This window comes from Callospermophilus lateralis, chromosome 5 (assembly GCF_048772815.1).
Source record: "Callospermophilus lateralis isolate mCalLat2 chromosome 5, mCalLat2.hap1, whole genome shotgun sequence".
NCBI classification, from domain to species: domain Eukaryota; kingdom Metazoa; phylum Chordata; class Mammalia; order Rodentia; family Sciuridae; genus Callospermophilus; species Callospermophilus lateralis.
The window spans coordinates 125,242,307-125,350,461 of record NC_135309.1 but is presented as its reverse complement, the minus strand read 5'-3'; the positions used below and the strand labels follow the sequence as shown (position 1 = coordinate 125,350,461).

Here is a 108,155-nt window from a genome sequence, read left to right as displayed (position 1 = left end):
TTATGCTTTCAGGTCTCTTGTCAACAATACAGAGCCCTTATACCAGATATCCTATCAAGGTCTTCAGAAAATGGCACTTGATCAAAGATGAAATTTTAGAAAACAATAAGATTCACAGACCTGAAAGAACAACCACATTCAATATAATTTGTGGAAGCTTTCTCTAGGCAAAAATAGCACTTTTTTCCTTATTTATGATATTTTGAAGTTCTAATTAGCTTCATTCACTCATTCACTTACTCTACACATCCTATTGTAGGAGTCAGTCTGTGTCAGTAAGGAATGGGGAGGTGAGAAAAGCCTATAAGATATTCACAGTTTTTAATACATGCAGAGACTCTAAAGAAGTAACTCAGCTGTGACCTGAAGGGCAAGTAAGAAGACTAGCTAAGAGGAAAGGAAGAGCAGTCCAGGAAGCAACAGGGACCCCTATGAAGGGGTCCCTTCAGGGACAGTACAGGTAAGGACAGTACAGGTAAGGACGTAATGTGTGGTGGACTAGAGAGGAAGATGGGGAAGAGACCATGTGAATTCTGTCAAATCAGGATTTTGTTTTTATTCTGAGGTCAATGGTAGACCATTGGAGGGATTTTTAGAAGTGATGTTATATAAACTAAAGGCCAGAATGAATATGATAATTCAGTGGGGACTATAGTAAATGTCTAGGTAAAAGTGAGAATAAAGATAAAGAAACTGTGGTACATATACACAATAGAATATGACTCAGCCTTAAAGAAGAATGAAATTATGGCATTTTCAGGTAAACGGATGGAGCTGGAGAATATCATGCTAAGCAAAATAAGCCAAACCCCCAAACCAAAGGCCAAATGTTTTTCTGATAAATGGATGCTGATCCATAATGGGAGGGGCGGAGAATGAAGGGACTTTGTATTGTGCAGAGGGGAGGGAGAGGAAGTGAGCAGGTTTGTAGGTGGGAAGTACAATGGAATGAGACAGACATTATTACTCCATATACATGTATGATTACACTACCATTGTGACTCTGTACCATGTTTAGCCAGAGGAAGAAGTTGTGCTCCATTTGTGTACAATGTGTCAAAATACATTCTACTGTCATGTATAACTAATTAGAACAAATTAAAAAATTAAAAATTAAAAAAATAATTTGAAAAAATAAAACCTAAATAACCAATAGCTATTCAAATATAAAAAATTATGTAGTTTACTAATTAGTATAAATTAAGTAAAAACTTTTTCATTTGATCAATATTTATTGCTGAATTAGAACAATGGTTCCTGGTAGCATTCCTGTGAAGGCAAGAAAAAGTTTATTGCTGGAGGAAGATAGATCTGATTTATCACAGGATATTTGCTCTTATTTTTAATTCATATGTATCACAGAAATTTCATAAAGTACTGAAAGTTATAAAATGCTAAGCAAAAAAATAAAGCAGGCAAAATGTATAGACATCCCTGGTGTGGTGCCAAAATTATAGATGGTGCCAAAATTATAGATACAGTGGTTAGAAAAGACTGTAGGAAGAAGGAGGAAGGAAAGGAAAAAGGGAGATAGGGGATATATGGGGGAAGAGTATTCCAGACACAGGGAATAGCATCCTATAGGCATAAGGAACATCAAGTGCAAAGGTCCTTGGATATAGATGTACCTGGTGTGCTCTGGGAATACCAAGGCCAGTGGTTCTAGATTGCAGTGACTAAAGGGGACAATAGTAGTAATTGAGGTCAGAGAGCCTTCCTTCTTTTTTTCCCTGGAAGCTGGGGATCAAACACAGAGTATTGCCCATGTGTGCTTGCCCAGGGAAACTACCACTGAGTTATACCCTATAAAGAAGAATGAAATTATGGCAGGCTATACAGGGCTTTAAATATCATAAGAAGGTCTTTGGCTTTTACTCTGATGAGATAAGAAGGTCATGGGAATGGCATGATCTGACTTCTTTTTCAATAATTCTGACTGCTGCGTGAAAGCAAGTGGAAGGCTATTGCAAGAATTAATACAAGAGGTGATGGTGACTTGGATTACTGTAGTAACAATAGAGTTAGGAAAATAGCCAATCTGGATATATTTTAAAGATAGGGGTGATATTAAGATATTTAACAAATGAGGTGATATTAAGATATTTAACAAATGGTGCTGGGAAAATTGGAAATCCACATGTAACAAAATGAAATGAAACCCCTATTTCTTCCCCTGCATGAAGCTCAACTGAAAGTGGATCAAAGACTTAGGCACTGGAACAGAGACCCTGCACCTAATAGAAGAAGAACTAAGCCCAAATCTTCACCATGTTGGCCTAGGATCTGACTTCGTTAATGAAACTCCTAAAGTGCAAGAAGTAAAATCAAGAATAAATAAATTGGATGGCCTAAAACTAAAGAGTTTCTTCTCAGCAGAGGAAATAATCAATAACATGGAGAGAGGGCCTAGAGAATGGGAGAGAATGGGAGAAAACATTTACCACAGGCACCTCAGATAGAGTGTTAATCTCCAAGATATATAAAGAACTCAAAAAACTTAACACCAAAAAAAAAAAAAAATCCAATCAATAAATGGGCTAAGGAACTTAACACACTTCACAGAAGAGTATATACAACCTATTGACAAATATATGAAAAAATGTTCCACATCTCTAGCAATTAGAGAAATACAAATCCAAACTACTCTAAGATTTCTTCTCACTCTAGTGAGAATGGCAATTATCAAGAATACACGCAGCAATAAATGTTGATAAATATGTGGGAAAAAGGTTCACTCATACATTGCTGGTGGGACTGCAAATTGGTGCAACCATTATGGAAAGTGGTTTGGATATTCCTCAGAAAACTTGGAATGGAACCACCATTTGACCCAGCTATCCCACTCCTTGGTTTATACCCAAAGGACTTAAAATCAGCATACTACAGTGACAAAGTCACACCAATGTTTATAGCATCTCAATTCATAATAGTTAAACTATGGAATCAACCTAGGCGTACTTCAACAGATGAATGGATAAAGAAAATGTGGTATATTTACACAATGGACTATTACTCAGCCTTAAAGAAGAATGAAATTATAGCATTTGCTGGTAAATGGATGGAGCTGGAGAATTTCATGCTAAGTGAAATAAGCCAATCCCCAAAAATGAAAAGCCAAATGTTTTCTCTGATATGTGGATGCTAATTCACAACAAGAGTGGGGTTGGCTAGGGAAAAATAGAGGTACTCTAGATTAGGCAGAAGGGAGTAAAGGGAGGGGAGAGGGTATGGGGGTAGGAACGATAGTAGAATGAATCTGACATTATTACTCTATGTACATATATGCCTCCATGACTGATGTGATTCTATATTATGTACAACCAGAAGAATGAGAAATTATACTCCATTTATGTATGATGTGTCAAAGTGCATTCTACTATCGTGTATAACTAATTAGAACAACAACAACAAAAGAATTACTCCAAGGATATTATGTGTTCCCAAATCAGGCATTTATTAATAATGTGAAATCATTTTTAAGAAACATCTGTTGAACTCTCTCAAAATTAGTGTTCCCTAGAATATCACTTGGGAAATGATATTATGGATATTAAGTAAATGAAAAACTGTGTCAATACTTGGGAGGATGGGGCAGGAGGGTCACCAATTGGCAGCCAGCCTGGCCAACATAGTGAGACCCAGTTTTTTTTTTTTTTTTTTTTTTTTAAAAACAAGGAAATTGAATTGGGTGTCAACATACTTTATATATAAACAGAGATATGAAAAATTGTGGTATATTTTTGTAATAAGAATTGTAATGCAAAAAAACAAAGTACCTGTATAAAGGCATGAATTGGTGCCAACATACTCTATATATACAAAGATATGAAAAATTGTACTCTGTATGTGTAATAAGAATTGTAATGCATTCCGCTGTCATGTATTTAAAAAATAAAATCAATAAAACAAAAACAAAAACAAAAAACCCAAGGAGAATAGGATGGTAGCTCAGTGGTATAGTGCATGCTCAAGGCCCTGAGCCTGATCCCTAGCACCTAAAATAAAGAAATAAATAAAATAAATAAAAAAGCAAAGCTATATCAAACTATTGAAGAACCAGATAAAGTTAGATAATACTCATAGTAGTAAATCAAGTGTCTTGGGTTACTGTTTTGTTTAGCAATGCTGAACAAAATGCTTCAGGAAGAAGAGTCTGGTCATTGTACATGAAATGTAAGCAAAAGGTAAAGCCAATTCATATTTTAGTTCTCCTGCTGAAAAAAATAATGTTTAGACCTAGACATTCTATTAAGCTTAATAGTAAAATCTCTGGTTTAAGTGAAAACTACAGCAATCAATCAATCAATTAATAAAGGCACACATAAGGTACTTCTGTTTTTTTTCCCCAAACCTATTATCCTGTATGTAAGTTTAGTAAGGATCTCAGGTACCTGTGGCTGAGGGAATCCAGCAGAGGTGAAGAGATCCAGAGATTTTATCAGAGTAGATGGTTGGCAGTGCTGATCTTGTATCACAGGATGTGTAGAAGATAAAAAGACCACAGAGTGGAGGCTTTCCTAGGGATTCAAAATCCCTAGAAGAGGGGATAAGAATATCAGTACATGAAGAGGCTGAATTGTGGTTAATAGGGATAGTAACAGGACTAGAGTAATTGCCTTATTGAACACTGGGACACATCATAAGTTACTCCTTGGTATATAAAATTATTATTAAAAATTTAACCCAAATATCAAAACTATCCCTGGGTTTAAAATTCCCTCTGAAATAGAGAACCCAGAAATAGCCCCACACAAATATGGCCAAATATGACTTATTTTTTCCATTTCTTTTAATTTTTTTATTGGTACATTATAGTTGTACATAATGGTGGGACTTCTTATTATATGTTTATACATGCACATAATATTACAATATAATTTGTCCAATACTATTCCCCAGTATTTCCCCTACCCGCTTTCTCCTCCTTCTTCCTGGTCCCTCTCTTTCCTATAGTCTACTAATCTCCCTTCAATTTTCATAACACCTCCCCCCACACACACACACCTTTTCTTTCCTTTTCCTCTCTGGCTAATACAAATGAAAGAAAATATACCCTTGAATTTCTGAGTTTGGCTTCTTTCACTTAACATAATATTCATCAATTTTCCTGAAAATGACATAAGTTCATTCATTTTTTATAGCTGAATAAAACTTCATTGTGTATTTATACCACATTTGCTTTATCCATTCATTCATTGATGGACACCTAGGCTGGTTCCATAGTTTGCTATTGTAAATTGTGCTGCTGTAAATGTGGGTATGCATATATCACCATAGTAGATAACTTTAATTCTTAGGATAAATATTGAGGAGTGGTATAGCTGGGTTATAAGGTGGTTCTATTTCTAGTCTCTTGAGGACCCTCCATACTGATTTCTGAAGCATTGTCCTAATTAACAATTCCACCAAGGGTATATATAGAAGTGTTCTTTTACTCTACATCTTCTCTAACGTTTATTATTATTGGTATTTTTGATGGTTGCCCCTTCTGACTGGAGTGATATGAAATCTAAGTGTAGTTTTGATTTGATTTACATTTCCTTAATTGTTAGCAATGTTGAACATTTTTTCATGTACTTGACCAACTGACTTTTTTTTTTTTAAATTGGCTCCAGGGATTGAACCCAGGGACACTTAAACACTGAGCCACATTCCTAGTCCTTTTTAAATTTTTATTTTAAGACAGGGTTTTACTGAGTTATCTAGGATCTTGCTAAATTGCCGAGGCTGGCTTTGAGCTTGGGATTCTCCTGCCTCATCCCCCCAAGCAGCTAGGATTACAGGTGTGTGCATCATGCTCAGGAGGCCCACTGACTTTGAATAAATGTATAAAAGCAAGTTCACAGAAGAAGGATTATCTTTTCCACAAGTATTCCTGGATTAGGTATGCACAAAGTAAAAACGTGAACCTTGACCTAAACCTCATTAAAATTAATGAAAAATGGGTCATAGATTTAAATGTAAAACTAAAAAACCTTTAAAAGAAAGTCTTTAGGGAGGAGGGCGGTCAACAGTTCTTAGAAAAACAGCAAAAGCAGAATCCATAAGTTTAAAAATTTAATAAATAGACTACATCAAAATTTAAAATAATTTTCTGTGAAGGACCCTGTTAATAGGATAAAAAAAGAAGTTGAGCCACATATCTGATTAAAGACTCATATCTGGAGTACACAAAGAACTCTCAAAGTGTAACAAGAAAAAAGGAAATAATCAAATTAGAAAATGGGCAAGAGACATGAGACATTTAACAGAATATACAAATGGCAAATAAGAATGTAAAAAATACTCAACACTGCTGGGCACAGTGGTGCATGTGGGTAATTACAGTGGCTCCAGAGGCTGAGGCAGGAGCATCATGAGTTCAAAAGCAGTCTCAGCAATTTAGAGAGGCCCTGAGCAACTCAGTGAGACCCTGTCTCTAAATAAAATACAAAAAGGGCTGGCGGTGTGGCTCTATGGTTAAGTACCCTGGGTTCAATCCCTGGTACAAAAAAATAAAAAAACAAAAACTCAACAACTCAACACTTTAGCCATTAGAGAAACACAAATTAAGACTCATGATAAGATATCACTAGACTTATTTATTTTAGCTTGGGAAGAGAAAAAAAAAGCAGTGACATACCAAATGCTGGTGAGTATATGGAGAAACTGAATTTTTATAACTAGCTGGTGGGAATATAAAATAGTATGATTACTCTGGAAAATAGACAAGTAGTTTTTTTAAAAAAATTTTTTTAGTTGTAGATGGACACAAGATCTTTATCTTTGTTTATTTTATTTTTTTTAAAGAGAGAGAAAGAGAGAGAGAGAGAGAGAGAGAGAATTTTTTAATATTTATTTTTTAGTTTTCGGCGGACACAACATCTTTGTTTGTATGTGGTGCTGAGGATCGAACCCTGTCCGCACGCATGCCTGGTGAGCGCGCTACCACTTGAGCCACATCCCCAGCCCTATCTTTGTTTATTTTTAAAATTTCTTTCATACATGACAATAGTGGATTGCATTACATTCATTATTATCCATTCACAGAACAATTTTTCATAACTCTGTATATAAAGTATGTTCACGCCAAATTATGCCTAATTATACATGAGCTCTCTTATTGATTTTTTTTGCATTACAATTCTTAATATAGCTTTATACCACAAATATACGAAAAAATGCTCATCATCTCTAGCAATCAGAGAAATGCAAATCAAAACTACTCTAAGTTACCATCTCACTCCAGTCAGAAGGGCAGCTATTATGAAGACAAACGACAACAAGTGTTGGCTAGGATGCAGGAAAAAGGGACACTCATACATTGCTGGTGGAACTGCAAATTAGTGCAGCCAATATGGAAAGCAGTATGGAGATTCTTTGGCAAGCTGGGAATGGAACCACCGTTTGACCCAGTTATTCTTCTTCTCAGACTATACTCAAAGGACCTAAAAACAGAGTACTACAGGGACACAGCCACATCAATGTTTATAGCAGCACAATTCACAATAGCTAAACTGTGGAGCCAACCTAGATGTCCTTCAGTGGATGAATGGATAAAAAAAAAAGTGGCATTTATACACAATGGAATGTTACTCATCAATAAGAAAGAATCATGGCACTTACAGGGAAATGGATGGCATTAGAGAAGATTATGCTAAGTGAAGTTACCCAATGCCCAAAAAACAAATGCCGAATGTTTTCTCTGATATAAGGGGTGGGGGGATGACTCAAAGTGGGGTAAGGAGGGAGAGCATGGGAGGAAGATTACCTCTAGATAGGGAATAGGGGGTGGGAGGGAAGGGGAATAGCAAGGATGGTGGAAGGAGATGGTTATCTTTGTTTATTTTTATGTGGTGCTGGGGATCGAACTCAGGGTCTCACACGTGAGAGGCAAGTGCTCTACCACTAAGCCACAACCCCAGCCCTAGACAAGTAGTTTTGTTGTAATTTTGTGGTGCTGGGGATCAAACCCAGGGCCTCATGCATGCTAGGCAAACACTCTAACACTAAGCTGTACACTCCCCAGACGTGATGTATACCTCCAGTCCAGTTTGGTAGCTTTTTAAAAAAAAAAATCTAAACACACATGTTTCACATGACCTAGCAATCGCATTTTGGGACATTTATCTCATAGAAATGAAAACACAAAAGCCTATATATGATTGCTCAAAGCAGGTATTTGTATTGCCCTAAACAGAGAACAATCAAAATGTTCTGCAGTAAGTGAATGGTTAAATTATCCATACCATGGAATACTACACAGCAATAAAAAATAGTAAATGAGCTATAGATACATGCAAAAACTTGGATGGATCTCAAGGGTATTATGCTGAAAGAAGCCAATCCCAAAAGGTCACAAATTGCATAAATCTACTTATAGTTATATAAATAGAATCATACAGTCTCAAAATGTAGTAGTACAATATCAAAACTAGGAAACTGATATTGATGTAAAGTGTTTGTATAGTCCTATGTTATTTTCTAACATGTCAATTTGTCTCATCACAATCAAAATCCAGTACTACTCCATCACAACAAAGGTCACCCTAGGGCTACTCCTTTCTTGTCCTAACCACTGGCAACTTCTAGTTTCCATTTTTATAATTTTTACAGCTAATCATTGTTCTTAAAAGTCAGTAGTCCACAATACAAACACATATCCAACACTTGTTTTGGAAGATAGTTTTTGTTTTATTGCACTGAGCATTAATATTTAATAAATTAAATTAAATTAAATTAATATTATTAATAATATTTGGAGGACTAGGAGTGTACTTGTGCTTAGCATAAATAAGGCCCTGGGTTCAATTCCCAGCACTAAAATAGTAATATCTTTGATGTCTATAAATTATGATCACACGTTCAGGATTTTCTGAGGAAACAGTAATATCAAATATAGTGCTCCATATGCAAGATATACCTGTGACGAGACACCACATTATACTTCATACATGTTTAATATTTTGAATCAAAAACAAATATTAAAATTTTAAAAATTTTTAGGTTCTATTGGGTTTCATATGAGTCCACATGTTGAAAAAAATCCTTCACGAGGCCAGATTGTTTGTGGAAAATGTGATCATTATAACTACAGAAATTCAAACAGAATACAGTCCTGTTCTGGGGGCTTGCAAACTCAATCTGGTAACACTTTGGGAAAGTGCTACTTTTGTTTCTCAAGGACTCAACGAGCTCTCTGGCTCTTTCAATGGGCTCAGCCCCTGATATTCTGAGTTCTTTGAAAAATTATGAGTTGCAGGCATTTAAATTTTCAATTATTTTCTTCTGGTCTTTCCATTATCATTGTAAATAATAAGTCCTACCAACTAACAAGGATTTTTTTTTATGGGGGCAATATTTACACTCAATGCACTTCCTCATTTTTCTTTCATCCATTTTCCTTCTTATCTCTTTCAACCAAACCTTTTAACTCTTTTCTAAACCCCAATTTTGGAAGGAAAGCAGACACCACACGAATCCCTTACGTTGCGGTTGCACTGGCTTGAGAACGAAGGAAGTTAGACCCTTGCGGGGATCCGTCCTCCCATCCTGCCATTTGCCTGCAGCAAGATGGCGGCGGTCTTAATGTCAGTGGCGCTGAAGCAGGCGTTGTTGGGGAGAAGGGCAGCGGCTACAGCTGCTATTTCCGTTTCCAGGGTTCCAACCAGGTAACAGAATTGTCAGGCTTCTCCTTCAAGATTCTCAGGTTCCTCCACAGTTGTGGAGTCCTTGCTGGCCGGGTCCTGGAGGAGGCCTCGGGAAAGCGTCCTCCGCTGACCCTCTCTTCGGGAGAGGGCGGCGGACTTGGGACTAGCTGCGTTCGCCGGCGCTGGCCTGGCGAGTGGGGGCGTGAATGCGGGTAGGGGGAGCCGGACCTCTGGTTTCCTGGAAACTTTTGGTCCGTGGCCGAGGTAGAGGGTCTCTGGGGGGTGGTTGTCTCGGGAACTCTGAGCGGAACCTTTGCCCTCAGAGAAGGACTCTCCTTGGTTTCCCTCCCCACTTTCGCGGCCCTTCCATTTGTCACCTGTTTGCTCACTACTTCGGTCTTTGGTGTAAGTGGTGTTTATTGGGCTTCCGAACAGAAAGATTGTTTAATTAGTCTGCTTGGCAGGAAAACTTTTTTTCTTAGGAATTTAGTGTTATTAAAAATGTCATTGCTAGTAATTTTGGAAGACATTTCTTAGTTCTTATTTTTTACCGTGTTGGGGAGGAGCCCGTGGCCTCGCTTGCCAGGTGCGAGCTGTTCCGCTGAGCTACATCCCGAGCCAGGGAAGGTAATTTTTTAGACTGATGGTAGTCCCCGGATTGTTCCCATCCATAGTTTTACTAAAGCGTCACAATAATTTAGCAATTGTTTTATTGTATTGCTTTGAAGCAATACAATGTGATGGTGGTTTTATTTTTTTTTTTACTGCCTTACTTAATCCTTCACTTCCATATTTCTCTGAATTTTTCTGAATTCATTTCAGTATTAATAGGGTACACACGTTACATACACAGGTTAGCATTTTTATCAGCAAAGTCTTAATGTTTTGTCGCTTTTTACACAGCTTATTATAAATACAACCTAGGGGCTTATATTAAATGTCTACTGCATGCTGTGGATACTACACTAAATGCTTAGACCAAAGTTGGAAAGATTGGACAGGGGTAGAGTTGGGGTGGGAGGAGGAATGTGAGTGGTTAAAGATTGAATAGAAAACGTATTTCAATGCTATTAGTGTAATGCTAAACAAACATAAAGGAATGCAGTAATGCAGAGTTAAATGAGTTAATTGGAACTTTTGGAGGTGACTTATTAGGCTTTTAAATACTGTTATGTGGAAAAGAAGAGGGTTTGCTAGATAAGTTTAGTGGCTTCTGAAAAGACTTGAAGGCAATTGTGGAGCAATATATAATGTAGAATAGCTAAAAAAGTAAGGTTCTCAAATTTGGGAAAGGTAAAGAATTTTTAATTCAGTTTTCTACGTTTGGGGAACTTGAAAGTAGTTCTCTAAAGTAAAATACTCTACTGAATAACTTAAGGCTAGTATAGCAGTAATCCTGATTAGTTCTTCCCCCTTGGACTTTTTTGGGATTAATTGTACTTTCATAAATAATAATGTACTCATGGTAGCCCTAGAACTGAAATCAAATTTGAAGGGATCATTGCTGTAGTATAATAAAAACATGTCAATATATCTAAGTTTAGGGCACAGCCATTTTTTTTTGGGTTTATAGATAAATCTCTAAATCTAAGATATTAGATTTTGGGAATTGATGATAATTATTTAAGAGTTTTTTTTTTTGCTTGCAACTGTTATGAGAGATTTGAAAATAAAATTTTAAATCATTCAAGATGACTTTTGATTCACATCTTAAAAAACTTAAGCCAAGGAAAATAGTTTTTAAATACAAATTAATACATTTATTTACTTTTTATACATTTTGTTGTTGTTTTTTCCCCAGAGAGCCAATGATGTTCATCTTACTTTGAGGGAAATTTGTGGTTCCTTTCCCTTAAATGTTATTTTGAAGCTCTCTTTTACTATTATGCTTTGAGAGTAATGAGAATCTGAAAAGGTTGAGTGAAAAAAGAACCAACTAATGGGGAAATAATGCATCAAATTTTATTGTAATGCTTAAAAATTTGCAAATAACATTTCAGATATTTTGAGTAAAATATGAGAGTGGAATCAGAAAGCATATAGGAAGGAGGGGAGTCAGGAATAGAGGAAAAGAACTATCAAGGAAGTAGTAAGCTGCTACATTAACATTTGAATTTACTTACAGTATATCAGTAAAAATCAAAAAGCTAAACAAAATCCAACAACATATACACACAAGCTAGAGAAACGGTTATTTAAATAGAGCCAGTGATTTCAGCTGATCTACTGAGCTTGTGCCATAGAGTGTCCGTTTCACTGGATTGAGCCTGAGGTGAGAGAAAACTTGATAAATCATCTACATTTATCCTTACTTTCCTAAGGAATTTTCCAGGGTAAATTTAACTATTTAGGATAGCAATGTGTCACCAGATAAATTTGCATTCTTTCAAAATAGCAATACTTGGGACTTAGGTTATTTGATGTGGTGTTATTTATTTATTCATTTTGATGTTTTCATATATATTTATCTCACCTAGTCCTATATCAACTTCTCAATTTAAAGTTGATCTGTGTTTACCTCAAACATAGTTCTTAGGGTGGTAGATCCTCAGTGGGGACTAAGAGATTGAGACCTCTTTGTAAAGTTTATTTTGTGCTCCAATCTATGGCTTTATCCTGTTGCTTTATTTCCCAGTATGCAATTGAGTCTGCAAGGACCACTGATGAGCAAGGGGTCCTAAGGTTAATAACAGTTCTATGTATATTTCATCTTTCGGTGAAACAGGCTCAGCCAAAATTTGAGAAACTTTTGGAACATTTAAAACCAATAGGTTGGCTTCTACTTCAGATAAAATGGATAAACAGATTCCTATCCCTCAGGTGCAGCTAGCTACTTTTGCTGTCTTTGTTAATGTATCAGACAATGTTTGACAGCTTGAAATATTTTTGAAGTATTTTTGAAATATTTTTCCTCACTACAAATTACCAAACTTGGTTGATCCGTTTTCATCAATAGCATACATGTTTGTTGATTTCTTCTTAGGAAAATTGAATAGTTCAATACATATAAATATTAGAATAGTGTCTGGCACATAGTAAACCTTCCCTAAATAAATGCTAATTTTATTATTGTTTTGAATAGGTTAAATATTTTTCTCTTCTTTAGTACTTTTGATAGGTATTGTGATAGATTGTTATGTCCCTAGTCCTCAGCCAGGCGATTTGCTTTGGCCAGTGAAATGTGAGTGGAAATGATGTGCCATGCCAAACTGAATCCCAAAGAGCTGTCCTATTCTGCCATGTACCTTTTTTCTTTGCTGTGAGATAATCATGGGCTAGGTGGAGTCTGCTCCTTTAAACCAGAAAAACAGCATGGAGCAAAGCAGAAACTGGTTTTTGTAGGTTGTATAAAATGTAAATAGAATGAGAAATAAAGCTTTGTTGTAAGCCACAAAGATGTTTGGTTTGTTGATTTCTTCAGCATAACAACCTATACTTTTTAATTTTTTAAACACAGACACACAAACATTTGCAAATGAGCAGGTTTTAGCATATGAAATAAGGATATCAGTAGTGAAATCAGAAACCTTTTGAAGGCTGCAACAAATATTTTTTTTTGTATACTATACTGCATCTAGTTTAATGGCTTGAACACAGCAAGTAAATTCTTATCACATAGATGAAGAAATACATATTTAGAAATGAGTGAGTGTGAGGAAAAGCAGGAAGCCATAGGCAGTGTTTCTGAAAATAGGCTCATCAGTGAAAGCCAGGTAAGTAGTAACATACATAAATTTGAATTAAAAAATACCTACAATAAATATTTATTCTTTTCTAATTATTTGTAGTGGCTTGAATTTAGGATTTTCACCTTGAATTCTATTAATTTCTGGATTGAAATTGTGTTATTCATAGATTTTGTTCTCATACACTTTGACAAGCATCTTGACCCCTCTTTTTATTCAGTTTAAAAAGCAAGAGGCAGAAATAGATTTATTTGGGAAAGGGTATTCATTGGATTATGACAGCCTCATGTAATTAGGGTAACTAACTTCATCTTTATATATAACTTTTTAATTATGTGAGGGGCTTAGTGGAGAAAGATGGAATAATTTGATTCCTGTGTAATACCTGCTGGAAGAGGTCAGTTTGGGGATGAGGTAAATGAAGAATTCAGGCAGAATACAGATGTACTAAATACAAACAATGTCAAACGGAAAAACTTCTAAAATGTATCATATCCCTTGGTAAAAGTTGATGTTTTGGGGGTGGGTACAATCCTGGGAATTGAACCCTTTCCAGGCAAGCAGTCTACTACTGAACTATATTCCCAATCTGAGTATCATTTTTATGTATTTATTTTGAGCTCCAATGAATAATAGCAGCTAGCATTTATTTCTAACTTCCTGAATACCAGCTAATGTATCATTATCTCATGTATTTCCCACAGTAACCCTATGAACTCAGTGTTCTCATTTTTTTTTCAGATGAGGGTACAAAAGTGAAACTACTAAAGTTTATATTGCTTGGAAAATATTCTGATTTAGTTGTACATGGGAGGCAAGCACTCTTACCAACTGAGCTATATCCGCAGCCCTATTTATCTAAATGAATATTTTGACTTTTGCATTTAGGAATATTATATCTGATAATTGTACATTAAAACCTCAGTATCTTCTGCCTTTCAGGAAGTTGTGTTCTTTATTTGCAAAACTATCTGATATTCTTATGTTATTCTTGTTCCTTTTGTACAGTGAAAGGGGTTAATATTTTTAAACTATGGATTTTTTTCCCTCAATTTTGTAATTATTTTATGAGTGACTTCTTATAGGTGACTTCATTATACTTTTTTTACCCTCTTAAACAAAATACATAATTTTGTATGTATTTAAATACATTTAAATGAGATATGCTGAACATAACTTTTTATGTTTTCCTTACTGCAGTGATAATTAGGAAAACAGTTATTATATTCTGCTACCTTTCAAAACCTTATCAAGTGTGTATTATGATACTTGAGTTCTTATGTCAGCTTTTTAATAGTATTTTTTAATAATATTTTTGTATTCTTTTAAAAATATTTTTTTAGTTGTTGATGGACCTTTATTATATGTAGTGCTGAGAGTCAAACTCAGTGCCTCACACCTGCCAAGCAAGTGCTCTATCACTGAGTTACAATCCTAGCCCTTTGTATTCTTTCTTGCCAGCCTGTTTTCCTTTAGCTGTTTCACTACCTCTTTTCATTTATCATATGCTTGAATATTAAGCAACTAAATCTATCAGAATTTCGTGTAAAATTATGTAGGCTTAATTAAGCTCTGATAATGGCTGAACTTTATTGTGATTAAAATCTTAAAACTCTTTAAGGCTGATGGATTATACAGTTAATATTTGAGTTATAATAACTTTGTTTTGTTTGCACAGTCCAAAGATTCTGGTAGATGGGCTGGGGTTGTGGCTCAGTGCTTGCCTCGCATATGTGAGGCACTGGGTTCCACCCTCAGCACTGCATAAAAATAAATAAACAAAATAAAGATGTTGTGCCTATGTATAACTAAAAAAAATTAAAAAAAAAGATTCTGGTAAAACTTTATTGTAACTGAATTAAGCAGTGGCCACTTTTTTTATAGTGACTGTCATTAAAATATTTGAATATTTTAGTAAACTAATATTTTAAGTCTTGCCTCCTTTACATACTGATAGGAGAACAACTTAGAAGTGCTATTTAAAGTTCAGTTCTTTTTATCTGTTGTTTTGATAGTTAAATACAACCTTGGGTTCTTAATAATTAGTTGCTCAAATGTAATCTTCTTGTCTAGAGTCAGTGGACTTAATTTTTTTTTCCTGAGATCATTTTTCAGTTCAGTGGTTTTTAGATATTTGCTGTGCATCTAAATTACTAGTTTTATGTATACAAAATTCAGATGCCTTGGCCCCAATATTTTGGTCCAGTATGTTTAGGTTGAGGCTTAACTCTGTGGTAATTCTGATGTTCTGATGGGAAGCTGGCTGAAAACTTTTTTTTTTTTTTTTTTTTTTTGTAAGTTTTCATTCAGAAATAGTTTTCTTTGGGAGAGAGATAGGGGAAATCTCCAGAAACAAAATTGCTTTTATTGATGAATATTTTCTTAATCTAAATTAAGTTTTATGCTTTTCTCCCATGTGTAATACAAAGGCTTTGGGAGGAGGTTGTTAAAAGGGAGAGAAAGTAGTTTGATAGTTTTGGAGAAAGCCGACCATATTACTCCTCTCTAGAGACTCTTGTTCTTCCTTTTGGAAGGCTTGGGTTTAATATAGAGCAGCTGTTGAACTCTGCCCTTCAACATTTTAAGTAGAAAGTGTTTTATCCTTTAAAATGGAAATGTTTTTGTTTTGTTTTGTTGTGGAGGAGGTGGTCTTTGGCTGACTGTAGTTCTCTAAGAAAGTTTCTTGCTTCTCTAGAGTTCTCTTGTTTCAGTGATTTTTTTTTTTTTTTTTTTTTTTTTTTTAGAATTGTTGCAGATGTTGGGGAGCACCACCTTTGAGTGTAAAGATCTGACTGCTTTTATAATGTTTTGCTATATTCTTAACAAAACCAGATGAAGAGTTTATTTCTTTGTGTTTTCTAGGGCTTAGAAATATGTTCTTTCCTTTATTCAGCTGCTTCATACATAAGTAAAGGGTCCTTGAATAGGACTTACTAGACAAAAGATCCTGTTCTAGATGACTGTTAAGAAAGCCATATGGTTCTCCTAAAAATGTCAGTCTGTCTTGATGAGATTTAAAGTGAATACAGATGTTTTGAGTACTACAGTTCTTTTGAGGACTAACACTCTGAATGAAAAGAGCACTTCTTTTTTCAAGAAATTTTTTCAGTATACTTATAGAAATTTGCATGAAACATATAAGCTTTGTTTCTATTTCATTAACCTTAATTAGATAGTAGTAATTTTACTATTCTTATTATAAATGAGATTTGGAGAAGTAAAATACATCTCATAGCTTTTGTTCATTTCTTGTATTTATTCAACTTTTTAAAAATGTGGAACTTAAAATGCTTTGTTAACATTATTGTGTGATAAGAAGTGATGTTTTGACAGGAAGGAATACCTTTGTGTATGGTCAGTGCCTTCTATCATATGTTAACTTTACAAGTTATAGTTCGTAGATTCCTATAATATTTGACTTGAAAGAAAATTCTAGGTTCATCCAACCCAATCCTTTTGTTAATGCAAGGGTCTTGAGAACTTTTCTTCTTCTTGATTATCTAGCTATTGAGGAAGTATGGTGAATTTCTGGGAGCTTTAGAAAATGCTCAATATTTTTAGATTCCTTGATACATTATATTTCTTTTTAAAACTATACAGAACAGGTTTAACCCCTTGTGAACTTTTCAACCCCTCACATTATTGAAGAGTTGGTTTTCACTCATTCTCCCTCCAGGTCTATATTCTAGACTTAGCATCTTCAGATCTCTTACTCTATTAGTGACCATATTTCCTGATGCTTTACTGCCATTTGGTACTCCCTAGGGATGTTTTCCGTTTTGTCATTGTCTTTCTTTGAACTGTATTCTATATTTTAATTAAATGAGATTATCAGATTATAGTTAAGCTAAGTTTGAATTGAAGAAAATTGACACTAGGTTAAATTTTTAATCATTTTATTTTAAAGATTATCATGAAAGAAATTTTACCTTTTTCTTGTGGCATATAGTTCTTAGAATCTGCCCCCCCCCCCCCCCCCCCCCCCGCCACACACATCCATTCTGTTCTTAGAATTTTAGCTGGTGTAGAGAGTTCTGTAATAACCACCATAATCAGTACAGAATACCAAAAGACCCCCACTCCCTCATGTTATCCCTCCCTGTTTTCTGTAATCCCTGGCCACATTTATCTTTATCTCTATAGATTAGTAATTTTCTAACTGTAATATAAATGAAATTATACAGTGCACAACCTTTCGAGATTAGCTTCTTTTAGTCATCACAATGTCTTTGAGATTCATCCAAGTTGTATATATCAATAGTTCATTCCTTTTTACTGCTAAGTATAGTCCATTATGAGGATGTATCATTTTATTTATCCATTCACCTATTGAAAGACATCTAGATTATTTCTGTTTTTTTGGCAATTATGAATAGAACTATTATAAACATTTGTTTACCAGACTTTATGTGAACATGATTTCATTTCTCTTAAGAGTAAACAAATACCAGGGGAGGAGATTCATACACTTATTTTTTACATACACTTATTTTTTAATAAGTGTATGTAGAACTTTATAAGAAACTGTCAAACCATTTTGCAAGAGTGCTTGTCCCATTTTGCTTTCTACCTCCAGTGTATGAAAGTTTTAGTTGTTTATTTAGTTGTTAATTAACATTGGTATTTTTGGCAAAGCCATTCTAATAGGTGAGTAATGATATTCATTGAGTTTTTATTTTGTAACAACTTTATCAACCTGTAATTCACATATCATAAAATTTACTCATCAAAGTATATAATTTGATCATTTTTAGTACATTGACACAATTGAACAACCATAACCATAGTCAATTTTAGAACATTTTCATCATTCCAAAAAGAAACCCTATATATATTAGCAGTCACTCCCTGTTTCTCCCTTCCTCCAGTCCTAAATAAATACTAATCTACTTTTTGTCTCTATAAATATGCCTGTTCTGGACCTATCATATAAATGAAATTGTAGAGTATATGGTATTTGTGTCAGGCTTCTTTCACTTAGCATTATATTTTCAAAGTTTACCCAAATTATAGATTGTATCAGTATTTGATTCCTTTATGTTGATGAATCATCTGTTGTATGGATGTACCACATTTAATTTGTCTGATAAACTGATGGGCACTAGGGTTTTTTCCTCCTTGTAGCTATTACAAATAATGTCTTATGAACATTTGTGTACCAGCTTCTTTGAGGACGTGTTTCAATTTTATGGGTCGTATGCCTAGAAATGGAATTGCAGAATAATCTGATAACTATGTTTAGCCTTTTGGATAAAATGCAAATTGTTTTCTTTAGTGGCTACAGCATTTTCATTCTTTTTTTTAAATTTATTTTTTAGTTATAGGTGGACACAATGTCTTTATTTTATATTTATGTGGTGCTGAGGATCGAACCCAGTGCCTCATGCATGCTAGGCGAGCGCGCTACCTCTGAGCTACAACCCCAGCCCCCATTTTACATTCTTACCAGCAGTGAATGGGGGGTTTGGTGTCTTCATAGCCTTTCAGATTCGTATTGTCTTTTTTTTAAAAAAATTATAGCCATCTTATTGAGTATAAAGTGATATCATGTCTTTGATTTGCATTTCTATGATGGCTAATTCATTGTGGTTTTTTGTCATTGCTGTTGTCATTATTTTAGTGTTCGGGACAAGGTTTTGCTAAGTTGCTCAGGCTGGCTTGGAACTCAAAATCTTCCTACCTCAGCCTCCCTAGTAGCTGGAATTACGGATACACACCACTTTGCCTGGCTCATTATGGTTTTAATATGCATTTCCCCATGTTGAACTTGTGAAGTATCTGTTTATGTGTTTTGCCCATATTTTAATCGGGCTCTTTATTTTCTTATTCCCTAGCTTTGACAATTCTTAAATATTCTGGATAAAAAATTTTTTTGTCACTTAAGGCAGGAAAAAAAAGTTATTTTTCTCATCCTTGTTGACTAGGATGACTCATCCTAGGGACTCATGGATGAGTTCCCCTATAATAAAACACAGATGAACAGAACAGCATACAACTTTATTTAATGTAAGTCTTACTTGATACAGGAGATTTCTTAAGGAAACAAAGACCTAAAGTAACAGTTGAACCTATGTTTTTTATTCTTAGTTTTGATCAAGAGTGAATAGTCGGGAGAGATGCCATAGGGAAAAGAATGTGATCTAAGGGTAGTAGGAGAAACCTTGCAAGCCGTATTTGTTCATTCTTTGACACTTCAGAATAAAGGGTGTGCCTTTCCTGTAGGCATAGAGAGAGCACCACTCACATGAGAGTCTTAATGATGTGTGGCAGGGAAGATTGTGAAATCCCTTCCTAGATTTTATAACCTGCTTTAAGGAAGAAGGGTAGGGGAAGAAGATGAGAGAGTGCTTCCTGCTTCTACAGTATGCTGAAGTAGCATATTTTGGGGTATAGTTATGTCAGGTATGTAGTTCATAAACATTTTTTTAATAATCTGTAGCTTTTCATTCTCTTAACAATATCTTTCACAAAGCAAAAGTTCTTAAATTTGATTAAGTCCAGTTTACCAGTTTTTTTCTTTAAATGAAGTGTGCTTTTATTGTATTTAAGGGCTTTTTGCCTAACCATAGGCCATGAAGATTTTAAAAAATATTTACTTCTTGAAATTTTGAAGTTTTATGTTTTGCATTTAGATCTTTGATCTATTTCGTATGAACTTTTGTATAAAATGCAATGTTTACGTCAAGGTTAATATTTTGTGTATATAGATGTACACAGTTCCAATACCACTTATTGAAGTCTTCTTTTTCCTTTTACATTTTCTTTCTTTTTTTGGGGGGTGATGCTGGGGATGGAACCTAGAGCCCCACACTAGTTAGGCAAGTGCCCTATTACTGAGCCACACTCCCAGACTATCTAATTATTCCTATTTTTTTAAAAAATAGTTTTTGATCTATTTGCCTAAATCCTTTTGTCAGTATCACACAGTTTTTATTACTATAGCTTTATATGTTTTTTGTAGTTGAGTGGTTACGGTTCTTCTAATGTTACTTTTTCTTATTTTTTTAAAGCTATTCTAGTTTCTTTCCATCTAAATTTTATAATCAATTTGTCTTTTTGAAAAATCCTGCTGGAATATTGATTAGTACTCCTTTAATTCAGTTTGGGGGAGTTGACATTTTTTTCTGTGTTGTCTTCTAATTCAGAAACATGGCATGTGTTTTATTTGTTGATTTCTTTCATGAATGTTTTGTGACTTGAATATGCGTATTCTATATATATTTCTTTAGATTTATGCGTAAGTATTACAATTTGGGAACCTGTGATAAAATGGCACTTTTTAATATAAATATAAATATATATATATATATATATATATATATATATATATATATATATATTTGTAGGTGGATACAATACCTTTATTTCACTTTTACATAGTGCTTAGGATCAAACCCAGTGCCTCACACGTACTAGGCGAACACTCTACCATTGAGCTACAACTCTAGCCCATAGCATTGTTTTTTAAGTTTCATTTTCTAATTGTATATTTGCTGTATGTAGAAGTAGGATTAATTTTGTGTTGATTTTTATATCCTGAAACTTTGTAAAATTCACTTGTTCTGTAGTTTTAAAAAATAGATTCTTTGTGATTTTCCAAGTAGATAACCATGCATTTTGGAATGGAACAATTTATTTCTTCCTTTCTAATCGCTAGGTTCTTTATTTCTAAGAGGCTGTTAAGTTAGATATTCTTAGGAAAAACTTTCAGTTTTTCACCATTAAGTACAATGTTAGGTAAAGTTTCTTTCTTTCTTTCTTTTTTTAAATAGATATTCCATTTGCTACATTGAAAAGGTTCCCTTTTGATTCTGGTTTGCTAACAGTTTTTTTTTTTTTTTTGAATGGATGTCGTATTTTTTTTTTTGCCTGATGCCTTTTATATATCAATTGGTACATTTTGGTGGGTCTCTTTCTTTAAACTGTTAAATATGACGGATTACATCTATTTGATTTTCAAATTGGACTAGCCTTTCATTCTCAGTAAACCCCACTTAATTGTGTTGTTTTATTTTTGTATAATGCCATATTTGATTTGCTAAGAATTTGTTGAGGATTTTTATACGTTATGTTTATGAAGAGTACTGATTTTTAGTTTTCTCTCTTTGTACTATCATTGTTTAAATTTGGTATCAGAGTGATGCTGGACTCATAACATAAGCTAGGAAGTGTTTGCTCATCTTGTTTTCTTTTGTATTGCTTTAACTTCATTTCACAAATTTTGATATGCTATATTTTATCTTCATTTGCTTCAGAATATTTTATTTTCCCCAAGGCTTGATTTTTGATCCATGGATTTAAATAATCTAAATGAAGCATTTTGCTTAATTTCCAGGTATTTAGAGATTTTTCTTTCTTTCTTTTATTGATTTCTAGTTTAATTTCATTATTCTCTGAGAATCCAGTTCCTTGGGCTTTCCCTTTGCGGTATCTATCACAAAACTTGTGGCTTTCCTTACCTTGATCTATAAAATTGTTCTATCAAAAGCAGAAGCTAAGGAACTAGAGGACAGAGGGGGGGAAATTCCAAAAGAGCAATGGATGCTGACCCCACCTTCTTAGAACCACCGCTCCAATGAAAGGAGAAAACCCTCCTGTACAGTTTTGGCTCTTGCAGATTTCCATTGTTGCCACTGCATGTGGTCACAGTATTGCTTAAGGCTGGTCCATGGTGTGTAATAATAAAAGGAAGAGAGAAAATAAATGGGCATTTTCCATAGTCTCTCAGCATAAATTCCCTTTCTTTCTGCTTGGGGCAGAGGGCTTCTTCTAAGAGCAGTTCTGGTTTCCAGTTAAATTCTGGCAGGGGACCTCTGAGGCAAAAAATAAGGTAAACTGTTAGATCAGTGATTTCTGGTGATCTTGCCTTGTCTGCCTGCTTTTTACTTTTCAGAGGCTCCAAATTTCTGCTGCAAGTATCCTGTCCAGATTTATTATTGCATTCAGTGGGAAAGACAAGGTGAAGTGTGCTAATTACACTTACCATCCTAGAATGAATTATTTTTAAAGCTAATTTGGAATATTTCTTGCATTCTAGCATATCTGAGTAGATTTGAAGGATTAAAATGACCAAAAAAAATTCTTATATGGTCAAATTCTTAATCAGTTGATTCTCAACTCAGAAGACATGGAAGAATTCATATATCAGAATCTTAGAAATGCAGCACAGGAAGAGTTTCAAAAACATGTGCTCTTGGTTGAAAATGATGGCATTTTAATAAAAGACGGAAGTCTGTAAGTGGTTTAGAGGCAGAAAATTACGTTGGATCATTAATTTAGACCATCAAACAATAATTGTTAACTTTTTTGAGAGAATGTGAAGGTCAGAATTTTGAATAACCAGTGGAAGTTTTGGTGATTGAAATTAATAAATAGAATACATACACAAATATGTATATTATACACACACATAAAATTAGAATTATATTGTTTATGCTAGCTCTTGTGTTAGATCTTTTTTTACTTTAACATGTCAGAAGGCTAGAAACTCAGATGACTGTTTTAGGCAGGAAGAGGGAATTGCTCTATATCACCAAGCCATGGAAAGGACAAGGGTATAGCTAACTGTCTCAGAGAAAAGAGCAAGAAAGCTACCAGGCTGTCTTTTTATAATATATCTTTATCTTTCTCTGAGTCACATTACTACTACAGATTACTTTTTCCATATATTGCAGGTGTCATAACTGATGGTAGTTTTTTTCAGGTTTATATTTTATAGCTTTATTACCAGAGAAGGACTGAAAAATCTAATTTTTATGATGCCAAATTTAAAAATCCTAGAGAGGGACTGAAGTTGTAGCTCTTGCAGATATGTATGAAGCTCTGACTTCAATATTTAACCTCATCAAAAATAAACAAAGAGAGAAAGCAAGAAAAGAAGAAGAGAGGGAGAGAGGAAAGATGTGTAAGTAGGTGTTAGAGAAAAACTTGATTTGCAGCCTCAGATTTTACTATTATACTCAGTGTTTGTAATTCTGCTTATTCTTTGTATCATATGCATATAGATCACAGGAACCTTGGAAGTCAGATGTAATGAAAGCTTCCCTTTGCTTTCAAAAATGAAGAACAGGAATATTTTATATAGCAATATCTTTAGGGAATGAATAAAGTTTGTATAATATTCTATAGGCTGACCTCCTTTCTAATGAACTCTGAAACTTTTCTGGAGTTTATTCACTCATTCAACAAATTTGTTTCTAGTTTTAAAAACTGAATTTCTATAGACTTTATTAGTATGTGTATTTTTGACATATTTGCTTTCAAGGTAAACAGTGTTTGAACCTAGTGAGACAACTGTTATGTGCCTGGATTGACCAGAAACTGTGTACAGTATAACATTCCAGCAAAGAAAGATCAATCTATAGTTTCTTCTTAAATTTGAGAATATGATAGATAGTCTAGTGGCCTAGAAGATCTCATTTCCTGGGTAAGCACATATTTTCTTCAACAGCTGCCTTTTAAGCTCTTGTTCTTCCCTTTCTGCTATCTCTCCCTGATAACTGTGGTGGTAGTCTTGTCTTCCATCTTATTAATGTCTCAGCATACTATTTTAATGCATGATTAGCACTGGGATGAATATAACATTCATCTGAGGTTATTTCACAAATTTAGTTTCCTTATCCCTTGGTTGACATTCACAACATTGTTGATTTGATGAGTTCATCCTAGTTATTTCTTATAAGTGGCCCCTTGTTAGGCCTCAGGTTTTAATTTTGGTCCTAAATCGAATCTTTTGGCTTTTGAGTTCAAACTATTGATATGGCCAGCTCCCTTAATAATTTATTAACAAGTCCTTGATCTAAGTTTTGGGAAACACTGCTTTCTAGAGCTTTTCTATTACACATTGGTATTAGCCATATTGTTGGGCTATATTCTTAGCCTTTTCATCTTGAACTACTTTATTACATCCATTTATCCTAGTAGTTAGGAGAGCTTGTTCTGTGATTAGCTCTACCTGCACTTGAGTCTCACCTCTGATACTTTTTATTTATGTGCTTTGTTCCTATTTCCATTTCTGTAAAATAGAGATAAAATTGCTATTTTGCAAAGTATATAAAGTACATAGTGTGATGCTGAACACCATCATCATTATTCTTTCTTTTTTATTTTCTTTTTTATTTCCTTTCTCCTTTCTCTATATATTTTTTTTCTTTTGTAAATTTCTCTTCCTAGGTTGTCAGAACATCCTGAATTTTGTCTTTATTTATTCATAGTGTTTTGTTCACATGTGTATCAAAGAATTTTCTACACCTGACTTTTTCAGATTATGACCTCCCATGTATTCCACGACCCAAAGTAATTTTTCTTTGGCACTCACCATTCAACTGAAATAGCTTTCATCAAGGTCAGCAGTGACCCTGTTGCTAGGTTGAATAGAGTTTTCTCAGCCTTTATCTTACATAACTTTTTTTGCAATCCAAACAGATGACTTTCTCATTCTTGAAAGATTCTTCCTTTCCCTTCTGTTTTGACTTTGCTCTTTTTCAGTTCCCTTTGAAAACTGTTATCTTTTGATCAATCATTGAACTGTCAGTGTCTCTTAGAGTTTGATTTATAGCTGTTTACACTTTTAACAAATTTCTAAATGTTTAAATTGTGTAATATTTCACATACACATGAGTATATTTAACAAATATGTTAGGAAGCATAATAGCAAAATAAATTCTGGTGAATTACCAGTACCATTTTTCTTTGTACATTTTAAAGTTGAAAAATGGTTCCTCAAATATGTCCATATCCTAAATCTTAGATCCTATGAAAGTTACCATATGGCAAATGAGTCTTTGCAGTTATGATTAAGTTTAAGATGTTGAGATGGAGAGTTATCCTTGTGGAACTTGTGGTATCACAATGGTCCTTATAAAAAGAACACAGGAGTCAGAGGAGAAGGCAGTGTAGTCTGAGCAGAGATTGGAAATGATGGGATCACATACCAAGAAATGCAAGCAGTTTCTAAAAGCTGGAAGAGAAAGGAATTACTTCTGCCCTGTAACCTCCAGAAGTAACCACCTCTGCTTGTACATTGATATTAGGCCTGGGAAATTAATTTTTGACTTCTTACTTCCAGAACTGTATGAAAATAAATTTATGTTGTTTTAATCCACCAACTTTATGGTAATTTGTTACAGCAGCTATAGGGAACTCATATATTGTCCTTGTATCTCATTATCTACCATGATTTCAATTTACCATCTATTTAAATCCTAAACGTGTATACTTCATTTTTATCATATGTACTTGTTTTTTAAGCATTTTTTCTCTTCTAACCTTTATTTTATTTATTTGTTTTTATGTGGTTCTGAGGATCGAACTCAGTGTCTCACATGTGCTACGCTAAGCCACAACCCCAGCCCTCATATGTACTTTTTAACTCAAGAAAATTAATACACATGCATGGCAACCAGAAGTTGATCATTACTTTTTTTTCTACTTGACAGTCATTTAGTACTCAACTAGAGGAAGAGTAATTTGTGGAACTGTCTTTCTTAAGAGAGATGGTTGTGGGTCTCCATTGGGGGATTATTCCTAAATAATTTTCGGGGGTTATTTTTATTAGTTGCTATTTTTGCCAATCTAAGTCAATCTAAGTGTTTCTAACACTTTAAAATTACTCTCTGCTTAAGATGTGATTCTGTATCTTTTTTCTGAATTCTAGACACTTTGATCTAGTCTACTTTGGACTTTCACAGGCATATGCTTCCATCTCAGCATATCTCAAACAATTTGATGATCATTTTTCCCTTCTTAGTTACTGTCACCAGTACCCAGTCAGCTGTCTAAGCTAGAAACCTATGCTTTGTTCTTATATCCTTCCTCTCTTGGGCCTCATATCGATTAGTTATTAAATCCTAATACTCATTTTCTTATTCAGTTTCCATCTTTGCTGCAGTTGTAGCTACTATCATCCTGCTTCTTGACCAGTCTCCATTTGATCAGTGTTAATTTGTACTTCATATTGCATACAGGGTAAAGTCCAAACTTCTTAGAATGTCACTGAGTCCTTCATGTTCACTGCTCACATCTTCTGTTCATTCCTAGGCATTCATATTTTCAATAGTTTCTTCCTCAACTGATCTTCAGCTATACATTAAGTCTATGTTGTAGTGTTTCTGAACTACTTGAAATTTCTGAATGCTTTTTCTCTTCCTGTAATTAAGATTCTGTTTTACTAGACTGTTTCTTCTTCCTTTGTCTCTGGGCCTGCTGTGCCCCTGCCTTCCACCCCTAACACCCTTTGCTCTTTTAAGTCCTATTTATTCATTAGCTAACAGTTTAAACATTCTTTGAGGAACATTATTTGAATTTACAGAGTTAGATTAAGTACTAATTTGGTGTGGGTTTAGAGTTCCTGTTGTTACCTTGTACCTCTTTCTAGTACAGATTGAGTATCTTTTACCTGAAATGTTTGGGACCGGAATAGTTTTGGATTTTGTAGTTTTTTAAATTTCTGAATATATGTGTATGCATTATAAGATCTCTTGGGGATGGGATTCCAGTCTAAATGCGAATTTCATTTGCTTCATATATACCTGTACACATAGCTTGAGGGTATTTCTGTGTAATGTCTTTAATAATGTGTGCATGAAAAAAGTTTGGTACTATGGAATTTTCCACTTATAGTATCATGTTGGTGCTCATTAAGTTTTGGATGTTGGAGCATTTCCTATTTTGGATTATTAGATTAGGGATGCTTAACCTGTATTTCCTGTACTTCATTGTGATTCCTTATTTACTTGTCCTTGTTTCCCTCTAGACTAAGATCTTTGAAATCAGGAACTGTTTTCTTCTTTACCAGTGTGTTTTCACAGCATTACACAATGCTTATTATATAATAGATTTTTAGTATACATTTGTGGACTCATTTGATGGTGGATAGTGTAGAGATTACATATGTTCCAAAGCATCATCCCTATAAGCCCGATAATAACATTTTAGGGATTCTTTTTCTTATGAAATAACTTTGGGTTTTAAATATAACCATCCTGAACAATAAATGTCACAGATTACTGAAAAATGATAGCTTTTGTAGTTTTATGATGCTTCTTGCTTCTTCCATACTATTGAATAATAGCATCATAAAATTAACTTAAGACAATGTTTATTAAAAGGTGCAAGTGGAATTCTGTAAGACAGATTTTTGTGCGATTTGGGTTCTTCTTAGAATATTAAAGTTTTCCATAAAAGAATGGAAATCTATTTCAAATCTAATGAAATGCCAATAGTAAAGTATTATTATTAATATTTTCGGTGATGAATAATGGTACAGCTGTTATGCTGTAGATTTTGGAATGGTGAACTACTCAGAATGCAAAATAAAGTCTCTTGGCTTTGGAGGTTGAAAAGATTCTGTTGTTGAACAACCACATGATTTTATTCAGTTAAATTTATTCATTTGTATTTATGTTAGAAATAAAAGTAATTCAAAAACAATCTCCTATGGTTTAAGGCATATTTGAATATTATAGGTTTGTTACATTTTGCCATTTTATTTAATTTATTGGAAGGGAATTGGAAAGAGACAAAAATAAGTATTGGTAGAAATATTTGGGAACATGAATTCATGTCTTTTCAACCAAAATTAAAATACTGGTTATATGATAGTATGTTTAAATTTAAAAATAAATCATCGATCTGATTGACAAAACTTTACTATTCATAATAAGTGCTCTTTTAGTCAGCTTTTTTGCTGCAGTGACTTAAAGATCTGATCAGAACAGTTTTAGGGGAGGAAAGTTTATTTGGGGGCTCATGGTTTCAGAGGTCTCAATCCACAGACAGCAGGCTCCATTCCTTGGGGCTTGAGGTAAAGCAGGACATCATGGTGGAAGAGTATGGCAGAGGGAAGTGGCCAACATAATGATCTAGAAGTAGAGAGACAGGTCTCCACTTGCCAGATACAAATATATACCCCAAAGCTACACCCCCAGTGAACCACTTCCTCCAGATACACCCCACCTGCCTCCAGTTACCATTTAATACCATCAAGGATTAATTCACTGATTAGGTTAAGGCTATCCCCAATCATTTCTCTTCCAAACCTTCTTGCATTGTCTAATATATGAGCTTTTAGGGTACACCTCACATCCAAACCATAACAAGTGCTAAATATGTGAATGATTCATAGTAATGTGATGCTTAAAGTGGCACATAATAATGATACAGAATAGTAGGTTTCAATGTACCATATTCATACATGCACATAACATAGTTTGATCAGTTTCATTCCCCAGTACTATTGCTAAACATTTTAAAAATCTTTCCTAATCCTGGGGCATTGGATACTCAGTGAAAGCAAAAGTATCTGGACAGGACAGGCAAATAGGCTTCAGTATGGTTTCCTAAGGAATTTTTTTCTGACAATCCTACATAATTACACCACACTATTCTCAAATACATAGTTTTTTCCTCTATGCATAGAAAAAATACCTCATATATACCTTTATCATTTGAATAATCATTTGTAATTGGCATTCAAATCAATTACATTGAAATTATGTTTATATGTCTAACTTCTCCTAGTAAACTATAAAATCTTGAAAGCTAGCTATTGGGTCTAGCTAGAATTGTGCATAAGATCTATGTAGTAGATCTTTCAGTAGATATTTGATGAGTTGAGAATAGCAATTAAAATTTTGGTGTATATTTTTAAGTATATATTGTCTACAAAGTTCAACTGAAACTGAGTTTTTAAAAAAGGTAGATGCACTGTGCACTGTTATATAGTTAATCAGTTTTAACTCTTGCCAAATTTTTACAATTCCTCTTCAGAGTATTTTATATTTTTTTCTTTCTTTGGTCATTTTCTTTTGTTTTCATTTTCAGTGCTGGAAATTGAATCCAGGACCTCAAGCATGCTAGCATGATTTCTACTAGAGAGCTATCCCCCTAAACCCCATGTATTTTATTGCTTTAGTGTTTACTAATATAACAAAAACTATTTTAAAGTTTTAAAATAGCTTTTTTTGGTGAATTTTTTTCCTCTTTATTTTTTCTTTTTTGGTACTGGGGCTGGAACCCAAGACTTGGTGCATACTAGGCAAGTGCTCTACCTATGAGCCATATCCCCAGGCCAGGTAAGTATTTTTTTAAATGAAGAAATGTTAGTATGAATAGTCCGTGGGAAAAGTACTGGTTTTTATGCTTATTTTTTTATTAAGTTGGTTTTGTGATTAAAATCAAATTGCATATACAATTCTGACAGTAGTTCTTATTAAAAAGTCATTGGCTTAGACTTCTATTGGGTAATTTACTAAGAGAAGACAGTGGGAGTTTAAATTACTCTGGTCACAGTCTAACTGACTGGATTTGGATGAATCTTAAAATGATTGGTAAATTTTTCCTAAATGGTACAAAGGCCTATAAAACCAAATTTAATAACAAGCAGGTTATTCTTCACTCAGCTAACTACTATGAAGTTTTATGTGTGTTTGTATCTGTGTGTCATAGTTTATTTTTAGGTAGCTTTTAGTACTGGTATTCATATATATTTCATTCTCTTTCATTTCTGAGGTGATAGATGACCATATTTTGTAATTTTGTTTTAAAATTCTACTGGGATTTTCTTTTTTAAGTTTAAACAAATTCATAGTCTATCAAGTTTACAAACATGAATTTTTTTTTTTTTCAAATGACACTGCTTTGCCTAGTAGTACAGAATATTTTCAGTTTTTCTTTTATTAATAATTCACGGATAAAGTAATTTGTTATTGAATCTTTCCTTGGTATGTATTTGATTTCAAAACAATGATTGCTTTAGAATAGGCCTTAGATAGAAAATATTATAGTTGTTTAGGATAATTAATTATTTATTTTTTCAATCTGAATCTATTTTAGCTGAATCCATGCCTTAAAGTTATCATGGATTTTAAGATTAAGCTAATAAAAACTTTTAAAGCTTCTAAATGGAATTCGGTTGTTAGTTTAACAACTTTAGTTTCTCTAACTTAATAATAATGATTGTTGCTAATAATTTTGCTTGGATTATATCAGGAACTGTGCTAGGTGTTTAACATTTATATCTCATTTAATCTTCGAAGTAGCTCTATGAGGTGATATTTTGGTTGACTAAAAGGTAGACAATACTAAAGGTAGTATAGGACAATAACATTCTGATGATATAAGTGGTCATCCATATAGTCAAGTCAAACAGCATGTCATTGATGAAGAAGGCTCTCAGGGACTATGATGAGAATCTTGATTCAGTAAAGCTAAATAAAACCACAGTAGTTTGATGGCAGGACTGGTCAGATCATAGAACAATGTCTTCCACAATGTAGAAGAGCCTAGGCCTAGATTGAGCTTTTAGCATTGTTAGTGTTAGTGTGCTGAGCTCGTTACATTGTGAAACCTTGTTCAGTGGTGCTCATATAGTTTTTCTAGCCAACAATATGTATTTTAAATACCACTCATTTCATCAAGGAAAAATCATTTAAACCTTGATTTATGCTAACTAAAAAACCCCCATATTTAATGTAATTTTTTTTTTAAAAGAGAGAGAGAAAATTTTTTTAATATTTAGTTTTTGGTGGACACAACATCTTTTATTTTTATGTGGTGCTGAGGATCGAACCTGGGTCCCACCTGTGCTAGGCGAGCGCTCTACTGCTGAGCCACAATCCCAGTCCCTAACGTAAATTTTAATAATGGTATATAAAGTAAATGTTCCTGAATATCCTCTTCTGGAAAGTGTAAATAACTATCCTTAGGGTGTACTTTAAATTAACTTGTATACATTAGGTAGTATTATTAATATTGAAGGGGTTTTTTTCCTTGTGTTTACAGCTGGACTAGCAAACATTTATTGACCACATGCCAAGCACTTGCTAAGACTTTATACATTGTCTCATTTAATCCTCACAGTAACCATATGTCATATGTAGAAATACAGTTACCATTGCTTTTCAGTATAATATTGTAGAGGGGAGTACTGGGGATCCAACTCAGGGGCACTCAACTACTGAGCAACATCCCAGCTCTATTTCTGTTTTTTATTTAAGATAGCGTCTCACTGGGGTTGAGACTCAGCGGTAGAGTGCTCGCCTAGCACATGTCGGGTCCTGGGATCAATCTTCACCACCACAAATAAATAAATAAATAAATAAATAAATAAATTAAAGATTTTGTGTCCAATTACAACTAAAAAATAAACATTAAAAAAAAAAAAAAAAGACAGGGTCTCACTGAATTGCTTAGCACCTCTCCATTACTGAGACTGGCTTTGAACTCAAGGCCCTCCTATCTCAGCCTTCTAAGCTGCTGGGATTTCAGGCATGCCACCGCACCCAACTGCTTTTCAGTATACTATTTTGAAAAGTCTATGGCAAAGAGATCTTTCCTTCTCCCCCTCCCCCTCCCTTTCCATATATATGCATATGCATAAAATAAATTTTGTGTAATTCCCTCTCATCTCTTCTTCTACCTGTTTATTTATTACTGCTGTCTCCACCCATCACCTTCCAAATCATTATCATTAGTTTCTAATTGGTGGAATTTGTTTATGCATACTCAAGAAAATCCATTCTTCTTATTCTGCATTTTTCCAAAAGATGAGGTATATTAATTATGATTTTTATTTCAATTTTACTAATTTTATTAAAATTTCCACACATGCAAAAAATTTGAATACAATGAATCCACAAACATACCACTTAAATTTCACATTTATTAATATTTTGCTATCCTTTTGCTTATTTTGCATATATGTGGATATGAATGAGTAAGATGCATATATGCATATATTCTCTTTTACCTAAGCCTTTTGCAGTGTACTTCTCATGACAAGTATACTTGTCATGGTACTCCATCCCCAAATGCTTCTATTATCTAGTTAAAAATGGAAGCTTTTAAGTAAAGAGTGGCATGAGTGGTTGGAAGATATTTTTGAGAGAGGACTGGAGGTGGGGAGGCCAGTTAAATGATTGTTCTATTAGTCCAGGTGAGAAAGAATGGAGACAGAAACAGAGAGGTGGATTTGGTAGTACTTTGCAGTTGATGGTATGGAAAAATGTCAGCTATTTACATTTGTTCAGACAAAGTCTGGAAGAGATGTGCTTGATCATCTTTTTGTAGTATTCTCTCGTCACTAAATGGATTGGTTCTGCTTGTTGCTAAAGGAGAAGAAATGACCATTTGTTTCTACACTAGGCACTGCATACCAATTACTTAACATGTTATTTAATTCTACCAGTAACTCTGTGAGGCATTATTATACTTTCTTATGCAGATGAGAAAATTGAAGCTTAGTGTTGTGAAATAATTTGTTCAAGATCATGTTGCTGTTAAGTGGCAGATCTGAAATTTTAACATGGGTCTAACACTATTAGAAAAAATTATAAATGTTAATGATTTTTCTTCTAAATACATTGTTATTATTCTTAATCATGTGATCATCAGCCTCGAAATATTTGTTCAAGAGTGTCATATTTGCTGATAGACAGACTCATTGTCTTTGAATTGTAGAGCAAGCAGCATCTACCACTAGCTTTTTCTCTGATGTTGTTATGATATAATGTTAGTCTGTTCACTGTTGTCATGTCTTAGAATTTCAGCATACTTTCTGCAATCTTATTTACTGTTTAAAGAATCTTCCCCCCACCCCGCCCCATATTGGGGTGATTGCACTTAGAATTACTTAACCTTTAGCCACAGCCCCAGATCTTTTAATTTTTTATTTTTAGACAGGATCTCACTAAAGTGCTTAGGGCCTTGCTAATTTGCTGAGGCTGGTTTTCAACTTGGGTCCTGCTGTCGCAGCCTTCTGAGTCTCTGGGATTATAGGCATGGGCAACCATGAGGGGCTGTTTTAAAGTATTACGATGCAAGGATAATATCAGTGGTTTATGGCTGATACAGATTCCAAAAGATTCTAAAGTAAAAATTAACAAATTGGAAATTTTTAAATGCATAGCCCTTTCTTCTTTATTTGGGAGGTAGATTGTCCGAGATGAAACAGTAGCTTTAGAGCTGCTGTGAAGAAATTATCCAAAGGCTTTTTGATCCCTTCTGAGCTTCTAAGGCATAATAAAATAAATCGTGCTGTCCTTTAGACCCAAAATGTAGCTTTTCAAATGTAACATCTTTATTCAGTTGAAAATAGGGAACTCTCAAGATATAATACTGTGAACCTCATACAGTATAAACAGACATCATATAGCATATCATATGGCATTCCACAAAGAAATTCATGATTAGAGAATTGCTTATTAAGCTGTATCAGTTTGATACTAAACCCAAAAATATCTCTGACTTAAAATAACATTTGTTTCTTGTTCATGATATAATACATACCTTTTGTGGGACAACTAGGAACTCTATTCCATATGCCCACACTTGGTGTCCTACACTGACCACTGTTGGTTTCTAATGGCAGAGGAATAGTTAGGCATTGATTTTTAAAACTTGTGCAAACTAGTGTTACTTCCTCTCATATTTCATTGGCTGAAGTAAGTCACATGCTTACACCCAACTCCAGAGGTGGCAAGGAAATATAACCTCACCATATGCTTAGAAGAACTGAAATATTAGTGTACAGTTCTAATGCATTAGTGCACAGCCCTAACACTAGTCTTTGAGGAATATACATATTATTCATAGTTGATTAGTACATTAACTTTTTAAACAGATGCTAACTAAGTTACTCTGAAGTAATCCTGTTTTGATCAAATCATGGGTTTTGAAACTAAAAGGTAAACGAGGTAACTGAAAATGTTCAGTAGTTATTTATTTACCTAGAGGAGTCACTTGATTTATTGGGCCTACTTTTCCTTGTCTTGTTCATTACATTTTCATAAGGATATTAAGGAAGATTGAATATTATGTGTTTGCTTGTAACATAAATCTATTAGTAAAGAAAGATTCAAAATCATCCCCTATTTTTATGCAAGATGTTTTGAATAATGGTGCCAGTGAAAGGTCTGAAAACTCACAAGGTTGGTAATTGGTAGGACATATGGTAACAAAAAGTATCACCATATTTTGTGTTATATAGACATGCACTAGAAGTTTTTAAAAAGTGTATAATTTTGGAAAATTTGCTACATGAGGCAGTACAAATGAATAATTATATTGAAGTTCAACAGTTTCAATCTGGACTTCGAGAATTTTGTGAAATGGGTGGTTAATATATACAGACATAGTATTTCTACATACATATGTGAAGAGGCTTTCTCTAGGCAAAGTTCTGAATCTTCAGCTTAGACAAACTTTTGAATTTGTTATTCTTTATTGGTAGTAGAAACCAGGGTTCAACAGTTTCTTCACAAGGTATACCCTTTATTTTTAAATTATTGTAAAATATAAAATATACATACAAATTTGCCATTTTAACCATCTTTAAGTATAATTCATTGACATTGAGTTTTATGTTGTTATGCAAAACCATCACCACTGCCCATCTCCAGAACCTTTTCATCATCCCTGACTGAAACTCTACCCATTAAACAATAACTCCAGTCACCTTCTCCCATCCCCTGCCTCGGGCAACCACCATTCTATTTTCTTTAAGTTTGACTAACTCTAGACTCTTTATATAAATGGAGTCATATACTGATTTTTCTTTGTGATTGGCTTATTTCACTTAATGTCTTCGGGGTTCATTTGTGTTGTAGCATGTGCCAGAATTTGTTTCTTTTTAAAGGCTAAATAATATTCTGTTGTATATTACACTATGTTTTGTTTATTCATTCATGTATCAGTGAACACTGGAGTTCTTTCTACCTTTTGGCCACCGTGAATAATGTTTCTATAATCATGGATATACAAATGTCTGAGTCCTTGCTTTCAGTTTGTTTGATTAAATACCCCAAAGTGAAGTTGCTGGATCATACAGTCATTTCAAATATTTTGAGGAATTGCCACACTATTTTCCATAGTAGTTGCATCATTCTGCATTCCCACCAGAAGTGAACACAAGGGTTCTAGTTTCTCCACATCCTTGCCAATAGTTGATACTTTCTATTTATTTTAGTAATAACAATCATCTTTTTTTGTTTGTTGGTTTTGTTTTGTTCTTTTTTTCCATACTTGGGATTGAATCCAGGGATGCTGTACCACTGAGCTACATCTCCACCTCTTTTTTATTTTGAGACAGAGTCTCACTAAATTGCTGAAGCTGACCCCAAACTTGTTATCCTCCTGCCTCAGCCTACTGAGTTGCTTATAAGTTCACATCACCACTACAAATGGCCATTCATTTTAATGGGTATGAAGGAGTATCTTGAGGGGTTTTTGATTTGTTTTGTTTTCCCTAACATTCTGGCACACATTTTTGTGTAGACTTAAGTTTGTAGTTCAGGAACACAATTACTCATTATGTGTTGAGACCATGGCTTAGCTTTGTAAGAAACTGAGACTTATCTTTTAAAGTGACTATTTTTGTATTCCTATTAGCATTCCTATTAGATTTCATGTTCTTCTCATTTGGTGGTCTGTGTTTTGGATTTTAACTATTCTAATATAGGATCAGTATCATTTCACTATTGTTTTAATTTGATTTCTAAATGATGTATGCAGTTGAACATGTTTTCATGTGCCTGTTCATCATTCATATATCTTCTTTAAAAAAATTTTTTTTTGTAGTTGTAGGTGAACACAATGTCTTTATTTTATATCTTTATTTATTTATTTATTTTTATCTGGTGCTTAGGGTCAAACCCAGTGTCTCACACATGCCAGGCAAGTGCTCTGCCACTGAGCTACAGCCACAGCCCCTGTATATCTTCTTTGGTGAGATATCTGATCAGATCTTTTGTCTGTGTTTTAATTGGGTTGCTTTCTTGTTGTACTTTCTTTTATTTCTTTCTTTTTTTTTAAATACTTATTTCTTTATTTTAAATGATTTTTTAGTTGTTGAACTTTCTTTTAATTGTTTGTTTTCTGATGCTGGGGCTTGAACTGGGGGCCTCTCACATGCTACATCGTTCATAGAACTTATCTGTACCCCCAGCCCTATTTTTTTTTAATAGTGCCCTTGGTATTGCTTCGTTTCTTTCTTTCTTTCATTTTGTAAATGGGTACCTTTATTTTATTTTATTTTTTTAATGTGATTCCGAGGATCCAACCCAGTGCCTCACATGTGTGAAGCCAGTGCTCTACCACTGAGCCACATCCCCATCCTGCCCCCAGCCCTATCTTTTTATTTTGAGACAGTATCTCACTGAATTGTATCTCACTGAATTGTTCAGACTGGCCTCAAAATTGTGATCCTCTGCCCCCCCTCCCCCTTTTTGTGACAGTGATCCTTTATCAGATATGTGTTTTACTCATTTTTTTTTCCTCAGTGCGTGGCTTGTCTTTTTGTTCTCTTAACAATGTATTTCATAAAACAGGAACTTTTAATTTCAATGAAGTGCAGCCTACCCCTTTTTTCCTTCATGGATCATGCTTTTGGTATCTAAAAACTCAGTGCCAAACCCTTGGTCACCTAGATATTTTCTTACATTGTCTTTTTAGAAATAAGTATTTCTGTTTTGAATTAATTTTGAGGTTTTTGTTTTGTTTTTGTTTGGGTGCTGGGGATTGCACCCAGGATCTCACACATGCTAGACAGGGTCTGTCTTTGGCTACACTGCCAGCCCCTTGAATTAATTTCTGTGAAAGCTGGAAGGTCATGGTATATATTCATTTTTTGAAAGTTGATGCCAAGTTGTTCTAACACCATTCAATTGCCTTTGTTCCTTTCTCAATAACTTTATGTGTTGGCTCTATGTAAATAGTTTATTTCTGGTCTATCAGTTCTGTTCCTTGACCTGGTTATTGTTTAGACAATACAATAGTGTCTGTATTTTTATTTTTTTTCTTTTAGTTGTAGGTGGAAACAGTGCCTTTATTTAGTTTATTTATATGTAGTGCTTGTTGGGAAAAGTATAAACGGCAGCCGCACCCCAGAGAAAAACCCCAACATGGCGCCTAACGACCTCCTCTTCCTACTTTCCCCTTTTTCTCATTGGCGGGAAAAGTTCCTGGCCCCTGTGAGCTCTCTCTTGCTGGCGGGGAACCTTAGCCCCAATAAGAACTAATTCCTGGGCTCCGGAGCTGATATCTGGAAGAACTTGCAAATAAACGGGTGGTCTGCCATTTATCTAAGCCCTGCCATTTTCCTTTAGTTCTATATAAGCACACAGCCTTTTGCAATAAAATTGGAATTTCCCAGCAAAGTGTCTTTGCGTGGAGAATTCTTTCAGTGCTGAGGATTGAACCCAGGGCCTCACACATGCTAGGCAAGCGCTCTACTGCTGAACCACAACCCCCGCTCCCCAATACTGTCTTTATTAATGTGATTGTGTTGAAAGCTTTAAAATCCAGTAGTGTCAGTCTTCTATCTTTCTTAATTATCTCTCAGTATTGTATTGATTATTTTGGATCATTGGTATTTTCATATGAATTTTAGAATTAGCTTATCAATATCCACAAAGTAACTTGCTGTATTTTTTTTCTCTCTTAGTGAAATTGTGTTCAATCTGTAGAGTAAATCAAGGAGAGTTTTAACAATGTGAAATATTTTTATTCATAAGTATGGAATATTCCTTTAGAATTTAGATGTTCATTATTTCCTCCATCAGAGTTTTCTAATTTTCCTTTTAAAGCTCCTATACGTATCGTTAGAGTTACACCTAAATGTTTAGTTATAGTCCTGTGTCACTTAACTATAGGGATTTCTTTTTATTGTTGGGTCATTATAGTTATACATAATAGTGGGATTTATTATGCCATATTTGTGCTTTTGTACAAAGATGGCATAATATAATTTGGTCTTTCCACAGTACAGTTCCTTTCTCTCCTCTCTCCCCCAATTCATTTGCTGTATACTACTGATCTCTCTTCTATTATTTTTTAAATGGGTATATTATAATTACATATAAAAGTGGGATTCATTGTGGTATGTTCATATATGGACATGGCATAATTTGGTAGATTTTGTTCTGAGTATTTCCCCATGCCCTACTCTCTCCTCTCCCTCTAGATCACTTTCCTCTACTCTCTCTGTTTTCATGAGACCACCCTCCCCCACCTTTTTTTTTTTTTTTTTTTTTTTTTTTTGGTGATGCTGGGGATTGAACCCAGGGGCCTTGAGTAGGTAAGTAAAGCACTCTACCAACTGAGCCTGAGATCCCCAGCCTGAGATCCCTTCTTTATGCCTTTTATTTTTCTCTCTAGCTTTCACATGAAAGAAAACATTTGATCCATGACTTTGAGTCCAGCTTGTTTTACTTAGCATGTTGTTTTCCATTTCCCTTCGTTTATCAGCAAATGACATAATTTCATTCTTGTGTAGGCTGAGTAGACTCTATTGTGTATTTATATCATTTTTTAAATTTATTTGTTTGTTAAGGGACACCTAGACTGTTTCCATAACTTGATGTTTGTGACTTGCGCTGTTATTAACATTCGTATGCATGTATCTCTAATATGCTGATTTTAGTTCTAGGATAAATACCAAGGAGTGGGATCTTGGTCATATGGTGGTTCTTTAACCAAAACTTGGTCTGATAGGAAAGCGAGGAACCAGGAGACAGGTGAACCAGATGAAAGATGAGACCAGGGAGAGATATACACAAGAGTTTGTCAGAGCTGACAAATAAAGGCACATCTCTCCATAGAAGGAGAGAGGCAAAACAGGCTTGGGGTTCTGGACTTTTGTGGGGCAGGCTCAGGATTAGAGGCCCAGTGGTTCCTTATGCTGGTGGTTAAGGCGGGGTTGGTAAGGGAAAGAATGTGGTTTGAAGGATTAGATTGGTTTGAGGGAGTGGTGAGACTTTCTCAGAAACGCCCTTGGGTGGGAAAGCAAATTTTTTCTTAAAATGGCAGCTGTCACCAAAGATGGCTGTCCAGATGCCAAGCAAGGACCTTACAGGGTCCCCATCCCCAATGCCAGTCCTCATCCCCAATGCCATCAATGCCAATTTAATAATGAGGATATGATTTTGAGAAAGGGAAAAAGAAGGTTTATTGCTTTGCTAGCAAAGGAGAAACACAGGAGACTCCTGTCCCAAAGGCTGTGACTCTCCCCATCAGGAAAGACTGGGAGGTTTACAGGAACTCTTCTAGTGTTGTAATCCAGATAAGCTCTGGTAGGGCGTGTCAAGGCGCCCTGGTGGCTGTTGGGATTCACTTGTTAATTTGGAGATATTTACTTCTCAGATCCTCAGCTGGCATCTCTTTCCCGAAGTGGGTGTGTTCAAGGGCAATTAACTAGGGGAATTAATCTTGTTTGTTAGGGATGGGGAGAGGGGAGAAGAGAGAAAAAACTTTTTTTTTTTTTCTTTTTAAAATAAGCCTTAGAGCAATGAGGGCTATATTCAGAAGGTGAAGGGACCACTTATACAGTTCCATTCCTTGTCTTTTAAGGAATCTTCATATTGCTTTCCAAAGTGATTGTCCTACCAACAATGTGTAAGGGTACCTTTCCCCTTGTGTTCTCTCCAGCAGTTATTGTTATTTGTATTCTTGATGATTGCTGTCCTGACTGAGGTGAGAAGAAATCTCAGTGTACTTTTGATATGTATTTTCCTGATTACTGAGGATGTTGAACCTTTTTTTCATTTATGTGTTGCCCAGTTGTATTTCTTCTTTTGGTAAGTGTCTCTTAAGTTCTTTTGCCCATTTATTAATTGAATTATTTGCTATTTTGATGTTAATTTTTTGAGTTTTTAATGTATTTTAGTTACTAATGCTCTATCTTAGGAGCAGGTGGCAATGATTTCCCATTCTGTAGGCTTTCTCCTCATGCTCTTAATTGTTTCCTTTGTTGTGCAGAAGCTTTTTCTTTTTTAACAGTATTCCCTGTTCCAATCATATTGGTTATTTGGACTTGCTACTTAAAATTAACATCAATTTGAATAGCAAAATGTTAGGTTTATGAGTATTAACATTCAACTTCAGGGCTGGGGGTGCAGCTCAGTAGTAGAGTACTTGCCTATCATGTATGAAGCCCTGAGTTGGATCCCTAGAACCACAAACACACAAAAGATTCAATTTCAGATATATTTCTATATAAAATGTATTTCTGTATATTTAATAATGTCAATGCAAATAATACATATATTCCACAAATATAATGTGTTAGTAACTTCTAGGTCTTTTGTTGCTAGTTTTGAGATAACTAAATTTTGAATTTTAATAAAAATCCTAATTCTATAAAAAAAAGTTGTATTAGTTGTTGATAGACCTTTATTTTATTTATTTATATGTGGTGCTGAGAATCAAACCCAGTGCTTCACACGATAGGCAATCGCTGTACCTTGGAGCCACATGCCCAGCCCTGCAGAAGCTTTTCAGTTTGATGCCATCCACTGATTTTTTTTTTTTTACTTGCACTTTAGGAATCTTGTTAAGGAAGTCTGTTCCTTTGCCAACATGTTGGGCCTATATTTTCTCTTAGCAGTTAGAGTTTCTAGGCTAATTCCTAGGTCTTTGATTCACTTTGCATTGACTTTTGTTCAGGGAGAGAGAGACATTAAGTTTCATTCTTATACATATGGATTTACAATTTTTCCAACACCATATGTTGAAAAGGCTATCTTTTTTTCAAAGTATATTTTTGGCACCTTTGTCTAGTATTAGATAACTGTACGTATGTGGGTTTGTCTCTTTGTCTCTAATGATCCTTTGTATTTCTGTGGTATCAGGTGTAATGTCTCTTTTTTTCATTTGTAACTGTATTTGTTTGGGGTTTCTCTTGCCCTGCACCTTCAGTCTACCTAAATAGGTTTATTGATTTTGCTTATCTTTTTTTTTTAAACTAACTTTGTTTCATTGATCTTTTGTTTTATTTTTTGGTCTCTATTTTGTTTATTTCTGCTCTGATTTTTGTTATTTTTTTCCTTTTAATTTTTGATCTTTTTTTCTTTTTAGGTCCTTGAGATACATCATTAGGTTGTTTGGAATCTTTCTATTTTTTTTAATGTAGGTGTTTACTCCTATAAATTTCCTTCCTAGTACTGCTTTTGCTATATCCCATTGTTCCTTCAGTAACATGTTACATCTCCATGAATTTATATAATTTCTGAAGTTTCTTTTGTTGTTTATTTGTAGCTTTACTCCATTATGCCAGAAAAAGATTCATGATATAATTTTGACTTTTTAAAATTTGTTGAGACTTGTTTTGTGGCTCGATATATGGCTTATGTTAGAAAATGTTCTATGTGCTGATGAAAAGAATTTGTGTTCTGTATCTGTGAATGTTAAATCCATTTGATCGACAGTATAGTTTAATTCTGATGTTTCTTTGTTGATTTTTTGGTCTGGATTTTTTTTTTTTCTGGATAAAGAAAAAGATTCTCTTGAAAGACATTTGCCAGAGCACTCAAATGAGTCAAGCACAAAGAAGAAAAGGATAGTAATAATTGATGGTGAGAGGTACTCTTCTGGGGCTGTATGTTAATTCATTTAGTTCTTTTTGTTCAAACTAATGAGATAACTTCCGCTGTTGTTCCCCATTTCTAATAAGGAGGTTGAGGAATAGAGAGAGAACGTTCTCTTACTTACTGCTCTAATTCATACAGCATGTAAGAAAGGATGCCAGGGTTTGAACCCCAGCTGTCAGACTCCAGCTTTTACACTTAATGGTTTAGATGTTTTGTCCATCGATACAAGTGGAGTGTTTATGTTTCCCACTACTATTCTATTGGGCTCTCTTTCTTCCTTTAAAACTAATAATAATTGTTTTATGAAAATGAGATGCTCTGACATTAGGTGCATATGTAGTTGTGATTGTTATATCTTATTGAATTCATCTCTTGATCATTGTACAGTAAACTTTTTTCTTTTCCTTCACACGATAGGCAATCGCTGTACCTTGGAGCCAGTTTTTGTTTTTAAGTCTACTTTGCTATAAGAAGAGCTACACTGGCTCACTTTTGTTTTCCATTTGTTTTCTTTCAGTTTGTATGAAATATCTATTTCCATCCTTTCACTTTTGGTCAGTGTGTGTCTTAAATGGTAAAGTGAGTTTCTTGTAGGCAACGTATCATTGGATCTTGTTGGTGTATCAATTCAGCTTATGGGAATTGGGGAATTTAGTTCACTTACATTCAAACATGTAGTTATTCCGATATAAGTGTCAAGTGTGTTGTAGAATGTATGAAAATGTTGTTTCATCCAGTTGCAAAAATTCCCTTGTTTCTAGTTTGTACAAAGTTTTTAGCTCGGATATGTGTTTTGTCAAATTCCTTTTATATGACAATTAGTATGATCATTTAATTTTTCTTTGTTAGCCTGCCAGTGTGCTAGAACAAATTAATTTATTTTCAAATATTGAGCAAGCCTTGCCTACCTGGAATAAATTCAATTTGGTCATGGTGTATTCATCTTTTTTGACATTTTTGGATTCACTGTGCTAACATTTGTTGAGGATTTTTGTAGCTATGTTCATAAAAGAATGATCTGTAATGTTTATTTCTTCCAATGCCTTTATCTAGTTTTGATATTAAGATTATACTGGTCCTAGAGAATAAGTTAGGATGTATTTGTTTGGTATTGTTTATTCTTAAAATGTTTGGTAGAATTTACTTGGAGACCATCTGGGCCAAGTGCTTTCTTTTTTGGAAGGTTATTGATTGAATATCTTTAATCAGATGTAAGTCTATTCATATTATTTCTCATGTGAATTTTGATACTTTGTGTTTTCAGATATTAGTCCATTTATGGACTTGAAATATTCATAATTATTCCCTATGATATTTAATGTTCATGAGATCAGAAGTAGTGACACTTGTTTCACTTCTATTTGTGATTTATCTTTTTTAATTTTTAAACTTTATTAGCCTGGTTAGAGGTATAATAATTTTTAAAAAATATTGTTTTAGTTGTAGTTGGACACAACATTTATTTTTATGCGGTGCTGATGATCGAACCCAGTGCCTCATACATGAGAGGCGGGCGCTCTACCAATGAGCTACAGCCTCAGCCCAGGTATAATAAATTTTATTGATCTTTTCAAACCACAGCCTTTTGGTTTTGTTTATTTTATTTACCAATTTTTATTTATAATTTCATTGATAACTGTTATAATATTTAAACTTTTTTCCTTTTGTGTTAGGTTTATTGCTCTTTTTCTTTCCTCTTATTTCTTATGGTATGGAAGCTTAGATTATCAAACTTAGACCTTCTTTTCTATTGTATGTGTTCAGTGCTATTAATTTTCCTCTCAGAACTGCTGTTGCCGCATCCCACAAATTTTGAAAGTTGTATTTTCATTTAGTTCAAAATACTTTAAAAGTTTTTGTTGGGATTTCTTCTATGACTCATGAATCATGTAGGAATGTTGTTTCATCTCCAGATAATTGAGGATTTCCAGTTTAAGATAATGATTTACAGTTTAATGCATTGTGTGTTTTCTATTCTTTTCAGTTTGTTAAGGTTCATTTTATGTCTTAAAATGTCATCTGGTGAATGTTTTGAATTTGAAAAGAATGTGTTCTGCTATTGTTGAATGAAGTTAGAATGTTGAATATTGTTGAATGATAGATGTTATTTATGTTCAATTTGTTAACGGTGCTGCTCAGTTCAACTATGTCCTTACTGGTCCTCTGCCTTCTGGTTCTTTCAATTACTAGTAGAAGAATATGGAAGTTTCCAAGTATAACAATGGATTTCTAGCATATTTTGACATTCTCTTGTTAGGTGCAAACACTTTGAAGATGGTTAATATCTTATTTAAGAACTGATCCCTTCATTGTTACATAATGCCCTTCTTTGTCCCTGATAATTTTTCTTACATTGAAGTCTGCTTTTTAGAAAATAAATGTACCTACTACAGAAAGAGTTGATTAGTGTTAGCATGGTATGTCTTTTTCCATGACAGTTTTTGCTTTCTAATTTCATAGTTTGTGGGAATTTTGTCTTGACTTGGAAGACTTTATCTACCCAATAGTTATTTTTAAGAAATCATATTTTAGGGGTTGGGACTGCACTGGTGAGGCCCTGGGTTCGATCCTCAGCACCACATAAAAAACAAAAAGAACAAACAATAAAAATAAAGGTTAAATTCTAAAAAAATAAAATAAAAGCATGCTGCCCATCTGCAATTACAAAAATAAAATTTTTTAAAAAGAAATCATAATTTTAGTATTTTTACACACAGGTGCACATGTATAGTGTATATGTGGATACATATATTTTTAAGTCCATCTGGATTCTTTGTTATACAATGCAGCTGTTTTAGAAGGGAATTCAGATTTTTTTTCCCCCATGAAAGAATAGCCCATTGTCTAAATATAACTTCAGACTTCCACCACTAATTTGAAATTTCACCTTTATTATATAATGGATCTTCAGATCTGCATAGTCTGGTTTTGTAATCTGATCTGTACTGTTCGATCTATTTGTCTGTGCCTGTGATAATACCCTGGTATTTTAATTACTGTAACATATTATTTGGCAAGGCAAATTCTACTTCTTTATTACTTTTCAAATTTTTCTTGGTTGTTTTTGTGAATATTTTTCTTCCCAGTGAGAATCATATAATTTCATAAAAATGTCATTAGGATTTTAACTACTATTGTATTCAATTTTCAGGCTTATAATTGACATCTTTATGGTAAATTTGCTTCCAGTTATTTGTAAGACATGTGAAAGTACAACAACACAATTTCTTCCTCTAAAACATTTTAGAGCAGTAGAGGTACTGTATTGTTTTGTAGTCATTAGAGTTCAGTGAAATGACTTAGCTAAATTTGAACTTATCATAATACTTATTCCCCTTATTTTACTTCATGTATGTTTATCTTGTTAAATTATTGCTATAAATTGAATATTTCTTTTCTCCTTACATTTTCCATCATTCCCTACAATTTCTTTATTATTACCTCCTAATATATTGCCCACATTCTCCTCATTACTCTTCATTTCCATCCTAAAGTGTAGTATGTGGACATGATTACCTTTACTTTTCTTTCACTAGTCTTTCCTTAGTCCATTGGAAAAGATTCAGTTTGAGGCTAGACTTTTATCTGAGACACATCTTTTTTTTTTTGGTAGGGGCCTTTAACCCAGTGTTGCTCTACTACTGAATCACATTCTCAGCCATTTTTTATATTTTATTTAGAGATAGGGTCTTGCTAAGTTGCTTAGGGCCTTGATAAATTGCTTAGGTTGGCTTTGAACTCACAGTCTTCCTGCCTAAGTCTCTTGAGCTTCTGGGATTACAGGCATGCACTATAATAGTTCCTGCCACCAGATCTGCCTGGCTCAGAATGAGAAAAAGGACATCAGTAGAAAGTCATTCTTATTTTTTACTAATTTTAATAGCTAAACATTTTAAGATGATATTAAATACATATTAAGTACTATGGGTAAAGACTAGAATTGTTGTAATAAATTAGAATTAGGATAAAGGAAATTAGATTCTACAAAGAGATAAGTGAATTTTCTTCACTCTTATTTCCTTTGAAGTAACCAAAGGATTGGTAGAATTTTTTCTTTCATTCGCTCTATTTCTCCCAAATATTAAGTATTTCCTTAACGCTTCAATTTTCCCATGGACAGTTGATTCTGTCTTGCTTTTGCTGAGAGAGTACAATATGATGAACACACTTTAAAGTTTCTCTCTTCAAAATCTTGAAAAGCTTCAAGATCATTAATTTAAAGGTGATTAACTCAAATATCAACATATTTTAGGTCCAAGATGATTAATGTAGCAAGGACAGTGTTTAGTATTATTTATAATAATTTCAGTTAGAACTTTCAGTAATATTTCTTATAGTTTAGCATAGAACTATACCCTTTCTGATTCAATGGGAATTTGGTTTGATAAATTTTTAATAGATTGAAAACAACCATAAGTGGCTTTAATAAAGAGGCTAAGTATTAATTAATTCCTTAAAAGATTTCTACAAGATTAGGGATTCCATTTTATCTAAAACTCCAACAGATTATTTCTGGTCCCTTAAGACTACTAATTCACTGTTTATATTTTTATTTTTATTTATATATGACAGTGGAATGCATTACAATTCTTATTACACATACAGAGTATAATTTTTCATATCTCTGGTTGTATACAAAGTATATTCACACCAATTAGTGTCTTTATACATGTACTTTGGATAATAATGTCCATCACATTCCATCATCATTTCTAACCCCATACCCCTTTCCCCCCTCCATTCCTCCCACGCTCCCCCTCCCTACCCCACTATGAATCAGCCTCCTTATATCAGAGAAAACATTTGGCATTTGTTTTTTGTCAGAATGGCAGCTATTATGAATACAAACAATTATAAGTTTTGGCGAGGATGTGAAGAAAAAGGCACACTCATACATTGGTGGCAGGGCTGCAAATTGGTGCAGCCAATATGGAAAGCAGTATGGAGATTTCTTGGAAAATTGGGAATGGAACCACCATTTGACCCAGCTCCCTCTCCTCGGTCTACTAATTCACTTTTAATGTTTTTAGCCATATTCGGTTATTTGTAGAGTTTTAAAAAAAACCCTATAGCTGACATTTCACCAAAGAAAGGCAATATTTATGCACATACTCACCCACCCACCCCCCACACATATATACCTGAATGTATGTATATATGTGTGTGTGTGTATATATATATATATATATACACACACACACATATATACATACACATGACAAACCACTCCAATATTCGGTTGCTTAAAACAATAATAGTCTACTTAGTTCACAAGTCTATAATTTGCACTGGCTTTTTCAAGGAAGCTTGTCTGCCAGAATAGCTCAACTTCAGCTAGAGGTCCAACATAACTTACTTACATAACTTGTAAAGTAGTTTTGGCTGTCAGTTCTTCTTTTGGTGTTCTCTCTATGGGACAGCCTCATCTTCCTCACAAAGTGATGGCTGGGTTCCGAGTGAAATATCTCAAGAAACAGTGTTCTAAAAGATAGGAAATGTCAACTGCCACTTCTTAAGTCTTGACCCTAGAAACACATAGCCTTCATTTCTACTGTCATAAAGTGATCATGCAGTCAGAGAATTCATAATCTAGGAGGAGGGATATAAATTTCAAGTTCTTAGTGGCAGAGAGGGGGGTCAAAGAAATTTGGAGCCTATTTTCAAACTGCCACAGGAAATAGGGGGGTTTGAAAAAATTATTCTTAATTGATAAAGTTTATTTGCTCCAAAAGGGGTCAGTGATATCATTCTTATTTGGATGCTTTTTTTTCTTTTTTTACAAATGAGTTCTTTTTATCTTTTTACCATTTAAGATTATGAAAAGTATCTTTTCAGTGTTTGTAAGCTAGACATGGTAGCATATGCTTGTAGTTCCAGATACTTGGTAGGTTGAGGGTGGGGGAATGCTTGAGCCTAGGTGTTTGAGGCCAACCTCGACTAGTTGCTGTCTCACAAACAAACAAACAAAAACAATATTTATATGATCTATATGTACACTTTATAATCCCAGCAACTTGGGAGGCTGAGGCAGGAAAATCACAAGTTTGAGGCAACTTAGACCCTGTCTCAAATAAATATAAAAAGGGTTGGTAGTATAATTCAGTGGTGGAGTACCCCTAGCTTCAATCCCCAGTACTGAAAGAAAAGAAATTCTAAGATGATTCTAATAAGCATTTATTATAGATAGGAAGAAATCAAAAACATGATTCATAAAAGAGAAAATTAATATTGGACTTCTCTGTGAAACATACTGCAAAGAAAATGACAAGACAAGCCCGGGCTGGGAGAAAATATTTGCAAAACATATCTGATAAAAGACTTGTATCTATAATACATAAAGAACTGTGCAAAATTGTCCAGTCAAAAAGTAAATATGGGTCTGTAGGGTATAGAGTATGATGTGCTCAGCATGCATGAGGCCCTGGGATCAATCTCTAGCAAATAATAATAATGATGATGATGATGATGATGATGATGATGATGATGATGGACTAAAGGTCTGAAAAGACAACTTCTCAGAGGAGGTGCATACACACATAAAATATATATATATATATATATATATATATATATATATATATATATATATATACATGAATGTCAAATGAACAGATAAAAAGATATTCACCATCATGTCATAAGGAAATTGCATATTAAAGCACTAATGATAGTATTGTACACCTGGTAGGATTGCTAATATCCTAAACATTTTGTATGGTCAAGACTGTACAAAATGCTGGCAAAGATGAAAAGAACAAGTAATCCTATTCATTGCTGGTGGGAATGCAATTTGCAAAATGATACAGCCACATTCAAAGACAGTTTTGTACTTTCTAACAAAGGTAAAACAGTCTTAACAGGATCAGCACTTGTGCTACTAGATATTTACCCAAATGAGCTGAAATTGTATGTCCATACAAGAGCATGCACATGAATGTTTTTATCATAAATAACCCTATCAATGAGTGAATGGATAAAGAAACTGTGGTCTACATATATATTTTTATAAATTGTAACTGCACAGACTTTTTTTTTTTTTTTGTACTGGGGATTGAACTTAGGCACTTGACCATTAAACCACATCCCCAGTCGTATTTTGTATTTTATTTAGAAACAGGGTCTGGCTGAGTTGCTTAGCGACTATCCATTGCTGAGGCTGGCTTTGAACTCGTAATTCTCCTGCCTCAGCCTCCCAAGCCACTGGAATTATAGGCGTACACCACCATGCCTGGCTGCATAGGCTTAAAGAACAAATTATTTTATAAGTTGAGTAATTATTACATAGAATTTCCTTAGGGAATTAGTAAAATCAACTAGAACCATACTCCATTTCACTAATAGAATCACGGAGATTGTCATTACTGAAAGAGACTTTAGAACAACATGATTCTTATTTTTTACAGACTTACAAAGAATGAAACTTAGATACAGAGAAGTTAAGGGATTTGTTCATAGATATCTAGTAAATTATAGGACCAGGGTTAGAAATAAGATCTCTTGATCTCCAATCTCTTTCTTACAGGAAACTTATACAGAAAATCTAAATATAATAAATGACTTTTATACTTTAATAATGGTAATTGATAATAATAGTCATGACCCTCAAAGACTCAAAATTATCCTTTGAGCTCAAAATTAAGGTTGATATTTCAGAAACTGGAAGTGAGAACAGACTAATAAAACAAATAGGTAGGCAGAAATAAAGGCAAACTATGAGGCAAACAAAATTTTTCTTATTTTCTCAGAAGATTACTCAATAGATGTAAATTTACTAAATTTAAGTAAAATTACCATTTATTTTCTGATGATTACATGTTAATCATTATTTCTACATGCGTGCTTCCAATTATTATGATATATTGCCCAATAAAAAGTGTGTCTTTTAATTTTGGCTGTTTTTTCCTTTTGACTATTCTAAATAATGCTGTTGTAAACATTTCTGTACAAGTTTCTTTTCAAGTCCCTACTTTCATTTCTTTGGGGTATATACCCAGAAATGGAATGGTTGGATCTGTGTTTAATTAATCTTGAGAAACCAGCATATTGTGTTCCACACTAACACTAGCTTTTCGATTTTATATTCTCACAGAGGTTCCAGTTTCTTTACATCTTTGTCAGCACACATATATTTTGTTTTTGCCTAACATTCCTGAAGGGTGTGAAATAGTATCACCTAGTATTTTTCTTTGTATTTCCCTGATTCTTAGTAATGTTGGGCATCTTTTCATAAGCTTATTGACTATGTCTTTTTTGTACAAATGTATAAATGTCCTTTTCCTATTTTTAATTGGGTGGTTCTATTTTCTTTTGTTGAGTTTTGTCTTGTTTTGTTTTTCTTATGGTACTAGAGATTGAACCCAGGGATACTTTACCACTGAACTACATTACCAGCTTTTTTAACTTTTTATTTTGAGACAGGATCTCTCTTAAGTTGCTTGAGGACTCACTAAATTGCTGATACTGGCCTTAAACTTACGATCCCCTTCCCCTCAGCTCCTGAGTAGCTGGGATGACAGGTATGCACCAGCATGCCTGGCACTAGCTTACTTTTGAAAGAAAAATGTATATAAGATGGATTAATAGTTTGGATAAATCTAAAGTGTTAAGTTGTCAGAATTAGGGATTAATATGACATTTCGTTAGTATAAATGACATTGTGTACATGAAATAAAAATAAAAACCCTGTTGGTTTTAAGTAATTTCTTTGCAATGAAATAGGAAGATGCTTAATATGAAGGAAATAGACTTTAATCCTGTTTTACTTACAATTTAATATTTCTGTTTTAACCATTCATACTTTATTCAAATTTTTTGAACAGGATACAGGATTAATTTGTTAACATTAATTAAATAATCACACATCATTTATATTTAAATTACTTATGGTTTAAACTTAAAGAAATTTTTTCTTATGATTGAGATTTTCCCTCCTTTCTGATGCCATCATTTAGGAATCAGCATTCCAGAGTAGTTGATATAGTTTTGCATGTTTTTGCTTGGTCTTGACAAACCAACCACTGTTTTCTCATAGAGAGCAGTACAGTACTTGTCACTGGTGGCCTTTCTGTGACAGAGAGCCTGTAGACTGACATAAAGTGCTGCCTGTTGTGAACTGTAACGTGAGAGTCTGCCAAAAACTTAGCAGACAGAACTAATTGGGGAGAAAAAGGACTTTTGTGTCCTCCTCTCTTTCTTTCTTAATTTTTAATAAGACAGATATTGTTAAAGTAGCTTGTTTATGTAAGATTTGTCTGCTTCTCTTTTCTCATTGCGTGGATCACTTTTTAACTTGAAGTCTTGTACTGCAGATTGTTGAGCACATCCACATGGAGGCTGGCACAGGACCAAACTCGAGACACTCAACTTATAACAGTTGATGAAAAATTGGTAAGAATTCTTTAGTATATTCTGCTATGGTTTTGCATTTAGGATTATTTTTGAACAATATTCAATATGGTCTTCTAGGTTCTTCTAGGAAAGTGAGTTTGAATTTCTAGATTATAAATAAATCTTTTTTTTTTTTTGTACTTAGGATTGAACTCAGGGGCACTTAACCACTGAGCCACATCCCCAGCCCTTTTTTATTTAGAGACAGGGTCTTACTGGGTTGCTTAGGGCCCTCACTTAGTTGCTGAGGCTGGCTTTGAACTCATGATCCTCCTTCCTCAGCCTCCTGAGCCTCTGGGAATACAGGCGTGCACCACTGTGCACAGTGATTATACATAAATCTTAAGTATTTTCAGAGAAAAAAATCATTTATGTTAAACATGATACAAAAATATTGTCATATACAAATATTAAATTAAAATGATGAAAGCTTTCGTGGTGTTTATAAGTAGTGATTGGAATGCTTATTTATAATGAAGTATTTTTTATTTTCTCAGTGTAACACTCTTATTTAAGTTGTAAGATACTTACCAGTACTATCTAAAATTAAATATATTGGGCTTTTCCAGAACCATGCAATGTTATTGTTATACATATTATATATACATTTACATACATAGCATTTCTGTGTGCACAGGAGAGTTAAGTTAAAACATTACAACTAGAAACAAATGAATAATTCTTTGTTCATCAGTAAATATAATTTTGCCAGCCATCACTGAAGTTTTCAGTATGTGGCCTGTTACTTTAAATGCAAGTTGATATTAATGCTTACATGATGTAATAGCATAAATTTTGTAATGTTTCCAAGACTTCTGATAGAAATGTATAATACTTTAAGTGTGCTTTGCCTTTTATGTCTGGTTTACTATTATCAAGTATGTGGGTGTATTTCATAACTACTCCTCTTTTTATGGCATAGTGTTTTATCACTTAACTTTGAGACTGTTAGCATAATCTAAGTAAGAAGTCACACTCAAATTTGTGTTTGCACCATTAAAGATATAGACAGATAAATAGAAAAACAAGCAGACAGTTTGGAAAACTCTTATGCCTCAGGCTGGCTGGCTGGTTTTATCTTCAGGTTATCTCTTAGGCTATTTACTGATTTTGCCATCATCTAGACTGATTCAAGTCTCCCAGTTGATCTCCTCACACACTTTAATCTTCCTCTGATTGATTTTCCCCAGGATAGCTATTTATTATTATTTTAAAATGCTATTTTTGTCACCCTCTACTGTGAAATCCTTTGGTGCTTCCTATTGCCCCTAGAATAAACATTAAAATCCTAACATAGTCTTCAAGTTGTTATATGATTTAAATCCTGCCTTTCTCTTAATTTATCTTGTACTAATATCTTTTTTACTGTATTCTGTGTTCCAGCCATACCAACCCTGGAACTTCCTATTCTTTTTCCTGCTTCAGAGCATTCAGAGTTCCTGTTCATGCAACCTACATGTTTTTAACCAGTCCCTAGATCTTTATCCAGTCACCATCTAAAATTTATTCTTTATTAATGAAACGTCATTTGTTTATTTAAGTATAAAAAGATGAGAAAGTAATATATGTGTGAGAGAAGGATTTTCACACTCCATGTGCTCATTATTTAATGAGGATAGTATTTTAATTTTTCCTATGACCATCTCTTTCAGCGGTGGGCGGGGCGGGGGGTGCGGAGAGAGTACTGGGGACTGAACTTAGGGCCACTGAACCACTGACTCACATCCCCCGCCCTATTTTGTGTTTATTATTTAGAGACAGAGTTTCACTGACTTGCTTAGCGTCTTGCCATTGCTAAGACTAACTTTGAACTCAAGATCCTCCTGCCTCTGCCTCCTGAATTGCTGGGAGTTACAGGCATGTGCCACCACACCTGGCCCTATGACCATCTCTTTTAAGCCCAAAAGGTTGACTTCTTATTCTAGTGTAATGGTTTGAGTAATACTCAGGAGGCATAAGAGTTTTCAGCCTGAGGCATAAGAGTTTTCCAATAATACTTCTTTCTGAGTTCTCTTATTTCAAGTTTAAGGAATGAATGAATTAGCCAGTAAACATACTACTCTAAACAAGGTGTTATTTAGAATACCAGAGAGGTATATAGACTAGTGTGGTATTTTTAATTATGTATTTTAAAATTAGTCACATACCTTTGATGAATTTTGTTGCTCTGTATATGTTTTCCTATTTTATCTTTCTTGAAGTATATGAATCAAAATGTCAGTATGGTATTCCAGGTGAAATCAATGGAGGTCTTATTTATAGTTACTGAAGTAATATTTAATACAAATATTTAATACAAATCTGTTTTAACCATTCATTTAATTTTGCATCAAAATTAAAGCATTAGGTAATCCAGTAAGTAACATAATGCTAATAGATTTTTGCATCTTGTTCCAATGCACCCCCTAATGGAGGGCTCAATCAGTAAGTAAGTAACATAATGACAAGACCAGGAGCTCAAGAGGGTCCTTCTGGAAATACTGAGTAATTGAGTCGATTATATTTGCATTTTGAACAAAAAAAGGGTTGAAATATAAATATATCCTAACATTAATGATAAAGATATTTCAAATTATAAGGTAAAGCCTATGAGTATTATAAAAGATGTGGAAACATCATTTTAACATAACTATTATATAATATAAGCCAATTTTTTAGATTAGTATAATATTTTTATTAACTGTGCAAAACTGGATAATGGTCATATTTGTACCTGAAATTGGATGGAAGCTAGAATCTTAATTGAAATGATGAGAACTTCCCATTATCATGACCTCTATTAGATATTCATATATAATATTTTTTAAATTAAAAAAAGAGATGAATATGAAGCCTAGGGCTTGTGTGTATGAATTAACTTTAGTTGAGGATTGGCTTTCATGGTTATTTGTAGGTATTTCTCTTTTCTGAAAACAGATCTTAGGAATTTAAGCCTAGAGGATAACTTCAGGTTATATAGTGATGCTACTGAATCTGATTATTTTTAATTTTAAAGAGACTCAATCTTTTTTTCAAGAGAAATCTTACATGGGAATGTAATAAAATAGATAAAAGCTGAACTGCTTAAAGGAGGTAAGATTTGGTTGGGGCAGGGCATATGCGAACACTTATAAGGCTCCAGAGTTGAGTTCTGAGAGGATTTCAAGGAGTAAGATTTGGAAAAATAGTTTAATCTTTTGTCCTTTTTTATTAGATTGAACATCTGTTTCTCCAACTTTGGTTTTAAAAATTTCCACTTAACTGACTTATTTCTTTCTGATGCTGCTGTTTTTACCGATCAGCCATAAATATCAGATAGCTTTTCCTATGGATAAAGAATAGTTTTTTCAACCAATGATGATGAACAATTGTGTATTTATATGAAAAAAATTTTTAAAAGAACCTTCATTTATATCTGTGCCATAGACAATATTTAACTCTCGGGTTCTAAGTATAAACATTGTTCCAAATTTCAAACTAATAAAGTATGTAGGAGAAAATCTTTGTAACTCTGGGATAAACAAATATTTTTTAGTATGGCACCAAAAGTGTGAACCATATTTTTAAAAGACATTGCTAGGAGAATGAAAGGAGAAGTCACCATCTGGGTGAAAACATTTGCAGAAAACATACCTGATTAAAGAATTATATTCAGAAAATATAAACAACACTTATAAAAGAAACCAACCTCAAAAGGCTACATATTGTGTTATTCCATTTATTACTATATGATGCAAAACTCTAGGAATAGAAAATTGATCCGTGGTTGTCTAGGCTAGATGTGGAACCTGAAGAAACATGAAATTTGGAGAATTATGTAATTATTCTTGATTGAGGTAGTGGTTTTTTGTTTTTTAAAGCTCATATTTGTATTCATTTGTAAAAGAAGAAAAACCATAAAATTTGTACATTGTTTATAAATTACATCAATTTTTATAAAGGGGATGAAGGTTATTTCTCAGTTTGGTGTTAATCTACTTTTTATAACTTCTATCAATTGGTTCACAATCTGAACTAATAATTTATATGGCTTGCTGTTTTCTATATGACAACCTCTATAAACCGAATTTGAAATCAGCTCTTTAGTCTCCTGATTCAGTGGTTCTTAAAGGATAATCTGTAGAGGAGACTAAGAATTTTTTTAAGAGGTCCACCCAGTCAGACCATTTTTATAATTATACAGTATCTTTATTTGCCCTTTTTTTGTGTGCTGACATTTATACTAGTGGTACAAAATAATTGAGATAAAACTGTTGGCATCTTAGCACAAATCAAGGCAGCACTTCCTTGCAGTCATGTTTTCTTTAAAAACAAAAACAAACAAACAACAACAACAACAAAAAAAACCCAGACTCCAGTTTACTTAGTGAAGTGTTGAAAATATTTTCTTTTTCTTTTTTGGTACTGGGAATTGAGCTTATGGGTATTTTGCCGCTTATCTACATCCCCAAATGTTTTGTTGTTGTTTTATCTTGAGACAGGGTTTCATTAAGTTTCTGATGCTCTCTGGAACTTGTGATCCTCCTACCTCAGCCTCCTAAGTCACTGGTATTACATGTTTGTGCCACCACATCTCTGTAAACATCTTCTTTTAATGTCCCATATAGCAAAACAGAAGAACACATAAAACACAGACTACAGTGTTTAAGGAAAAAACTGTATGCTTTTATTGCTGTTATAAACTGAATTAGCCACTTTTTTATATATAACCTTTATTTGAAAAAACAACAGATGACAAATTATGATTAGTAGATATTTTATCAGAAATTAACCTCCCACTTTAAAAATGTTGCTTGTAATAAACTTCAGAGTTTCAAGTGAGAATTAGAATTTTTATAGCATTTGACTCTGCCAGTGATGTGATTCATTTTGACACCTTTCTAGGACTTAAAGACTGCTCTAATGGGATTGGGATTGGAGAAGATATTAATAAATGTATTTTATATGTATACATACACACACACAAACACATGTAGTAATGAAACATATTAACATTTAGAAGATAGGCATATTTCCATAGACCATTATTTCCATATGGGGTTATTTTCACGCATAGGTAAAAACTTCTATGTAAAGTTCAAGATGGGGCTGGGGATATATCTTAGTTGGTAGAGTGCTTGCCTTGTATGCATTGGATTCAATCCCTAGCACCACAAAAACAAAGTGTAAGACAAAACAATGAATTTTGTTGTAACCAAGTATGAAGTTTTAATTTTATTTACTTATTTATTTTGAGAAGAATATTCACTGTGTTGCCCAGGCTGGCCTCGAACTCACTGTCTTCCTGCCTCAACCTCCAAGGAGATGAAATAGGTGTGTGCCACCATGCTTCTTTTTCTTTTCTTTCTTCTTTTTTGATACCAGGGATTGAACCCAGGGACATTTAACCACTGAGCCACATCCCTAGCTCTTTTTTATATTTTGATACAGAGTCTCACTAAGTTGCTTAGGGCCTCGCTAGGTTGCTGAGGTGACTTTGAACTAGCATTCAGGTGTGTGCCACTATGGATGACATCATGCTTCTTTTTCTTTTTAATTTTTATATATTTTTAAATTTTATATATTTTTTAGTTGTCAATGGACCTTTATTTTATTTATTTATATGCTGTGCTGAGAATTGAACCCAATGCCTATATGTGCTAGGCAAGTGTTCTACCACTGAGCTACAACCCTAGCCCCCATGCTTCTTTTTCTAACTTCATATCTGTATGATGATGGATTTTCATTATTTATTTAACCAAAACAACCTGGCACAATAGTTTGAATACAAGAACAGATGTTAGAGTTGATCTTGTCTTCTACTAAGCTAGACATTAAAGAATCAATCTTTCTTCATTTTTCCTTTATTCTCTTTCCCTCCCTCCTTCCCTCCCTCTTCTCTCCCTCTCTTCTTTTGTGTCAGTCCCCGCCCTCCCTCCCTCTCTCCCTCTCTCTCTCTCTCTCTCTCTCTCTCTCTCTCTCTCTCTCTCTCTCTGTTTCTTAGTTGGGATTGAATCCAGAGACACTTATATCATTGAGTTACATCCCAGCTGTTTTTTATTTTTTTAATTTTGAGACAGGATACACTAAGTAGCCCAGGCTGGCCTTGAACTTACAATCCTCCCCTCACCCTAAGATTTAAGAAAATGCAAATTAGTGCCACTCTCCTCACTTGACATTTTAAATTTTAAAAATATATTTATTTTTTTGCTAAAATGTTGTTTATATGAATATTTTGACATTTTAAATTTTGTATACATTTAAATTTTCTATCCATTTTATTTTATTACATGATAAATGTCTATAGAAATGCCTCAAGTAAACAAAATCTCATTTTTGTCCCAGTAACTTTTAAGAGTGTAAAGGAGGGGCTGGAGTTGTGGTTCAGGGATAGAGCACTTGCCTGGGATGTATGAGGCCCTGGGTTTGATTATTAGCATCCCCAATAAATAAATAAATCCATTGATAACTAAAAGATATTTAAAAAAAAAGAAAACAACAACAACAGTGTAAAGGAGTCCTGAGACAAAAATAAATGATGATGATGATGTTGATGTTGATGATGATGATGATATTGTTCTCCTAAGTCTTCTCCTTCCTGGTTTAACCATCCCAGGACTTTGATTTATTTCACATGCATTTCAGGTAATTAATCATCTTGATTACCTCTCATTTGCACTAAATCTCTTTAAAATATTGTTGCCATGGTTTCTTATACTACAGATGTGGTACAGGGTGTGATAAGGATTATTATTTGTATTCCTTTTAATCACAGCAGTTCTAGTAAGACCACTTAAAATTTAGGTCCTCATACTTTTTATCTGGATTTCAGGGAGAGGTAAAACCTCAGATCCTTTTATGTGTACTGTTATCAAGTCATATTTCTACCTCCTTGAGCTTGTGCTGCTTATTATTTTAACTGTTATTCTCATATTTACTCAAAGGATGTGTTACCAAGTGAAGCTTATTTTTACTGTTACATTTTACATGTAGAATTTAATAAATTAAGGAAATTTTCATAGTGTTTTGCAGATGTTAGTACCATTGTAAGTACAAATAAAAATTGTTTTCTTCAATTGTATATTGACAATGTATATCCTATTCTTTTTTTCTTGGCATAAAATGTAGAAAGTGAAAAATCTGTGTAGCATTTTTTTTTTAGCATAAGGAACATTCTGTTATTTTTATTTTAAAATGGGGTGTCTGTTAATAGAGAACAAATTTTCAGAGAATAAAATTGTCATAATTCTATATTACTATTAATAAGGAATTTTATATCAGAATACATATTAAATTTTTGATCAATCACTTTTAAGAATGTCTTGTGTATAAACTGCTAATTAATCTTTTTATTTACTGTTGCAACTAAAAAGAATTTAAATATCAAAAGAATAGATGACAACATCTTAGAATAATCCTGTAAATTTATGTTTAGAAGCACAATGTTTTTTAAAAAGATCTTTTTGTGGGTCGTAACATGGTTTCCAAGTATGTGATACTTCCTGCAGATAATAAGGAACTCTTACAAATGGTTGTTTGATTGGCCCTTGGGTTTTGTTGCAGGAGAAGCTGTGCCATGGAGGTTGGGTGAAGAATGTCTTTGCCTTTGTGCTTTATTAAGAGGGTAACTTTTTTTCCTTTATGTGTCCCCCCACCTCAATCTCCTTTCAGTACATTTGATGAATACCCACGTTCAATGCACATGTTGTCTTTTTATATTCAGTTTGACTATACAAAAGAGAGAAGTTAAATTTGCAATGTTCTTTAAAGATTTTGAGTAGATGCTCCCCCCTAAAACATACAAAGCATAAATTCGACCTACATAGGTATACTTTCAATTTGCTTTTTAATCACTTTTAGTACCTGTTTTTTACTTACTGATTTCATTTGTCACAGTAGCCTTATATTAATTATTACTATGACGGTTAAAATATTAATACAAAAAATAGAAAAATAATTTCCATAAAATGTAAGAATGTTTGGATTTATTCGTGATTTTGTAAAAATTATGTTGGTTGTCCTCTTTCCTTCATTCTTTATTTAATCAATAAATGCTTTCAGAGCATGTTTTACACACTATGCTTCTGTGTGTATTTGCATACTCTAAATTGTTTTTATTTACATGGTTTATTGTTTAAAAACCATTAAGCATCACCTGATTTAATTTTTATAAATGTATTATGATTAGTTATACATGTATCCTCAATTTAAATGCATGTGAAAAAAAGAGACATTTAGTAATTTATAAATCTTAAATCTGTGGGGAGATGATGTGGAATTGAGAAAGGCAGCTATCATTTCAAAGCATTTTTGAAAAATTATGTCATTGCTATTAAAATGTAAAATCCTAACATTTCAGACATGTGCATGTGAAACAGAGTCAGTGCTCTGAATGTTGCCAATTTGTTGTTTTATTTCTTAACAACTTCATCCAAATAGCAATAAAACAGCACTTAAAACTTTATTTTTGCATTAAGGAATTGCTATTTGATTAATAAGTACATATACTTGCAGCATGCTTAGTCAATGAGGTTTTCATGTTAGTGTTTTATAATGTATATAAGTGGCAAGTTGTTTAATCCATTTTTTTGTCACTAAGAGTTTTTAAATTTTTTTTCAGGACTTGTTCTAAAATTTGTAAGATTGAACGATTTTCACAGACCTTCAAAATTAAACAATTATTATATTGTTATAAGTGTTTTATGTTGCGTTTCTTCCTAATGTACTGAAAGTTTATGGATGAAAATGTTTTGTAAATCTGTAGACTTAAAAATTGGTCATTAAGAAGTGACCTGCACAAGAAGATAAACCTCAGTTAAAGGCTTACATTTACTTTGTTTGTTCCCCTCCCACCCCCCTTTAAAGGGTCAGTTTTCTTTTGGTGAGATTACTTTCTTTTGGTGTATGCAGCACTATCTCTGCTAGATTATAAGGAGTAGTGTCTGTGATTGGGGTTATACAGCCTTCTAGCATCTCAAGTGTCTGTTTTGTCTGGACTTTACTCACACAGCATTCTTGTGCAAAAATTTCAAGGCTTTAGTCTGGAGCACTGGGTCAAAGGATATGTCTCTTTGAAGGGAAGACAGGAGTTTTTTTTTTAATGTTTTATTCACTAAGTAGTATTTCATTTTACATCAAAGAATAGCAGCTTTTGAGAACCTACCATGGTGGCAGTTTAGTATGTGAGTTTTTTTCTTTAAGAGTTTAACTAAATATGGATAATGTTTCTTTAAGTTTTTCCATCTTCATTAATGCTTATTTATATTCTTCTAGTTAGGTAAGACTACTAAAATCAAAAGATAAAAACCACTAAGTGAATATAAATGTTAGTTTGTAATGTATTTTATATTTTAAAAACAACTGTAGTGTTTTACAACATACTTCCTTATTTTGGTTTTTATGCTACCCAAACTGCTGAAAAAAATTGATGAATAGCCTTTGTACTATTGATTAAAATTCTAAGAAATATTGGTTAATGATTTTGAAAGTATAAATTTTATAGTGAAATAGTCATTCTTTACTTGGACTGTGTTTTAGTACTCTCTTGCATGGGAGGGAAGGGAGAATTGGTTTTGAAAAATATCAAAGACTCAATGAAAAAATGTTAAAACTTAGTAAAACTAGAAGGAAAGGTTCTTTCTGTAATTTTCAAAAGGTTAATAAGCAAACGTATTATGTACCCATAATATTAATCATGAGTGATTGCTTTCATTTGTTTATATTGTTAAATTGTGTCTCAAATTTTTATAACATGATATACATACCTAAGCATGTGAACTGATATTAAAATAGTTTTAATGTTTATGGGTTGAACATGCTGAGAAATTAAAACATTTCTAAATAAAAATTAAAAATTTTCTAAATAGAGTTGCTGGGTCATTTAAAAGAGAAAAGTGTCTAAATGGCATAACAATTTAAAACAAGTGCATTTAACTCTTAGCAGTGATAATCATTAACCAAGACATATTACTTATTATATGTAATTATTTCTTCAAAAAATTCTTTAGATGATTGCAGGACTTTGTTTTTGTTTTCTTAGATATTTTCCTAGTTGTTTTTTCATATTATCAAGCTACATAAAACTTAATTTAAAAAATATTACAAGGGAGGTGAGTGATAGAAATAATAGTTTTTACATGCACACAGGAACCATTAAAATTTAAAATAGAGAGTGTCTTTCTATATTTTAATTGTTTAAAGAACAAAAGATCTTTCCTCTACAATATTCAGCCATCTTATTATCTGTGATTCTTCAGCAATTAAAGCAGATTTATTTTCCTCTTTGTTCCTACTTGGAATACTTGAACAATGCTGGAGAATTGAACTGACGGGAATGTTTTATCTTTCAAAAGCTTTAAAGTTCTACGTACCAATTAGCAAAATACAGTAAAGGTTTAAACTGTTAATAGCCACAACATCTTAAATGCATAGACCTGTAGTATGCTAGGGCTGTGTAACAGTTCTCCATTGTATGTCTCTGTTAAGGAAAGTAACTATGTCGGTCTTTCCTTGCTTTACTACCTGCTGTGTATGGAAATTGTGTATAGCACTTGACACTTGCTTTCAAGAATTTTAAATTCTTGCATGTTATTATGTAGAAGCTTTGGCTTTCAGTAAAGGAGAATTGATATTTGTTTGGATTTTATATAAAGGGTTTTTGTCATGTTTTAAAGATGATACAATTCATATGTGAAAATACATTAATCTGTTACTCTTTAATGAATTCCAAGTATGTAAAGTGTATATTATCTCCTTGCAAATGGCTTACCTAATTTTTCATTTAACTGAATATAATCTAATTTTTAAATTTATATTAGAATATGAGTACCTGATGGTTTTTTTTTTATACTATTACGTTTTTGTTGCATATTTTGGGGAGGGTTGATTTTAATCTTGATAGTATTTTGTTTTTAGAGTTAAAGCTTTTTAAATTGGCCAGCTTGCCAGGCAATTTCAAAACATAAGGATTCATCCAATCACCCATATTAACTTGTTAAAGCTTCATACCCATCATTTTATAATAAATTCTAAATAAACGTAGGGATAAGAGAAAGTAAAAAAAATAAGAGTACTGTCTTTTGGTGACAGTTATTTTTTTCTCTTCTATGTCATGCATCTCATGGAGTAGAATTAGAGTAGAGGAAAGAGGAATGCAGACCTTAATGTCTGAGCGCAAACTTTGATTTTCTTTGTTCAAACTTTCTAAGTTTATATGATGTAGTCTCTGTTTCAGTTCTACTCTTCAGAATACCAGCTGCAAGTTTGCAAATATTCATGATTTACAGGATGGGTAGGTGTAAAATAATAGGTCAGTAATATGGAGACCTTACCATATGCAGTATAATGTGACTCCACAAAACTACGTCTTTATAAGAAGTGTTTTTCTAGAGATGTATTAATAGGGTTTTTGTTCAATTGATATTTCATGTTTAATGCTTTTCTTCAAAAGGCTTTCAGTATATTGCATATCAGTTATTGAAGTTTTTTTTTAATATTAAGGCTTCTAAGATAATAGACTTTTTTTTTTTTTTTTTTTTTAGTTTTCTCTAAGCAACATATAAAGTACAGAGACATACCAAAATGTTGGGCTCAGAATGCTAATTTAAATTGAAGAACTAAGGTTCTGTCTGCTTAGTGTGCTGATCGACATACAATGAGTGTATGTTGTTTTAATTAAAATCTATCAATGAAAAGCATTTTGGAACTTACTTAGGTAGTTTGAGATTTGACATTAAAGAACTAATACCAGGTTCCCGATTTTGTAAGATCATAATATATCAAACACTTAATTATGGTCATATAGTCTGTGCCTAGAATATTCAAAGATTAAAACTTCTGTAGGGCTGGTGGTTTTCAGCTAAGACAATCTGAAGTAGTTTGTGAAGATCCATCAAGAGATTTTTTTTTTTTACTTTTATTTAAAATATATTGAACTTTTCTTTCATTCATTGAGCACCTACTGTATACCATATTCTAGGCCCTGGGAATACAGTGAATATTCTTGTGCTTAGAGTTTATATTCTCAAGTGAAAGCTCATACCAATTCTATAAATAATTAAGATACATTTCATAAATTAATTAATGTTATAGGAAAAAAGCTGGGTGGCAAGATAGAAAGTAGCTGGGAATTGGGATGGATAAGGGTTATTTAAATAGGACAAAAGAAAGAGATGTTGTGGTATATGAACTAAGATTAGAATGATAGGAAAGAGCCAATTATGTGAGACTGCAAGAGAGCATTTATTTCATGTAGAGGAAAAACTAATAACCATAAGTGTAAACTAGAGAACAGAAGGAAAGTTATGCCATAAGAAAGGGAGAAAATGATCTAAAATGAGGTCAGATATACAAGCAGTGGGGTAGACTCAGGTTATTAGACTCTTCAGGTCCATGGTAAGAAGTTTAAATTTTATTTTACCTCTAATAGGAAACTTACAGGGTTTTCAGTAGAAAAGTGATTTGAGGGGCTGGGGATGTGGCTCAAGTGGTAGTGTGTTCGCCTGGCATGCGTGAGGTACTGGGTTTGATTCTCAGCACCACATAGAGATAGAAATGAAGATATTGTGTCCACCTAAAACTAAAAAATAAAAAATAAAAAAAGTGATTTGATCTGATTTACTGATCAGAAAAACTGGAGAATAGCTGTTATGGTTAAAAATCACTTCAAAGGACTTTACAAAGGAAATGATTAAATTATTTTGTTGCTGTTTTTATTTGCTCAAATGCCCTTTTTGATGTTCATGAAGTGATTTTTATGATTTTTGCAAAGCATTCTATACACTGATAAAAGTGAATTCTTAATTCTTTTTAACAGGAACAAATTTTTATATGTTTGTATTTTCAATGTTATATGTGATAAAGCAGGTAAATTTTTTTCTATTAAAGAATCTTCAGAATTTGCTCTTCATTGTGGTGGGCAGGGGGATTTCTGGAGATTAAATCTAATTTCTCACTTCTATGCCCCTTCATTCTCTATCCCCTAAAAACAGGATAAAAGAGTTGATGGAGGTTTGTCATAGTGTTCAAGAAAGATAAGAAAAAAACAAAATATTTGTCTAAGCTGCTGTCCACCAAGTAGGTGCTAATGAGACTCAAATACTCTAAGCACTGCATCTTGTATCAGCCAGTGGCTTGGCTGGTGGTGATAGTTGATTCCATCTTAACTTTGACTCCACTTCTTCTCTCTTTTTCTCTTGGAATTTGTCATTCTTCACAGTTGTTTGTGTAACGCTCCTCCTCTACTTTTGTGACTCTGATTTCCTCTTATTGCTGACTACATATCTGATAGTCATCTCTCTTCCTCTGTGACTATCTTTGCTCCCTCACCCCCAAAATACATACCTATCCCCCTTCCTTTCTGTTTCTTTCTCTGCCCTTCCTCTCAGTCTCTGTCTGGTCTGATTCTTTAGACATTTTTATGATTTAGACACAAGGTGTGCCCCGGCAGCTCATATGTGAGATAGTGCAAGAAGGTTCAGAGGTGAAATTATTAGATTGAGAGCTGTGACCTAATCAATGGATTAGTCCACTGATAGGATTAACTGTGTGTTGATGTAGGCTGATTGGGTGTGATTGGAGGAAGCAGGTCACTGGGAGGCATGTCTTGGGGATTTATATTTTGCCTCTGGTGGACTGAATTCTCTAATTCCTCATGTCACATCCTGAGTTGCTTTCCTCTTCCATGATAGTCTGCCTCACCTCCGGCCCAGAGCTATGGAATTGGCCAACCATGGACTGAATCTCTGAAAGTATGAGCAAAAATAAGAATTTCCTCTCCTAAGTTGTTCTGGTCAGGTCTTTTGGTCACAGTGATGCAAAGCTGAATAAAATGACATCATTATTTTTTCCACTCCTCCTTTCTGTTCTACTTCTCCTGTTCTTCTTCTTTCTCTCTTTTTCTACACTTCTGTTTCTTTCATTCTTTTTCTTCTTCCTCTCCCCAAATGACTAGGGAACTACATGCAAACTAAATGAGAGAGACAGAGAAGGCCCTGCTGTACAGGTGCTCTTTTAATTTATTCGTTATTTCCCATTTAATAAGTAAATACAACTTTTAGGGTAATGTAGTTACTGAAAAAAGAAATGCTGTGATTTGTACATTATTATATTATTTGAAATTTTCACCCCTGATGAGAAACATGAAATAATAAAAAGTCCATAGATTTATTTATAGGTATAACCTTAGATCTTTAATCCCATCCTCTTAGCTATATAACCTCAAGCAAGTTATTTAACCACTATAAGTGTTCTCGTCTTATAAAATAAAAATAATAGCTTTGAGATTTCTTTTGAAAGTTAATTGAGTACATACATGAAACAGCAGACTATAATAGTCTTATTTGTGTTCATCATTCAAATTGGAGCTGTTAGTCTGAAAAGAGAAGTAACCTGGATTATAATTGATATCTTGTTGATTGTGAATTAATTAAGTATACCATTCTTCTGAGTTACATCTGCTATTCAGATATTGAGTTCTAGAGGATTTGGGAGCAAGATGTTAGCCTCAGTTTTGTATCAGTTATGTGTGCTCATTTGTATATGTATGTATATATGCAGGTGGTGCTGAATTTTGTCATATAACTTGCCTTTTCTAACAACCTGTGGATTTTAGTAAGTCATCTATAATATTATGACTTCTCTTACATAGTTTTGGACAGTTTTGTAATCCTTTATTGATAACTGTATTGCTAAACAATTATCCTTCCGATGAGAAATCTCTTAGTCACTTAAAATCTTTTTTTTTTTTTTTTTTTTGGTACTGGGGATTGAACCCAGGGGTGCTTTACCACTGTGCTACATTCCCTCCTCTTTTTATTTTTTGTTTTGAGACAGGGCCTCACTAAGGTGCTGAGGCTGGCCCAAACTTGTGATCCTCCTGCCTCAGCCTCACCAGTTGCTGGATTTTCAGGCATGCACCTCTGCACCTAGCTATAATCTATTTTTAATGGTGAAAATTTGGAACTATTATTCCAAAGTTTCTAAACAATCTGCTCATATTATACATTATATTTGGTCATCAAACTATGCAATTAAAGATACCTTTTAATGATTTTAGTAGTAACGCATGTATACATCCATGCATTATGTAACAGTGGGGATACATTCTGAGAAATGCATCTGCGTTAGTCAGCGTTTCATCGTTCTGACCAAAATACTTAACAACAACAACTTGAGGAAAGATTTATGGCTCATGGTTTGGAGGATTCAGTCCATGGTTGACCAACTTTTATTGTTCTAGTCCAGAAGTGAGGCAGAACATGGCGAAAGGGGGTAGTAGAGAATTTCTTAGTTGATGGCAGCCAGAAAGGTGGGGCGGAGAGGAGAGGAGAGGAGAGAATCAATACCTTCATGAGGTCAGAGCCCTCATAGTCAAGACTACTTTCCCAAAGCCCTACCTTTGAACATATGAAGCTTTGGAGGACATTCCAGATCCAAACCACAAAAGCATCATTAGCCAGTTTTATTATGCAAACATCATGAAGTATAGTTATACAAAACTGATATTAGTCACTCACTTAGTAGGGCCTCTTTACTATTTTATAGTAAACTTTAAATAGGAGTATAATGACAAATATGTAGTATAGTAAGTACATACATAAACCAATAATGTTTATTATCACTATTTTACTATACATAACTACATGTCCTATGCTTTTATACAACTAGCAACACAGTAGGTTTGTTTATGCTAGCATCACCACACACGTGAGTAATGTGTTGCACAGCGATAGCTAAGATGTCCCTAGGTGATAGGAATGTTTCAGCCCCATTATCATCTCCATCATATATGCTGTTCGTTATTGATTGAAATGTTACACAGCACATGACTATATTAAGAATCTCATTATATACCATAAATACATAGTTTTTTCTTGTTTATTAAAAAAATAAAGGCAAATACATGTGAAAAATAAAATAGTAATATGTGCTGAGTGCAGTGGTGCACACTTGTAATCCAGTGAATCTGGATGTTGAGGCAGGAGGATTGCAAGTTTGAGGCCAGCCTGGGCAATTTAGCAGACACTCTCAAAATAAAAAGGGCTGGGGATGTTGCTCAGTGGTAAATCACCTCTGGGTTCAATCCCCAGTACCTTTAAAAAACAAAACACAAACACACATTGTAAAAACATTAATTTAGAAATGATAAAATGTAAAGAAGAAAATTAAAATTACTTTTTCAGTCTTGGTTAATTCTTTTTTATATGAATATTTAACCACACTAATATCCAACATATTTACATATGACAAATCATTTTTATTCTGTTTTTTTTCCACTTTATTGTGAATGTCATATTGTTTTAGAAATTGCTCAAAAGCACAATTGTAAGTTAATATATGACCACCCATTGTATCTACCATAATGCATCAACCAGTATACAGTTGCTATACTGCAGGTTGTTTACAATTTTTCACAATTATACAAAATACTGGAATGAATGTCTTTATATCTAAGTTTTGGTCTTTTATAGCATCTTTATTTCAGGTTCAACTCTTTCAAGTAAGATTACTAAATCAAAGAACCTGGCATTGACATTTTAAGTTATTTATTAATAACCAAAAGACAATTGACACAGAATACTTCTAGAGATTTTGAACCAATTGATTCTGTATCATTTGAGAGAGATAACTTTTTATAGTCTATATTTTTTTGTACATATGGTCTAATTCTGTGGATTTCTTCAGTCTCTGACATGGGGTGTAGCAGGTTCCACCTAATAGATAAATATTATATGTCTAAAAATTAGAAAACAATAAAAATATATAATACATAGATGTACTTGAATTAGTACTTCACAGCTTAGTACATCTTAAGGATTAACATTATGAATTTAGCTATCATTGTACTATAAATTTGTGGATATTCCAGTTGACAGAATTTCTGTCATAGATATATAAAATAGCCCAATGTATGGCCAATAATGCTACAGAAGTGTTAACTATAGCTGCTGCTACTGAACCAATATTACCACAACTATTGTAACATTTGTAGTATAAAGAATGAATCTGAGTAAGTAATGAAACTTTTTTCCTATTTTTATATGTCAGTCTCGTTCTTTTGTTGTTATTTATAAAGCCTTTCCAGAGCATAGGTGAACATCATCATCAGGAATATCTATAAAACTTATCTTTATCATTTATTTGGTGAACTTTGTAGTTACTGATTTCAAATTTATTTACATTGTAGTGAATAACACTCTCTGTAGGATTTTACACTTGAAATTTCTTGAGACTTTTTAATTTTTTTTTTTTAGTTGTAGATTGGCATGGTACCTTTATTTTATTTATTTGTTTTTATGTGGTGTTGAATTGAAACCAGTCTCTCACATATGCTAGGCAAGTGCTGTACCACTGAGCCACAACTGCAGCCACTCTTGAGACTTTTTTTTATCACCCAGATCATGTATGGTCTTTGTTTTTGGTTGGGTTGGGAATCAAACCCCTGGCCTTGTGCGTGCCTTATCAGTGCTCCATCACTGAGCTACATCCCCAACCCTAGGTCTGTCTAGATTAATGTTTTGTTTTGGTACTAGGGTTGAATTCGTGGGTGTACTCTCACACTAGCTACATCCTCAACCCTTTTTATTTTTGATTTTCAGACAGGGTCTCCTACTAAGTTACTGACGGTAAACTCAAAATTGCTATCTTCATTTCTCAGCTTCCTGAGGAGCTAGAATTACAGATGTACACTACCACACATGGTGAAGTTTATTGTATTTTATTGATGAGTTGACCTCTCTCTCATTTATATATTTAATTTCAACAATGTTTATATTTTACATATCAAAGTAGACTCATTCTGAAGTCTACTTTGATATTAATATAGCTGCTTCAGATTATTCTTAGTTTGCATGGTACATCTTATTCCACCCATTTATTTTTAGCTTATTTATGAGTTTGTGCATATGTTTGGGTCTTGGTTTTTTTTATCTGTTTTGATAACATCTATCTTTTAATGTTTAAAACTCCTATATGCAACATTTAATGATATGGTAGAGTTTAAGTTTAGTATCTTGGTGTTTTCTGCTTGTCCTATGTGATTCTTTTTTCTGTTTTTTTTTTTTTTAATTAAAAAAACTTTTTTAGCGCTTTGGTGATTATAAAATGCATCATCAACTTTTCATTGTCTACCACGGACTAATAATATATCACATATGTAGGGTAAGAACCTTAAAACAGTAATTCCATTTATCATAGTCCTTCATGTTAATGTTGACACATTTCACTTCCATAAATGTTATAAATTCCATGGCAAATTATTATTTTTGTTATAAATACTTATCTTTATAAGATCTGAGAAGAAAATCTTTTTCATATTTACTTACCATTGTACCATTTCTGTTACTCTTACTTTGTTCATAAATGTATTTATATCCTTTTCCTTCAGCCTGAAGAATTATTTCTCATAGGGCAGATCTGTTGGGACAAAGTCTCTCAGCTTCTGCTTATCTGGAAATGCCTTTATTTTGTGTTCCCCTTAAAAAGATTTTGTATTAGCTTTGACTGCCATAACAAAATATCATAGACTGGGTGCCTTGAACAACAGAAATTTATTTTCTTGTAGTTCAGAAGGCTAGAAGTTGAAGATCAAGGTGCCAGCATGTTTAGTTTCTGTTGAGGGTTCTATTCCTGGTTTATAGAAGCCTGCTTTCTTGCTTGTCCTTACATGGATGAGAGAGAAACAGAGGGAGCAGGGAGAGACTGCATGCACAGTCTATCTAGTTTTCTTTCTATAAGGGCACTATTCTCTTCATGAGAGTACCACCCTCATGATCTCATCTAACCCCAGTTACCTCCCAAAGCCTCCATTTCCCAGTACTATCACATTTAGGGTTTGGGCTAACATGAATTTTAAGGGGGATACAAACAATCAATCCATAACAGACATTTTCATTGGCTATAGAATCCTAGATTAAAAGTTTTTATTTTAGTACTTTAAAGATGACATCCCAGGTTTTTTTTTTAATTGTGAAATATGCAGAACATAATATTAACCACTTTGCCATTTTTAAGTGTGCAGTTTAGTGGTGTTAACCACACTTATGATGTGTAGCCATAGCCACTATCCATTTCCAAAGCTTTTTTATCATCTCAAACAGAAACTCTGTACCCATTAAACAATAACTTTCCATCATCTTTCTCCCCAGCCCCTTCTAATCTCAATTAGACTTTTGCCTCTATGAATTTGCCTACTTGAGATAACTCATATAATCAGAAACATAATATTTGTCCTTTTGCTGTTTATTCATTTAGCATGTTTTCGGGGTTCATGTTGTATCATGTGTCAGAATTTCTTTTTAAAAGCTATGTAATATTCCATTGTATGTAATATATCACATTATATAGTGATGGACATTTGGGTTTTTCCACCTTTTTGCTATTGTGAATAATGCTGTTGTGAACATATATGTCCACATATGTGTTTAAGTTCCAGCTTTCAATTTTGGGGGGTAGATACTCCATAATTGGATTGTTGGATCATGTGGTTATCCTGTGTTTAACTTTCTGAGGAACTGCCATACTATTTTTTTCAGTAGCTGCACCACTCTCCACAATGTATAAGGGTTGCAGTTTTTCTACATTCTTCCAGTGCTTATTATTTTTCATTTTTTAAATAATCGCCAGCCTATCAAGTGTTCAGTGGTAGCTCATTTTGATTTTGAATTTGCATATTTTAATGACTAGTTAAGTTGAGCATATTTTCATGAGTTTACTACTGATTGTATATCTTTTTTTGAGAAATATTTATTCAAGTCCTTTCTCCATTTTGAATTTGGATAAGTTTAAGATATTTTTATTAATACTAATAGTTAATATTTTATCAATGCTACTGACTTATTAATATTAATACTGTGTTAGATGCCTTTTGATAAATGAAAATTTTACTTTTTATGAGATCCAGTGTCTCTGTATTTTTCTTTTGTTGCATATACTTTAGTTTTCATATCTAAGGAATCCTCACCAAATTCAGTGTCAAGAATATTTCCCTTATGTTTTCTAAGTTTTAGAGTGTCCGTGCTTTTCATTTCTCTACTGAAATTCCCTATCTGTTCACGCATTTTGTCCATCATTTTTTATAAATATTTAAACAATTTTAGCATCTTTATTGTTTCAGGGTATATTGATTATGTTATTGTAGGTTTTTGGGGGACAAATTTTCCTTTTTAGGTATGTATTTGGGGGACAAATTTCCTTTTTAGGTATGGCTTTTGAGTGTATAATTGATATTCTGATTGCTGTTTTGGTGAGTATGGGGAGCATCTAGATTTTGTTGTCTTTCTTTTATTTTGTGTCAACAGCCAGTTACTGACTGATCAACTTGATTTTTTTCAGTGATTGATGATAAACATTGTCTAGATGGGTTTAGAGTTGTTGTACTTCTGAGGTTTGACCTTTCTTGTGTCTCCACTGAAAGCATGGAGTATTCATAGTGTCTCCACTTGGGCAAACTTCTCATTACCTGTCCTACTTCACAGTCTCCTTTGACTCGAAGACCATGCATTTTTTTAAAAATAATTTTTTAGTTGTCAGTGGACTTTATTTATTTATATGTGGTGCTAAGAATCGAACCCGTTGTCTCACACATGCTAGGCAAGCGCTGTACCACTAAGCTATAACCCCATCTCAACCATGCATTCTCTATGTAACTCTTCCTCTTCATAACTTTCCTTCACAAATGTTTGTTTTCTCAGTATCTCTGAACTCCAATCACCTTAGCCTTTCTATTCAGTGAGAATGGTGTATCTCTGTACTAGTCTGAAATGTGCCTTAGTGGCATAAGATTACAACAATTTTAAGACTACATTTTGAGTTTTCCTTCTGTCCAAAAGCTCAGTACTAGGCTGCCTGTTATCCAGTTGTTCCATATCTGAAAAATAGTTGTTTAAAATAATTTTCCAAGTCTTACATTTGTATTTGTCAGGAGTGGTAGTCTGTTACCTATTATTGCATTATGGATGGTAACAGAATTTCATGTAATTTCTTTGCAATAATAGTTTTGTTAATGAGTCCTTACTTTTTTGCCTTTGAGAGTTTGCTCAATTATTGCACTCAGCTCTGTATCTAAAACATATTACATATATGGTTTAATTTAGGCTTTATTTAGTATACCGCTAAACTCAGTTCTCAATAATTGAGTCCAATGTTTTACAAAGACTCAGTATGCTTATTTCAAGTACCTTTCTCTGCCAATTTTACTTGACATTATAATTATATAATTTAATTGAATAATATAATCTGATGCTATATGAGGACAAGAGAGTTCTTTCTATAACAGTGCTGTTAATTACTTTGAAAAGACAATAAAGGTGAATTTTTAGTGATGGTTTTCAATTTATGCCACCCCAAAATATGTCACCTCGGTATTTTGAATATTTTATGAAAATGGCAGAAGCAGGAAAGTCACTCTGGTCTTCACCCCTGCCCATCTTGCTCCCTAAGGTATACTTTTTGTGAGTGCATGCTGGCGACCAAAGTTGATTATAAAACAAAGGATTTTCTAACCTTTTCCTGAAGCAGCACACGGTTGTTATGGGAGAGATGCCATCCCTACTACGTATACTTAGAGGAAAGGAACATCCTGATCTTAGAATGTGAAGGACCACAGAGAAGAATCTGAATGAATAGGCCTTGCTTAAGTTTCCCTCAATCCATTGCCATTGGATCATACCTTTTTGTTCTATCATATTTTTCTACAACTATATAGTCTTTATCAAACCTATGAAAACACTCAGGTTTAATTATTAATTTGGGTCTTCGTTTTCTCATGAAACCTCCCGTGTTATATAAAACATACATGAAAGAAATTGGTATGTTCTTTCTTTTGTTAATCTGCCTTTTTTTGTTGTTGTTTTTTTTGTTGTTGTTGTTTTAAATGGGACCCACTGTCATAGTAAAGGAAAATATATTTCCTTTCCCTCTGGAATAATTTTGTCAAAGCAGATGGAGCTGAAACAATTATAAAATATTGTGTTTTAAAAAGAAGTCATAAAATTTTAGATTTTGGACTCTCATTTTATGATCATCTTTAAATTCTCACTTTATATTTTAAAAATGAAAACTATAAATTGTAGGGGTATATTTTGTTGTTGAAATTCTAGTCACTATCAAAGAAAAAGGCATTGCCATATATCAGAAGTTTATTAAAAGAATGTACATATATAATTTTTGTGTTACAGTACACTGTTTGAGTGTTTATGTATATATGTGTACGTGGGCACAGTTACATGTGTCTATTACTTAGTGATCCTATTTTTCACTACTGTTTATTTAACTAACCAAATAACCAGTTCCTAACAGCAGAAAGGAGAAGTCTTTTGAACAGTTTAACTTTTATTACTATGCCAAATCAATAAGAAAATTGACTTACACTTTTTAAATGTGCTTCCTTGCAACCTAGTGTGTCTAGATATCATTGCCTCATGAGTTTTCCCCCCTTTGTTGCCCTAGTTTCCTGGGCTTTTGCCCTCAATGCCTGGCTTGTCTCGGTAATTTTTTTGTTTTTTTTAAATTAAAGACATTCAACTTTTTATCCATTAAGTTCATTTCTATTATTTCTAGCTTCCTTTTTGGGTTTAATTAATTTCACTTATTGCTAAAACCATCACTTGATATTCAAAGTTTATGTATGTTCTTTATATTTAGTTCTCTGCTACCCTGTCTTTTGTTTTCATAACTTATAGTTCATGTTGCTTTGTATTTCTGCCTTTAATTTACCAGGGGATGAAAGATACTATTAGATTAAGAAAGTAATAAAATTGATTCTCTTCGAAAAGTAATGTTGTGTAAATTATAAGTGCCTGTGGCCAAACTTTTTTCTCCTTTTATTACAGCTTCTTAAAAGTTACTGTCCTAACCGAACTATATGACTCAGTGATTTAAAAATCCAAGAAATTCTGGAATATTGGATTAAAAATAAGCCATTTTAGATATTAAAAGTTGATCATTGTCTTAGTAACTATTAAAATAATATTAGTTTCATAATTTTCAGAATGTGTCAGTGGAGCACCCTGGTTTTCATTAAGACGGTATTGATCATGTATTTATTTGTTAAGCACAATTTTTTTTTAACAACTTAGCTTTCAGTTGTTACAAAGTAGTAGAATATAAAGATAGTTTCAAGTGTCTTATAAAAATGAAAGAAGTCTTACAATAGATTTTCCTGATTTGGGGGAGGGGTTATTTTAGATCAATTTAAAAAATTGTGGCATTTTTTCATAAAATAGCTTTTTAGTAGACTTAATTTGGCTATATAGCATATGTCAATAATGTTCTAATGTAGGGGAAAAATAGTTTCTTTTCCATACCCATCACGAGGTTCATGTCTGACACCTTAAGAGACAGATGAATAAGAGAAAAATTAGAGATTTATTTAACCAAATTTTATGTGACACAGGAGCCTTCACAAAGGAATACCCAAAGATCCAAGGTGCATTTTTATGTTTAGATTCAATGAAGAATGGACAATCATGTAAAAGTAGGATAGGACAAAAAAGATATGATCTAATGGTAATTAACTGGATGGAATTCAGTAAAGCCTTTTTATTCAGATTCTTCTTGGCCACTGAGTGTAGAGCCGGAAGGATCCCTCATGTGATCTCTTTTTGGGTGAGGTGGGCCAGAGTTTTTTTATGGCCATGGTTCAGGGGAGAGAGGTAGTAGAAAGTCAGAGAGTAATATCCAAAATGCCATGTTAGGGATAATGAGTTCTGACTCTGACATTATAAAATATAAATTCATAAATGGATATCTGAAAATATTTGCCATTCCTACACAAAGAGTTATATTTTTAAGCAGTTAATTAGAGTTTAAATGAGTGTTTCCTTTGTATTTTTATTTCTTATGGCAGTAGCTCTTACAGAGGAACTTATCAGTTGGGTCAATTTTGAGGAAATTTTATTACTTTTTGGTTTTATATATCAACAATCAAACTCATCCTCTTTTAGGGAGTTTTCAATGGAAAAATGTAAACTAAATAGCGTCAAGCCAGTTAACATAACTGCTTCTAAGTGTCCTGAAAGTCAAAGCAAAATTATACATTGTTATTAGCAATATGAAATTTGACCCCCTTTTGGAAAGTAATTGTCTAACATGTCTGGGACTATGGAAATTCTTATAACTTTTGTCTCAGTTTATTCTAATTTTAGTGATTAACCTTAAAAGAATTAAGTGACTGACTGGATTTTCATTATAGTAATGTATACTTAATAACAAAAATTTGATTTTTTCATTGTAAACAAATAGGCTAAGAAGTTATGAAATATTGACTTAAGTCAATTATGGTCATTAAAATGGGATTTTAAGACTGGATAACTTCATGGGGGAAATGATGTTATGTTACTTAGGAATGCTCAATGCAATATAGGTAGTATATCTATTGTAAAGTAGATATGCATATGGATAATTATTGGTAGGTAGTACAGATAAGGAGACAGTTGCTAGGGCATTTCACATAAGAATATATTGTTTTTAAATTTAATTTTAATTTTCCATTCTCCTACCCCATGGATATATAAATTATAGACTTCTTAGACTCAGGAATAAAGTCTTATCATTAATTTTAAATTTAATATTCCTATAATATTTAATAATATCTTTTAAAAATAAATATCCTAAAATAATATTCTGCCTCCTTCCTTGGTCAGATATTTTCTAACATTTTTCCATCTTTGAAACCAAATAGGATTTCTCTTTTATTCATGTCTGGAATTAATCCTTCCAACAGAGGTATGAAGTAGGTTTTGTTGTATAGATTTTAAAGGAAGAGAATGACATTCAGAGTTTAAGCAACTAAACTTGTCAGTACCCACAGGTAGCAAATGGTGGAGCTTTGGTTCCTCCAGATGTGCAGAAATCATAATTTCTTGTTCTTAACTAATATTGAAGTATAATTATTTGTTATTCCCATCCTCCTACCTGATGGATACATAGATTATAGACATTTTAGATTCAGGAATAAAGTCTTATCATTATATCCTTTGCAGCCCCTAGGCTACTTAACTTTGCATACAGTAGGATCTTTGAATTTGAATTGAAACAAACAAGTAATGATAAGTCATATCTTATTCATTTTCATGAATGTCACTAGATGTCTCTGTATGTGCCCAGTACACTTAAATTTACTTAATATATTTACAGTTATTGACATAAACAAGCAGGAAGTATTCAGCCCTTACGAAAGGAAAAACTAAAGTTTTTTTCCTTTCCCCATACACGAAGCTATTCTAATTGCAAAACTTTAATTACTCATTATTTTCTGCATCTTGACACCAGCTTCCCACTTGTTCATACTATCCTTTAAAAAAATGTCTAGTAATTTCTTCTCAACAGAAATGTCTATACTGTTGAACATTGTATCTATTATCTAATATGTAGTAGGTTCTGAGGGTCTTTTTGTTGCTCAAGGTAAGCACTTTATGTTCATTATTTAGCCTTTATTTTACTTTTATGCAGTAAAGTGATTTACAAAGATTAAAGTTGAAAGTTGGGGATTTCAATCAGTTTGACACAACCTTTGCTTTTAGCTGTTGTTCTTTTCTGGCCTGCTCTGAAGAATCTAGGAGTATAAAAATATTTTGAGTTTGAAATACATCTTGAACTCTTTTTTGAGAAAAAAAATATGATTAGCAGCATCATTTGCATGATCTATTCCTACATGCTCCACAATAATCCATTTAAAATTATATTTCTGGGTCCATGACACCTTTGCCCAGAGTGTAAAATTTAACAGATGTCACATTCCAACAATTTGTTGTATTAACAAAAAAAATTTTGTTTTACTGCCCCAACTCCAAATTTACCTTAACATTTTTTATTATATCTGAATCCCTGTGGCTACTAACTTTTTAGAAGTGTGTGAAGTTCTTCCATTGTAGGTAAATAGGTATGATTATGCTATCAACTATATTATAGCTTTAAAACTTATTTTGTAAAATGTCATTAATTATTAGACCTTTAATGAGTTCCTTGTTGTAAGTGTCTGCTGGTTATTTGAAAGGAAGTTTTTGTTACAGATCTAAAATTGTTTTTCTTTTAGCATCTTTCATGGTTGAAGTAGAATATAAATATAGTTATCAATTAGCCAAGAAATATGTTATCTTGTATACATATGTGAATATGTAACAATGAATCCCACCATTGTATACAATATAATGCACCAATAAAAAATGTGGAAAAAATAAAGTCAGTAAATTTAGATTAGTTTTAACTCAAATAAATTTGAGCATGATTGGTAACTAATAGCTTCTAGTAGACGAAAGTTTCTATAATAAATGTTTGTACTTAATGTTCCAGTATATGTTCTATTAAAACTGTAACATTGATCAATACTAAATGCAATATTTAGTTAACTTATTTCCCAAAAGCCTGCCCTCCTTGGGTATGCTAAGAAAGCTAGCAAAATTTTATTCCAAAGTGCAAAATCCTTTTATTTCTCTTTATGACTAGTGTAAACTATTAAGGTTAAGTGGGTGGGGCAACCGGAAGTAATTACTAAGGCCAGTGGCATTTTTGTGGTTTAATAAAGGCAGAAGCTAATTATTCAGTTTTTATTTAAGTGAAATGGTGCCAAAAAGGAGGTTCCTGCAGAGCAGCTGCACTCCTTCAGTGTTACCCTAATTTACCAAAGACACAACTGTCACAAACAAAACTTTTAAACTTGATATATAGCCACAAAAGTAAGGAGGCCTTTGTTTGGAGTGCATGCAGAAGAACTCCTTTATACAAATCAACCGGCAGATGACGGACAATGATGAAAATTTGATTCTTTGAAGTTATAATAGTCATTGAAATGTGTGAAATTCTGGTATTGAAAAGAGAGCGGCCAGCAAGACTCTAAATCCTGGGTGGTTGCAAGAAGCTTGCTGGGAGGTTTTTCTGCATTTTGACACCAACTTCCCATTGCTTGTTCCCTGCTTCCTTTGTTTAAAAAAAAAAAAAAAAGTTGAATTCACATAAGATAAATGGAGACAGTTGATAACCGAATCATACAGTTTTTATATGGAAAACTAATATTTTATAGTGGAAATTGGTATTTGAAAAAAATGACACACATACACATATATTTTAGTGAGTTTACAAATTGCTCTTTCTTTTACCTAGACTTCAAAAATGGAAGGTCAGCTGTTAGTTCTTCCAAAATTTTTAATTATGAAAAAGATGGTACTGAAAGAATGGAATTTTGGAATTATGACATGCATCTTTTCAGTAGCAAATTTTGATTTGGATGCCCTTCATTTGGGAATTATGATTAACTGACTACCACTTCCTAATAGCATAATTATATATGCATGGAAATTATGTACATAGTCTTTAATAGTAGAAATGTACATTTCATGCATGACTCAATTGTTTACAAATTGAAGGTTAACATTCAGTAAATCTGTGTATTATCTCTAGGGTAACCTGCTTCATTATAATATACAGATAATTATTATCTGGTAAGTCTTGAGGTTTTTTATTTGCCAGCTCAAAAGCTTCTCATACCTTGTGTGATTTAATGTTTTTATAATCAGAAGATTTATGAATTATTATTTTAAAATATGTTACCAGTAAGATGAGAAATTACAAAAGGCAATAATAACAACCTTATTTCTCTTATAAATAGTTTTTAGAAAATTCATGTGATTTGTATTAGGATATAGAAGTAGAAATATATGGAGAATATCAATTCAATATAGTTTAAATAATTTGCAGATGTTTTATATGTTTATTGTTTGTAAAAGTATGAGTCACAGGTAGCTCAGTGAAAATTTAGAGGGATAACACCATGGAAGACAAGTAGAGTTGGACATAGTGCCTTTCAAGTGTTACATTGTTTTAATGGAATCTTGAAGTGGGAGCTTTAGCCCATTGAAGTGTCGCTTAGAAAACAGGTTCTTCTGTCACTAGCTGAAGCTGTGTGGATGAAATGATAACAATAGAGTGTCTTAGTGCATTTTAAAAGTGTGAGAAATCAGTTTGTCTAGACTAAGAGTGTGTCTACAGGGACTAGGAATTTTAGAGCTTCTATGCCCTTTAGGTGTCAAGTATGTTAGAGATGCCAAGCCTTTTTATTCTGCATCTTTGGCAGCAGCTCAACTGGGTTACAGTACCTTACCAGTCTTCTGCAGGCAAAAATTGATTTTGTGTCAGGACTTTGGCTTAAAAATTCAGAAACTTGTTTGCTTTTAAATGCCAACTTTAAATTGGGGGAAAGATATCCTATAAATCATTGCAATAATTTGAGAAGATGTGAAAGATTGGTAGTGATGAGTTCAGAATATAAACAGCTTGTTAGCAAATTTGTGGTCAAATGAAGAGATTTTTTCCATCCTAAAATTCACTCTTTCCTTTTCTGCTTTATATGGTAAAAATCAAAAGAGCTATTTCAGTTTTTTAAAAAATTTCATTGGCTTTTTAATTATTTTGGCATGTATGCATCATATAGAAATTATAAAGAAAAAGTATTTTCTATATTCTCATTTTCCTGAGTCAACTTGTGTTAAGAATTTAACATTTCCTTAATATGGGCAGTTTAAAGAAGAGTCAGATAACTGATCCTGTTAGGAGCTTAGCTTAAAATGGACGGATTGCTATGAAATTTGGAGATGTCCCACCTTAAAATTCTATACCATGTTTTCAGTGTTTGTTCATTTCTTGCTTCAGCTATGGTTGAGGAAATAGCATATATCATGAGATTGATATGTCCCTATTAAATTATAAACTAATATGGCAGACTGCAAATATTATAGAACCCAAAGGAGAAATAAGCATTGAGGACCTCCCAGGAACTGAGTCACTTCACACTCCTGACTAGAGGACTATGCTATAGAAGGTCATTAAAATGCAGTAATACTTAAAATTGCTTTTATTTGAAATTTAACCTGACAATTAAAAATGATCAATTAAAATGTATTTATATTTTTAAGTTATGTACCAATTCTCTTATCTTTATCCTAGATATAAAGAAACGTAAAAAATAACGTAGGTATGTATTAGGAGAGCATATTTGTTTAAATATTTATATGGATCATTTTGATATTTGATGGATCATTTCTTTAAACAAACAAGTTGTGACAAAGTAGCCACACCTAATTGGTGTAATTGGAAAAATACTATGTTAAGCAGGGATTGGTTGCTAACTGAAATAAATTTAAAGAATTGTTTTTTTAATCTTGTGGATAGAGAAGCTACTCAATTCAGAAATGTGCTTAGTGTTTTCCCAGTACATATTGCAGCACCAAGTATTTATGCTAATTCATAGCACTGATAGATTAGAACTGCAAATAGACATTAGCTTTTTTAGGGGATATATGATAAAGAAATGAAAATTCACAAAATGGGTTAAGTTTTCTAGTACTTACACGTTTGATAAAATCATTTTCTTGCTAACTTTCTTGGTTTAAACTAGAAAAAATATTGAAAATTTACTGTAGTGATTTTGTGTGTGTGTGTGTGTGGCACTGAGGATTTATTTTGGAACTCTAGCATATGCTAGGCAAATGGCTCTCCCACTGAATTCTACCCTTTGTTTTAATGATTTTAAAATGGCGTACTTATAAACAGTGATAGGTTAACCCTAATATGATTTTACTTTGCTAGAATAAAAGTTTTTGCCTTTATTAACTGGAGATTTTAACTCTGAATTTATTATTTGGTGTTCTGATTGCTACTATGTTTTGACAAATATATCTAATCTGTAGCATCAGAATTCTATGCATGCTCCAGTTGAATGTTTGTTACTAGATAAAAGAATAGAAAATGGGAGTTAAGAAAGTTACTATTGTTTTCATTTCCCATTTCTTCAAAAATTGTGAAACTTTTTATTTACCTTTATAGGTTAGATTTGCTTTACTAGTCTTTCAGTAGATTTCATTAGAGAGATAAATTGCCAGTTAAAGTTGTTATTTGATTTTGATTGTTTACAAAAAGGCTCAGTCCTCCCTCTGAAGGGAGTGTCTTTTAAGCAATTTGACACAGAAACCACTGGTAATAAGATTTTTTTTCTGCTTACAGTTGTCTATTTTCCCATTCTTTTACTTTTAATATCCACTTACATTTTTTCCTTGTCTGACCTGTTGAACCTGCTTGCAAAATAAGAGCATATTGACTATAGGTTTTACAAGTAGATTCCAGAAAATTTCAGTGTTGTACTGAAGGTATAGCTCAATGGTACAGCACTTGCCTGCTGTGCAGGAGACCCTGGATTAGATCCCCAGCGCTGGGGTGGGGTGTGGGGGGGTGGTGGTGTGGAGTACTTGGGGTGGGAGAGGTGGTGGGGAGTGCTTGGGGTGGGAGAGGTGGTGGGGAGTGCTTGGCGGGGGCATGAGGAAGTACCAAAGGGTTTTAAATTTTGTTTAAAATTTGTTGGACAAAGCGATTTAAATTTTGTTTAATGACTCCTTTCCCACTGTTCCCTAAAACCACCTCTCAAATACACCATTTACAGTTATCAGAATGGCAGTTTATGTAGTAAAATATCCGAGTAGTAGTGAAATAAGCAAGAAAGTTTATCTCATTTTATAAATAACTCTGAATAGAATTGCATGATTATAGGGGACAACAAAAGTACATTAGTGGGAATATAGACTGTTAGAAACATATTCATTGCTTGTTTTTCTTTAGGATATCACTACATTAACTGGTGTTCCAGAAGAGCATATCAAAACTAGAAAAGTCAGGATCTTTGTTCCTGCTCGAAATAACATGCAGTCTGGAGTAAACAACACAAAGAAATGGAGGATGGAGTTTGATACCAGGGAACGATGGGAAAATCCTTTGATGGGTTGGGCATCAACGTGAGTATTTTGTTTTAACATAAATATTGTTTTCAGTTTCTGTGTAGATTTTTCTTTAAAATATGTTGATTTTCAAATTCTTTAATGTACAGTCTATTGATGACAGTATTTTGACTCTTTATCACTGCAATAAACACAGATATGTATTTTTCTTTATATATTTTATATAAATATCAAATAAATATGATTCAACACATTACACCAGAAATATTATTCTAAATACTATTTATTAGATAAAATGATTGACATTATAAGGATTGTTAGCCTGGTATTCAAGCTAGGTATATTAGTCTAAGATACTATGTGAATGCTAATTTATTGACACTTTTTAACTTGCTTTTAAATTAAAGTAAAACTCCTTTACATATCTTGTTTGTAAAGAGTTGGGAATTGAGTTCAGAAATTAGCTAATTTGAGGAAAACGTGTAAATTCTTGAGAAAAATAAATTACTTTTTCAGTGCATTGGAATAAACTATTAAGGGACATCTTTTCAGTATACCTGGGAGAATTTTTGTTAAAAACATCTTCCCTGTTGCAATTGAAATAGAATTATATGTTATTAAGCAAATGATATATAGGTATAGTTTGTAGGGTTTTTTTGGGGGGGCGGGAGCAGGTCTGATTTTATTGCAGTTACCATGTATATATACTTGGGCAGTAGTAGCTAGGCAGATTACAGGCAGCCACCAATACAATTTTTTGCTAACTCTCCTTGCAGCGACCAATTGAGGAATGGGCGGTGGGGCAAGCGCGGGGACTGCAACACTGTGGTCTCATGCCCAGGGCTGTGCCTACGGGTAAGCTGTTTGCTGCTCACACGCCTAGCATGAAGGGAGTGGTCTGCCACTTAACCGCCCTTAACGTAGGCAGGTATGCAGTACTCCATGCATTTGTCCCCAGAGAATTAAACATATTATCCTAAGTTCTATAGGTATAAAATGGCAGAGTGTAAAAGGAAAAAGAAAAAGGAATGAAAAAAGGCAAAGGGAAAGGAGGGAGAAAAGGACATAGAGCTGACTGACATGGTAACTGAGTCACAAGAGACTTATAAAAAGCTGGTGATGTCAGGATAGGAAACTCAACAGGCAAAAATCAATAGCTTTCCTATACACCAATACCGAATTTGTTGAAAAAGAAATTAGGAAAGCAGTTTTATTCACAGTAGCTTCAAAATCAATCAATCCATCCATCCTACCAAGGCAGTGAAAGACCTCATGAAAATTATAAAACACCGAAGAAAAAATTAAAGACACTAGAAGATGAAAAGACCTCCCACTATTCATGGATAGGCAGAATTACTATTATTGAAAAGGCTACATTATAAAAGCAATCGAAAGATTCAATGAAATCTCCATCAAATACCAATGACATTCTTCACAGAATAAGAAAAAAACAATCTTAAAATCATTTGGAAGAATAAAAGACCCAGAATAGCCAAAGTAGTTCTAAGCCAAAAAAGCAAAGCAGGAGGCATCACAATATCCGCCTTCAAATTGTACTACAGAGCAATAGTAACAAAAACTGCATGGTACTGGCATAAAAACATTCACACAGGGCTGGGGTTGTAGCTTAGTGGTAGAGTGATTGCTTTGCACATGTGACACACTGGGTTCGAGCCTCAGCACCATATAAAAATTAAATAAAATAAAGGTATTATGTCTATCTACAACTAAAAAAAAAAAATTAAAAAAACCATACACACAAACCAATGGAACAAAATGGAAGACACAGATACAAACCAACACAGTCATCTGATCATTGACAAAAGCTAGTTTGTAGGTATTTGTATAGCAAATACAAATTGTTTTGTGTAATAGATGAAGTCTTTTTGTAAATCACATTCTTCTAAAGACTAAAGATCTCTTTAAGGAAAAACTTTGTCCATACCCAGTGATTGAAATGTTGTGCTCATTCATTTTGAATTATGAGATTTTAATGTGTTTATCTGAGACTCGCTGTAATACATTTCCAACAATATTCAGTAATAAATCATTGTTTGAATATTTGTACTTTGTGTACTCTAAATTGATACACTCTTATTTGAATACTTATTCATGTAAGAATATGAGGTTGAGAGTTGTAGAATAGAAAAAGTAATACTTTTTCCTCATATCTACCACAAGTTTCAAGGCTGAGGCAATTTATAAAAAGATAAATTAATAAGAATAGCATACAGATTTATTTATAGTAATTTTTATGTGATATAGCCCACAATGAACACCCAAAGAAACAGGGAAACGTATTTTTATGCTAAAGTTTGGCAAAAAGTTGTATATAATCATGATTGAACAAAGCTGGTATGATCTAATGGTAATAAGCTGGAGGAACTTTGTTCTTGCCTTGTTTATTTTCTTTTCTGTGCCCCTGTGTCTTCAGAGATCCCTTTCCTCTAGTTATAGGGTAGACACTTCTAGAATGATGGTCTCATAGGTTATTTTGGAAAGAGGTCAGAGAATTGTTACAACTTGCTTCAAGGGAGAAAGACAAGCAAAGACCCGAGATAATTTCCTGATTCTGCTGTTTTCCCATCTGCCAAGATGCCATATTTTGGGGTAGCATGTCCTGAACCCTTTCTATAGGTTAAGTTTTACTTTGCTCTGCTTGCAAAATGTTTTTACAATCATTATCATAGTATTGATTCTAGAAATAGCACAACTAACTTTTGAAATACTTATTATTTAATGCCTTCCTGCTTTTGGAACAAAATTAAACCTACTGCCTGAATAGGGAAATACTGCTTTTATTGCATATGAATTGAAAATGAGCTATACTCTATGTTTGGGAAATAAAAGAAATAAAGTTCTTTTCAAAATGTATTTTTTCCAAAGTAAAGTATTTTTGAAATGATAGAACTCTCTGTAAAGTTGGTTTGTCTGAAGCATTGTTTTGAATCTTAAATAACAACAACAGAAGATCTTTACTACTTCTCTTGGTTCTGATATTTAAACCACTAACATGAAAAAAAAAAATTATGTCTAAATATTTGATTATTTTATTTGATTAAAACAGGGGCTCTTTGCTAATATTAGAATCAAAGTTATATTTTTTCATTCTTAGCATTTTAACACAAAAAGATAGTATATAATAAGTATTGCTTGAACATACTAATTTCTGACATTTTAAGCCCTTGTATAAAATTGTTATAATTGGAAAGTGAAGGCTACTCATTATCTACTTAGTGTTCATCATTTTAACTAAGAAATCTGTTTCCCAGATAAATTCATGGCTTGATTACAGTATTAAATTCTTAGTCTGCTTATATTTTATCGTTATTTATCTAACATTGATTTGTGGAGTATAGCAAAAGTATTTAAAACCTAGGTAGATATACCTATATAGGTTTGTAATATTTCCTTTTAATGAGAGAATTACTTTATTTAATGGGGAAAATAGAATGTTAATATTTTAATGTGATTTTTTGCTATTGGTCAAAGAAATAATTCCTGGATATGCTAAAAGAGAAATGACCTTTCATTCTATACCCAAAATATGTTCATTTATAAAGACACAAAGTTTCATAAAATAGAGGATGTGTGCTTAACTGCATTCATTTTCTTCGTCTGGCTAGAATCTACCACATGGATGGAGTGGCATGGAGAATTTAATAGACACCTAAACCTGATGACATAGGAGTATTACAGAGAGTTAAGAAGTATGTCGGATAAAAACGATGACAAATACAACACTTAGAGAGATAATCTTTGTATACCTTTGGAGGTTTTTTCCATGCAGTTGCTATTAATACAAAGAAAACGATGCTTATTTCCTTGAACAGTAGAGGCAATGCTAATGGAAAAGGTAATTTAAAGTTACCTTTGTGGTAATTTTGTGACAGAAATTTGAAATCTCAAATGTTTTTCAGTGAGGGCAGAAGAAAGGCCTTATTGTGAAAGTTGTCTTAATATGATTTTTTAAAAAATACACTAAATAAATTTTGTTTTTATTTATGTATAGTATTTTTTATAATTGTAAAAGGCTACATTTGTTCACATTTAGGATTTTAAGATAAATGTGCTTGATCTTTGTTTTTAGATTTTTAAATTCACATTTTAAAATACTATATTTACATTTCTTTTTCATATTTGAAGTGTTCTTATGCTATTTTAATTACTTGAATCTTTAAATGTTAGAATTCAAAGGTAAAAGGTTTATCTTTATGCAAACATGAAAAATATAATAAGATTCAAAATCTTCCCTTGAGTTTGACCCAAGGTTTTTACTGTTTAAATCATCTTGATCCATGGGGTGGCAAAGGCAGGTATTTGGTTGATTCATCCCCATTTAATACTATAGCTATTTATTGGTTAATAATCTTATGTTAATGTTGTTAATGTTTCTTAATAATCTTTTATCTGTTTGGAATGATAATTGTTTTCATTTACTTCTATAAGCAAGACTTTAATTTTAGTAAAACCTAAATGTTTTTGTTTTAAATATAATGAAATTAACACAGAAGGTAATGAGTCCAACAGACAATCAGTGTCTTGGACTCATTACCTTCTGTGTTAATATCATTATATTTAAAAAGTATGACTTCCATATTTAATTTTTAAAATAATTTTCAATAGAGAATTGTAAACCTGTCATTCAGCTTTTGGAAACAAGGATTTGTTCCATGTCATCATGGACATAGAAGGTCATCTAATTTAAGCAGAGGTGTATGCTAATTTAGATGTTGCTAATTCTCTCACTGCCTAACTATTCACGTAGTATACTTGATCCTTAAGCCATAGTAAGTCATCAAAGTGGTGGATACTTAGTCTTGTAGATAGTCCTTTGGCTTATAAGTAGCAAGCAGAAGTATTATTTGTCCCATCTTTCTGTCTTACACTACTCTACCTCAAAGCAAAGGCACTTTTAAAATTTGCTTTAATCATATGGCCCATTTTTTTTTTGTTATCTTTCAATAAAGGTTTCTGTTACTTTTCTTTATTGACTTTGTTGAACAAGTAAATGAATGTTTTGCACAGGAGATGTAAATAGTATGGATATATACAGTATAAACTATGAATGTTATCAATTATTCCTCTCCATACCTATTAAACTAGTCTCTTGTCCACATACCTTCCCCCTCCTTAGAAGTGAACTTTGTCAACAATTGTTTTTCCTGGATCTTTTTTCATTGCATGTGTATGCATACATGTGACTTCATAGGTCTTCAAGGCAAAACTTGATGGTTTTCTTAACATAGGAAAACCACATCTCTTATTAAAATTATTCCTAGGTTAGTTTTCACTATTGTTTTGGATGATTTTTTTTTTTGTTACATTTTCTATTTGAGTATCACCAGTATTTTAAGTTAATTTTGCACAGAGCCATCCCGTGTATTGTCCCATTAGTTTTTATGACTTTCCAAGGAATTCACTTTGATTTGGTAGTTGTATAATCTAAAACGTGAAGTAGTTTGTTTTTTCTTCTTACACTTACAGTTAATTTCTTTTTCTTGTCTTACTTCATTGAGTAGAATTTTCAGACATTGTTGACTGTTAATGGTTATGTACAACATCCTTATTGTCTCTTTCCTTCTTCATTGGAAATGTTTCCTATGTCTGTAGTCACAGCTACTCAGGAGGCTGAGGCAGCAGGATCCTTTGAGCCCAGGAGTGCAAGATCAGCCTGGGCAACATAGGGAGACTCATCTCAAAAATCAGGAATGAGTATTGAATTTTATTAAATGTTCTCCCAACATCTATTGAGGGACATTTAGTTTGTTGTCATGTAATGGACTTTAATTATATATTTTTATCTATTTTCTGATCCAACTAGATAATTATTAATGGGGCACAAATTTATATATTGGCTTGATTTGATTTGTTGAGGTAGTTCAGATTTTCTCACTTAATCAGTGAAATTCGCTTAAGAGTGAAAGAAGAGTTTGTGTGTATGTATGTGCGTGCGCAAGTGCTTGCACTCATATATACGCATACTATCCTTAGCAGATATAAGTTTAAAGTTTTATCATTGCCTGACTCTGACATTCCTTACTTCAGAAATATTTTAAAGCAAAAAACCATAAGATATTGATTATAAATCTTACTTTTTTCTCTAGTCTTTATCTCTGTTTCTTATTCTGTTTACTGAAAGATGACCTGACATTTTTAAATGATGCTACTCAATGACAGCATTTAGAACCCTTTCTAACAACTAGTGCTACTGAAACTGGAAACAAACAAACAAAAAAAGAAAGCCAAACCTTCCCACATAGAAACTCATTTACTTATCATTCTCTGCCTTCTAGAGAATATCTAATAAAAATTCTCAATGCCAAAGGTTTTGCAGATATTTTTAATGCAGTCATAGCTCTCTTAGGTCAAGTCAAACGTCAGTTCATACTTACGATACTAATTTTCACGTGTTAACCTTAAAATCTTACATATGGGGGCTGGGGATGTGGCTCAAGCAGTAGCGCACTCGCCTGGCATGCGTGCGGCCCAGGTTCGATCCTCAGCACCACATACAAAGATGTTGTGTCCGCCAAAAACTAAATAAATAAATATTAAAAATTAAAAAAAAAAAATCTTACATATGGGGCTGGAGTAGTGGCTCAGCGGTAGAGCATTTGCCTAGCACATTCAAGGCCCTGGGTTCGATCCTCAGCACCACATAAAACAATAAATAAATAAAATAGAGATATTGTATCCAATACAACTGAAAAATAAATATAAAAAATCTTACATATGAAAAAAATGGCCTTTCAAAATTAAAAAAATAATAATACTGTGGGTAATAGGTTACAATGAAATCTATTCAGTATGTACCCAGATTGAGAAATAGCATTTCAGTCCCCATTTCATTCCATGCCCCTTTCCAAAGATAACCACTATTCTGACTTCTAACTATATAGATTTATTTTTCATTAAAGAAAATTATCCTTTATGTACTCTTCGGAAACAGGTTTCTTTTTGCTTAACTTTATGTTTGCAAGATTTATCTATTGCACTATTGATAAGCAGCATTTTCATTTGGAGTTATGTGTAATACTAAAGTGAAGATCTTGTACATGTCTTTTAGTAATGTGTGAATTCCTGATATGCTAATTAACCCCTAAAACAGTTAATAATCTCAAAAATTTGTAGAGAAGAATCAATAATCTATTAATTCTCTGATTCCTTATTCTTCTTGAGTTAATGATAAGCAGCTATGTGATGTGTTTTGTTCTAGCAGAAAAATACTGGTAGAGCACACCTTGAACTTGGGGAGGATTGATTTTTATGCTTTGTTAGAGTGCATCTGTTTCAGTTTTATGTCTTACAACTAGAACATAGTGTTTAAAATTTTTAATAGGCATGATCTCTCCGAGGTTCTATTGCAAAACACAAGGTTTACCAATTTCTTACTCCAGACTCATTTTGTTCTGGAGTAGGCAGCTGCTGAAATCTCTGCTCAGTTCTTTCAGACTTCCCAGTTATTATTAGAGCCATACACATTCATGTACACTTCAGAATCTCCCTTTTATACAACTATCCCTGACCAACAAAATTTCAAACTGCTCTAGCTGTCCTAAACTCCATCTCCATATTCCTTGTGCTGGTAAGACTAGACTTTTCCTTGAGTTCCTTATGTTCCTAACTATCTGGACAGGAGGGAGAAAGAATATAAACTTGAATCTAATTCAGTATGGGTCTGTTCCCCTCCCAATCCCCCACCTCCCCAATCCCTTTGAAAGGTTGAATTCTCTCCAGAGTTCCTTGGTCACTCTCAGGTCCCTTCAAACACAGGTTTTTCTGATTTGTTCAGAGTAGTTGTTTGGCACAAATACTGAGTTGTGAACTGTTCTGTCATTGCCTCAATTGGAACCTTAGTAATTGAGAATTAAGCAAATTGAATATAAAAATAAAAGCAAACTTATATTTAGTGAAGATTGAAAGAGAAATTATATATAGCTGGAGGAAGGTAGGGTATGAAATACTTAATAGAAAAGGTTGGTATTTATGGTGAACCCTGAGGGATGGTTGGGATGGACTTCCATTAGTGAAGATGGCAGAGTATTCTAAATTGAAGGAACAAATTGAACTGCTGGGAAAGTACAGACTGTGTTTATAAGAAAAATTAAGAGTCTGATTTGACTGGTGAGTTACTTTTAAGGGGAGTAATTAAAAAGCAGCCAGGTGCCCAGCTACTTGAGAAACAGAGGTAGGAGAATTGCCAAGTTTGAACTAGCTAGTCTCCACAGCTAGTAAAACCCTGTGTCAAAAAAGGGGCAGTGGGAGAGATAGAAATGCAGCTCGGTGGTAAAGACCCCGGAGTTCCTGATACAAAAAAAAAAAAAAAAAAAAAAGACTGGAAAGTAGGAACTATTTGAAGTTTTTGAGCTTAATCTGGTAATGTAGCAAGGAGTAAATGGGAGTTAAGAAAAGAGACAAAAAGATCAATTAGGGAGATATTGGTGGCAACATATCCATCAAGAATTTCAAAACATAGGAGATGAAGGAGATTAATAAAGGTAGACACCAAATAGCTGAAAGATGGAGACTTACTGGTACAAATGTTTATTATTAACATATATTTTTTCATAAATAAAGTTAGGATAATTTAAATAAAGGCTATACTGCCTTTGTAGAAAATAGAGCTCTGTTCTCGTTTTTCCTACAATTTTTTTTGCTATTGTTTCATATTTTCAACTAAGACATTGTGCTTGTCAACACTTATCAAAGTATTGGACCATATTTATGTTGGCACTTCTGTTCTCAGTATTACTAATTTAATTAGAACTGAGAAAACAGCCGGTTTCAAAAAGAATATCAATATAAAACCATCAGTTATTGATACTAATATAGCCAGCCATTTGAAATTCTTTTGCATACAAGAGGGGTTTATGATAGGAATGTATATGATTATAGGGAGATCATAGGAGTCCCAGAATAGCAATTATAGTATATGACCAGAATTTCAGCAACAATTTGTGGGACTTTGACTCAAGGAGCCCTACTTTCCACGTTCTCTTTTGTTTGTATATCATTGCTCTCCATTATCCAAATTACTTCTGAAGTCCTTTCTAAATTTTCTTCCATATTTCTAAATGAAGTTCCTCAGAATGCTGTGTTTACTTCTGAGAGTTTACTTGTAGCAAACACTGTCCCACCTTTTCATATATAAAAAGTAGCATCTTTGAAATAACATTGCACTTTTAAAAAAATATATATGGAATTGTAAATATTAACACTATTCTAAACTGAAGAACTCAACTGGATGTCATATCTTGTAGCATTTTTTTTAAACTAGGCCTGTGCCCTAAAATAATATTATTAATGGTAGAAAGTTGTTAAGAGTGGATAGTATTGTCTATTTTTTGTGGTAATGATTGTATATAGAACTCTATATATACTCTATATATATGGGTCCCAGTAAACCCATTGCAAATTAAAGATATCATAAATTTTTAAAAATGCATTTGATTATACAATTAAATTACCCAGTGTCGTAGCTTAGCAACATAGCACAATGCAGAGTATCATTTGTCATCAGTATCATTGTGGACCATGTGCTTAACTGGGAATTGCAGTTCACTTCTGTGTCCCAGCATTGCAAGAGTATCATACCACATTTTGTTAGCACAAGATCAGATCAAAATTTAGAATTTAAAGTACAATGCCTACTGAATTTGTATTGCTTTGGCACCACTATAAAATCAAAATTCCTAAGTCACACCGTTATAAACTGGGAGCCAGTTGTACTGGCAATTGTACTCTTTGGTAATGTTGATATTAAATTTATAAGATCAGTTTGAGAATTTTCCTGGGCTTTTTAATTCACCTCTAATTACACACACAAACACACACACACTGCACTGAGGGTTGAACTCAGGAATTTTACCACTGGCCCTTTTCCAGGGACACCAACCCCCTACCACACTCCCAGCTGCCTTTTTAAAATTTTTATTTTGAGAAAGGTCTCACCAAATTGCCAAGTTTATACTTGAATTTGGAATCTTCCTGCCTTAGCCTCACAAGTATTATTAGCCACCATGTCTAGCTCTTTGCTTTTTTTTAAGAGTTGAATAAAATGGGGGCTGGTGTTGCAGCTCAGTGGGAGAGTGCTTGCCTAGCAAATGTGAGGCACTGGGTTCGATGATCCTCAGCCCCACTTAAAAATAAATAAATTAATTAAATAAAGACATTGTGTCTATACAACTAAAAAATATATTTTAAAATGTTGAATAAAATGATTTTAGTAAAGACTAGCTGAATGTCTTTGCAATTATAAATTGTATTATTTGACAATACATGTTATAAAATGTCTCCCAATAGTTAACACAGAAAAAGGTAAATTACTAAAAAAATTTGGGAGGTGGGGTGGCAAGAGGAATATACTGGAGATAGAATCCAGGGGCATTTAAAAACTGAGCAATATCCTCAACCCTTCCTCGCTTCCTTCCTCCCTTGGTTCGTTCCTTACTTCCTCCCTCCCTCCCTTTCTTCCTTCCTTCTTCCCTCCCTTCCTTCCTCCCTCTCTCCCTTCCTCCCTTGCCTCCCTCCCTCCCTCTTTCCTTTCCTTTCTACCCTCTCTCTTTCCCTTCTTCCCTCCCTCCCTCTTTCCCTTCCTTCCTCCCTCCCTCTCTCCCTCCTTTTCTCCCTCCCTCTCTCCCTCTTTCCCTTCCTCCCTGTCTCCCTCTCTCCCTCCCTTCCTTCCTACCTCCCTCTCTCCCTTCCTTCCTTCCTATTCATTCATTCATTCATTCAAGGTAGGGTCCCGCTAAATTGCCTACAGCCTCACAAGTTGCTGAGAGTGGCTTTGAACTTGTGATTCCCCTGCCTCATCCTTCAGAGCCACTGAGATTACAGGCATGGGCCACAGCACCCAGCCCACAAACAGTTTTAGATTGTTACAAATAGACTGTTACATCAAGAATGTATGTATTCAACGTTATAGCAACTGTGTGTTTTCCAGATATTTATTTTAAATATTGATATATTTTTGTAGCCAAAGCTTAATATTAAATCCTGTTTAAAAAAAATTCTTTCTTACAGGGCTGATCCTTTGTCCAATATGGTTCTAACCTTCAGTACTAAAGAAGATGCAGCTGCCTTTGCAGAAAAAAATGGTATGATTGGTCTATTTTTGTTTTTTTCTTTTCACAAATAAAATTAAGATATGATTTTATGTCCTTAACTAAAACCATTCAGGAATATAAAATTTGAGTTGAAAGAAATCTTTCAGTAAATATCTGGTTCAGTAGTGCTTAGCTTTTTTGCTGCAACAGGATGAACAACCCCCTTCCAAAAGAAAAGAAAGTCAAAAGAAAAATTTAAAATGGAATGTCCAGTGTTATATGTAAAAGCCAAAATGCTCTAATCTGAAGTCAGATCAGGGCAGGGAATAAGACTACTTGTCTAACACACCTGCCTTGTTTGTGAATTCCTCTGCAAAATTACTAACATTTGGTTATTTAAATTCTTATGTCATAAGGTTAGCATAGTGCAGTTTTGACACTTTATTATTAAGTTCTCTTTTACTTTGATCCAGAATCTAATGCATATTATTCTATATAGCAGCTCTTTTATTGAAAATAGTTATCATATTCACTAAATTTTCATTAAGCATAAATATCTGCGTTTGCTACTTTTCTAGATATGGTTGTATGAATGTAGTCTAAAAGTATATTAGTTTGGGGGACAACTATGTTATACCATTGGATTATGTTGATCTTACTATCAACAATAGTGCAAAATATTTTTCTTATTTTCTGCTGTTTAGTCAATAGTACAATGAAAGGAAATATGCAGTTAGACCACTCTGGGTTCTAATCCTTATCATTCCACCTTGAACCAGTATGATTTTGGATTAATTTCATAGTGGACTTAATGCTTCTTCGAATTTGAAATAGAGAAGCTGGTATATAATAGATACTTGGTAAAGATTAGTTCTGACCCTCATCTCCCTCCATCTGGCATTTCTTTTGTTTATGTCCTGCAGATTTAAATATGCTGATATACATTTGTACCTAATGTATTTTGTTTGGCAATACATAAAATACATTGTTATTATAAGCCATTATATAAATGTAAAAAAAATGGCATTTTCTAATCATTTTTTTCTTTAAATATTTCTTTAAGATGTTGATGGACCTGTATTTCATTCATTTATTTATATGCAGTGCTGAGAATTGAAACCAGAGATTCACACATGTTAGGCAGGCGTTCTACCACTGAGCTACAACCCCAGCCCTTTCTAATCTATTTGACATATAAATATGAAAGCACTGTGAAAGCCTTGTGAAGATCATTATTATCTAAAATGTTTTTCTTCCCCACTTAATACTGCAGATTGTAATTAAAAGTCTAAAGCCACAGACCAAGATGTGTAGCATAGTGGTAGGGTATGCTCAAGGGCCTGGGAGGTTTCCAGGCCTGTACACAAAGAAATAGTATAAAACCAAACTACTTTGTGTTTGAATCCATGTTGAGTCATTATGACATACTGTATTTTTTTATTTCCTCATCTGTAAAATGGGAATTGCTGTGAGGATTAAATGAGTTAAAAAAAACAAAATACTTAAAATTGGTTTTGACACATACTAAGTATAATAGTATATAAGTATATCTTATTATGGTTGTTTTTAAAATAGACTTCTAAAACTTACAAAGGACTTAAGTGCATTTCCATATTAATATTTGTTTGGCAAGTTCTAAGTTTCTTAATTACATAATTGTTCTCAAAGTGGTCAGTCTTTATTATTTTGACTTAATATTGTCAAGATATTATTTGATTTTGACTAATATTTTAATTAAACTACCAGTTATCAAAAACATTTTGTTAATGTTTTCTATCCTTTCAACCTACTATATTTCATGACTGACACCTTGAAAATTATTCATTTGAGGTCTGTAACATGAGTTTAATAACAGGAAATCTAATTAAACTGTTAAATCCCTGATTAGTCTCTAAGTGGTCACAAGGACTGTATGACTGCAGTTGCCATGTGAATTGTAGGTGTGAATTAGCCACTACTGCTATTGAAATCAGGTGCCTTTTCAATTAATTTCTACCTCCCAGGAAAGAAAACTGAGGAATATTGTCCAAATCAGTAGGAAATATAACTTGAAAAAACATAGAGGATAGTGAGTAGGAAAACTGAAGGCTAACAGTGGATCAGGATTTCCAACCTGCTTCACAGCAGGAACTATCTTTCTTGGTCACTATTTTGTCCCAAGCACCTGGCACAAAAGCTGACATATGATGTCAGTATCAAGTGAAATTATAGACATTCTAAAATATACTGGTCTATTCAATAACTTGAAGCTACTCTGATCACCTGGGGAACTCCTCAGTTATTATATACACCCTAAAATTCATTTGTAATCAGCCTTGTTAACATTTAGCATTATGGTTTCATTTTGGTTTTTTTTTTTTTTTTTTTTTTGGTACCAGGGATTGAATTCAGGGCACTTAACCACTGAGCCACATCCCCAGCTCTTTCCAGCTCTTTTTGTGTATTTTTATTTAGAGACAGGGTCTCCCTCAGTTGCTTAGGCCTTGCTAAGTTGCTGAACGTGGGATCCTCCTGCCTCAGTGCCTCAGCCTCCTGAGCCACTGGGATTACAGGCATGTGCCACCACACATTATGTATTTTTTAATAAATAAGTCTTGCTTTTTCAGCTATTATATGCAGTATAATAATATGCAGTATATAAGCTAGATCTAAATAAAAAGTACTGGAATGCTACAGAATCAAGTGTTAGAGGAATTTTTCCAGATTCCTCAGCAGTGCCCTCCATTCTGATTTACCTCTTTTGGATAGGTGATAAGGTGAAAAAGAATCCTTCCCCCCAGACCAATCATCATTTTTTTTTGAACCAGTGCTGTTGAAGATTAGGTGAACTAATGTTCTGGTAATTTAAGGACTTTTTTTAAAAAATTAGTTGAGAAGTACTATTATGTAAGGTTTATAGGATTAAGAGGCTGGTAACCTAGATTCTAATTCCACAATTATCCCCTTCACAGGAGAGCTTTAACAGTTCTTGCTTTACTGCACCTAATGTTTGATAAACATATTTATCTCATCTTTGAAATGAGAAGTTTGATTGGGCAATGCTCAAAACTATATTCTTTCAGTATTTTAAGTCCTTGAACCAGCTCATATGCCTTTATTTCTTACCGTCTGGCCCAGTGACTTTCTTCTTCTTCTTATTTTGGTACTGGGGATTTAACCCAGGGGCACTCTACCCCTGAGCGACGTCTCCAGCCCTTTCTATTTTTCATTGTGTAACAGGGTGTTACTAAGTTGCCCATGCCTCAGCCTCCCTAGTTGCTGGGATTATAGACATGTGCCATTGGACCCATCTTTTGAATTATATACTTAATAGAATTCTGTTATGAATCAAGGATAAGTGGAAATTTATACTGCATATAATAGTGAAATAAAATATTTAAGACCAGTATTATATTATAAAATCCCCTGTTAACACCTGTTTTAATTTTCTTAAATAAAAAGACCTGTAGAAAAATGGTTAAGGATACATTCATCTCTGACTATAGTTTCCTACCTGCTGTTGATCATTTCTGTAATTATCTGCTTTTGCTGTTTTTGAAAGCTTGGTTTTCTGAAATTTCATAGTAGGAAGGAAAGAAGAAAAGACTGAGTACCTCTTACAACTTCTTTCCTCCCCCATTTCCCATCCTTCACTTTCCCACCCTCAACATACTAATACACAAAGCAAGAAAATATAAGTACCCCTGTGTCTATGGCCTTCATTGCAAGGCCTCATCCTAAACATCTCTCTTTAAGCTCAGCATCTATTCCAAAAGGAACTCTTCAAAGATAACCTTTCTTTATTAGAAGAGAATATCTGGGGCTTCCTCTGAAATGTAGATGAACCTGACTTCAATTCTTTGTGTACTGAAAAGACCCACCTTTCTCACCCTTGTGGCTTTTGTCTGTCCTTGTGTTATTGAAGGATGGGGAGGAGAAGGAAGCTGCATCATGGAGAGAAGTGGCAGAAAACAGCTGTGGAAAATGTGGGTAGTAGAGGACTAAGATCTACTACCATTTACATGCTAATGAAAACCAGAAATGCCTCTCCACCCACCCATCCCACCCCTGTTTTATCTGATTTGAAACTTTGTGACTTTTCTTTGGTATGTCATTTTGCCCCCTGTGTTTTTCTCATTGCTGTTAGCTATAAAAACTCTTTGAAATTTTCAAAATAAGGGAGGGCAGAGGACAAGCTGTGAAATTGCATTGTGTTCACAGTGGGTCTGTTGGGGAGGAAAACCAACCTCTGAAGTAACAGAAGGTAGAAGCAGGAAAGGAAGCCCACAGGTCCAGCCCTGGATCCTGAAAAAGATAGAAATTTCCTGAGGTGTATCTCCAGCAATTTTTTTTCTATCAGTTAGGTCTGGACTTCCCACCTACTTTAACCTCTTATGAGCTCAACCTCACATTCAGGTGACTGTTAAAAGATAACTTTCAAACTGTTCATAATGGGTACAAAATTCAAGTGTCTCCAACACTTATTGTTTGTCTTCATAATAGCTGCCATTCTGACTGGAGTGAGAATGATATCTTAGAGTAGTTTTGATTTGCATTTCTCTAATTGCTAGAGATGATGACCATTTTTTCATATACTTGTTGATTGTGTATTCTCTTCTGAGAAGTGTCTGTTCAGGTCCTTGACCCATTTGTTGATTGGGTTATTTATTTTTTTGGTGCTTAGTTTTTTGAGTTCTTTATATATCCTAGAGATTAGTGCTCTATCTGAAGTGTGAGGGGTAAAAATTTGCTCCCAGTATGTAGGCTCTCTGTTCACCTCACAGATTGTTTCTTTTGCTGAGAAGAAACTTTTTAGTTTGATTCCATCCCATTTATTGATTCTTGCACTATAGGAGTCTTATTAAGGAAGTTGGGGCCTAATCCCACATAATGAAGATCTAATCAAGGCTTTAATATGATACACAAACCTTTGGTACAACGAAAAATTGATAGACCTTTAGAAATGTGTTTGGACAAAGTGAGTGTGACATAATGGTAATAAAATTATCTTTGAGATTCTGCAAGAGGGCGGAGCAGCAAGGCCTATCTGTTTTGATTCTTCTTTGCCTGTTTGTGTGGCATTCTTTCTAGGTAAAGGACAGGACCCACTTCTGAAAGAAGGGTCTTAATGTCTATCAGATAAGGCACTTCAGAGAATTTCCTTATGACTAGCTCTTATATGGAAAGTCAGGGGAGGTTAGAGTAATACTTTAAGATTTTATGGCTGGTTTTGAGGAAAAGGAGTTCTAGTGCCAATGACCCACCTTTGGGGAAGAGGAATTCTGGTTCTCTGACCTGCAGGACCACGTCAGAAAGATCCTCCTTCTGAGCTCCTTTCCTTTAGTTCAGAAACTTAGCATGCCAAAGCACTATGCTTTATGATGTTATTTTTCTGAGTCCCAACAGTAGGCTTTATAGAGGGAAAAAACTTGAGAGATGAATTCTGAAGAAACATAGAAATTATGAAAAGACTTAGTAAGTCTGGGGTAGGTCCTAAATATCTGTATATTAATATAAGTCAGACGAGATGTGGATTCCAACTTGATATTTTCTAGCCTAGAAGATACGAGATTTAAACAAAAGATATGACTGAAACAGTTATCTATTTATCTAGCAACATAGTACAAGGTCTCTTATGAATAGAACATATTGTGGACATTGAAGGCATTGACAAATCCCTATATCACACAATTTGAGAACACTTACTTTAATCATTTACCCATCAAACTTAATATCAGGGTTGCTCTGCATCTCCTCTCTTCCATAGAACCTCTTTAGTAGTAATATATCATATAAACCTAATTATTTCAAGCAGTTCTCTTTTTACAGAAAGAAAGTGTATATCTTTGTGATTTTCCAGAGGCCCTCTTGCAAAATCTCAAAGATAATTTTAGGTGCAAAGATATCCTGAAAATTTTATTTTACATTTAGTATTTAATTTGGGGAAGGCAAAAATCAAAAGTTGTGGTTCTAATCATGTAACTCAGTGGTAGAGCACTTGCCTAGCATGTGCAATAAGCCCTAAGTTCAATCTCCACCACTGCAAAAACAAACAAAAGTCATCAGGAGATGTGAACACTTAGGATAGGTACAGGATCATGGGTGCCTAAGAAATGATATTTGACTGCTTATTTCAAAGTCACAATAAAACTTATTGCTTTATACAGAATCTTAATTCTTAAGTGAAAAAGCATAAAAACAGTACAGTAATGAAACAAGCCCAGCAAAATTGAGCAAACTTTGCTAAGATTTTAATATATTTCATAGCTTTTCAGATTTTTTTTTGCACAAACTCTGACCTAAGGCAAATAAAATTTTCTTTCTTGCAAATCTTATATAACTTTCTGTGACCAGGTTTTGTCTTTTACCATTTTCTTTCTGGCACACTTTACTTTAGGACATGCCTGTTTTTCCTCTAGTATATAATTTATATCTTGTCACTATGCATACAAAGTTATTTCATTACCTTAATATAAAGTCATAACCTCTCTGCCCCTATTAACTTCTAGTAGAGTTTCATTCATTTACATTGTATCTTTTAACCAAAGCTATTTTGATTTCATAGAGAAACTGGAATAATTTTAAAACTTACCAGTATTTTAGTCAAGTGGCGGAACTCATGCTACAGCTTCTCCAAGTGGCAAAAATGAACATGTTCAGTAAAGGTAGAGCCTGTCAGTAGCATATAAAAAGGAGAAGAATGTATGTATGAACTCAAAATTTAGCTTAGTGCTTATACAGGAGAGAAGATTTCTTTCTCATTCATTACTAGGTTCATGGCTAAGACTTTATAACAAAGGACAGATTAAATAGAGAAAGTACACAAATTCATTTTATATAATTTTATGTGACATGGACTTCAGAAATGAATACTCAGAAAGGGAAACCTGTATGTTTCAATGAAGTAGTGCATAGTTGTATAGAAATTTGATTGGACAACCAATGGTAATAAACTAGGAGAATTTAGGCCTGGTCAGATTATCCTGTGTCCCTCTGTGGCATTCCTTTCTTCTGGGTATAGGATAAATGACAGGAAGGCCAAGGAATTCTTTTATGTACTGCTTGAAAGGATAAGGGCTTAGAAAGAGTTGCCCTTTGCTTCTGTTATTTCCTTAAATGCCAAGGTGGCACATTTGGAGATAATGTATCCTGAGCCCCATCATAATCAAAGGCTCAGTTTTCTGTCTTATTTAGAAATGACCTAAGTATCTAATAAATGTCCATTAATACTATCCAAGTTTTTAAGTTACTGAATAATCTTAGAAATTAATTTTTAAGGTAACATAACTGTAGAATATAATTGCTTTTGAAATAAAGATTCCTGAAACATTGATCAAGTTGGTTAAAATACAGATTTAAATTTTTCATGACTATACACATTAAACAAAAATGCTAATTTATTCCATCAGTAAACTCTTACAACTTTAGAAAGAACATATTGAAGTAAAATAATTCATGTTTGTATTTTATCTAACAATGACAGTCAGAAAACATAGTTGTTTTTATTAAGCCAAAATTATTAGTCTTGTTTGCCAAAGATTTACCTACATTAGGCAAACTTGAATTCTTAAAATGTTTGTTAATCTCTTTAATAATACTTTGTAAATCTAGAAGGTTGAAGATATTAGAAATTCAGGGTGTTTGTTTTGTTTTGTTTTTTAGAATTTTAGGGTTATTCAATTAGTATAACTTCTGTATAAACTAATCAGAACAGAACTTAAAGAGATTTTATAATTTAATTCATTAACGTCATCTGGAGGTAGAAAGACATTACCTACATACACTTGAGCAGAAAAGGTTTTTCTGTATTATAGTATATAATAACTGTATGTTGTTAGCTCTGTCAGTCACACAGAGAATTTATTACTTCAATTCTAAAGTATCAGCCAAGGGTTAATAAACACAGAATTGTGAAATATACTGGTTCATGCCAAAGAGCTGTTCTCTTCTCACTGAGTATAAATTCTTAATTGATTTGAGCTCAAAATACAAAGAACTAATAAACCAGATTCTCTGTCTTACCTTACTCAACAGAGAATAGACCTCTATAAACTATTAATCTGCTTACAGGGATCATCAAATGGTCAAACTGTTGTAAAACCAATTCCCAAAATTAATTCAAAATCAAAGATAGCAAAACAGTCAGCAAAGGTCTCTTGCTGCTTTGGATTCACTTCATGGAGACAAGAAAAGATATATGTGGGCCTAAGAATGGGTGTGCCATTTCTTTGGTGGAGAAGTTTGCCTGCTTTTAGTTTTTGAATCTGTTGGATGTCTCAATGGGATTTCCAAAATTGTAGAGAGAAAATTTTCAGGAAAATAGTCGTAATTCTAACATAAATATAAAACGAACATGTATTAAATAATTTTTGTTATTTATGTGATTCTGGCAGATGTTATAAACCAGTTCAAACAAGTCAAGACAACACAAGTTTATGTGGGGTAAAGGAATATTGAGATAAATTGCAAATGGAAACAAAACTGTTTTTTTCCAGGACTAGGGTAAGTGGAAGGGTGAATTAAATCACAATGAGACAGGACAGAATTTCTGTATCTGTCAGTTACAGTTGATTCACCTTATTCATGATAATCATGTTTTGTAAAGTCACCAGGAACATCAAATTAGCAAATACTGAACAATTGTTCCTAAGGAAATAACACACAACACACCTGGGTTTCCACAAGCCTCTGGTTATGTCCTTTCATTAACAGATCAATACCAAGTACTTCTGTGTAAGACACCTCATTTAATATGTATTATTGATTCATCAACATTGAACTTGAAGCCAACAACACTGTTATTCATACCCGAACAAGCCTATCTAACACCCATATTGATATATCACAATGTTTTTGTGCTTAGGGAAACTAGACAGACTTCAGCACTATGCTTTGAGGACCATTTTAAAAAATGAAATCACCAAAAAGAAGTATGCGCGTGCGTGCACACACACACACACACACACACACACACCAAAAAAAAAATGTGACTCTAAATAGACCTTGAAAAGTACACTTGTTTACAGTGTGAGTGCTGAAACAAGAAGGGCAGAACATTACCTTGTTTGACCTTAACTGGGAACATGTGTATTGGGCAACTCAAATTTTTTGCCATTCTGTGCATGTCATAAATGACCATAGGACCACTAAGAGTGTTAATATGGGAGTTACAAATTTTAGTAAATGAATTCACAAATAATGAGGTTTATTTGTACCTACAAAGATTTGGGGTTTTATGTATTTATTTTTTAACCTAGCTCTTTTCCTTCCAGTCTCTAGTCCCAGGGGCTTAGTAGGAAGGCAGAAAGGAAGCAGCAAAGGAGGTGGAGGAAGAAGAGAAATTTGAAATAAATTTTCTCATATTGGTAGAGTTACACATAGTGGCTTAGTGTGTTATGGGTTAAATACAATTCTGGAAATTCCTATGCATAACCCATACCCAAATCAATTACATCAAAATTTCTGGGAGTGATTTTGGGCTATTCATGTATAGTTTCTTTCTTCAGAAAACATGTTATGAATTTCTAACAATTGTTTCAAATGTACTTTTGGAACACAAAGCTACAATAATTAAAATCTTTTGATTTGTGGCAAATTCTGAATACCATTGATTCCAGTTACTGCTTTGAAAATAAGAATAAACTATATAGCAAGTTATTATTTGAAAAGATAAAATTTAAGGGGAATCGTTTAACTGATATCAAAGAGTTTTTGTTTAGATAGGTATTGTAACTGTAGGATATTAATAATATATATTTCAAATGTGCCTCATGTTTGCACATTATTTGCTTGTGAAATCATAGATAATTTCATGGAAATAAACTGCTTTGCCTGTGTACAATATACTATATTAGATACTTGGTTAATTTCAAAGTAGAGGGACATTTTATAAAGTGAAATTCCTGAAAAGCTATCCCCCCCACTTTAAAATATATATTAGGTTTATGCTTTGCTTTCAGTCAGGTATAATGTCAGGGTACAGCCTAGTGAGGAATCTTGAAACATTGCAAGTTCCAATGTCCATCTCTTTAGCTTCCCAAAGCTTTGCTATTCTGATCCCATAGTTAGCAGTAACTTCCAGTTATGTCAGCTTGTGCCAAATTATGTGATGGTTCTTGTTCTGGCATAAATTAAACTTCACTTCCAAACTAAAGTCAGGGTTGTGATTATATTATTAAAGGAGCAAGATCTTTCACAGGACATGAATTAATATTATTAGAGGTAAGACAATAAAAGAATCAATGAAATTTTGTCTTTATTTTTGCATTATTGAACCGTAAACAAAATGGTTCCATAAACAAAGATGAATGGAATTAATTTTCTTTTTGTCTCATACATGGAAGTTGTTAAGTTCATTGCTGTTGTCTGATTTTGTTCAGGGGCTTTTTCTTTCTTTGGTGTATGAAAAGATCACACCAAACAGTCATATCATAGGAAATAGAACATTCCAACCACAATATGGTTATTTACAAAATAAATTGACATGTTTCTTGAAAAAAAAAATTGGGCATTGGCTGTTAAAGATCACGTTTTAATTTTGCTAGAGCATTTTCCAGAGGTACTGCTCCCATAGTAGGGTTTAAAGCATTCCAGTGTGAAACAGCAAAAGGAATCAGCTACTTATCATTTAGGTGCTGGTGGTTGGATTTGTGGCAAATCCATGCCATATGGCTACTCTGCTCAGAGGGAAGTGATGGCAGCCCTGAGAGATTTACCCCATCCTTTTGGGCTGCTGCCTCAGACTCAGTTGCTTTGATCTTCTGTTGCGCAGCTGGGAAGAGTAAAGGCTAGTTTTTAAGTGTCCTAAAAAGAGAACATATGGGACCATTGTTTTAGACTGTACCTTCATTTCATATAAGCATTCTTTTGAGGGTACAAGTGTTTTCATTTGAACTCATCAGAAAAATGTTTGGGTTGTTTAAAAAAATTAAAAAGCTAAAAAAATATTATTTCTTTCCTAAATTCCAGTACTTTATTTCTTGCAAGATACATTGCTTTATTCCCTTTTACAAACAAATTTCAAGTGTATATAGAAAAGACAAGTGTCATTCATGTAACTTTCCCATTGATAAGTATATGTTTAATGTCTTTTCAAGTGCTGTTATTCTTACTTTGTCTTTTTTTTTGGCCAAAGTTTACCACTTACTCCAGTAATGTTTACGTTCAAGTATAGTGAGACCAGTAAATGTGTTCTTTTAGTCACTGGAAGGTAAAATACTTTGGAGGGGTGATGCTTGAAAATATGATCAAATTCTTTACAGTATAACAAAAAGGAGCAAAATTTACTGTAATAACAGCCGTATATAGTAGAAAAGTTTTCTGAATGATGGATAGAAAAACCAAAAGGAGAGTTTTCTAGTCTTGTTTTATTTTCCATTTCTACTATGAATTGCCATAAAATTCCCTCATGTCATTCTTTGCTTTGACTTAATGAGAGAAGCATGGTTGTTTATTCATCTTTAGTAACAAAGTTGTTTTCCACAGAAAAATGTGAGGGAGATAAACCTAACAATCATAGATGGTTGTAGCATAGTAATAAAGAGATTATGTTGGCAAATGCAGGTTTCCTCCACATGTATTTTTGTTAGTTTTTCCTAGGGTGTTTTTTGCATCCATATTCCAAACACTATCATGATACTTCTATTTATTGTTATCACCATCAACAGCAACTAGAATCTGGCTCACAATTCCCAGGAGAAAACCCAAACCAGTTGTTCCTTTATGGAACAACTCCAGTCTTCTCACATTGCAGTGACCCTGGCAACATTTTGAAACTTTCTGACCACAACAGATATCAGACCTATGTCCAAGTTCTGATGTAGTAAAATGAATTCTTTTTCTCTCAATTGTGTGTTTGTGTGTAGTTCCGATTCCTAAATATTTCCAAATGCTCTCTCGTTTCTTCTGCATTTCCTCTCATAATGTTCTTATTGATCTGGCAGGTGTATTCGGAAACCTTTGAGGGTGAAAAGAACACAAGTTCTCACTCCCATCACTTAGCAAAAAGATCATAGAGGTTTTGAGTAATTTGCTAATGGCCATTATAACCAAATATAAAACTATACTTGAACCTATGTATGTTCTCCATAATTGGGTATGGAGCAGCAGGGACTGGGGAAACAGACTTATTTTCCAGGGATTCTTATAAGTCTTTTCAAAATATTTTTTTTAATTGGAAAAAATTTATACAGTCCCATGAGTTGAAAGGAAATGGGCAAAATAAAAATTGCAATTTTGGAATTTTAAAATAATTTAGTTATTTGTATGAGGTGATTAGGTGCATAGCTTTAAAGTCAACCTGGATTAAAATTCTGGCTTTGGGACTCATTAGCCATGTGAACTTAGGATTTATTTTCTCTATGCTTTATTTTTCCTCATGACTAAATATAAAATTAAGGTGTACTTCATAATTCAAGGAACTTACAAACATATATATCTATGTGTGTATATATATATATATATATATATATATATATATATATGGTACATTTTTTGCACTTAACACAGGGTCTAGGGCATAGAACAGTACACCATGTATGTTCTTATATCAAAACCTTTGTAGTTGTTGCTGTTCTCTTGTCTGAAAGCTCTTTTCAGAGATGTCAATATGATTCATTCCTGACCTCCTGAAAGTCTGCAATGTTACCTTCTCAGAGAAAGGAGCCTTCTTTGTCTTTCTGGTCTGAAATGTTATCTCCTTAGTGCTCATTAGTCTATAATAAGTATTTTAATTTAGGCATTACTGTGTTAGAACTTAGTATATTATGCACTTACTTGTTAATTTCTCTTTTCTACCTAAAGAAGTTTGGGAAATTTTTGTTTTGTTTATTGTCTTGCATTCTGTGTCTGAAAATTGTCCTTGACACAAATTAGGCAATCAGTAATTAAGTGAATAGCAAATGTTCAGTAAGTATTATTGGTTATACCTGCTGTATTGAATTGAGTATTTTTTGTAATTATTAACATTTGCTGATTATTGTGGGATGTACTTAAGAAGTTTATAAAGTTATGCTGAGTTTATTTGAAAACCAAAGCCCCGGTCTGTAGTAACTAGTTTAAATTATAGCAAACTTCTCACAACATTGCAAATTAAAATTTAATGAGCTCCAATGTGATGGAAATGTGTTCACATCCACCCTTTATACAAAAGTTATTAATTAGGATAATAGCTTAACCTTTATTGAGTGCTTATGATAAATCACAAGTGATAACACAGCAATATAGTTGAGGCATGGGCTCTAGAATCAAATGTTCAAATCCTAATTGTACCCCTTCCTGCCTGAATGACCTTGTATTAGTTAACCTGTCTGACCCTTGTTTTACTCAGCAATACAGAGGGAACACTATTAATTTGTATATAGGTTTTAGAAAAAGTACCTTTCTCATAGAACTCAATAAATGATTAAGTGCCAATGCTTTCTAAGCACTTTACATACATTTGCTTAATCCTCATGACGGCCTTATGAAGTAGGAACTATTTCATGTTCTTTAGTAAATTTTTTGAAAGGGAAATAACTACTTATAAATATACTTACTTTATAGGAGTGAGTTTGAGTAGGAGAGTACTCAAAACAATTTTTTGTACTCTGAAAGTAAGGTTATATGGAGCAAATTATTGAATCAGTATTTTCTCTCTCACATTTTGATGTTTAATTTGCCTTCATGTTTCCCATTTCTATATAGCTAATGAACTTTTCTTTGAAGATGGAGTTCTAGCATTAGGAATAGGGTAGTTTAAAGGATCAATTTGAAGTATTGTGTTAAATGTTATTATTTTCCTTTTTTGGACTCAAAGTAGTATATTTCAATGACTTAAATTTCAAAGATTTTACTTTGTGACAAAATTAAACTTCGGCTAAGGCATTATTGAGACATAAGCTTTGTGGCAGCAAGTACTGTACTCACGAAGAGGCACTAGAGTTCCTCGGAACACAATAAGATCAAGAAACACTATATGATATTCAGTTTGGACATTTTATACATGACTGACGTTAATCAGATGTTTCCCTTTTCTTAGACTGAAGGACAGGACATGAAGAATACGTAGACATAAATAAAACCGGTTTTCAAAATTATAAACCTTGAAAAGAATGTATAGAGAAACTGTAAACTGTAGAAAATTAGGAGATAGTTTTGACCAGTGGTTCTCAATTTTCCATGCATAAAAGCTTCTGGAATTGAGTTAAAGGACAGCTCTCTGGTTCCCAACCAGAGACTCTAATCCAATGGGCCTTTAGTCAGGCCTAACTATTTGTAGTTTTCAAGTACTTCCACACTATTCTGATACAGATAGCCCCTGAAACACATGTTGAAAAAAACTGATGAAGGAACTGAATGTATGCCCTGTGCACACAGCGCACACACACAGTTTTTCCATCATCTCAGATGAGTTCTAAATTCACATACAGACACCAGAGTTTAGAAGAACAGTGAGACGAATTTTATTGTTCGGTATTCTTCGTTGCAGTTATTAATGAAGTCACATGTTAAGCTTCATAGAGAAAACTAAATTTTAAATAACACATAACCATCAGTACTTGAGTAAGGAGAAATTAAATTATAAATTATACCTTTGAGATCTGATAAGTCATATTCAGATAATGTTTGGACCGTCTTAGCACAGAGGATTGTAAAGGAACAAATTACTGAGTATTTATATTTCTGTTGTGTTGACATTTACACTTGGTAAATGAACATTAAATTATAATAGCCACTGCTTGCTGTGTTCTTCAGTTATCCTCTTAAATTCTGTTTCTGTTGAGTTTATGTTTTTGTTTATTCTCCCTCTAGGATGGAGCTATGACATTGAAGAGAGGAAAGTTCCGAAACCCAAGTCCAAGTCTTATGGTGCAAACTTTTCTTGGAACAAAAGAACAAGAGTATCCACAAAATAGATTGGCACTGACTGTATCTCTACTTGACTGTGAATAAAATCAGCTGTGCAGTATTTATCGCCCATGTATACATCTCTTAATCACCTAATAAATTTGACCTTAAAATTATAGATATATTTTGCAGTTTCTGTTTTGTTTTTTAATGTCTCAAACACATTACAATTTCCTATGTAGAGAGGAGATTTTAGGTGATCATACTTCTTGGAAATTGTGGTACTTAGAATCTATAAAAGGGAATGCTTGAAATCAGTTGCAACCTTGAAGTTTTGCACTTGGCTTTTTATATAGCTGTTTTCAAGTTAATGGTGTTTAAGATATCAGCCATCATTATTAAAATGTTTAGAAATTCTTCTGTTCTATAATAAATAGAGAAGTATATAACACTACAATCTGATAAACATTAGCCCAAATCTCCTTATTAAAATTCTCTTTTTTTAATTAGAACTTTTTTTATTTTCTAAGCTTTTATAAAACTGAATGAATTGTGTTCCATACTA

At 33.4% G+C, this 108,155-nt stretch overlaps 1 protein-coding gene across 1 annotated transcript; it reads left to right on the top strand.

Moving 5' to 3' along the window:
• The first annotated feature begins 9,526 nt into the window (after nt 1-9,526).
• On the top strand, nt 9,527-107,768 carry Ndufs4 (NADH:ubiquinone oxidoreductase subunit S4). The gene is made up of 5 exons (XM_076857292.1): nt 9,527-9,650; nt 50,985-51,063; nt 81,622-81,794; nt 92,763-92,836; nt 107,555-107,768. Exons 1-5 carry the CDS (start codon nt 9,553-9,555, stop codon nt 107,656-107,658), a joined length of 528 nt encoding a protein of 175 aa, XP_076713407.1. The 5' UTR covers nt 9,527-9,552; the 3' UTR covers nt 107,659-107,768.
• Nucleotides 107,769-108,155: the final 387 nt, after the last annotated feature.

Coding starts and splice junctions, on each gene's coding strand:
- Ndufs4 (XM_076857292.1), top strand. CDS start 9,553: ATGGCGGCGGTCTTAATGTCAGTGGCGCTGAAGCAGGCGTTGTTGGGG. Junction 9,651..50,984: donor GTTTCCAGGGTTCCAACCAG/GTAACAGAATTG, acceptor CTTGTACTGCAG/ATTGTTGAGCACATCCACAT. Junction 81,795..92,762: donor TTGATGGGTTGGGCATCAAC/GTGAGTATTTTG, acceptor TCTTTCTTACAG/GGCTGATCCTTTGTCCAATA.